The sequence below is a fragment of the Primulina tabacum genome, chromosome 11 (assembly GCF_025594145.1).
Source record: "Primulina tabacum isolate GXHZ01 chromosome 11, ASM2559414v2, whole genome shotgun sequence".
In the NCBI taxonomy this organism is placed as follows: domain Eukaryota; kingdom Viridiplantae; phylum Streptophyta; class Magnoliopsida; order Lamiales; family Gesneriaceae; genus Primulina; species Primulina tabacum.
The window spans coordinates 38342867-38487045 of NC_134560.1; the positions used below are offsets into that span (position 1 = coordinate 38342867).

General features: G+C 34.5%; 13 protein-coding genes and 2 pseudogenes across 14 annotated transcripts in view; 7 read left to right on the top strand and 8 right to left on the bottom strand.

The window, feature by feature from the left end:
• Positions 1-19783: 19783 nt before the first annotated feature.
• LOC142519125 (TIP41-like protein) lies at positions 19784-23800 on the bottom strand. Its single transcript, XM_075622057.1, has 8 exons — positions 23556-23800; positions 22341-22526; positions 21454-21541; positions 21043-21156; positions 20879-20938; positions 20752-20793; positions 20378-20506; positions 19784-20082 (listed from the first exon to the last, which is right to left on the bottom strand). The coding sequence occupies exons 1-8, from the start codon at positions 23693-23695 to the stop codon at positions 19987-19989; spliced, it is 855 nt and encodes a 284-aa protein (XP_075478172.1). The 5' UTR covers positions 23696-23800; the 3' UTR covers positions 19784-19986.
• Positions 23801-29334: 5534 nt separating this feature from the next.
• Positions 29335-30899, top strand: LOC142518792 (F-box protein At5g49610-like; annotated as a pseudogene).
• A 14950-nt stretch (positions 30900-45849) lies between these two features.
• On the top strand, positions 45850-48144 carry LOC142519357 (putative indole-3-acetic acid-amido synthetase GH3.1). Its single transcript, XM_075622346.1, has 3 exons — positions 45850-46258; positions 46336-46437; positions 46589-48144. The coding sequence occupies exons 1-3, from the start codon at positions 45939-45941 to the stop codon at positions 47955-47957; spliced, it is 1791 nt and encodes a 596-aa protein (XP_075478461.1). The 5' UTR covers positions 45850-45938; the 3' UTR covers positions 47958-48144.
• A 10393-nt stretch (positions 48145-58537) lies between these two features.
• LOC142519849 (uncharacterized) lies at positions 58538-59756 on the top strand. Its single transcript, XM_075622868.1, has 2 exons — positions 58538-58942; positions 59637-59756. The coding sequence occupies exons 1-2, from the start codon at positions 58538-58540 to the stop codon at positions 59754-59756; spliced, it is 525 nt and encodes a 174-aa protein (XP_075478983.1).
• On the top strand, positions 58561-62285 carry LOC142519496 ((S)-8-oxocitronellyl enol synthase ISY1-like; annotated as a pseudogene).
• A 3748-nt stretch (positions 62286-66033) lies between these two features.
• Positions 66034-69014, bottom strand: LOC142519493 (uncharacterized). Its single transcript, XM_075622528.1, has 2 exons — positions 68683-69014; positions 66034-68607 (listed from the first exon to the last, which is right to left on the bottom strand). The coding sequence occupies exon 2, from the start codon at positions 67430-67432 to the stop codon at positions 66257-66259; it is 1176 nt and encodes a 391-aa protein (XP_075478643.1). The 5' UTR covers positions 67433-68607; positions 68683-69014; the 3' UTR covers positions 66034-66256.
• Positions 69015-71228: 2214 nt separating this feature from the next.
• On the top strand, positions 71229-72883 carry LOC142519494 (3-oxo-Delta(4,5)-steroid 5-beta-reductase-like). The gene is made up of 2 exons (XM_075622529.1): positions 71229-71482; positions 71572-72883. The coding sequence occupies exons 1-2, from the start codon at positions 71444-71446 to the stop codon at positions 72703-72705; spliced, it is 1173 nt and encodes a 390-aa protein (XP_075478644.1). The 5' UTR covers positions 71229-71443; the 3' UTR covers positions 72706-72883.
• Positions 72884-83372: 10489 nt separating this feature from the next.
• On the top strand, positions 83373-85970 carry LOC142518941 (leucine-rich repeat protein 2-like). The gene is made up of 7 exons (XM_075621801.1): positions 83373-83553; positions 84237-84369; positions 84446-84517; positions 85007-85150; positions 85237-85308; positions 85408-85479; positions 85765-85970. Exons 1-7 carry the CDS (start codon positions 83472-83474, stop codon positions 85829-85831), a joined length of 642 nt encoding a protein of 213 aa, XP_075477916.1. The 5' UTR covers positions 83373-83471; the 3' UTR covers positions 85832-85970.
• Positions 85971-86121: 151 nt separating this feature from the next.
• LOC142518942 (uncharacterized) lies at positions 86122-87546 on the bottom strand. The gene is made up of 3 exons (XM_075621802.1): positions 87293-87546; positions 86820-86945; positions 86122-86532 (listed from the first exon to the last, which is right to left on the bottom strand). Exons 1-3 carry the CDS (start codon positions 87466-87468, stop codon positions 86394-86396), a joined length of 441 nt encoding a protein of 146 aa, XP_075477917.1. The 5' UTR covers positions 87469-87546; the 3' UTR covers positions 86122-86393.
• Positions 87547-89753: 2207 nt separating this feature from the next.
• LOC142518716 (LOB domain-containing protein 37-like) lies at positions 89754-90752 on the bottom strand. Its single transcript, XM_075621526.1, has 2 exons — positions 90414-90752; positions 89754-90305 (listed from the first exon to the last, which is right to left on the bottom strand). The coding sequence occupies exons 1-2, from the start codon at positions 90595-90597 to the stop codon at positions 89857-89859; spliced, it is 633 nt and encodes a 210-aa protein (XP_075477641.1). The 5' UTR covers positions 90598-90752; the 3' UTR covers positions 89754-89856.
• Positions 90753-95101: 4349 nt separating this feature from the next.
• LOC142519507 (exocyst complex component SEC10b-like) lies at positions 95102-106817 on the bottom strand. 2 transcript variants are annotated; one of them, XM_075622543.1, is made up of 25 exons: positions 106440-106817; positions 105115-105207; positions 104770-105018; positions 104611-104685; positions 104358-104459; positions 104096-104146; positions 103883-103988; positions 103084-103203; positions 102481-102572; positions 101984-102149; positions 101832-101908; positions 100288-100386; positions 100116-100206; positions 98941-99026; positions 98628-98801; positions 97851-97904; positions 97635-97763; positions 97405-97497; positions 97171-97317; positions 96951-97048; positions 96645-96729; positions 96366-96424; positions 95908-96006; positions 95729-95812; positions 95102-95423 (listed from the first exon to the last, which is right to left on the bottom strand). In XM_075622543.1, exons 2-25 carry the CDS (start codon positions 105205-105207, stop codon positions 95345-95347), a joined length of 2508 nt encoding a protein of 835 aa, XP_075478658.1. In that variant the 5' UTR covers positions 106440-106817; the 3' UTR covers positions 95102-95344. The 2 variants fall into 2 exon arrangements, with proteins under 2 accessions (XP_075478658.1, XP_075478657.1); XM_075622542.1 differs by having other exon boundaries at positions 106445-106816.
• A 7261-nt stretch (positions 106818-114078) lies between these two features.
• Positions 114079-118330, bottom strand: LOC142517920 (phototropic-responsive NPH3 family protein NPY2-like). Its single transcript, XM_075620437.1, is given in 5 exon segments — positions 114079-114840; positions 115317-115580; positions 115582-116496; positions 116603-116672; positions 117438-118330. Coding segments are annotated over 5 exon segments (1881 nt in total). The 5' UTR covers positions 117500-118330; the 3' UTR covers positions 114079-114270.
• Positions 118331-126572: 8242 nt separating this feature from the next.
• On the bottom strand, positions 126573-128943 carry LOC142518905 (transcription initiation factor IIA subunit 2-like). The gene is given in 4 exon segments (XM_075621764.1): positions 126573-126932; positions 128485-128535; positions 128814-128909; positions 128911-128943. Coding segments are annotated over 4 exon segments (321 nt in total). The 3' UTR covers positions 126573-126791.
• Positions 128944-135929: 6986 nt separating this feature from the next.
• Positions 135930-139967, bottom strand: LOC142519455 (mitotic checkpoint protein BUB3.1). Its single transcript, XM_075622484.1, has 10 exons — positions 139901-139967; positions 139662-139796; positions 139423-139553; positions 139043-139125; positions 137479-137745; positions 137215-137290; positions 136950-137030; positions 136541-136619; positions 136335-136435; positions 135930-136231 (listed from the first exon to the last, which is right to left on the bottom strand). The coding sequence occupies exons 2-10, from the start codon at positions 139779-139781 to the stop codon at positions 136144-136146; spliced, it is 1026 nt and encodes a 341-aa protein (XP_075478599.1). The 5' UTR covers positions 139782-139796; positions 139901-139967; the 3' UTR covers positions 135930-136143.
• A 675-nt stretch (positions 139968-140642) lies between these two features.
• Positions 140643-144179, top strand: part of LOC142518893 (uncharacterized) — a 6572-nt gene continuing 3035 nt past the window's right edge. The window contains exons 1-5 of the mRNA XM_075621742.1: positions 140643-140858; positions 141227-141307; positions 141394-141514; positions 141625-141719; positions 143086-143157. Of these exons, the coding sequence (XP_075477857.1) occupies positions 140835-140858; positions 141227-141307; positions 141394-141514; positions 141625-141719; positions 143086-143157 (393 nt within the window). The 5' untranslated portion in view covers positions 140643-140834. The remainder of the gene's footprint in view (positions 140859-141226; positions 141308-141393; positions 141515-141624; positions 141720-143085; positions 143158-144179) is intronic.

Here is a 144179-nt window from a genome sequence, read left to right on the forward strand (position 1 = left end):
GATGACTTGCATGAACGATTCTCGATTGTGAATGTTCCGCGTATTGACCAACTTAAGGGAGATATTAATTGCTGTGAGCAAACACAACTCATGCCCGTTGTTGTTTATTTCAGTAAGTTGAATGTTTTATGGGATGAACTCGAAAAACACGAGCCTTTAATTTCTTGCAAGTGTGGTAAATGTACTTGTCAGGTTGGTAAACAACAAGAAAAGTGGCGTGCCGATGATAATTTACACCAATTTTTTCTCGGTTTGTGTCCCGATTACTATGCCCAATTGCGGTTGACTCTAATGTCGCAAAATCCTCTCCCTACGTTGAATTGGGCATTCCAACAAATTGCTCAAGATGAGCGGGTTCGGGGTATCACACGCATCACTGAAGACAAACCCGATGTCGTTATTTTTACTGTGCGTATGGAGACTAGATCCAAACCACGTCTTGATAGAATGGAGAAGTCGGCCTTGATTTGCTCTCACTGTCACAAATCAGGTCATGATATTGTTATCTGCTTTGACATACATGGTCATCCAAATTGTTAATTTGAAAAATATGGTTCTAATCTTGAGGGAAAAGGTAATTTGAAGGGTAAACCCACAGCTCCATCACCAAAGATTTCAACAGGTCGTGGTCGTCACGGAGTATGTGCTAATGCCGCTACACTCGACGTTAATCACAGTGCACCTCCTACAACGTTGAGTACTGCTCCTGTTCACAACCTCTTCAGAGCTTTACTGCAAACCAATGGGCGACATTATGAGCCGCATTTTGTTCTTCTTATACATATTCTAACAAGTTGCATGGTAACTTGGGGTTGGATGATTGGATAATTGATATCAGATGCTCGCATCATGTTACATGTAATGAATTTTGTTTATTGAATATTAAAGTGATTTCTCCATGTCCCGTGGGTCTTCCGGATGGTCAAACGGTGGCTGCTACTAAGGAGGGTGTAGTGAGACTAACGAACACCATAGTGCTACAAAATGTTCTTTTTGTTCCTAAATCACACTGCAATCTAATTTCAATATCACAATTGAATGATGATCTAAATTGTTTTGTCCAATTTAGTTCTAACTTGTGTGCTATACAGGACCAATGTTCGAGGGAGGTGATTGGCACGGGTGAGAGACGGGATGAACTTTACTACCTATGTCATGGATTAAAAGTGCAAACGGTTTCGTTTGCTAGTTCGAAGTCATTGGAGCTATTGCATCATCATTGAGTCATCCTTCCGAGAGAGTAGTGAAGTTGCTTCCTTTTTTACATAATTCTAGGGGTCATTTGGATACTGGATGTGCAATTTGTCATCGTGCTAAACATCCTAGAACTAGTTTTCCTTTAAGTGAAAATAAATCAACTTGGATTTTTGAGTTAATACATTGTGATTTATGTGGTCCTTATGCTGAAGTTTCTTCTTGTGGTCCAAGTTAATTCTTAACTTTGGTGGATGATTATTCTCGTGCTATGTGGGTTTATTTATTAATTGATAAAATAAAATTTTTTCAGATGTTTTTGTCCTTTATTGCAATGATTGACTCCAATTCTCTCATAAGTTAAAAGTTGTACGTATTGACAATGGAACATAATTTAACTGTATGAAAGATTATTTTGTGACAAATGGAATTCTATTTCAAACTTCTTGTGTGGGTACCCCTCAACAAAATGGAAGAGTTGAAAGGAAACATAAACATATTTTGAACGTTGCTTGTGCATTGAGATTTCAAGGAGGCTTGCCCATATTTTTTTGGGAGGAATGTTTTTTGGCTGCTGCCCACATAATAAATTGGACTCCGTCAAGTGTTCTCCTCAACAAGACTCCTTATGCAATTCTATTTGGTCTTGCTCCTTCTTTGAGCGACTTACGCATTGTTGGTTGTTTAGCTTTTGCATGATCAACGAGTTAAAGGTGACAAGTTTGCTAGTCGAAGTCATAAATGTGTTTTTGTGGGATATTCGTTTGGTAAGAAAGGATGAAGTTTATTTGATCCTGAGAAAAAAGAATTCTTCGTGTCAAGGGATGTGAAGTTCTATGAAAATGTCTTCCCTTTTTCGAATTTGGACATCACAAATCTTGCTCATGTTCTTGATAGTGTTGTCCCTTCTACTGAAGCGTTTATTGATGATATGGACGACCATATGAAGATGCAATAATTGCTCCTCAAATGGTCTCAACCCCAACTAGCAACACGTCTCGTCCTAATGAGACACCACCCTCAATGTCCGAGCCACGTCTAAACGGCGTTCCACATGTAGCAACTTCCTCCACGAGTATTCCTCCCCCGAGCCACGTCTAAATGGCATTCCACATGTAGCAACTTCCTCCACGGACGACGCAGGGGCTGATGGAGCTCCAGTAGGCTCGGGGGAGAAATACTTGGGCCGCGGGTTTCGGGAGAAACTCCCATTGGTAAAATTACGAGATTTCATGACACATATGGTTATCATGAAAAGTCCATCCCTTGCTCCACCTAATCCGCAATATCACACTCCCTCAGGTACGCCGTTTTCTATAGCATATTATGCTAATTGTGACAAATTTATGGCGAAACACCAAAATTTCCTTGTAGCTGTAACTACAGGTGCTGAGCCACGATCCTTTACGGAGGCTGTAAAAGATGTCGGGTGGTGTACCGCTATACAAAAATAAATCCGTGCACTTGGGGATAATGGCACTTGGCCTATGGAAAAATTACCTCCTTGCAAGAAAGCTCCAGGCAGTAAATGGGTGTACAAAATCAAATACAACTCCGATGGTAGCATTGAGAGATTCAAGGTCAGATTAGTTGTCTTTGGTAATCATTAAGTCGAAGGAATTGATTATACTGAGAAATTTGCTCTTGTAGCAAAAATGGCGACAGTTCGAACTTTCCTGGCCGTTACAGCATCAAAGAATTGGGAGTTGCATCAGATGGATGTTCATAATGCCTTTCTTCATTGCGACTTAGATGAAGAAGTGTATATGAAACTCCCTCCGAGTTTTAAATTCTACGGATTCAAATTTGGTCTGTCGTTTGCGTAAGTCGTTGTATGGCTTGCGACAGGCGTCCCGATGTTGGTTTGCAAATCTCGTGACAGCTTTAAAGGGGTATGGTTTTGTTCAATCCTACTCTGATTATTTCTTATTTACTTACACTAAAGGCCTTGTACAGATTAATGTACTAGTGTATGTTGATGATTTGGTAATTTCTGGCAATGATTCTGCTACGGTGACCTGTTTTAAAGCATATTTGAGCAAATGTTTTGTATGAAGGATCTAGGTGTACTTAAATATTTTCTTGGAATTGAGGTGGCTAGAAAATCATCAGGGTTGTTTTTATGTCAAAGGAAATATGCCCTTGATAATATTTCAGAAGCTGGATTGTTGGGCTCAAAGCCAGCTTTATTCACAATTGAAGAGAATCATCAGTTGGCGCATACAACTGGGTTGTATCTCTCGGATCCCGATCCCTATAGATGTCTGCTTGGGCGTCTTATTTATTTGGTGGTTACTCGCCTTAACTTAGCATATTCTATTCATGTCTTGTCTCAATTCATGAAGGAACCAAGACAGGAACATTGGGATGCTGCATTACAGGTTGTTTCCTATTTAAAGAAATCTCTGGGTCAAGGTATTCTATTACAATCAGACAGTGAGTTTTCTTTGACAGGTTGGTGTGACTCAGATTGGGCAATCTGCCCTCTTAACAGGCGATCTCTCACTGGCTGGTTTGTGTTTTTGGTCCATTCCTCGATTTCATGGAAAACCAAGAAACAACATATTGGAGACATATTGTAGCTCGATCTTCTGCTAAGGCCGAATACCGTTTCTATGGCTTCTATTACTTGTGAACTAAAATGGTTGAAAGGTATACTGTTGAGTTTGGGAGTTCATCATCCAAAGACGATTCCTCTTTTTTGTGATAGTCAGTCTGCATTGCATATAGCGCAGATTTGGTATTTCACCCACACATGAAACACATTGAAGTTGACTGTCATTTCATGCGAGATGCAATCCAAGATGGGCTAATTGGTCCGACTTATGTATTATCACAGAATCTGGTATTATCACAATCATCCCGCCTTCAGAACATGACGTCCTCGTCACGGCCTGACTCTTCGATCCACCAGCGTCGAAAATCTAGAGGTGGCTCCTACAGGTTCAAGAGGTGGCTCCCGTCATTTAGCAATTTTCCCCAAAGGTTCAAGAGATGGCTCCCATGCACGTAGCACTTCTCCCCACATAACAATATTTCTCGGTGTTCCTTGCCGGTGACCGGCTCGGATACCACGTTGTCACACCCGAGCCCGGGCCCGTGCCTGCATGACTGCACAATAGGCTCTTATTGCAACTACTTCGTTTTCGTCATCGTTTTACGAAAATGATTAACCCAAGTTTCTAAAGAAGTCCATTTTGCAGTCTATTATAAAGTCATTTTAAATCTTTACTTTTTACTATGTGAGACAAAAAGTATCACAATCATCCCTCCGTCATAATGCGACGTCCTTGTCGCGGCCTGATTGCTCGATCCACCAGCGCCGAGAATCTAGAGGTGACTCCTAAAGGTTCAAGAGGTGGCTCCCGTCATGTAGCACATTTTCCCGCAAGTTCAAGAGGTGGCTCCTATGCACGTATCACTTTTCCCCGCATAGCACTTATTTCCCGGTGTTCCTTGCCGGTGACCCTCTCGGATACCATTCTGTCACGCCCCGAGCCCAGGCCTGTGCTTGCATGATTGGACAATTGGCTCATATTGCAACCACTTCGTATTCATCCTCGTTTTACGAAAATGATTAACTCAAGTTTCTAAAGAAGTACATTGTAGCTCATTATAAACTCATTTTAAATATTTAATTTTTATCATGTGGGACCAGAGGTATCACAATCATCTTTCCTTCAGAACGCAACGTCCTCGTAGCAGCCTGAATCCTCGATCCACAAACGTCGAGAATCTAGAGGTGACTCCTACAGGTTCAACAGGTGGCTCCTGTCATGTAGCACATTGCCCGCATGTTTAAGAGGTAGCTCTCATGCACGTAGCACTTTGCCCCAAATAACACTTATTTCACGGCGTTCCTTGCCCGTGATCGGCTCTGATATCATTTTGTCACGCCCCGTGCCCGGGCCCTGCACTTAATTTTAAAAAATAATCGTATGTAAATTTGAAATTCACTTTAAAAAAATTAAGATAATAAATGAAAATTTTCAAATGAGGTTACAAATTATTAGAGAAAGATTTCTTTTGTTATAAATTTTCATGATAAAATATTTATATAAAAATGTAAAAAAAATTAAAAATATTAATTTATTTTTATTCTTTTAAAGCACCAAATCATGGATTATAAATTACAATAGAAAAATTTGAATTCCCACATCATTTTTCTTTGTTACAATAGGATTAAAGTTTATGGGAAACATGTGTATTGGCTCTTGGTTGCTACTTATTAGACACGGCCACAAGGAAGCCACCTGCGGGTGAGATGCTAAAGAAAATAAATAGGGCTGCAAAGACGGTTAAGAGCTTGGCCCTTGTTGTAGAAGACTTGGCTGAAGCAAATACCTGGGCGGGCAATGTTTTGGGGACAATGCCTAACCCGGAAACAATCAAAAAAATAAGAACAACTGCAAAAGTTGTTGCTGAAATTGCTGTTGTGGCTGGGAAGTGAGTGAAGTGGTGGTTGTAATTGTTGTAGTGGCGCTTTATCTGTGAAAAAAATTTGAAAAACAGATGAATTACACTATTGCATAATTTGGAAAAATAGATGATCAAATGATTGAATATAAAAGTTACAACTGTCACGCCCCGAGCCCAGGCCGGTGCCAGCATGATTGCACAATAGGCCCCTATCGCAACTACTTCATATTCGTTTTCTCTTTACAAAAATGATTAACTCAAGTTTCTAAAGAAGTCCATTGTAGCTAATTATAAACTCATTTTAAATCTTTTATTTTTACCATGTAGGACAAAATGTATCACAATCATCCCGCCTTTAGAACGTGACGTCCTCGTCGCGGCCTGACTCCTCTATCCATCAGCGCCGAAAATCTAGAGGTTGCTCCCGTCATTTAGCAATTTTCCTCAAAAGTTCAAGAGATGGCTCCCATGCACGTAGCACTTCTCCCCGCATAACACTATTTCTCGGTGTTCCTTGCCGGTGACCGGCTCGGATACCACGTCGTCACACCCCGAGCCCGGGCCCGTGCCTGCATGACTGCACAATAGGCTCCTATCGCAACTACTTCGTTTTCGTCATCGTTTTATGAAAATGATTAACCAAAATTTCTAAAGAAGTCCATTTTGTAGTCTATTACAAAGTCATTTTAAATCTTTAATTTTTAGCATGTGAGACAAGAAGTATCACAATCACCCATCCGTCAGAATGCGACGTCCTCGTCGCGGCCTGATTGCTCGATCCACCAGCGCCGAGAATCTAGAAGTGGACCCTAAAGGTTCAAGAGGTGGCTCCCGCCATGTAGCACATTTCCCCGCAAGTTCAAGAGGAGGCTCCTATGCACGTGGCACTTTGCCCCGCATAGCACTTATTTCCCGGTGTTCCTTGCCGGTGACCATCTCAGATACCATTCTGTCACGCCCCGAGCCCAGGCCCGTGCTTGGATGGTTGGACAATTGGCTCATATTACAACTACTTTGTATTCATCCTCGTTTTACAAAAATGATTAACCTAAGTTTCTAAAGAAATACATTGTAGCTCATTATAAACTCATTTTAAATATTTAATTTTTATCATGTGGGACAAGAGGTATCACAATCATCCCTCTTTCAGAACGCAACGTCCTCGTAGCAGCCTGACTCTCAATCCTCCAACGCTATCTAGAGGTGGCATCTACAGGTTCAACAGGTGGCTCCCGTCATGTAGCACATTGCCCGCAGGTTTAAGAGGTAGCTCTCATGCACGTAGCACTTTGCCCCGCATAACACTTATTTTCCGGCGTTCCTTGCCAATGATCGGCTCTGATATCATTTTGTCACGCCCCGTACCCGGGCTCGTGTCTGCATGACTGCAGTTAATTTTAAAAAATAATCGCATGTAAATTTGAAGTTCACTTAAAAAAATTAAGATAATAGATGAAAATTTTCAAATGAGGTTACAAATTATTGGAGAAAGATTTCTTTTGTTACAAATTTTCATGATAAAATCTTTATATAAAAATGTAAAAAAAATTAGAAATTAATTTATTTTTATTCTTTTAAAACACCAAATCATGGATTATAAATTATAATAGAAAAATTTGAAGTCCCACATCATTTTTCTTTGTTAGGTTAGGATTAAAGTTTATGGGAAACATGCGTGTTGGTTCTTGATTGCTACTTATTAAGCACGGCCACAGGGAAGCCACCTGCCGGTGAGATGCTAAAGAAAATAAATAGGGCTGCAAAGACGGTTGAGGGATGAAGACTTGTTTCCCTCCTGCATGGTCTCCATATCTTGGATCTGAGAGAGAGTAGGTTGCCTATTCCAAGTTCTGTTGTGCAACGGACTGTCGCATAAAAACTCTTCCCAGCTCTCTTGAGCATTTTTTGTCCCTATTACTTAAGATCAAGAAATGAATAAATTGCTACCATTCTTTAAAATAAGCTTGAGGACATATACAGCTGTCGGAGCTTTTAATTAATGATAATCAATATAGTGCAAAGATCGATCTTAGATGAAAAAGAGTTCATAGTTGTCTTACAATTAAATGATTTTTTCAAAAGTTGTTGCTGAAATTGCTGTTGTGGCTGGGAAGTGAGTGAAGTGGTGGATGTAATTGTTGTAGTGGTGCTTTATCTGTGTAAAAGTTTTGAAGAATAGATGAATTACACTATTGAATAATTTGGAAGATTGGATGATCAAATAATTGGATATAAAAGTTACAATTGTCATGCCCCGAGCCCGGACCGATGCCTGCATTACTGCACAATGGGCCCCTATCGAAACTACTTCGTATTCGTTTTCGCTTTACGAAAATGATTAACTCAAGTTTCTAAAGAAGTCCATTGTAGCTAATTATAAATTCCTTTTAAATCTTTTATTTTTACCATGTAGGACAAAAGGTATCACAATCATTCCGCTTTCAGAACGTGACGTCCTCGTCGCGGCTGACTCCTCGATCCACCAACGCCAAAAATCTAGAGGTGGCTCCTACATGTTCAAGAGGTGACTCCCGTCATGTAACACATTGCCTGTAGGTTAAAAGGTAGCTCTCATGCACGTAGCACTTTCCCCGCATAACACTTATTTCCCGACGTTCCTTGCCGGTGATCGGCTCTGATATCATTTTGTCACGCCCCGTGCCCAGACCCGTGCCTGCATGATTGCACTTAATTTTAAAAAATAATTATAAGTAAATTTTAAATTCACTTTAAAAAAATTAAGATAATAAATGAAAATTTTCAAATGAGGTTACAAATTATTAGATAAAGATTTCTTTTGTTACAAATTTTCATGATAAAATATTTATATAAAAATGTATAAACAAATTAAAAATATTACTTTATTTTTATTCTTTTAAAATACCAAATCATGGATTATAAATTATAATAGAAAAATTTTAAGTCCCACATCATTTTTCTTTGTTAGGATAGGTTTTAAAGTTTATGGAGAACATGTGTGTTGTTCTTGGTTGCTACTTATTAGGCACGACCACAAGCAAGCCACCTGCTGGTGATATGCTAAAGAAAATAAATAGGGCTGCGAAGGTGGTTGAGGGCTTGGCCCTTGTTGTAGAAGACTTGACTGAAGCAAATACCTGGACGGACAATGTTTTGGGGAGAACGCCTAACCTGGAAACCGTCAAAAAATAAGAACAACTGCAAAAGCTGTTGCGGTTGTGGCTGGGAAGTAAGTGAAGTAGTGGCTGTAATTGTTGTAGTGATGCTTTATCTGTGAAAAATTTTTGAAGAATATATGAATCACTATTAAAAATTTTGGAAGAATAGATGATCAAATAAGTGAATATAAAAGTTATAATTGTCACGCCCCGAGCCCGGGCCGGTGCCAGCATGACTGCACAATGGGCTCCTATTGCAACTACTTCGTTTTCGTCATCGTTTTACGAAAATAATTAATCCAAGTTTCTAAAGAAATCCATTGTAGTCCATTATAAAGTCATTTTAAATCTTTAATTTTTACCATGTGAGACAAAAAGTATCACAATAATCCCTAAATCAGAATGCTACGTCCTCGTCGCGGCCTAACTCCTCGATCCACCAGCGCCAAGAATCTGGAAGTAGCTCCTACAGGTTTAAGAGGTGGCTCCCGTCTTGTAGCACTTTTCCCCGCAAGTTCAAGAGGTGGCTCCTATGCACGTAGCACTTTCCCCGCATAGCAATTATTTCTCGGCATTCCTGGCCGGTGATCGGCTCTCATATCATTTTGACACGCCCCATGCCCGGGCCCGTCCCTGCATTACTGAACTTGATTTATGTAAATTTGAAATTCACTTTAAAAAAATTAAGATAATAAATGAAAATTTTCAAATGAGGTTACAAATATTAGATAAATATTTCTTTTGTTATAAATTTTCATGATAAAATCTTTATATAAAAATGTAAAAAAATATTAATTTATTTTCATTCTTTTTTAAACACCAAATCATGGATTATAAATTATAATAGATAAATTAGAAGTGTCACGTCATTTTTCTTTGTTAGGATATGTTTTAAAGTTGATGGGGAACATGTATGTTGGCTCTTGGTTGCTACTTATTAGGCACGGCCACAAGTAAGCCACCTGCTGGTGAGATGCTAAAGAAAATAAATAAGGCTGCGAAGGCGGTCGAGGGGGCTTGGCCCTTGTTGAAGAAGACTTGGTTGAAGCAAATACGTGGGCAGGCAATGTTTTGGGGACAACGCCTAACCCGGAAACTGTCAAAAAAATAAGAACAACTGCAAAAGCAGTTGCTGAAATTGCTGTTGTGGCTGGGAAGTGAGTGAAGTGGTGGCTGTAATTGTTGTAGTGGTGCTTTATCTGTGAAATTTTTTTGAAGAATAGATGAATTACACTTGAATAATTTGGAAGAACAAATGAGCAAATAACTGAATACGAAATTACAATTGTCACGCCCCGAACCCCGGCCAGTGCCAGCATGACTGCACAATGGGCCCCTATCGCAACTAATTCGTATTCGTTTTCGCTTTACGAAAATGATTAACTCAGGTTTCTAAAAAAGTCCATTGTAGCTAATTATAAACTCATTTTAAATCTTTTATTATTACCATGTAAGATAAAATGTATCATAATCATCCCGCTTTCGGAATGTGACGTCCTCGTCGCGGCCTGACTCCTCGATGCACCAGCGCCGAAAATCTAGATGTGGTTCCTACAGGTTCAAGAGGTGGCTCCCGTCATGTAGCACATTGCCCGCAGGTTAAAAGGTAGCTCTCATGCACGTAGCACTCTGCTCCACATAACACTTATTTCCCGACGTTCCTTGCTGGTGATCGATTCTGATATCATTTTTTCAGGCCCCCTGCCCAGGCTCGTGCCTGCACTTAATTTTAAAAAATAATCGTATGTAAATTTGAAATTCACTTTAAAAAATTAATATAATAAATGAAAATTTTCAAATGAGTTTACAAATTATTAGAGAAAGATTTCTTTTGTTACAAATTTTCAAGACAAAATCTTTATATAATATTGTAAAAAAATTGAAAATATGAATTTATTTTCATTCTTTTAAAAACCAAATCATGGATTATAAATTATAATAGTAAAATTTGACGTCCCACATCATTTTTCTTTGTTAGGATAGGTTTTAAAGTTTATGAGGAACATATGTGTTGGCTCTTGGTTGCTACTTATTAGGCACGGCCACAAGGAAGCCACCTGTTGGAGAGATGCTAAAGAAAATAAATAGGGCTGCGAAGTCGGTTGAGGGCTTGGCCCATGTTATAGAAGACTTGGCTGAAGCAAATAACTGGGCGGACAATGTTTTGGGGAGAACGCCCAACCCGAAAACCATCAAAAAATAAGAACTGCAAAAGTTGTTGCTGAAATTGCTGTTGTGGCTGGAAGTAAGTGAAGTTGTGGCTGTAATTGTTGTAGTGGTGGAGCACTTCAAAAACGCAGCAACACATATTTCGAAAAATCAGTCGTCTTGAAAAATTCCTTGCGCCTATTGAACCGTATTGAACCGTTGGATCGGACTCAAACTTTTATAGTAAGTTCATAATTACCTCAAATAAATTATGAAAAGTGGAGATCGGGTTTGGCTCTTGGTTCTTACCTTGTAGGCGCTGCCACTAGGAACCCGCCTTCTACAGAGACACTTGGGAAGATAAATAGGGCTGCGAAGGCTGTTGAGGGTAGCGCTCTTCTTGTAGAAGAGTTGTCCAAGACAAGTAACTGGGTAGGTGAACTTTTGGAAAAACCACCTAACCCCGGAGACAGTCAACAAAATAAAATCAGCTGCAACATCTGTTGCTATTATGGCTGTTGTGGTGAAAGAACTGGCTGGAGAGTGACTGGAGTGGTGGCTGTCAGTACCGTAGTGGTGTTTGTCCATGTTTTAGTCTTGTTCTTGATATTTTTTTGTGCAATTCTTAGATATATTTGGGTTACCATCCTCTAATTACCTGTTACACATCTTATTATGAGACATCTATGAACTCTTTTTCATCTAAGATCGATCTTTGCACTCTATTGATTATCATTATCATTAATTAAAAGCTCCGACAACTGTATATGTCCTCAATCTTATTTTAAAGAATGGTAGCAATTTGTTCATTTCTTGATCTTAAGTAATAGGGACAAAAAAATGCTCAAGGAAGCTGGGAACAAGTTTTTATGTGAGAGTCCGTTGCACAGCAGAACTTGGAACAGGCAACCTACTCTCTCTCTGATCCAAGATATGGAGAAAATGCAGGAGAGAAACAAGTCTTCATCAATTCCAACTGATCAAGAAACTAATACTGCTTTGAATCTGAGCATTGTTCTTGAGAAGACTATAAACGAAAAACTAACCGTTGGATTTGTCTTAAATTTTGATATGTTATTCGAAATATATGAATGCATATTCTGAATAGTGGAGATCTGATTCTTGGCACCCGAACAAGAGGAATGATTTTTCGAACAGACCTAATTTTGATAAATGCCGCAGAATTTTGGAGAAAAAAAAATTTCGAAATTTCTACAGCACTTGGAGAGCTGTTTTTGAAAATTTGAGTGTTTGGAATGGTGTGATTTTGAATGAGAGGGAACTCCTATTTATACGGGTGAGGTTAAAATATTAACATAATTCGATCGATATTCTTTCCAAAATTTTGAGATGCTCATTCCATAAATTTTGAGATACTCCTTCCATAATTATTGATATGCTTCCTTGTTGAGAAAAGTTGCCTTGTATGTAATATTTTCTTCCAATTATGTGGATATTCAGCCTTAATTTAATGTGTATCTTGCACTGGATTTCGCTTTTCCTGTATTATTTATATTTTCGAATTTATTATAACTCGAAAATAAATTATTATGCATGTCTATATTTAATTAATTACGTGCCCAAAAATTTGGGTTCTCACAGATAATACTAGGTATTTGGTGAAAGTACATTCAATCGAGGTGTCGACTCTCCCCGTCTCGAAGGAGGAGTCGACACTTGACCTACAATATGCGTCTTTTTGCGACAAGAGTGCTAAGAATCTAACTCTTCAACTATCCAACTCCTGTGGCTTTGTCAACCTACTGGAAGAATATAAAGAAACCAAATCCATCTTCCTCAAAGATATTCCTGTCTGGGGAACATGTGTTTTTGACTCTTGGTTGCTAATTATTAGGCGCAGCCACAAGGAAGCCACCTGCTGATGAGACGCTAAAGAAAATAAATAGGGATGGAAAGGCGGTTGATGGCTTGCCCCTTGTTGTAAAAGACTTGGCTGAAGCAAGTACCTGGGCGGGCAATGTTTTGGGGACAAAGCCTGACCCGAAAACCGTCAACAAAATAAGAACATCTGCAAAAGTTGTTGCTGAAGTTGCTGTTGTAGTAAAAGAGATGAATGAGAAGTGAGTGAAGTGGTGGCTGTAAATGCTGTAGTGGTGCTGTGAAAAAATTTGGAAGAATAGAAAAATCGGGTTTGGAAGTCTTTTGGACTTGCTTATGGACGAAAAATCGTAGGTATGCTATTCTCGCATAGAATCTGAGCAGTGTTCTTGAGAAGACTATAAATGAAAAACAAACCGTTGGATTTGGCTGAAATTTTGATATGTTATTCGAAATATATGAATGCATATTCTGAATAGTGGAGATCTGATTCTGAGCACCCGAACAAGAGGAATGATTTTTCGAACATAAATAATTTTGATAAATGCCGCAGAATTTTGGAGAAAAAAAAATTTCGAAATTTCTGCAGCACTTGGAGAGCTGTTTTTGAAAATTTGAGTGTTTGTAATGGTGTGATTTTGAATGAGAGGGAACTCCTATTTATACGGGTGAGGTTAAAATATTAACATAATTCGATCGATATTCTTTCCAAAATTTTGAGATGCTCATTCCATAAATTTTGAGATACTCCTTCCATAATTATTGATATGCTTCCTTGTTGAGAAAAGTTGCCTTGTATGTAATATTTTCTTCCAATTATGTGGATATTCAGCCTTAATTTAATGTGTATCTTGCACTGGATTTCGCTTTTCCTGTATTATTTATATTTTCGAATTTATTATAACTCGAAAATAAATTATTATGCATGTCTATATTTAATTAATTACGTGCCCAAAAATTTGGGTTCTCACAGATACTACTAGGTATTTGGTGAAAGTACATTCAATCGAGGTGTCGACTCTCCCCGTCTCGAAGGAGGAGTCGACACTCGACATACAATGTGCGTCTTTTTGCGACAAGAGTGCTAAGAATCTAGCTCTTCAACTATCCAACTCCTATGGCTTTGTCAACCTACTGGAAGAATATAAAGAAACCAAATTCATCTTCCTCAAAGATATTCCTGTCTGGGGAACATGTGTTTTTGACTCTTGGTTGCTAATTATTAGGCGCAGCCACAAGGAAGCCACCTGCTGATGAGACGCTAAAGAAAATAAATAGGGATGGAAAGGCGGTTGATGGCTTGCCCCTTGTTGTAAAAGACTTGGCTGAAGCATGTACCTGGGCGGGCAATGTTTTGGGGACAAAGCCTAACCCGGAAAACGTCAACAAAATAAGAACATCTGCAAAAGCTGTTGCTGAAGTTGCTGTTGTAGTAAAAGAGATGACTGGGAAGTGAGTGAAGTGGTGGTTGTAAGTGCTTTAGTGGTGCTGTGAAAAAATTTAGAAGAATAGAAGATACAATAGATGATAGGATAATCATGTACCTACACCGTTTATCCGAGAGTTTGATGATGCTTGATAGCTGTTTACTTGTTAAACTCGATGAACAAAACTGTTATTTTTTACAATAAGATTAACCTCTCCTTAAGTTTGGCATCCATCAATTTTACAATAAGAGTAATCTCTCCTTACGTTTGGCATCCATCAAAAGCTGAACGATATTATAGATGTAACACAAATGGATCTTGATTCTTGAAATTAATGTGTTCTTTTTGGTTTAAAGGCCTTGTTACATGAAATTTTCAGGGAAGAATTGTTGCTTCAATAGCTTTGGGATTTATTAGTATCCTGATATCTAGTTTCCTGGATTTCGCCTATTGTAAGGAGCCAAAAAAAATGGATGAAGGTTCGATTCTTGTTTCAATATTACTATAACAAGCAGTGGCAGTCCCGTATCAAATTGAAAAATACAAGTTCTTAGGGAGAACATGATATTTTGGTTATTATGAGCTGAAATGTTAACTACTCTTTTGACAGTGATCCGTAAAGGAACTTTTGCAACGTACGACTATGGGATTTGGAAAATATGATGCAATACAACCGGTTAAAGCGACCAATATTTGATCTGAGCTCCATACCCAACTCGTCGCCAATCTTTATTGGCTATGGGGGAAATGATGCATTGACGGATGTTGCCGATGTCCAGTGTCACGCCCCGGGACGGGAGTTGGTTGACACCGGCGTTGCTCTCAAATTTACATTCGAAAACAACAAGCCTCAGAAGTACAAAATTCAGAAATCGGTCTTTTATTCATAATAATCGTGTCTGATACAAATGTTTTACAGCGGAAGTGTAAAACTAGAAAATACGATGTCTGAACAGATGCAGCGGAATATAAAATATAAATCAGAACTACGAACAACGATCTTCATCACCAGCCCCAAAATTGAAGTTGCTCCTCTTCTTCTAACAACTCTTCCTCGTTCTTATCCGAGATGGGTTTGGTGGGTGAGTGATATAATTGTCACTCAGTAAGCGGGGGCGGGAATAACTCCCAGTTTTCAAAATCATTTTTAACAGAAACAGTAATATGAATAATATACAGAAACTCTTTATTTCAGAACAGAAATCAGTATTCAGAAATCAGTAATCGAAAATCAGTATTCAGTATTCAGTAATCAGAAATTTTACAAGTAAGCACTGAGCACGTTCGTGAATTTCATGGCTAAACTGATATCAGTCCCCTATATGTTCTCTCCTCTAAGGGGTGAGGCCAGTAATCAGTAATGTTCAGAATATATATTCCTACCATTAGTTCACTAAGTTTCAGTGCTTCAAAATCAGATATCAGAAATCAAGAAAATAATTTGCTTTAAAACAGAAATCATCAAACGGGTTTCAAGATATTTATATATAAGCCCACTTACTGTATTTTGCTTGAAGGATTTCGGTTGCAGTCTTCTGGAATCTGGTTGCTCTTTCTACTGGATTTTACAGCTTCGAAAAATGCACTCTCTTATTTATAATTTCAAGTGATAACTCAAGATTTTGGTAACAACCATTTCAGATATTGAGGGTGCTATTTATAGGCCCAAAATCTGACTGTTAGCCTTCCAATTAATGATCATAATCTGCCATTAACAGCCTTTATTCCATGTTAAATGCTTCAGTTACAAGTCCTTAGCAGAACCAGTAGCTATCTGCTGGAATCTCGCTACTGAACTCTTCTGCTGCTGGATTTTGTCTGCTGGAAAATACCATCTTCTGAAATATGAGTTGCTGCTGGAATTGATAGCTTCTACTGAAATCTGCTAGCTGCTGCTGCTGCAACTGTTGTGCTACTGCTGGAATTTCAGGCTCTCACATCCCTCCCTCTTTATGAAAAGTTTCGTCCTCGAAACTTGGCTATACATGATCTTCAAAGAGATAAGGGTATTGTGCTCGCATCTTTTCTTAATCAAGACTACGAGTCCAGCATGTTTTAACACAAACAAGTTTCATTGGAGGTCCTTCACTTAGCATCCCAACTTTAATGTACATATCATTAATTATTGACACAAAATTTTTCCTACATCTGAATTTCAAAGCTTATATAATCCTTATCTCATATTTTCATAAATAATTTATTATCCTCGAGTCAGACAATTCATCTTAAGTCAGAAGCTTATCTTCGATAGGTAAATTCCCAAAAATATAAGTCAACTTATATCAGATAGGTACATTCCCAATATGATTCAACTTATCTTGATACATTCCCAAAGAATATTACACTTCTTTCTTTTCGTATGATAATACCAATCTATTCTACCTTATCATCTCTCCATTATCACTGTTCTTTTTTTTCCACTACATCTATAGGTACTTCTTCTTCTCTAAGCTCTTAATGTAGCTACACTGATCAGTCATAATCTTCATCCAAAACAGGAGAGTGAATGTTCAGAATTGATCTCAAGAGTACAGGTTGAGTTATAGACAATTACTGAAATGAACAAAATCAGTACTGTCTATGCATTCAATGGAAGAAAATAGATCAAAATTTTTCGGTCTGAGAATTGTGTAAAAATTTTACTAAAAATCCTTCACATCAAGAACATGAATGGTACCAAGTTTTGTGTAAAAATGCTAAGCCATTTGGAAATGAAAATTCCTCAAAGTTTCGAAAAGTTGAAAAATTTTACGGAAATGATGATATACCTATCTAAACGAAGGATTTTGAGGTACGTCGGCAGTGCTAGAACAATTAATTGTTTTAGCTTAGGTTCTCCTCGTCGAGAGCTTTCCAACGCATACTTTTAATAGTAAAAATTCCTCCTGGATCAAAAGTTATGGCCGTTTGAAGTTTGCGCGAAAAACACCTCAACTTTCATGCAATTTGCAAAGTCTACTGCATGCACTTGCTGGAATACACTATCTACTGCAATTCTGATGCTACTGCAATCAGTCTGCTGCTTTTCAAGCATTGTCTGCTGCTTTCCAGCACTGTTAGAACCAGTCTGCTGCATTCCGAGTCTACTGACTCAATCTTCTGCATTCAGATCTACTGATTTCCATCTACTGGTTCTGGTTTCGGCTACTGGTTTTGGGGTCTACTGGTTTTTTTTTTCCTACTCATTTCAGACATGCTGCTTATTTCAAACATGCTACTGAAACACTCAGAGTTCTACTGTATTCTGATTTGTTTCCCTTACAGATTTTTCCCAACTGCACGTAGTTAGTCTATATTTTCAGTAGTTTATTACAGTAGTTAATTTTCAGAAGTCTATTACAGTAGCTTATTTTCAGTAGTCTATCTCAGTAATTTTCAGAACTTATTTTCAGAAGTCTATCAGAACTTATTATTTCTAGTTCCTCCTCCCCAGATTATGAAACCTGGTTCGCTCTGATACCACTTCAATGTCACGCCCCGGGATGGGGGTTAGTTGACACCGGCGTTGCTCTCAAATTTACATTCGAAAACAACAAGCCTCGGAAGTACAAAATTCAGAAATCAGTCTTTTATTCATAATAATCGTTGTCTGATACAAATGTTTTACAGCGAAAATGTAAAACTAGAAAATACGATGTCTGAACAGATGCAGCGGAATATAAAATATAAATTAGAACTACGAACAACGATCTTCATCACCAGCCCCAAAATTGAAGTTGCTCCTCTTCTTCTAACAACTCTTCCTCGTTCTTATCTGAGATGGGTTTGGTGGGTGAGTGATATGATTGTCACTCAGTAAGCGGGGGCGGGAATAACTCCCAGTTTTCAAAATCATTTTTAACAGAAACAGTAATATGAATAATATACAGAAACTCTTTATTTCAGAACAGAAATCAGTATTCAGAAATCAGTAATCGAAAATCAGTATTCGGTATTCAGTAATCAGAAATTTTACAAGTAAGCACTGAGCACGTTCGTGAATTTCATGGCTAAACTGATATCAGTCCCCTATATGTTCTCTCCTCTAAGGGGTGAGGCCAGTAATCAGTAATCAGTAATGTTCAGAATATATATTCCTACCATTAGTTCACTAAGTTTCAGTGCTTCAAAATCAGATATCAGAAATCAAGAAAATAATTTGCTTTAAAACAGAAATCATCAAACGGGTTTCAAGATATTTATATATAAGCCCACTTACTGTATTTTGCTTGAAGGATTTCGGTTGCAGTCTTCTGGAATCTGGTTGCTCTTTCTACTGGATTTTACAGCTTCGAAAAATGCACTCTCTTATTTATAATTTTAAGTGATAACTCAAGATTTTGGTAACAACCATTTCAGATATTGAGGGTGCTATTTATAGGCCCAAAATCTGACTGTTAGCCTTCCAATTAATGATCATAATCTGCCATTAACAGCCTTTATTCCATGTTAAATGCTTCAGTTACAAGTCCTTAGCAGAACCAGTAGCTATCTGCTGGAATCTCGCTACTGAACTCTTCTGCTGCTGGATTTTGTTTGCTTGATTTTGTCTGCTGGAAAATATCATCTTCTGAAATATGAGTTGCTGCTGGAATTGATAGCTTCTACTGAAATCTGCTAGTTGTTGATGCTGCTGCTGCTGCTGCAACTGCTGTGCTACTGCTGGAATTTCAGGCTCTCACATCCAGCACACACTCCGGGAATTGAAATGAAACCGAATGTGCTTTATCTCGAAAACTATGGCCATATAGATTTCCTTTTGAGCACAAAATGAAAAGGAGACATATAAGACTGTATGATTTCACTTTTCAGCTCCCTTGGAACATTTAGCAGTTATTGACTTCTTTCTGCTATTCCATACGTATTGAACTACATTTTCGTAATTCTGAACTTGTGTTGTATACATCTATACTTAGCCTTGAGACATTTATCGACATTCACGATGTAAATGAATATTATCGCAGCTTATGGAGCCAGTGCACCTTTGTTAATACCTTATTTTCATGCTTTTGTTCCGGTTAAAGGATCCCCTTCGTCAAAATTCGTTTGTATTCGAGGATAGCTCTAATGCACTGGAGTTCTTTATACTGTATTGAATTTCTTAAACTGGAGATATTATTTATCGCATTCATTTATAAAGATATTCCAAAATCCTATATATTTAAAGTTAGCGCTTAGAATTATTAATAACTCAAACTTAATGTTCTCACAGTTAACTATTGACACAAAATCAACTTCTTATTCGTGTTTTTGGCATGTCACTGGTGAAATTCGACTCCAAGAGCTGAACGGTTAGATGAATAAGACGGTTGGATGGATGAAACTGTTGAATGAACAAAAGAGTTAAATAAATGTGATCTGGTCCGATGATTATACCTCTTGATTCGTTAATTTATGGGCAAATAGATTAACATATAAGTTTAGGACTGTAAAATAAAAGCAAATTTATTAATTTCGAAATAGGTTAATAAATAATTTAATAAATTTCACCGTAATTACACAAAAATTTGAATATCCGATCGATTTAAAACATGTCTTACATAATTGAGTCTGACGTCGTTATGTTCTTTGTCATCTTGCTTGAATTTGATTTATTCCCAGCATCCAATTTGATTTGATAGAGTCCATTACTAGTTAAAGTCAATCTAAATTTAGTCTAATAATCTCATTCACCCATTTAATCGAAAATGATTCATAATCTTAATCTGGTTTAGTGTATTTGCTAGTCTCAAGCAATTACGACGGTTAGGTCCGTAATCTTTAAGATCTGGAAGTGACAGTATAACAACATCCATATAACAAATTGCTACCATCCTTTAGAATAATCTTGAAGACAAATACAGCTATTGGAGCTTTTGTGTTTCACGCCTCACAATTGGGAGCCGTTCACTGATGATACCAGGATCACTGTATGCAGCAGAATCTTTGGGATATCCTTTCTGCACAATTAATTAAAGAAATAAGGCATATCAATAGAGTGCAGAAATCGATCTTACAAGAAAACGAGTTCATAGATGTAATAGGTTGGTGTCATGGTGTGCACTCGATGTCTAATAATAGAATGTGTGACAGGCATGTAGTGGATGTAACCCAAGTATAACAAAGAATTGCACAAACTAAAAAGATGGAAAAAATGAAGATAGCAAGTGGGAAGTATGGAACATCCAAATTTAGAGGCCAACTTGGTAAAAGATAGATTATAATCTGACAAATGAAATAATAAACAAAACATACAGATGACATGGCATGAAATGTTGCTTCTCTCCAGCAGCTTTCTCGAAGAACAATTGGTTCGTTACTCTCCCTGAAAATGCAATGCATACGAGTGTCTCTCAGTCTCATAAGCACTCCATCGACTCTGAGCTGTGAGAGAGATCAAACAAGGAATACCCATAGTAAGTGAAGACTTGTAACACGAGTAAAATTACTATTAGCATTAATAAAATCACTCTTCCGCTGTCACATTCAAAGCTAAAATAAGGAAACATCAAGTGTATGCATAAACTTTTGGTAGGCTTTTTATATCAGAAATCGTGATCAAAATTTGGAAGCAGTGATGTCAACTGTCAAAGTTAATATCTTAAAGAGAAAATTCTCAAAAGACTAACCCAGAAGCGCAAGAGGAGAAACCAACCACTGGGCATGACTCTCTGCACAATCATCGGAACGAGAAATTTGTGTCCTCGGTCCATTCAAGAAAGAAAGAAAATATATAGCAAAACAATTAAGATTTACCACTTTGACTGTCAAAAGAGAGATGCCATTATCAGCCAATTCATCTTCATACAATACAATCTGTCATATTAAATACGGCATAAACAAGTAAACCAGGTAAAGACATTCATACCAATGAATTGTACCTTAAAGCCTCATGAATCACCAATCAACAGATTACAAACCTCATCATAGAAAAGAATAGGCTCTTTAGCTGCCAAAGCAGCCATATCAATCTGCTCTTGGCAGTCTTCCCAATGAAGGCTGCGGTTGTTTTCCTCTGAAGCTCTTCTCCCAGTCTTGTAAACGAATAAAACCATGCATTAGGACCTCAAATGAAACAGTAATTACACAAAGTTGAAGCATCTGACACACGATTTGTGGAAACCTTCATTTTGTCAAGAGTAGAACAAAAGTAGGACAATAAATTCAAATGTGTCAAGTCCTAGCAGATTAAGGGGTGGGAAAGACAAAGTCACTGGACATGATCATCCTTTTATCTCAAACCTATAGGTCAACAACTACTACAGTCGATCCACATTACTTTGAGGAGAAAAAAAAACTAAGCTTGTACGCAACACAGAAAGAAGACACACCTCGAGATTCATTTCGATAGCAGTGCTTCCGCGGTATGGCGTTGTGAAGGTATAATCATAGTCCAGTATCACCTGATCGGTAGGCTTGCTGCAAGATTAAAAATAAAAAACGGATCAGAGAAAAGGTGTAGCCGTGTAGGGAAGGTGTGAAATGACGTGGAATACTATGGACATTATGACTCCCCCCAAAGAATGAAAAAGTACGGTTTTGTATAACTCCTAAAGCTCCAGGTTAATGAATATGAAAGAGAATTGGACCACCAAAGGCCACAAGGTTGAATCATATTAGTATTGATAAATTTCATACATCTTGATTTGGTGGCGTAACATCACAATCAACTCTGAAATACTGACATCGAGAACTAAAAATATCAAAAGTAAAATGGAAAACTTGTCCCCATAACTAGGCTTCTTTTCTAGAACAAGACTCAGCAGTTAGAGGAGGAAATGGTGCATTTGATTTACGATGTGAGAAATCATATCTTCTATCTTAAATTAACATTGTGAGAAAACAATATTATTTTTTACCGAACCACGAATAGGTAACTGACATCTAAGAATGCATACAAAATAAAGTAACTAAAATAAAACAGTGAGACACATCCATTAAAAATTTATGGTCGCGCATATGTGCATATAACATGCCTACAACCATAAGAATTGTAAGCATAAATCAATTTAACATCCACAAGCGGCTAGGGTAACAAACACACTCCATAATACTTCAGGAAACTTGTATGTAACGGCCATGCATTACTTTGGTACAAATTCCACATACCTCAGAAACTAATATAAAATCATATGAGTTTGTTGAGGTTGTAGTGTTAAACAATTTGTACATTAGTAATAAAGATCAGTAAAAAAGATAGATATCTAGTACATAATACTTTCGAAATTTCCATTTAGCAGCTGCAGGAACTTCAACCGGAGGTAATGCCTCCTGCTTCCATCCACATAGAGCATCAAGTGCATTAAAATAAATTTTAATTCCACTATTTGCATGCTTAAGAACCAAAAAACTCTCCCCAAAAACCATCTCTGGCAAGTGGGATGTTTGAAGCTTCTCTTCCCACCTGCAGGTATACGTATACGCAGGTTACAAAGCTGGACAGAATACTAGGCATAGCTAAACGACCAATTTATTTTCAACTCATTGAGAAACAAAACATCTTCTAGTAAGCCACAAAAGAATACAATGATTTGTATGCAGAGGATCAGAGAGTGCTTCATCGAATTCATGTAGTAACACTTTAAGGGGAAAAAATACTATATGAAGGGATACTTTAAATAACTTTCAAATGTTTTAGAATTACGGTCCTCAGGCGAACATGGAAATATATGATATCAGTTACAGTTGATTAAACAAGTATGCATGAAACGTTCAATTTTTCCAGCTGCTTATGAACAAGGAACACTTAACAGACTTCAAAGGGGGTTGCAGAGGAATGAAAGGAATTTAGAATAACTGAAATCCGGTATGCAGGCATATCAATCCACAGGAAATAGTAGAATCACGAGGGAAAAAAATTCTTTCAAAGATGTTCCTTCTTATTCTGACATCCAACAACTGTCCATGACTCTTTCAAACCCCGTTATCTAATTATTCTTTGTTTCTCATCGTATGCAGATATCCCTTTCAAGTTTACGCCATGTCATCCAGATAAAGTGTATTACATCCTTAAATTATTAACATTTATTTCAAGCCGAGAAAAGATGGATGAGAAACTGCAACAAGATGATTTTTCTGTAGAAAAACAGCACCTTGAGGCATTAAAGTTAAACCGTGTCCTCTTGGCATTGACATTGATCAGCTGATAGATAACAAGACTAGATTATTTCCTCACCTTCGTTTATTTCCGTCATTAATCTTCCCACTTTTTTCTGAAGATTCTAATAGCATACAAATAATTATCTCTCAACAAATCACGTTCCAATTCATCCTTAAAGATGCAACAGCAGACATTCTTCTTTTTTTTTCCCAAACAAATGGTCCCAAGCACATACAATATACGCAATTAATCACACAAACTAACAACCACACTGCAAAATCAGTCATATTAATCATATGCACAAACACTAAGGGAGGGAAATAAAATTAGTACTGTTGAACCAGTGAGGAGCTGAGAATCGAACGCTTGCAGGACTCGATCTCCCAGCCGCGTAGGCGAATTCCGACCATTCCTCCTCCGAGAAGCTCGGCGCCGGCGGCCTTAAGCTCCTTGTCGTCGCTTTGCCATTCCATCTCGGACAACTGAATTCAGTAAAGTGTTTTCTCTACACCCTGGTGTCTTTGATTAACTCCCAACTCTATTTTGACTTCCTATTCCACCCCGCGGATACCCGGGCCTACACAACTCGATCACGGGTTCGAGCTGCTCTAGCTCGACTTAAACAAATTCGAGCTCGAGCTTTGATCGAACTTAGTCGAGCTCAACTCAAAAATAAATAAATCTAATCAGTAAAAAATTATTTATATTTTCCATTAAATTTTTGGAATTATCTTACTATGAATTATCTCACTGTTAGTAGGTTTAAGCATAGTTTGGTATATGTGATAAGAGAGAGCATTATCCCATGTTTGGTGACTTTTTAAAAAGCTCATGATAATATCATGGGCCCTTGATAAATAATTTTTTAGAATGATAAAATGTACATTTTATTAGGTGTGATAATTTTAATTAATGATAAAATACATTACAAATGACTTAATTTACCCTCAATTTTAAATGATTTTTATAAATCTATGCTAGTAGGTAGAAATTAAAATCAAATAAATATTTTTATTTATTTTTATATATTATATAATATGATAATTATATAAATGAATTTGAGATAATTATATAAATAATTTTTATAAATCTCAATAAAATTATTAGTATCATCCGATTAACCTTAAAAATTGATATTTGACTTGACTCACAAAATCAAGAGCTCAATTATCATATTATATAATATATAAAATTAGGTAAAAATAAATAAATCATGCAAGTACTATCGGCGCATGAACAGATAAAAAATATGAACTCAAAGCAACAACTTTGAAATTATAAAATTTATTATGATAAGGTTAATTTTGTCATTACAATCTAATATATAAATTTAATTATTTTTATTAAAATCATACCAAACATTAAATATAATATTATACATCTTATTTATCCTTAACTTATCCTTATATTATATATCACATGTTTATCCTATCATGTGTACCAAATTATGCCATGATGTATTATCTAACAACGTGAGAAATATCATGTTTCGTACTTTTCAATAGAAGAATATAATTTTATTTGTGACAAATTATTTGTGATTTCATGAAAAACTAAGTAATAACTACTAAGCCAATTAACATTTGTGTCGAACCATTGGGCCCATTTAGATATTGGGCCACGTTCCATTTTACAATTTGGGTTTGTATCACTTTTTAAAAAATAACTCACTTTATAATAGGGCCGACTTAATTGGATCCTTCAATGATCCGTTTAGTTGGCTTGATGAAATTGTTTGGATAAAAGTAATATTAGTGTCATTTTCATGTAAGTTTTTTACTTTTTAAAAAAATTATTTGGATTTTAATTAATTTGATTTATATTATAAAACAAGAGTAATATTATATTTGTGAAATTATACTTTAGTGAGTGGTAAAATAATAATTTTACTTTGGTGCAATTGGCCATACCAAATAAGTTTTTTATGAGGTCATATCGCTTAATATATAATATAGATAGATTATGAATATTAAAATATTTGAATTGGATATTGAATAAATAATAATATATTTAATTTGGTTGATTAAATTTAAAATAAGATCATAAATTAAAATTTTATCATTTACAATAATTAAAAAATATAAATAAATAAAGATATTGGGGATAATGTTGTAATTTAATATTCAATTATTTGATTCATACGAGTTAAATAATTAATTATTTGATTGACGTAGGATCAATAATTATTACATAAAGTTGCAGTCAAACAAAACTTGTTAAAAAATACTCAAGTTGAGTTTTTGAGAGAGTTTTCTAAATTATTTTTGTAAAGAAAATGCTTTATCTAATTAACTTTCACAAAAGAAACTAAGTATTTGTATTATTGTGTACTTGGATTGGAATTTTTTTGGAATTTTTTTGAAAAAAAAAAAGAACATTTGTTGTTGTTTAAATCGACAGATGTGTTCTAAAGGGAGATGATTAAAAATTCACAATTTTTTCAATTCTACCGTTTAGGTGACCCTCTACTGACGTTTACAAAATAAGTCTGATCTTGATCGTCAAAGTTCAACAAACAATTGATGTGCAATACGAAATGAGTCTACCGAGACTAGCTTTGTGAATATATACAAAATCAGTAATGCAGTAAGTAAAACACAAGTTCGAAAACTAAAACATTTATACGTCTCTCTTTCTTCTGTTTTCATAAGGTATCCGTTAAAAGGTTTCGATATTTACAACTTATGTAAACACTCAATTCAGTAGTACTTAAACATTGCCCCACTGAAACTCTTAATATCAACCACATAAGAGTTTAAACACGCTTCTTATCAGAAAACTCTTTCTGTTAATTACAATAATTCACTCAAACAATGAGATAAATGCAAATAAGTATAACAAGAATAATGAAACAATAGATGATATATAGCATAAGTATGTGTCTTGTTTCGGTGAACTTACGAGTTGGCCTTTTATAGATGATTTTTAACGTTCGGATCTAAACGACTATAAAATATTCTTACCAAGGCCATAAATACACGGATCTAAACGACTATAAAATATTCTTACCAAGGCCATAAATACAATAATATAGCCTGTCATGTATCGTTTATCATGATCCATAAATAAAAGGCAAAAATTAATGCTTATGACATGGACAAACAAGCGGTTAGAATATATTCTACTTAAATAGAATATTTAATTTGCTGAATTTATGTTCCATTAATTAAATAAATAAGTCAAACTCATAAATGATCATTTACAAGGTTCATTGGAGAGCTGATTCACTGATGGTTGTTCGTTCAGTTCGGTAGACCTCAGTCAATTTTCTGATAAGAATACAAGTGCTCTGTTGAACTTATCGGCTACTGATTTCTCGGTTATCTGAATTTTAATATTTTTTGAACTAATTTTTTTAGACGACTACATCACCAAAACTTAAATGTTTCGACGAATATTTTTTGTGAAGCTGAAATACAAGTTGGCAAGAGTTGGGTAAATTTGGAAAAATCCCCATGCCCATGTTTAAATTAATATAGTACCTATAATTTTTTTTTGTCAATTGGTAACTGACAACCACTAAATTTTAGTATAGGGTGTATTCAATGTAGAGATTTAATGACTTTTCAATGATTTTTTTTAAATGATAGATTTCGGTAGGATTTGGTAGATTTTTATTGACTCTTGTAGAATCTCACATATCTGTAATCAGAAATCAATGGACTTTTGTAAACTTTTTGCAAGATTTTGATAGATAACTGTTAGTATTTTGCCCATTCACTGTTGTAATATGAGTGTCATCAATAGCCCCAAAAGAAGCAAATAACAAATAAGTCTCCTACACAAAATAAAATCAATGAATAGTGATATGGATCAAACTCCTACAAAAACTTTCATAAGAAGCTAACAAGTATATACATTTTTTAAAATATTTTGTTAAATTATCTCCAATTTGTTCATCTCGATACAATATATGATGACCCACTGTAGAATTTCTTAGCTTCAACAAAATGAAATATAGAAATTGAAACATATTATTTTTTTAAGAAACTGATAGACCGAAGTCTTCATGTACACTACTGATGAATTCTATATATATTGACATTAAAAAGTTACTAAATTTGAATAAAATATAATTAGTTTAATTATAATAATATTTTCCAATTCAATTGATTATTATTATAAGGATTATCAATAAATTAGATTCATACCGTGCATAACTTCTTCAAATTTTTTCTCCTTTTTTTGTTAATAAAACAATCAAATTTAATATTACAAAATGGTGAGACATGAGATAATAAATAATAATGAGATAGTAGTAACAATGGATGTCCAGTCCTGTTTTCTATGATATTCTTAGAGCTGGATTTTTTAGCTTGTCCTCTCGGAATTTTTTTATCTTGTTATTATTTTCTTAAGTTATAATTTATAAGTGTAGTGATATTCTCGAGGACAATTTGAATGAAAAAGAGAGATATATGAGTGAGAAAGATATTTTATTTGATTAAAAGTCTACAAAAATCTCTAAGGTGAGTACAAGATAATTTTTGAGTTTTTATAGTGTACCTAAGCTACGTTTGGTTTGGAGGATAAAATAAACTAATGATTAGTACGTAAATGATAAAAGAAATGATTGTGATAGAAATGTAATATATAATGTAAAATTGTATTTTGTTTGGTATGATTTTTAAGTGTGGGATAATTTTGAATTTTTTGATGAAATGACAAAATTGCCCTTTTCTTTTTTTTTTCTTTCTTTACTCCGGCGACGGCGATGGTGTGGTGGTCGGCGAAAGCGGTGGTCGGCCGGCCGGCTGCGGCGGTGGTCGACCTGCGACGGCTGCGGTATTCCGGCAGTAGGCGGCGTCGGCCGGCGGTTGTCGCCGGTCGTCGTCCGGCAGTCGGCGGTCGTCGTCCGGCAGTCGACGGCGGCGATAGTCGGTCGTGGCGATGAGTTTGGATATAAGAAAAGGGTAAAATTGGAAAATAGGATGTATTAAGAGTTGGATAAATAATCATAGGGGGTGAGGAGTGATTATTTTATCACACCTTATACAACCTAATCATTTATAGGAGGGATTGAGTTGGTTAAATAAAAATCGTAACCAAACGCTTGATTAGGTGGATTAAAAATCATAAATCCCACCTAATTCCATGAACCAAACGCCCCCTTAGAAGTAAATGAATATTCAAGCTATTAAGCATAGACAAAAGTACAAACGAAATTAAGATTTTGATTTTTCATTTTATTAACTAATTATTTAATGAATTAATTTTATAATGAAAAATATTGTGAGAAGTGTGCGTAAAATATAGATGGATAATACGCCTCTCCTCGGCCCTATTAATTATAATAAAAAAAATGTACATCATAAAAATTAAGTATACTTAAAATTCAGTCACTATTTATATATATTAATTTTCCATCAATTTTATAACAGTTTCAAAAAATTAAGTACACGTAAAATTTGCAAATATATTACTTTATATCTAAACAATTTGCAATTTCATTAACCTCAACATAATAATGCAATGGTGATTATGAACATCACTTCCTCTGCGGGCGGAAGGCGTCATTCTTCAGATAATTATACCATTGTACGTATAAAGATTTAACATTTTCCAAAGAATATCAATTTTATAAATTATAAATATAAAACAGGTTTTTAGGTGTAGGTTTAACATTTATGATCACAAATTCACAAGAATATATAATTTTTGATATTTTTTACAATAAATTGTGTATTTACATATAAAATAATATATATGGATTGAATTGCATAAATAATTGGGTATGAATGCGTTACCTTGATAAGAGAATTGTATGTGGAGAATTCTAGTTTATGGATAATTTTTTTGTACAAGACAATAGATCCACACAATCACAAAATATTATGAAATATCTCAAAAATATATTTAGAATACACCTAATTTACTATTCTTTTTTTTTTTCAACCATCTGTTTCTTTTTTTATCTTGTATTTATTTTTTTGATTCCTCTGTTTTTTATTTTTCATGAAAAATTATATTTTTGAGAAAAAATTCTAAAAAACTTGCTAAATAAAAAAAAGAAATCGACTGGATCCATGACGCCCAAATCATACGATTGAGTGGGAAAGTTGATTCTTATTTTATATATATAAGGTCATAAAGTTTAGCTTTTTAGTCCAAATCTCTCTGAAGCCATTCCTTGGCCGTCAAAAGTCCACCGAAGGTGTTCTGCCGCCGCCGACCATCTCATCACCTCCGCCGCCAAGGCTCTGGAGAAATTAGTCCCGATCGAAGTGCTTGGATGCTTTGATGGCCGATGCAGATGACGCCACCGAACCAAAAACTGCGGTAACAATGTTCAGTATTGACGTTTTGGGCCTGGAAAAAATAAATTCAACTTGCTGGAAAAAGGCAAGACTTGTTTTTACGTTCATCTTTTTCTTTCCGAAATTTAAATCTTTCTTGTTACCAAATTTATATTATCTCAAAAATTGTTTAGTTTTTGTTTTTGTTGAATTGGAGGGACAAAGGAGAGAATTTTTCGTTGGACTTAGCAATCTTAATTCTTGTGTATAACTACTACTCAGGGATCCATCAACCCTTACATTTTCCATTGCTGCAAGAGTTGTGCGAGGAAGAGACGGACCAAATATCTTCCTCAAGAAGTGTTTTTCGAATTTCTTTCGTATCTTTCGGCTCAGGTCTTATATGATGTGATGAGGCATGTTTGCAAAGAATGGAACCTTATCATCCGTTCCCGAGTTTTCATCAACCACCATCTCTGGAATTCAACTACTGGAATTATAATCCAGGAGTGTTTGCCTCTGGCTGACAATGTGGTTTATGTGGAAATGCGAAGGGGTTGTATGGAGATATCTAAGCTTGACTACCGCTTTAAAAACCTCGTGTGGACTAGCTGCAATGGTTTAGTATTGTCCTATGATCCCAGAGACCGTCAAATTCTTTATGTTATTAATCCCTTAACAAAGCAGTGGGCCGTTCTTCCTCCGTATTTGCATAAAATAATATTCTTTCCGTCTTTTGGCTTAGCATTTTGTGAAGCTTCCGTGGAGAGTATAAAGTGGTATATGCGTGCGGCGAAGAATTTTTGAATCCGAGGACGCGTATTCATGTGCTAACTGTTGGAGTTGATAAAGTTTGGAGATGCATCGACATAAAACCCTTTGACGGAATTGCCTATCGTAGTCCGTTCGTTACTGGAGGCTATGTGCACTTCATAGGGAAAACTGTTGTTTTGACTTTGAATGTTGAGACTGAAGCCGTTTGCCGTTTCTCTCTTCCTCAGTTAATAGCGTCTACCAAACGTGGAAAGTTTATGGCAATGGGAAGTAATCTATCCTTCTTTTGTGTGACAACTAAGTTTTTGACGGATGTTTGGGAAATGATTCCCAAAACTGGGGAATGGATCATGACGCTTAAAATTGATTTGAAACCAGTGAGGCACAGGTTCAAGGAAATTTCCCAAGTCAAGAATTTCTCATCACTATTCCCCTGTTGTTGGTTAGTCGTTAGGGAGGTGTTGCTCTTCTGTGACGGGTATCCCACGAGGCATTGCATAGCCTTATAATGTTAAAACAAGAGAAATTCGGTTGATTGAGCTGAGCGCCGATGCGAAAAGACACCATTTTCGAGGCCATGTGAACAGCTTGGTTTCGTTGGAAGGAGGATTTTAAGACCAATTTCAATACTGGACATGGAGCTTTAAATGATTTAAATTCAATTGTTGCTGTGAATGAATTATTATTCGATGAACTTTTTTTTCCCTCGATTCATATGAGTTATTTCAAGATATAAAATTGTTTTTATTATTTTCATTGTATAGTTTTATTTCAAGATAGTCAACAGATCGTTTTGAAGGATTCACGATATTTATGAATCTCTTTCTGAAGACCAACTAATGAGACTTTTATCCGTATGATTCACCAGAAACATGTAAAATTTGATTTGATTTGATTTGATTTTTTTTTTAATTTTGATTTGGATGAAAACATTTTATTCAAGTTAAAGAGTTTCAAATCATAATGTCTTTATTTGAAGGATTTCAAATTATATATAATAGACTTGATTATATCCATATATGCAATTTAAACGTTATATATTTATGGTGTGTCCTTTCTACTGAAAAATCTGGAATCAAACATAAAGATGTTTAATAACTAGATTTGTATTTAATAACTAGATTTGTATCTAGTTATTAAATATTATTTTTTATTAATTTATTTGAATTAATAATTTATTGATATAGATAACATATTCAGTTTGAAATAGTTTTTTATTTTAATTTTTATTAGTAATAAATTTACTTATTTTAAAGTTAAATCATATAATTCTTACATTTATATATGTATATATTTGGGTTTGTATGTATGTTTGTAAATATATTTAAAATGAATCACAGTATTAATACACACACACCCCGTCATGTGACAATAATATTAATTATCATTGTATGGATATAATTTTTTATAAAATATGATAGTTTAAATTTTATTTGAAAATACTAAAAAAATTGAATCCCACTGTATTTGAATTTAAATATTCACATGTTATCTACTACAAATTACATATTTACACTACAAGAAAAATGACATACGACACCGGTTAAAAAACCGTTAACGTAGCCCTTTTAAAACTGTTGTTAAAGTCAGTGTTGTTAAATGGTTCGCTCAAAGACAACGGTTTTTCACCGTTGTCGTAGCTACAATTTGCGATGGTTTTCAAAACCGTCGCAAATGAAAAACTGTCGTAGCTACAATTTGCGACGGTTTTCAAAACCGTCGCAAATGATATGTGCGATGGAAAGCATATATAAACCGTCGCTAATTAGCGACTGGTTGTTACATCGTCGCTAAATTTAGCAACGGTTTATTAATCATCGTCGCTAAATGTAGCGACGGTGTTCATGTGCAAAACCGTCGCTACTTAGCGACGGTTGACATGAGTTTCGTCCCTAATATTTTAGGTAAAATAAAAAAAATTAAGAATTTAATAAATCTGTGTTGTGAATTGGTACAATCGTATAAGAGATAAAAAAAATTGAAGTGTCGTGAAGTGATAAAATCGTGTAAGAGATAAAAATTTTAATTGTTTTGAAGTGGTAAAAAAATCGTGTAAGAAATAAAAATTTTAAGTGTTGTGAAGTAGTAAAATCGTGTAAGAGATAAAAATTTTAAGTGTTGTGAAGTGAAGTGGAAGAAAATGGAGCGAATTTACGGGTATTTATAGAGAGTAGTGGAAGAAAATGGAGGGAAAGTTCGGTGGGATCGAATTTTTGAAATTTGCGACGGTTATCTTTCAACCGTCACAAATATCAGCAACGATTTTAGCTAAACCGTCGCTAATCTTAGCGACGGTGAAATCTAAACCGTCGTTAAGTTCAAATTAGCGACGGTTGTACATGATACTGTTGCTAACTTTAGCGACGGTTCAATTTAAACCGTCGTTAATTTCAAAATAGCGACGGTTTAGATAACAATGTCGCTAACATTAGTGACGGTTTTACGTTGTGTTTTATTCTAAACACACCCTAATTGACAGAAAACCGTTGTCGATTGTCCAAAAAACACGCTAATAGACAACGGTTCATGAAACCGTTGTCATAAACATTCAAAGACAACGGTTTTACAGAACCGTTGTTATTGACCCTAAAAACCGTTGTCTTTGACCCCCAAAAGACAACGGTTTTATAAAAATCGTTGTCTTTTGCTTAAAAAATGATCTACGACAACGGTTTTAGTTACAACCGTTGTTAAAAATTTTTTAACAACGGTTTTAGTTAGACAACTAAAACCGTTGTCGTATGTGTGTTATTGATTCTGAAATTTCTTGTAGTGTTAATATAGTTATATGATCCAAATACTAATTAAAAATATAGCAAAATAATAATAAATTCGAACAATAATTGTATGTGTCCACTAATTATTATAATAATTAGCTAGAAAAATAAAATCCAAGAACCCTGTCATGGCTGTTTAAACTCCTTCTCGTTTAGTCTAAATCTCTAATCTCTTGAATTCTCGTCATCTCTATGGACTGATGTATTTGTACTATTTAGTGATTGGTACACTTCTATGTTCATGCCAGACATTTGGCTGTTGTTTTCTCATTAATTCATATCCAATTTTATAATTTGATATTTCTATCTCAACGAAGATTCGTTAATATTCGTAAAAAAAAATACAAAATGGAAATTAATTATATTAACCATGAGACCAGATCCGCTTTCAGTTCATCGGGGAAGCTGGAATTTTGGTCTTATATGTTTGTTTCTTTTTTATTTTGATCTTTATATTATTCAATTTTTAGTTTTAGTCTTACTGTAAGAACTGGATTTTTCAAACCTTGTAATTAAAATTTGCAAGGAAATTTTAAGAACATAGGATCTTGGATTCTTGTATTAGAATAGGAAATATATTGAAAATCTTTATGTATTAGAAATATCTAATGATTGAGCTTAATAGTATATACACTTGTGCATTCATAATTTCGAAAATTTGATAGGAAATATTGCAAGAACATAGAAGATTTTTGCAAGGCAAAAACGTAAGGAAAGAGAATAATTACATGGATGGTGGGATGTAGCCCTGAATTTTGAAATTTGGCTAGCAACCTTGTACAGATATTGAGTTAATTGCACGCATATCCAAGAGTACATCCATGCATGAATTGGGAAGCCTAATAAATGGAAACAAATCATCAATGCATGCACAAGAAATCAGTAAAGCTTGACCTAAGATTCAGCAAATACTGCCCTCCCTTGCACCTAAATTTCATGCCCAATCAAGGGTGTTGTATTAGGGAATGAAGGGCTTAATTTAGGAGCAAATCATCAGTCATGGAAGGGAATAATTGGAGTCAAATAATGGTGAGATTTGGTGACGAAATGGGAAGAAAATTGTGTGATTTTGATGCCAAACATGCAGGATTTGGATATCCCATTAAGCCCCCTTCCCTCACCTATAAATAGGCCACCATCTCCACTCCTCAACACACCACAATTTTCGAAATACCTAGCTGCAAAAATTCTAAATTCCAGCAGCATAGTTGAAGCGAAATTCTGCTTGCATTCGTCCAAGAGTTAATCAAGAAAGTGACCCGAAGTGTTGCCCAAGCAAGGAGCAAGGAACGGTCCTACCCACGAAGCCATGCACCCACGTTTTTGGCATTCAAAAACCAAAGTAAGTGGGCTTGTTTTAACATATAAATTTTCGGTTATGCATTTTCTTTCGTTTTCGAAAATTCGATCAAGTACAAGTTCTTTTGCTACTCTTTTTTTGATATGGCTATTGTATGATTTTGACACTGTGATGATTTGACTGGATATGAGCGAGAATCCCAATATGATATGTTTATGGCCCTTACACGGTGGGATTATAACTATTATATGGCCTAGCCCCCTTAGAAGAGTAAAAATTAGGGACTAATATCAGTAAATAATGAAAAGTAGATGAATCTTAGTGCCTGGTCAATGTTATGGATGTGATATGAGTCTTGTTGTACATGAAATGTGTTTTGAAATTTATGTATGTTGTGCTCGAACGGCCCCCACGTTCTGAGTGACGACTATATCACTCACTCCTTATTCTCCCCTCCCCAGACAAATCCGAAAAACATGTTGAGGAAGAAGAGTCGGAACAATTTTAGGCCTGGTGATTCGCAAGAACATTAATAATTAGATATTTCAAATTTTATATTTATTTCTTTGTAAAACGCTTCCGCATTACTATTTCGTTTGGTTGTAAAAACAATGGGATTTGTTTGGAATTTATGAAACGAACAGGCTTTCGGTTTATATTGTACTTCGAGGCTAGTTATTTTTAGATGTGTGAGCCGGTGTCGACCATGAGTTTCGAGGCGTGACACTTGTATCTTCAATTTTTAACATTTTTAGTCACTTTTTATTAAAAGTGCTGAGATGACATTTCTCACATTAACGCTATATCGGCGACATGTAGACGTCATATAGATGGTACATCAACATCATATCGAAAAAAAATAAAATTTTCAAAATAATAAAAATAGCGGATCATAACTTAAATTTGACATAATTGAGAAATACAATTACTTTTTTTTATTGTATCAATGAATATTAATCACATTATTGAGGTGTCACAAATAAATTTTTAAATTTAAATTTTTTATAACATATTTACGAAATGATTACTCAAACAGGGAGAAAAAAAAATAAATAAATATATATATATATATATATATATATATATATATTATATATACTTACACGTAAATAGATTTTAACATTTCGTATCTATCTAGAAATAAAATAAAATAATATGCCAAGTCAAAAAAGTTGAAGGATCACTAATTAGAAATTAGACCATCCACAATAATAAAAATATTTCCTTCAAATATTTGTGGACCCCATAATCCACATCATCAATCAAATATTTCTCTACTGAAATATCTCATATTTCACAATCAAATATCACACCAACCAAATATTTATGGGTCTCACTATCACAATCAAATATAATTAAATAAATATTTCACAATCAAATATAATTAAATAAATAATAAAAAAAGTGAAAAAAAAAAATAAAACTGCACCCAAGCTCCTCACAATTGTGAAGAGCTTGGGGACCCAAGCTGCCGAGACCCAAACTCTTCACAATTGTGAAGAGCTTGGGTCTCGGCAAGATCTTCACCTCGACCCAAGCTTTTCATAATTGCTCCACCTCGATCCAACTCGACCCAAAAAAAAAAAATCGACCAAAAAAAAAAAAACTCGACCCATCTCGACAGAAAAAAAACTCGACCCAAAAAACAAGCGCGTCTCAATCACGCTTGTTTTCAGAAATTAAAAAAAATTACAATATCCGGTTACAAATTTGTAATCGGATATTATTGTGACACACAAATCAATGGTGTGTAATGGTGAATATTTCAACGGAGAAGATATTTGGATGACATGGTTCGGATAATATCCATCGTTGTGGATGGCCTTAGTAGTAGCATACAATTTGGAGCTTATTGAAGTACGCATTAATTCCCACTTGTTCGGACGAGGAGGCAAACCTGTTATTGATTTAAAATTTATAAAGTTATTTATTTTTTATATATTGACTTTAAGCATTGGCATCTCTTACGAAACAAAAATCTAATTTTTAAATTTTATTTTACTTCATTTTTTTCATATTGAAAATATCTAAAAAAATAGTACACAAATTATTATGTACTTTAAATTAAATTTTAAAAATGAAGTATAAAAAGACAAAAAAAAAAGAAAAATAAATTAGGTTTATTATCAAGTTAAAATTTGATTTTGCTAGTAGTGACGTATATTTTTTACCCTCGAAAATTTTAAAAAATATTTTTTCTTCCATGACCTTTTTGCTTAACTCAAGGTTCTTGTCATTTAGTTCTCAAATCTTTTTCTTTTCTATATTTCTCACAATCTAACACATAAAGTTTTAGAAAAATAACGCATAAACCACAAGTCAAAAGAATGAAATCGACAACCCCATAGGAAATGGCTAGCTTCGACACCGTCGTACATTGACGTCACTTAATATGCGACACCTCAAACCTAAAATCATGTATCTGCACCGGATTGTAAGTGAGAAATAAGAAGGAAAATGGTCATGGTATTTAAGGGTTTGTTTCAACCTACTCGTGCAGGCACTATGGTATTTAAGGGTTTGTTTCAACCTACCCGTGCAGGCAGTGCCTGCACGGGCAATGAACGGCCCGGATCACTCCACATGAGTGATCCGGGCCCACCTCCCTGTAAAAAAAAAAAAAAAATTGGCTCGAAAAAATCCGAGCCGTTGGATCGACCCTTACAGGCAGTGCCCGCAGGGGTAGGGTCGACCGAACCGTATTTAAGAATTTAATTACATCACAAACATTTGAATAAGCAAGGAGAAGACATTGGGAGAGGTGTGGCGAAGTTTCATGCCAACAAATTCAAGGAAAAAAGTGAAAAACTAGGTGTGAAATGTGTCCTCACCAATAGCCATAATTTTGGACCAAAGGTAAGAACGTTGATTAACTTTGGAGTAATTTTGACCCAAAAGAGAGCCTAAATTGTTAAAATGATTTGGATTTTTTGTAAGACTAAATTGCTTCTTTTTTTTTTAATAACCTTTTATCGGAAGCCTCGATTCCATTATTTTCTTGTAATTTATGACATACAAATGCTAGTGTTTTCGAGAATGAGATGAAATGTCGATCGTTCACAATAATTTGGTTGAGTTCGAATAGGATAACTTGTCATTTTATCATCAGATGTCGAAATTTTATAGATGTTCTAGAATGTTTTACGTACCCAAAACGTTGTTGGACCTTTGACTATAAGCAACAAAAGAACTGTTTTATTAATTTAAACGTGACACATACCAATTTGTAGTGTTTCCATCGGCCTTCCTCTAATTATCTGCATGCACGTCAGCCCAGATATTTTTGTGGACTTTGATTAAGAAAGAAGACTAAAAGTGCTTTTTCTTTTGAAATTGGAGGACCCCATTATTTTATTTTATTAAATAAATGCACTTTGTACCATCGACTCTTTACTCGTGCGTGTTGAAATTGCATAATTATTTAAAATAAAATTTGATAATATCCCAAAATTTGTTCACTTTTGATGTATTATTTTCATATGTTTGCATGAGTAATCTTTGATCGGTTCTTGCTCCCTCTACCTTTTTCAAATATGAAAATGACCTTGACTTGCAAAAAGGGCACATTATAATTAAAGACCGTTTCTCCTTGTTTAAGTACGTTTCTAAAATATGACCCGCATGGATAATTTTCCATAAACACCAAATTTTGTACCATATTTTTTGTTTAGTGCAAGTACCAAAAAAAAAAAAAAGAAAGATAATTGTATGGAACGGATCGTTCTTTTCACATGATCGTTCTTTTTACATGATCGAATACTTGTCGTTTGATTACAATCTTTAGTTAGATGAAATTATGTAACTCGAGTACTTTATGTTGGGGAAAACCATAAACCGCAGAATCCATCGTGCTAAATCATTAAGAATTTTAATGGAAAACTTAAGAGGAAGCGTATCTGAAGCTATATTTCTGAATTCTTTAGAACGTGTCTTGATCTTCTAGATTTACGCGCTCCTTCCTTGAGAGAATCATTTAGTTTTTCTTCAAAGTTATTTTCTTAATGGGGGAGAGAATAGGGAACGTGATAACGCGAGATCTGAGGACCATGACCCATATATATAGATAATGTTTATCATTCTCATCTGATATTTTTGTTTTAACTCATCATAAAAACAGAAATTACACTTATGCATCTACACATTAAACGCCCACAACCTATTAGATATATTTAAAGCCCAATAACTCGAAACCTTAGTTGATCACTTTATTTTGGATTTAACTTAATAGACAACCCACAACACATAATTATTCACATATAAGCTCATATAAATAAAATTGATCCAACACTTTGAACCAGATGCTTATAATGATAATTATCGTTTCTCACAATCTTTTTTTTTTTTCAAATAACTACAACATCTTGTAATTCATAAAAATTGAACACAAGTGATCTTGGATAAAATACCAATTGTAAGACCAAGTATTTATCGTTTTACTTAAAATTAGAGCCGATGGTAAATGAATAGATTTAAATTTTTTTAAACTGCAAAGCAACTCAAATCAGACATTGTGATTGATCTCTCTACATGGATGAACGAAAAAACACTGATGAGGAAGAAGCTGACTTTGGATCTTCTTCATCCAAAAATGGGGGAGGCAAACACAATTTTTTAAAATATTTTATGCGTAAAATTTAAAATTGTTATATTATATTTCCTGTATTTGACGACAATTAATTATAATAATTTGTTTAATACAAAATCTAATGTTGAAAAACCGATTAGCATTATTAGAAAGTAGATGGTTCTGTGTACGAATTTGAGGACACACTGATCCTGCAAGAATTGATAGGATATCTTCGTATTAATTAAAAATAAAACATCAATTTAATAAGCTGTAATGAAAGAGACAATATCTAATTAAAATAATACAAATCTGACTTTAGTGAAAAAGAAAATGAATGGTCCAAAAATCAATCTAAATACGATTGAAAAATTGATATTTGAAGATATATGTACTACTTTAATTACGTTCTAATTTTTGCGTTTTGTTGATACGTTAATTTTTAATCAACTCGTCACGCAATTATGGATGAACCTATTTTTTTTCTTCCTTTTTTTGGATATGATGAACCTAAAATTAACTTTTAATTCAGAATAAATTTAAATGTTTTAGTATGAATTAAGTAAATTATTTTAATATAATATTTTTTTATACAATGAGTGTCAAGAATTTATCTAAATATAACATAATTAACTAACTAAACATTTCACGCAGACGATATTGGGATTTGGACTGTGGTTTGTGGATTCTTGAAATAATATAAGTATGTTTTGTCAAAAATTTTGAGGCAATAATTCCCCCTAAATCTAAAGAAACTTAACAACCAAACTGATGGACCTCTTGTCTTTTTAAGCAAAATAGATGCCAGCATAAATATTTGATATTTGATTTTTTTGGGGGGGGGGTACAAAGAGTAGGCACATGATTTATGAAGTGTCTCTTGTGAGACAATATCACGAATCTTTATATGTGAGACGAGTTAACTCTACCGATATTCACAATAATAAATAATACTATTAGCATAAAAAGTGATATTTTTGCATGGATGACCCAAATAAGATATTAGTCTCATAAAATACGATCCATGAGACCGTCTCACATAAGTTTTTGACTAAATTATGTTAGGAAGGATAATGAACGGGGTTAAACAAGTTGTGGGGGCGGGATAGGGTAGTGCAACCGGTCCGAGGGAGGGCGGGTAATGGATTTGAATGGATCCACCCTATATATATAAATGTCAGTGGGTTCGATGGCTCAACCTCCGGGTTTTGAGACGGGGTGGGACGGGTCTAAAAAAGAGTCGAGTGGTTTGGATTTTCATTTTTTATTTTTTTGACGGAACAGGTCTCGGGTCTACTAAACTCATCCCGCTAGTATGCCTAATTTAAACCCTATTAGATTTGACATGTAAAAGTTTAGGGCGGACAGCGATATAATTTTTAAAATTTGTTCCACCAAATGGGGTAGTGTTTGATATGGGATGAAAGATAAGAGGATTATATTTATGGTTTAATTAAAGTTAAAAATTAGATTATTTTTGTATGTTGATGATTTCAAAAATATTCTTTAACCACTTAATTAAAGTTAAAAAATTAGATTATATTAGTATGTTGATGATTTCAAAAATATTCTTTAATCACTTAACTTAGGCTTCGTTTGAACAAGCACTTGTAAAACGTTTTTTTTACAAAAAATTATAAAAGATTTTTAAAGTTGTTTTGAAAACAAATATACGTTTGTACAACTATTTTATAAAATATATTTACAGTTAAAAAAATAATATATTTTGATTTTCATCGTTATCTTAATTTCTAAAAAATAATAAAACACATTTAATTTGTTCTTTAAAACTATAATTGAATAACTCTTTTTTAAAAACATTTTACAAAAATCTTATCTAAACACACAATTTAAATTTTTTTCACTTATAAAAACACTAAAAACATTTTAAAACATTTGTACAAACGAATCCTTAATAAGTTATTTTATCTTTCCATCATATAAATTTTTTCCTACCATTTCAATTATAAAAAGTGATAACTTTCATTTTAATTGTATTTTTAAAACTATTTTTCTTTATTTTTTTTAGAACCACAAGTATCATATATGTCACGATTTGCTAATATGTTGTATGAATAAATCACAGTTGTCGAATTCTCATATCTAAAGATAGAACTCGAGCTTTGATACTATGTCATCGCATCAATTTCACCCGGTGGAGGAAATCGATTTCCTAAAATACGACTTACATGGATAAAATTTTTTTTTTTTTAAGAAAGTTGATGTGATAAGTTTTTGCTTTATCATTACCTGATTTATTGGGTATTGTCGGACACCTAAACTAAGAAAAAGTGAATGTAGCAAATCGACTAAGTTTTACTCCTAAACAAAAAAAAACCTATTATTGCTATTTTAAATTTTACTGATAAATATTAGTTTAATCTCTCGATTTTTTAGGATACCACATCTTGATTGTTCCACTTCCATTGTCAAAATTATTACGCAATGGAGTTGTACAGTTTAAATTTGGTAGGTATTTTCTGAGACTGTCTTACAAATCTTTATCCATAAGACATGTCAACATTCTCTATTGTAATTTATGAGACGAGTCAATTCTGTCTATATCAAGACTAAGACAAAAAATTATGTGAGACGGTCTCACATGTCGTATTTTGTGAGACATATCTCTTATTTGGGTCATTCATGAAAAAACATTGTTTTTATGCTAAAAGTATTACTTTTTATTGTGAATATTGGTAGGGTTGACCCGTCTCACAGATAAAGATTTGTGAGATTACCTCACAAGAGACCTACTATTAGACTAATAAGTAATATTTTTGACATTATAAAATATATTTTTATAAATGATTCAAATAAAATATTTATCTTAAAATGAATTCGTGATTTAATCAGATTACTTTTAAGATATGGAAAATATTTGACTTGTCTAATGCATTCCGTTTGTGAAATTTAGCCCCCTTAGGCTTATTGAATCCCAATCCACAAGTCAAAACATGGTTTCGTACTATTCAAGAATTCTACCGACAGAAGTATTTGAATTGTTTTGCGTGTTTGTAATTACTTTTACATTAGGCACATATCAATTTCAATTTCACATTATTATCATTGTTGTTATTGATTATCGCGTCTATGATATCATATCCAGTATTTTTTATCACGATTGGGAGATAAGATTGATTGAGTTTCAAACTCGAGATCTATTCTATTTCTTGTATCATATTAGTGTTTTTTTATATTGAACTGCAGTACTTTTAGTTTCCTTTTATCAAAATACCGGGATTTTTTATAGAGTACTAAATTATTGTAAAAAAAAAAAAGTAAAAATGAAAAAAATAATTTGTGCACGTTGCTCCGTCTCTTCCAAAGACGGGACATAAAAAAAATATTTTTTGAAAACATTATTGTTAGGGGTGATCACTGTACGGTTTTGCGATTTGTTTTAAAAAAATTCTAACTGAATTGTCCTATGCGATCGGTTAATATTTTTAAAAAATAATCTTGTTTTAAATGTAGAATTAGATTTACAGTTTTGAGCGGTTTCAGGCGATTGCGGTCGGTTGATGATTTTTTCTAATGAAAATATTAAAACATATATTCTAATTTATTTGAAAACAACAACAATATAGTGTCTTCAAATATAAAATATTATTCAAATCATACAAGGATAAAACTAGATAAAACAATAATCAAGATTCAAGACTAAGATAATAATTTAATAACACGACACACTCACAACAAAAATGATATTTACATTGTTTTATCCTTTTTTTTTTTACTTTCAAACTTCAGACAAAATATTGTTGTAAAAGAAATAAAAACTCTAATAAAATACTAATATGAAGATTAATTAATAAGAATATAAGTTTTTTTCGTAGGAATAATAATTTTGAAAAGAGTTGTCATATAATAAATGACGACTTTTTTAATTGAATATGTTGTTTGCAAATTATTATAATCTTAGGTCAAATAATATGGTAAGCGGTTTAGACGGTGCGGTTTGATGCGGTTCTTGGCAATAAAAATAATCGAATCGCGTATGCGGTGCGATTTATGAATACTATTTTAATCGCTGGTTTGTTATAAAATATTAGAAAAAACAGGGCGATGTAATTCAGTTCGAACGATTATTAAAAAATTTGATCACCTCTAATCGTTGCCTTCCGCCGCCTGTACAAGAGGAGAGGGAGAATGGAATAAATGTATTATATAATAGATGTTATGTACATATATATAATTTATAAATAGATATTAAGCATTTATATATAATAATTTAATATATACATACATAAATAATATCAGTGTATTTTTGCACGTGTTGTTTACATATATATTAGTCTTTTTGGTGTTGAATAAATTTTTTTTTTCGGGATATTAAGTTAAAATTTTAAAATATTTTTATATGAAAAAAATATTTTTTTTGTTATGACATATATGATTATTTAATTTAAAAGTTCAAATATATATAGATAAAAACTTTTTATTAGGATATGATACATAAAATGTCAATTTATTAGAATGTGTTTGAACATATTTTTATTAAACAAAAATATAATGTTTTGTAATTTGAAAATAAATGTATTTTTTGTTTATCAAAAAAGACCATGACATCAAATCTATTTATTATACGTGTCTCAAACTTAATGTACTGTTATTTCATGCTAAAACTGGTCATCTCTAAGCGGTTGAAAGTGATGTATCTTCATTGATTTGTATACTTCTGACCGATATGAGGCGGTAAGAATAAATGTGATATGCGGCTTGTGATAAATAGAAGCACTAGAGCGGCTAAACTTGGCATCAGCGGTCGGAAACCTAAAATACATAACATAGCGGTTGGTTTCTTGTAAGAGCTCGATGCTGTTGTTTTGTTAATTATCAAAACTTAGGGTAAAATATAATCATTTATAATATTTCATAATATGTTAATACATGCATTTATTTATAAATAGGTATTTGAAAATCAAAACATCGATAGTATGTCAACATTAAAGAAAAAAAATCAAACATATTTTGTCATATAGATGAGTTTAAATTCAAGCTCGTGAAATTATTCATTTTCAAATATGAGTTCAGATTTTAACTGATTCAAATAAATTTAATTGTTTGAATTGATCAACTAAAATTTATTTTAATTTATTAAACTCGTAGCTTCATCCAACTGCTTAGAATTTATCCGTTTAGCATGAAGCAACAATACATTAAGTTTGAGAAACCTAAAATAACTAACTTTGGTGTCATAATTTGTTTTTTATAAACAAAAAATACATTTTTTTTTTCAAATTACAAAACATTCTATTTTTGTTTAATAAAAATGTCTTCAAACACATTTTAATAAATTGACATTTTATCTAACTTTTCATATCCTAATAAATTTTTTTTATCTATATATATTTGAACTTTAAAATTAAATAATCATATATTTCACAACAACAACAAAAAAATTTATATAAAAAACAATTTAAAATTTTAATTCAATATCTCGAATTCACAAAAAAAAAATTTATTGAACACCAAAAATTTTAATAGATATACACACATCGCATAAAAAAAGACACTAATATTATTTTTGTATTTATATATTAAATTATTATATATATGTACATAATATATATGATATTTACACAATATATCATATAATACAATTATTCTACTCCCCGCTTGTACAAGAGGCGGGGGAATATATCTTATTTTTTAAATTTCCTTCCTCTGCCTCTTCGACAGGGGAAGACAAAAATATTTTTTTATACCTTTGTCTCTTACAACGTGCATAGTTTTTTTTTAGCTGTAGATTTTAAATTTATTTTACAATAATTTGATAATCTATCAAAAATTACGATATTTTAATTTTGATTTTTAAAAAAATCTATCGAGTAGATTTCTTGTGAGACGGTCTCACGAATTTTTATATGTGAGACGGTATCACGAATTTTTATATGTTAGACGGGTCAACCCTTTTGATATTCACAATAAAAAGTAATACTCTTAGCATAAAAATAATATTTTTTGTTATGAATGATCCAAATAAAAAATATATCTCACAAAATATCGTCTCATATAAATTTTTACCAAACCTATCATATCACGTGTGGCATGAATAGTAGGCAAAAGCTATTTCAAAAACAAAAACTAGTTGGCAAAACAAAAAGCAATGTATAGTAGAAATTGTCGGGTTCGCCGGAAAGCAATCGCTATCGTTGACCGACACTCTGGCTGGGGAAGGGCCCGCTGTCGGCTGCAACGACGAGTCAACCCCGTAACGACGTGTCAATGTGGTCCCACCTCTACCTGACAATTTTTTGGGTCCCACGTTGTCTCCCCATTCAACTGCATTTAATTCAGGTCGTGTTTGCTTTCTTTCCCTTTTACATCAAGCCACCTGATAATATATTAGTTTCGTCATCTCATACTCCATCGTATCATCTCTTGTGTACGTCATATTTTTGGACAATATTAATTATATGTTGTGATATATTACAAATATCTTGTTCTAATAAAAGGGATTTAGTTTATATAAATTACTCAATTTGGATCGAAGCTAAAATATATTTCGAATGAATAACGATTCTGATTTGTCAAATAAAATCGGAAAATCTGAAAATGTTGGATTTTCGAGTGCATATATGTCGAATCCTAAGAATAGAGTAGTAGATCATCGCTTGCGCCACGAACGAAACATTAGAGTTGTCAAAGACGAATATCTTATTTGGGTCATCCATGAAATATATTATTTTTATGCTAAGAGTATTGTTTTTTATTGTGAACATGATAGGATTAACACGTTTCACAAATAAAAATTCGTAAAATCGTGTAACAAGAGACGTACTCGTCAAATATTAACCCAAGTGTCGCCCAAAATCAAAGGAAATTCTTTAAAATGAATAAATTGAATTTAGAGAGGTAGAGAACTATTCTATCCTATCCGATCCTATTCTGTCCTTGTGGTTCACGTGTTACTTTATATCTCTCTCCAATCCTCCCCTATATATACCACAATTCCGCTTCCTCCCCTCTCCACGACCTTACCTCAAACTAATCTTCTTCTACCCCAAAGTCTCAACTTTCTCCTTCAAAAAATAATTAAAGAAGCTTAGTTTAATCGCAGTAATGGAGGCTGATTCCATTCTGTCATCCCCATCGGGTACTCCAGCTAGCGAGAGAGACGCCAAGGCTCTCCAGTTCATTGAAAAGATGACCCGAAATGCCGACTCCGTCCAACAGAATGTGTTGGCCCAGATTCTCACCCGAAATGCTCACACCGAGTACCTGGACGGGCTCGATCTGGACGGAGCTACCGACCGCGAAACGTTCAAAGCGAAAGTCCCGATGGTCACGTATGAGGATCTTCAGCCACTGATCCAAAGGATCGCCAATGGCGATCGCTCCCCTATCCTATCTGCTGAGCCTGTCTCCGAATTCCTCACCAGGTTAATAATCAAACAACAGTTTACGAAATTTGTTTTTTTTATCGGCAATCGATTAGATTTTCTTTTCTTCCCAACAGCTCCGGGACTTCGGCTGGTGAAAGAAAACTGATGCCAACTATCAAAGAAGAACTGGATCGTCGCCAGCTTCTCTACAGTCTTCTCATGCCTGTTATGAACTTGTAAGCATACATGAAATTACGAAATAAAATGAAAGTATTATTTTTATTTTCAAGATTAAAGTTTATTTTCATGCATGTGATGTGCATAAAATGCATAGAATTATTAGTTCTTTTAATAATGGGTAGTGCATGTTTTTTTTGTGTGGAACAGATATTTGAAAGGGCTGAACGAAGGCAAAGGGCTATACTTCTTATTCATAAAGTCCGAAACCAAGACTCCGGGGGGGCTTCTAGCCCGACCCGTGCTCACAAGCTACTACAAAAGCCACCACTTCAAGAACCGACCCTACGACCCATACAACGTCTACACGAGCCCGAATGAAGCCATCCTTTGTCCCGATTCGTTCCAAAGCATGTACACTCAAATGCTTTGCGGGCTCTATGAACGCGAACAAGTTCTCAGGGTCGGGGCAGTGTTTGCCTCAGGCCTTCTCCGGGCTATCCGGTTCCTCCACCTCAATTGGAAACAGCTTGCAAATGATATCCGAACCGGGTCGCTGAGCCCGAAAATTACGGACCAAGGGATCAGTGAATGCATGCTTCGGCTTTCGAGACCCGACCCATGTTTGGCTGATTTTATTGAGGAGGAGTGTGGGAAAGAAAATTGGAATGGGATCATCACTAGGATTTGGCCTAATACTAAATATCTTGATGTGATTGTTACTGGTGCAATGGCTCAATACATTCCAACTCTGGATTATTATAGCGGCGGATTGCCTAAAGCATGCACAATGTACGCATCATCCGAGTGTTACTTTGGGCTCAATCTCAATCCTATGACTGATCCATCCCAAGTTTCATACACCATCATGCCGAATATGGCTTATTTCGAGTTCCTGCCGCACTCTACTAGCGGGTTCGCTCCTGATTCCCCTCCCAAGCTCGTTGATCTCGCAGACGTTGAAATCGGAAAGGAATACGAACTTGTTATCACTACCTATGCTGGTCTATACCGATACCAAGTCGGCGACGTTCTTCGAGTCACCGGGTTCCACAACTCAACCCCGCAATTCCAATTCATCAGACGGAAAAACGTTTTGCTAAGCATCGACTCAGACAAGACGGACGAGGCAGAGCTGCAAGCTGCGGTGGAGAATGCGTCGAAACTTCTAAGCGAATGCAACACCAGCGTGGTGGAGTACACGAGTTATGCTGACACAAAATCTATCCCAGGTCACTATGTGATATATTGGGAGCTACTAGCAAAGGACTCAGCCAACTCGCCCAACGACAGCGTGCTAGCTCAATGTTGTCTGTCCATGGAGGAGTCGCTCAACTCGGTGTACCGTCAGTGCCGAGTCGGGGACAACTCGATCGGACCACTCGAGATCCGGGTTGTGAAAAACGGCACCTTTGAGGAGTTGATGGACTATGCTATTTCAAGGGGCGCCTCCATAAATCAATACAAAGTGCCAAGATGTGTGAGTTTTACCCCAATAATGGAGCTTCTTGACTCGAGAGTTGTGTCGACACATTTTAGCCCATCTTTGCCACGTTGGACCCCCGAACCACGTCATTGAGATTATTTATAAAATTCAAAGAACAACTCTCCATGCAAAGTCAAAGGAAGATTCCTTCATTTGATTACAATAAGTATGCTTAAATTTTTCGATTTTGTTCTATGTGATTATGCATGTAAAATGGAAAGGGACTTCAGCAAGTTAGCTAGGTTTGTACTGCTTTTGCCCAATAAATTGCATCTCTTTATGGTCTTTTGTCCAAGTAATTGATGTTGATACATACTTAAATATATATATATATACTAATCACGTTCACTTTGTTGTCATGTGTCAAGATGACATTTACTTAATTGATGTGCAATTTTGATATACTTCATTGCATCTATTAAGTGAGTGTTATTTCAACGATGTACACGACAAAAGACATCAGGTTAATTTTATTAAAAAATAATTAGTAGATTCCATTTAGATAAATAATATATGTATCAGGACCTTTATATATTATCTGCTTAACTTTGTATATTATTATTTGATGTTACGTTATCTTTTACTCTAATACCGATTTAATTAGTTAGTTTCAAACTTTGAAAAATGCAATAATCATATTTCAACAACTTTTTTCCTTTAGCACAAAATGGTCTTAAAAGAGTTGCTTTCAAATAATTAATTGCTTTTTAGACGAGTGGCTAGTTGTCTTGAAGGATAGTTATCAGAAAATTTAAACACGTGTTTCATAAATTATTATATAGTCAACCATAGGTGGCGACAGGAAAGTTTCCATGGTTTTTTTTTTATTACAAGTTGATTTGACAGAGGATGAGACCACTGGACTACGAGCTCTTTCCATGGTTTTCGTACGAGAGTTTATTCATATTAAAATGTTTAAGATTTTTTGTTTGAAATAATATTAACATACAACTTTTAATTTGAAATAGTGAGTATATATGGTAAAATCAAACTTAAAAATTAATGGTGGTAAAACTTTGATTTGTTTTTAAAAGTTGATTTTTTTTTAAAAAAAAATTATTAAAAAGCTAACACTAGGTTTTATATTTTTAGATTAATGGAGGTTTAATTATATTTTGAGAGTACAAGCTAGGAAAAGTTTTGGACAAATTTTCTAGGATAATGTTTTAAGAAAGTAAAATATATGTTTCGTTTTTTTTTTAAGAAATGATATATATATTTTAAGAATATGTCAAACGTGAAAAAGGGTGGCGATTTGAATTTCCACATTTCTTGAAAAGTAAATTTTGCCTTACAAAAATAAACCGTATCTTCTTAAATGTAATTTGTAACTCACAAGTAGAAATTATTTTATTACCATATTGTCGGGAAATGTGAAAAATATTTTATATTATATATATTTCGTAAAGTAAAAAATATATGTATCTAGCACAAAGAGCTCAATATTCATTTCTTGAATATGGGCGGATATTTAGAAATCAAAATTTTAGATTTCAAACTTTATTATTTAAAAATAGGTTTGTATTCTAGTATTTGAAAACTTTGAGAGCATGTCACTATTATCTGAAAAGGTTACTGATAAAAAAACGCACAAAAAATTAATATATTGAATGTATAAAAAATTAGTGGTATATTCTGGTGTTGTCAACACAAACGCACGACATACAGCAGACATTAATTATTGATACACAAGTAAAACTTGAAAAAATAGAGACCAGATTTAAATTATGCACAAGTATTTTACAAATACTTGTGCAACGCCACATGAAAAAATTAATTAAGAAAATATGTAATTTGTTCATACAATGCAAATCAGAAACCAAATTCATTGACACTCCAAGGAATTAAAATTTATCAAAATAAATCAAACTAAAAACTAGATGCATAAACCGAAGTTACTTAAGACAAATAATAAAATAACATTATTCGATCAACACTCTGCGTCAGTGTTTTTCTTCACGTGTCTTCATCACCAATCAGCAACACTGTGATAACGTGAATCAATCAGACAAAGTCTTCAACATGAAAATTATCTTTAACTCTGAACGTCGGGTATATTTAGAAAAAACTCCAGCAGCTACGCAAAGTGATCAACCGATCACACGAAAAACTTCAGCAGATGCACAAAGTGGTCAACCGATTATACAAAATCTTCTCATCAAAATAGGCTCGACTCTCGTATTTTTCTTCTATACAAGAACGCTTCTGCCGACCTCACCAAAGACCCTCACGAAAAGACTCACATGAAAAGACTCACACCGAAAAGCTCTTACATGGCTGTAAGACACTTCATATTTATACCCAATGATAAAATATGGAAACAAGATTTTCATTATATGTAAAACTCTTTTAAAAAATGATAAAATATTTTAGAGATAAAAATTATATTAAAACAAATCTTATAATATTTATAGATAAATCATGCAAGATCTTATCATATAGAAATAAATCAAACAAGATTTTATAATCTAGAAAGACAAAATCTTAAATTGATAATATCAATTTAGCAAAATAATAAAGGAATCAAATATTTCTTTCATTATCATTTATAAGACTACATTATTTATTCATAACTTTTACCAGAGGTCCCAAATTTATAATCGTCGTATCGCGACCGTTCAAATTCAATGTAATCAATAAGAAATAAATGAATTTTAAGCCTATTGTAAGATAAAACGTTTGTTACTTTATCAAAAAGTATAGCGGGTGATAATGATACAACTCAAATCTTTTAAACCATACAACAGTTCAAGTACCACGGTTCGATCGTTATATCAAGTAGGGATAATTATTGCACCTAATACCTATGCAATACATTTTTTTAATATAATATACAACACATTAAATAACATTATACTTTTTTTAGATAAAATATGTGGAAAAAAATTTGTTGTAATTCGGTCTGATAACCGAAACATCATCCAAAACTTGTGAATGACTATGACATTACACTTTTTCAACCATAAGTTCGAGTAAAGAATTATTTATCTAGATTTGGTTTTTTAATTTGGATGAATGGTGATAATTAAATTCGTATTTTACGTAAATTCTCCAAGGTTCCCCGACTCTTTTTTGGCCTTTAACCGGACATCCGGCAGGCATCCCATTAACTTCAACATTTTCTGGTCACTTCGCTTTATTTCCGAGCACTTCGTTTGATAATATTTAGTTACATTCAAATTAAAGTCTTATTTTTTTCCCTGTCAAACTACAATTTTTTAGCCATGGACTGCTAATTAAGTTCATTCATCTAACTCTATGGTAAGTTAAAAGTGAAGTAATAATAGTCACATATTTGTATGAAGTTATAACTTAATAATGCACTTCATTCTCGAAACGATTATTCGAACATGTATGGACTTATAAGGTTTTTCGGTATAAAATGGTATATACCGATACAGTACCGAAATCTCGATATACCGTACAATTTCGATATAATTGGTATGCTAGTGTTATGTATAAAAAATTTCGGTACGGTATCAGTATGAATTTGCTTATACCGTAATTTTCAGTATGTTAGAATTTTTCTCAAAAATCATGTTTCTGCACATATATATAAACATGATATAATATGCGGAAGCGGATCTAGAATTACCTCCGGCCATTGAAAATTTTTTATTTCTCTGATTTTCTTTCGGTTGAAGTCTTCTAAGCACTTCACGTTCTCTGTAGATGGTGTATATTTCTTATGAGATGTGTGTGCTTAGGGACCTCAATCTTCTCTATTTATAGACATCTCATACCATCAACGAGAAAAATCGGGAGTCTGAATGTCAAAAGAAGAAACATTTACGCATATCAATTTTCTAAAGTTGAGGTTGCGTACGCAAGTTTCGTCAAAATATGTAGGCAATGGTCGTCGCCTATTCTTACACGATACTTCTTTTAACATGTGTCATATTTTTCTTACATTCTCCCACTTGACACATGTATCTCATTTACTATAGGAGGAAATAAAATACATGAATCTTGACGATATGTCATCTAAAAACGATTATTATCTTCCATGTATAACAATGTATTATATCTCTCAAATAACTTAATGAATAAATCATATATTTATTCGAGGTCCAACTTTATTGATATTTCTCAAATCAATGAATGTGTACACAACAAATATGAGAAAATATCACATCATAGTTTCATTAAATTTTTTCTTACAACAAAATTATATAAAGGAACTAAGTCTCATTCTTTCTGTATGATCCTTAAATTTCAATGGTGGCATGCCTTTAGTTAAAGGATCTGCAATCATCAATTCAGTGCTAATGTGCTCGATAAGTAACTTCTTATCTTTAACACGTTCTCGTATGGCTAAATACTTAATGTCGATGTGCTTGCTTCGACTACTACTTTTGTTATTTTTAGCCATAAAAACAGCAGCTGAATTGTCACAATATATTCTTAATGGCCTAGATATAGAATCCATAACTCTAAGCCCTGAAATGAAACTCTTCAACTATACACCATGTGAGGTTGCCTCAAAACAAGCTACGAACTCAGCTTCCATAGTGGAAGTAGCAGTCAATGTCTGCTTTGCACTCCTCCAAGATACAGCTCCACCAGCTAGCATTAAAATATATCCTGAAGTGAATTTTCGTGATTCAATGCAGCCAGCGTAGTCTGAATCAGAGTAGCCAATTACTTCTAAATTCTCAGTTCGTCTGAACATAAGCATATAATCTTTGGTCCCTTGAAGGTATCTCATGACTTTCTTTGCAGCTTTCCAATGGTCTAAACCTGGATTACTCTGATATCTTCCCAACATCCCAACAACAAATGCAATGTCAGGTCTAGTGCAAACCTGAGCATACATCAAGCTTCCGACAGCAGAAGCATAAGGAATGTTTTTCATTTGTTCCCGCTCTAGATCATTCTTTGGGCATTGGCTCAAATTGAATTTATCTCCTTTCACAACGGGAGCTATACTTGGTGAACATTCTTTCATCTGATATCTCTCTAAAACTTTGTTGATATAGGTTTCTTGAGACAGACCTAGAATACCTCTAATTCGGTCTCTTTGTATCTTAATGCCAATTACATAAGATGCATCACCCATATCCTTCATATCAAAGTTTTTCGAGAGAAATTGTTTCATCTCATATAACAAACCCTTATCATTGGTTGCAAGTAATATATCATCCACATATAGAATAAGAAAACAAATCTTGCTCCCACTGACCTTATGGTATATACATTGATCCATGGGGTTCTCAACGAATCTGAATGAAGAGATAACATCATGAAATTTTAAATACCATTGACGGGAAGCTTGTTTCAATCCATATATAGATTTCTTAAGCTTACAAACCAATTGCTCTCCATTACTAGAGAATAACCATTCAGGTTGTTTCATATAAACATCTTCTCTAGTTCTCCATTGAGAAAAGCTGTTTTCACATCCATTTGTTGCAAATCTATGTTAAAATGTGCAACTAATGCTAGAATGATACGGAGAGAATCTTTCTTAGATACATGAGAAAAAGTCTCCTTATAATCGATTACTTCTTGCTGAGTGAATCCTTTAGCAACGAGTCTTGCTTTATACCTTTCAATGTTGCCTAATGAGTCTTTCTTTGTTTTGAAGACTCATTTACATCCAATTGCTTTTACACCATCAGGCAACTGAACATGATCCCAGACTCCATTAACTGCTATAGAATTCATCTCTTCTTTCATAGCATTAAACCATAATTTGACTCATTACAACTCATGGCTTGTGAAAACGTTTCAGGATCATTTTTGGCTCCGATGTTAAAATCCGATTATTGTAAATACACAACATAATCACTAGATATAGCTGATCTTCTTATTCTAGTAGATCTCCTAAGATTGTTTGGTTGATCAACAATTTCTTGTTGTTCTTCATCAACAACTTAATCTAATGGATTTTCATCAGCAATTTGTGGAACTTCAGTAACTGGTTGTCTAACATCCATTTGGTCTTGAGGGGTGTGAATAACGACCAATCTGTCATTTGAATAAGAGGGTTGTGCATTAATGTGATCATTCTCAAGAATTATGTCATTTGAATGATCACTCCCACTAATCAAATCATTTTCAAGAAATTTTGCATTTCTTGATTCCACAATTATAGTGTTGTGAGATGGACAATAGAATCTGTATCCTTTGGATTTTTCGGCATACCCAATGAAATATCTACTTATAGTTCTTGGGTCCAGTTTCTTTTCATGTGGGTTGTAAACTCTTATTTCTGAAGGACAACCCCAAACGCGTATATGTTGCAAACTCGATTTCCAACCTTTAAATAACTCAAATGGCGTCTTTGGGACAGCCTTAGTTGGAACTCTGTTTAATATATATACAGCTGTCTTAAGAGCTTCAGTCCACAAGGATTTAGGAAGTTTAGAGCTACTAAACATGCTCCTCACCATGTCCAATAATGTTCGGTTTCTCCTCTCAGCTACGCTATTTTGGTCCGGAGAACCAGGCATAGTATATTGGGCAACAATCCCATGTTCTTGGAGAAACTTAGAAAACGGACCAGGTGTTTGTCCATTCTTAGTGTATCTACCGTAATATTCTCCACCTCTATCTGTTCTCACGATCTTAATATGTTTTCCACATTGCTTCTCCACTTCAGCCTTAAAAACCTTAAAGGCTTCAAGTGCTTCGTTTTTGTTATGAAGCATGTAGATATACATGTATCGTTAGTAATCATCAATGAAAGAGATGAAGTATTTCGGACTTTGCATGTCCATATATGGACAACAAATATCTGAATGCATGATTTCTAATATTTCTGTACTCCTCTTGGACACCCTTTTTAGACTTATTGGTCTGCTTTCCCTTTATGCAGTCCACACAAGTCTCAAAATCAGTAAAATCTAAAGTATTGAATACTCCATCATTTACTAATATTTTAATTCTCTCTGTGGAGATGTGTCCCAATCTCCTGTGCCATAATATAGAGGAATCTTCATTTATAACACATCTTTTAATACCTACCTTGAACATGCATAGTGGTGTTATTATTTTGTAAAGAAATAGAGAAAAGACCATCAATCATTATACCATTTCCAATAAGATTTGATTTATAAAACAAATTTATTGATTTATCAAAAAACTGAAATGAATAACCAAGGGGTACAAGTTTTGAAACTGAAATTAGATTCCTAGAAAAACTAGGAACATAAAAGGTCTTTTCCAATTTTAAAATATAACCACTATTCAACACTAGGCAGCAAGTCTCAATAGCCTCCACATGCGAAGACATCTTGTTTCCTGAATAGATGCTCCGCTCATTTTCTATTGGTTTCCTTAGGTTTTGCATACCCTGCAAGGTATTTGTAACATGAATTGTAGAACCAGAATAAATCCACCATGTGTTATAAATCATATCAACCATATTAGATTCATAACAAATAAATGAAGTAGGAATACCTTTCTTTTCAAGCCAGTCCTTAAATTTATTGCAATCCTTCTTAATGTGTCCCGTCTTTTTACCGAATAAACACTTGGATTCTTTTTTAATGTCAGGTTGAGGTAGAATTATTTCTTTCCCTTTTTTCCTTGACTTTGGCTTGCTTCTTATACTTTCCTTGTGTAGTCATAAATACATTATCAGTCGTTTCCATCAACAGCCTTCCTTCCTATTGAACACACTTGGTCATTAATTCATTAATTGACTATTTATCCTTATGTGTGTTGTAGAAAATTTTGAAGGGTCCACATTGCTGTAGAAGAGTGCATAAAATGTAGTGCACAAGAAAAGTCTCAGACATTTTCACTTCAAGTGTCTTGAGCCGAGCCGCTATGTCCCGCATTTTCATAATGTGCTCTCGCACACCTCTCACACTGGTGAGCCTTAATGAAAAAAATTCCATAATTAGGGTGCTTGCAAGTGTCTTATCTGAAGACTGAAACTGTTTATCAATAGCCTTCAGTAATTCTTTGACATTATTATGCTGATCGACAGAACCACGCATACCAGCAGAGATTTTGGTCTTTATGAACATTACGCAGAGTCGATTAGATCGCTCCCATTTTTCATAAAGATCAACATCATCCGGAATACTATTTTCAGTAATAGCAGATGGTTCATCTTTCCGTATAGCATAATCAATATCCATCCACCCCAATTGAAGAAGAATTCTTTCTTTCCATATTTTATAATCATCGCCCTTTAGTTCGGGAATGTCACATTTCATATCAGAAAAACTTGCATGTTGCATGACTGCACAAAATATCATATGCTTAAAATTTTGAGACAATATCATGTTTTACAAATGTAATCCATGTTTTACAAATCTAGTGACATAAAATTTGCTCGTGGGCTAAAATTTTAATTCAATAAGATTTTTCTGTAACTTTATGATAAAACTATCAAAATGTATTTTCCTTAACTCCTGTGGGTAAATTAAGAAAAATATAATTTGATATTTTAACCTAATTAGTTATATAAATATAATAAAAATCCATATGTGGTAAAATTTATTATGTTTATATAACTAATTACAATTGATGTCCATTATGTGATCCAAATACACTTAATGCACAATTTTTCATAATTAAGTATGCTGTGGCTATTCCTCAATTATTTAAAATTATACGGTTCACCGGACAAAATTTTGGCTTTACTTTAATACTTTATATAATAATTATTTAGTAACATAATCAACATTTTCCAAGAGTGCTTCCAGAAAAGATAGGTAGTGCTAAGGCCCTTTAAATACCTAACTCATAGTCAGAGCAACGTTCCTCAGGGAGACCAGTGGCTAGTCAAGGCAGTTTAAACCGATCTATGAAGAACTCCCCAGATCATGTTTTCTCATGTCACCTTATAATTATTATTCACTTTAATTATCCACATTTATGTGAATCTTTATAAGCCAAAATTTTTTCATTAAATAACTTAAATTCACATTTTTACTTAATATGAACAAATACATTCCCCATCAGTTTTTCTCTTCCATTAGAGTAGTGATAAAGTGAGGACCATATTTACGTAAAAATGTGAACTCCTCATCAGTTTTTCTCTTTTATCAGAGTAGTGATAAAGTGAGGATTATTTGTTCATTTGTGAATATCTGAAATATTTTATTTTATAATATTATATTCACATATTACTTAATATGTTCATTTCAAATTATAAACAACTTATATAATTTAATATGAACATAACGTGAATATTGATTTACAAAAATATTTTTCAATATCATTTGCATTTAAATTTCAAGAATAAATGCAAACATAATATTAAATTTGCATGTACACATCAAACACTTATCCATAATATTTGACATTATATCTAACATGCAAAAATAATTTCTAAATATGTATTAAAAATTACGTCGATCTTTGCAAATATTTTAATGTGTACAAATTATTTAACCAAATGCTATATATATACCGAATTATACATATAATTCCATATCACATTAATTATTATTAATTTATTATTATTATTATAAAAATAATAATAATAATAACAATTTGAATTGATTCCCGATAATTTATCAATTTTCAAATGTTGTGTGTCCCGCAACATTAATTGTGGGTCCCACATTATTATTATTATTATTATTTTAAAAAAATAATAAAATAAAAACAAAGTTAATTGATTGCAGGCTCAATAATTCAATTCATTGAATGCATACACGTTAAGTTATCTGAACGATAATTAAATGTCTTTATGCACAATTGTTCTTCTTCAACGTTTCAGAAAGTTTTCTGCAAATTTTCCTCCCGAAACAATATTTCTCATTTCATTTAAAAAATTCGAGAATCAATTATAATCTTCAAGACTTCAAAGAAGAACTTCAAAGTGCAACCGAGAACTGATAAGTTTCTTATACAAAAACTTCAAAAGAAATTTTATGATATCGCTTATTTTCAGAAAACAAATTTTCAAGGCAGATGTATCACGGCTCTGATACCAAATGATAGATTTTTTCTAAAAAATCATGTTTCTGCACATATATATATAAACATGATATAATATGCAGAAGCAGATCTAGAATTATCCTTCGGCCATTGAAAATTTTTTGATTTCTCTGATTTTCTTTCGGTTGAAGCCTTCTAAGCACTTCACGTTCTCTGTAGATGGTGTATATTTCTTATGAGATGTGTGTGCTTAGGGACCTCAATCTTCTCTATTTATAGGCATCTCATACCATCAACGAGAAAAATCGGGAGTCTGAATGTCAAAAGAAGAAACGTGTACGCATCTCAATTTTCTAAAGTTGAGGTTGCGTACGCAAGTTTCGTCAAAATATGTAGGCAATGGCCGTCGCCAATTCCTACACGATACTTCTTTTAACATGTATCATATTTTTCTTACACAGTACGGTATACGATATATAATTTTTGGTACGGTACGATAGGGTACGATATATCATCCCTACTTTTAATTGTTAATGTATTTTAGGCCATCATGTTAACAAGAAAAAATCAAAAGTACCAAATATACATCAATAAAAAGATCTTTTTCATATTACTTGTCTGAAATGTTCAATAATCTACGTTTATTTTTGTACGTTATCTCTATAATTAACATATCTATGATGAATAATGATTATTTGATGAGATCTTGGAGCAGTTAAATTAACTCATCGATCATCATAATGTAACCAATTATGACTTGGAGGCCTTAAACAATTTGGGCCTAACAAGAGAAGTCCATATTCACAAATGGGTCCAGCCAATTGAAAATGGGTCAGAACATTCGGGTTCGGGTTTCGAGTTTTCCCACCCTCCGTATTTTCAAGACTCTTATCTTCTTCGTTTCAAACCCTAAGCCGATCATTACACTCATATTCATCACTTGCAAATGGCGATTTCATTGGGTGTCTTCCCCAACAGTACATACGGCGTCGTTCGTGAACTCTTCTCCTGCGGCGAGTTCCCGGCTCGTTCCCGCTCACTCGCGTGCTGTAACGGTAGCTGCTGCTTCGAAACCGGCTACGGAGACGAAGAAGCGTGAGCCGAGTGGTATAATGAAGCCTCGCCGGATTTCGCCGGAGATGCAGGAATTCCTTGGCGGCGGCGTCACTGAGATTCCCCGTGCTCTAGTACTCAAAGAGATTTGGGCGTACATCAAACAGTACGATCTTCAGGTATACACCTGTTATGAATATTACGCTAAGTTTTATGAAAAACCATAGCCTGTTTGAGTTTTCATTTTTCTTGCTAAATTTACTTGTGATTTTTTATGCTTCATCTGAGTGATCGTACTTCGTGACATCTTAGTTTGCTAACAAGAATCATCATCGGTGCTATAGTGGAAAAACTTTTAGTTGCTAGAAAATCATTGATAAGGTGGGAAGATTCTTCTTTGTCCACCAGTAGGAGGATTTTAGTTGACTTTAGTGGTGTTGATACATCATAAACTATTTACTCACTTTTCACTCAACTGAACTTTTTTCCTATTTTCATGTCCCTCCATTTGACAACTAATTGCTGCCAAGTTTTCTTCAGCAGTCTGATTTTGTGGATACATAAATTCTGATTTGCTCATGTTTTTTTAGTCAGAAATTTCTATGATTGATACTGTATTTGGGTATTCTTCTGAATGTGGTTATCATAAAAGATTTCATGGTTAAATGAAGACAATTTTGGTTATCCTTGGTGCCATCTAATGTGCATCCTGTTTCTGATTACCACAAATAATTTTCACGCGGCTTACTGTTCTGTATTTTGGTAATATGAGATTCCTTCGTCCATATTGATTTTTACGATTCGTAGTTTTTAAGTGCATTCACAAATATTACATGATTTTACCCGTGTGACTTGGTTTTCTCTTCACCTAAGGATCCCGCGGACAAGAAAGTCATCATATGTGATGAGAAGCTGAAGAAAATTTTTGGAGGAAAGGAACGTATCGGGTTTCTTGAGATTGCTGGTTTGATCAGTCCACACTTTCTTAAATGAGAAAGCAACCTACCATAAGGAGTGTGTCCCTACAGCACAAAAATGAAAAGCCTCTTTCCATCAGTGAGGTTTGTTTGTTATTACATCACTCTTAGGAAACACCAGTACGCTCTAGCTTTGCCTTTTCTTCCTTCCCTTTTAGACAAGCATCTTGGAATGATCATTACTAGGTTTACGAGTAATTTTTGCTAAGTATCTACTTGAAAACTTCAAATGTGGTGCTTGCAGAAATAACTGATATCATGGTTTACCAACTTGGCGCACGGTCTAGTTTTCGTGGATTCAGACTAATCTTGAGCTTTTGTTGGATTTGTACCATGATATTGACTTGATCATGTAATCGATTTTAAATCATGTATGCTATGATATTTGAGCCTCATTATTAGAGATAAAATAGTGTTTTGGTATAATTTTAGCTATTTTTCCTTCATGTACTCAATTTTTTTCATGAAAAAATAAATTGATGAAAAAACTAAAAACTTAATAAAATCATAAAATTTTCATTTTTTCAAACAAAAATATTTATTTTAAAACAAACTAATGAACATGCACATAACACACGAAACTAATATTTAATAATGAATTAAAGAGTGTTCTTGTTAAAATTGAAAATTATATATTTGATTTCTTAAAAAAATATATCTTGAAAATTCACGTCAAATAAAAATTGAATATTGAGTTTCACTAAATTTTATAACAAAGTTTTTTAAAAAATCAATTGTGCATAATAAGACTAGTTGCATCATCAATCGAATCATATTGAATACGAGTTTCATTTTATGACAATGTCTGAACACGTGTCAAATTTTAAATGTTAGAAAAGAAAACGTGGAGACATTATTTAATCATTTAATACAACAACAACATCGTATTTTGAGATTCCAGCAATCCATTTCTGAATCACCAAATTCAACACTTTTGACTTCACTTGGGCTTGCACTCTATGCTGGAATTTCTGCCTTAAATCACTGATCAATTTATTCAATCTTCTGCTACAAAATCTCAATTTTGATCGAATTTTCCTTCCGAATCTGTCCAAAATGAGCTGGGGGTGGACCGGTGCAATTGGCGCTGCTAAGGTAATCACTCGGTCATCATATTTTTATGGTTCATTTTCGTGTCGATTTATGTTCGTAATTTGTTTAGCAATTGAATGAAACAGAACAATTTCGATGAAGATGAGGCACTCCTCAAGCATCAGAGCGTAGCACTAATAATTGGGGTGTCGCCCGATGCCATCGCCCCACTTGGAATGGCGACAATCCGATCAACTACATCAAATGCGACATATCCGACGCGGATGACGCCCAGGAGAAGCTTGGAGCTCTCACTGATATCACCCATGTGTTCTAGGTCACCTGAGCTAGTCTATCTACAGAGGCTGAGAATTGTGAGGTCAACGGGAGAATCTTGAAGGACGTTCTTAATGTTATGATACCTAATTGCCCTGGTTTGAAACATATTTGCTTACAGACTGGTAGGAAACATTACTTTGGGCCAGTTGAGTCATTTGGAAAGATAGTAATTCATGATTCTCCTTTTGATGAGAGTTTACCCCCGGTTGGATCATATTAATTTTTACTATACACTTGTGGATATTTTGTTTGCGGAGGTGGAGAAGAAGGAAGGTTTGACATGGTCAGTGCATCGACCAGGAACCATATTGGGGTTTTCTCCGTATAGTCTGATGAATTTGGTTAGGACCCTTTGTGCTTATGCCGTTATCTGTAAGCATGAGGGGGTTGCTCTGCGGTTTCCAGGGTGTAAGGCTGCTTGGGATGGGTACTCAGATTGCTCTGATGCGGATTTGATTGCCGAGCATCATATATGGGCTGCAGTGTATCCGTATGCTAAGCTTGAGGCCTTTGATGTGAGCAATGGTGATGTGTTTAAATGGAAGAGCTATTGGAAAGTGTTGGCAGAACAGTTTGAATATACCGTGTTTGAGGAGGGTCAGAAGCTAACATTACAGGAGCTGATGAAGGATAAAGGATCCGTTTCGGACAAAATCTTGAGGGATAATGGCTTGACACCGACTAAGTTAGAACATGTTGGGAATGGGTGGTTCAGTGATCTTGTTCTGCGGAGTTTAGGTTTTTTGGATACTGTGAACAAGAGCAAGGAACATGGTTTTCTGAGATTCAGGAATTCAAGGAACTCGTTCATTTCTTGGATTTACAAAGTCAAAGCTTACAACATTGTTCCTTGGTTCGATTCCTTTACATGTGAGTTTATTTTGTTAATCTTGAATTTTCATATCTGTTCATGTTTTCCTTGGCTCGTGTCTGTTTATATTTCACATTGTAGATTTGTTCAATGCCGTTCTTGGAAAGAAAGGGAACATTACTTAAATGCAGCGTTTGCCTGCTGAAGCTGAACTTTTATTATCTGAACGTATTTCATTAGGATGCTAATGAAATACAGAGCCAGTAGTGAAAGAAAGTGTTTACATGCACCATAAATTCTACATGAGAGTTTATCATTATCAATTTCATAATCCTGTGATTAGACGCAATGCACAATATAAAGTTGTGCCGGGTATAAGTTGTAGCTAGATGGTAAATGTTACTAATTTGTGGTCTTCTCTTCTTGCATCTCTTAACTTGTGAACAATATGTCACACAACCCAGTAGAATTCGTGGACGGTTATTGTGAGGATCTATCATAATCATCTTCTACAATCCATTGAAGTATTTCAAAAATAGATTCAAATTTTTTTTTGATGAGAAACTAAGATTTATTATAATATAAAACGAGTTTACAAATTTAGTGGATGAGCGGTCCACACACCATGAAAATCAAAATCGAAATCCCACAGTAGATAGCCTATAGCACTTTATCACTAATTTGCTAACAATAGATAAAACTCCAATCTCTAACAAGGTCCGAGACCGTCATATGCTGAAACTGTGGTATAACGATCGTCCAGCTCGCCACTCGGAATTTGATCTTCTCCCATAATTCTTCCCACGAGTCATCTCTATCTCTGAAGATTCTATTGTTGCGCTCCATCCAGAAGATGCAATGGACAACTATGTACCAAAATTTTTGAAGTACCTTCCCCTTTAGGAATCCCGGTTCCATGAGAAACATGTCTTTCGAACCGCTTGGGAAAATCCACTCGAATCCCAATTGTTGGATAACTTTGTTCCAGATTCTAGTCGTAAATGAACAATGCAACAGAATATGATCTTGGTTTTCCTCAGATTCCTTGCATAGAGTACACCACTGGGGTGATAATACAATGCCCGGCCTTCGTTTCTGCACCGCATCACAATTCTGCAATTTTCCCAAAGCCACAATCCAAGAAAACACCTTTACCTTCAGTGGTATCGGTACTTGCCAGATGTTAGAATAGTATGGGAAAACTTGAAATGAGTTAACTGAAAAGAAAGAGTCGTAGAGAGATGAGACTGAGAAAACACCAGAAGGATCACCTAACCAAACCCGAACATCCACTAACCCCACGCACAGCCTAGCTGAGTCTAAGACACCTAAAAGATCACCGAACTCTCCCAACTCTATGTTGTTTAACCCTCTTCTGAACCTCACATCCCACTGAAAGTTAGATACACCTTGAGAATCGTTGACAGAATAAAAGTGATTGATTGGCTTGTTAATCAACGATGAAAGACGGAAAAGATTAAGATAACACTTTTTGAAGGACAACACCCCCACCCACCTATCCTCCCAGAATCGGAGGACATTTCCCCCCTTAAGCATCGTGCCAATCAAGTGATGACAAGTCGAGTAAGAACGAGAGATAAACCTCCATGGTCTTCTCAAAGTGGAGTTTTTCGCCAACCTTACGTCACTAACATTTTCTTGAATCCCGTAAATGCTTGCCAAAACTTTTTTCCACAAAGATTCTTGTTCCACTGCACATCTCCACCACCATTTACCTAAAAGTGCCAAATTTCTCAACCGTATGTTACCCAAACCAAGTCCTCCTCTCTCTTTCGGCTTGCACACTTGTTCCCAACTAACAACATGGGAATGCGTCTCCCCATCGGGTCCATCCCACAAAAAGTCCCTCATCAATTTTTCCACAAGCTGTGCCACTCGAGTAGGTACTTTGAAAAGGGACATAAAGTAAGTTGGCATGGCACTTAGTACCGATTTAATCAATGTCAACCGACCTCCTCTTGATAGAAATGACTTTTTCCAACTCGCCAATTTTTTTGACATTTTTGAAACCACGGGTTCCCAGAATTCCATTTTCATCGGATTACATCCCAAAGGTGCCCCAAGATACTTAATTGGCCATTGTTATTTCTTGCACCCAATTGTTCTTGCCATCTTGTCGACATCCTCCTCCGAGTAGTTCAAACCCAAAACTGAACTTTTTTCGAAGTTAATTTTCGAGTCCCGATTTGCTGCAAAACACTTTCAATATTTTTACCGCTGTCATCAAATGGCTTTCAGATTGTACAAGGAAGAGCGTATCATATGCAAACTGGATATGTGAAATTTCGATTTTATCCCTTCCAACCACAAGTCCTCTTACAACATTATCCGCCTTGGCCTTGTCTACCTAACCGTCCAATCCATCAATCACTAGATTAAATAGGAAAGGAGATAAAGGGTCTCCTTGTCTGAGTCCTCTTTCCTCTTTAAACTTCCCTCGTGGTCTTCCGTTGATAAATATCGAGAACGAGACATTAGAGATGCATCCCTTAATCCACTTCCTCCACTTTTCTCCAAACCCTTTCCTTTTAAGCACAAAATCAACAAATCTCCAATCTACATTATCATAAGCTTTTTCCAAATCAACTTTCAATATCCAGCATTTTTTCTTTTTCCTTCTATACTCCTCCACAACTTCATTGGCTATTAGACAACAATCAGTTATCTGTCTTCCTTTTATGAATGCGCATTGATTTTCCGCAATTGTGTTACTCATTACTACCTTCAATCTGTTTGTCAAAACTTTTGCCAAAATTTTGTATAAACTCGTTGTCAGACTGATTGGTCGAAAGTCTTTAATCTTCATCGCTTCTTTTTTCTTTGGTATAAGGCAGATATAAGTCTCATTCGTAGATCCATTGACAATTCCTCCCTCAAAGAATTCAGCGAATACTTTCATAAGATCCGTTTTAACTGTATCCAAATTTTTCTGATAGAAAGCCAATGTAAAACCATCCGGCCCCGGTGCTTTGAATCCATCGCAGTCAAAAACCGCTCCTCTGATCTCATCCTCCGAAAAATACACCTCCAAATGTTCTGCCTCAATTGAATCTATTGGCCTCCACTTCAACCCCTCAATACCCGTTCCGTCTCCTTCCGATGCCCTATATAAATCTTTGTAAAACCCAACGATTTTGTTCTCGATCTCTTCCTCTTCTGAAACCACCGACCCATCCTCCAACTCTATCTTGTCGATCATTGCTCTATTCCTTCGGCCAGTCAACAGTGAGTGGAAAAACTTAGTGTTTTGGTCTCCCTCTTTGAGCCATTTTACTTTCGCTTTTTGATTCTCCATTTGAAATCTTCGGATGTATAAAGTTTCCAGCTCACATTTTGCCTCTCTTCGGTGCTCTTGTAAGTTGGCAGACCAATTTCCCCCCTCCTCTTTCGCGTCCAATTGCGAGATTTTATTTTGCGACTCCGAAATTCTGACATTCACATGACCGAAGACCTCAATGTTCCATTTTTTGACTTTAATTTTTATTTCTTTGAGTTTACTCATGAACCTATAACCCTCGCACCCCTGCGTGCTACATGTATTCCACCATGCTGCGACCTTCTCTTTGAATTTGTGGTGCAACAACCAAGCATTCTCGAACCTGAACAGTGAAGGACCCCATCTCAATTTCGCAGTGTCCAACAAAATGGGGTAGTGATCCGATGTAATTCTTGGTAGTACCGTTTGTCTGAACGAAGGGAAGATGTCCTTCCAACCCCCTGAATGAAAAATCTATCTAGTCTGCAACATTTGGATTAGCCCAAAGATTTGACCAAGTAAACTTAGCATTCAGTAGAGGAGGGTCGTGAAGATCCAACTCGTCTATTAGCTTGTCAAAGCTAGTACATACTTGTGGTATATGAATTGCTATTCATTTTTTCGCTCAAGTTTCGAACCACATTAAAGTCGCCTCCTACGCACCACCTTTCTCCACAAATGGAATTCAAACCCGCTAATTCATCCCAAAATAAATCTCTTTGTCTTGGTTTGCATGGGCCGTACTTTGTAGTGAACCACCAATTAATGTCATCTTTCCACTTGATTTCAATAGACACTGAGAAATTCCCGATCAAATTATCAGTTACTAAGACCACTCCCACATCACTATAATTCCCCCCTGATCTTCCTTCCGCTGGTAAACATACCCAATCGACGAATCTTGATTTCCACAAACTTGCGACGAAACAACGATCAACCACAATTTTCTTAGTCTCTATAACCACGACGATGTTTGGATTTTCCTTTCTAATAACCGTTCGTACTAGTTCCCTTCTTCTCAAAGACCCTCCCCCCCTAATGTTCCACGAGCATATCTTCATATCAACCTGTTTGCTCCCTTCGAACTCGAGACTTTATCATAATTGATCCCCCATTTTAGCCTGCTCAATTCTTTGCTTAAGCAGCCCAAAGTCTTATTGTGTTCCTTCTTCGAAGTGTACTCTGTTCCCACATCCCTAGTTTCCCTTTCATCCCTAAAACTGACCTCCACTACCTTTCCTTTTGAAGCTTCACTCTCGCAACCCGACTTGTCATGTATGCTTGATTGCACTCCTCCTAACAACCCACTAGAAAACCCCATAGCAGAGAAAGAGGCGGGAAAAAGAGCGTGAAGTTTGAAGGAATGATTAAGACTAGATGAATGGAAACAAGAAAGTACCTTACCCACTAGAGGTTTAGTGTTTTCAATAAGAGATGGCTCTGAGATGGGCGTATTTTCTTCTTCCTGTGTGAACAGTTCATGAATCTCCACTTCATCTATATCGGTATCAGCCTTGAGTTCTGCTTGAGACGATATATCGCTTCCAGCTTCCGAGGAATCAAAATTGTCGTCCCTAAGGTCGTCTTGTTGATCATCAAAACTATTAACCTCTTCATCATCAAGATCGATTTCCCCTATGTTGCTCAAATCCTCCCTGTTAAGTTCATCCACGTCCAGCCCCCCTCTGACTTCATTGAACACCACATCCTCGTTGATTGATTTCTTATTCCTTCTGCCGTAAGTCTGTCCGTAAGGTGGCAGTAGCTTGTTTTGATCGGTGTCAGGCTTATGTAAGTTCCTGTATTCAGCTTCTTTGATGGAAACTGATTGAATTGGAGAATGTCTGAAGTCCTCTAAATTTTTTGGTACAACTCTTTTTAGTATTTTCTCTACCCTTCTTCCCATCCGCTGATTAGCCGGCAGTGAATTTTCTGATAACCCCGTGTTTGCAGAATTTGAAGGCGAACTCCTTTGCTCTTCCCCCATCTTACCCTTGTGACAGCAATTAGACTCCCCCTTATCTTTGATGGTCCTGGGAATATTGGAGTTCCCCCACCCTGCCGCAGTAGGCTTGCCATTAATCACAGCTTGGGCGTAGGTTTGTTTAGTGTAAGATTCGTACGCCTTAAGATCGAAGGAGTCAACGGTAATTGTGAGGTTCGCGCATTCCCCATTTAAGAGTATAGAATGAATTGCAAAAAGAACTACGAACCGAAAAAAGACATTTAACATTAGAGGTTATTACATCTTCTCGACACGGGCAAGGTGTATGAACTGTTCCACGTTTGCTGTGGCATGGAACACTTTATTATCGAAGGTCATTTAAAATTATGGACTTCCTTGCACATCTATTTGTAAAATAGGCTTATTTCCACCTTTTTGTCTCCAAAAAACATGTTGTACAACAGGTAGTACCATGAGTGTTTTGGTCATGATGTCTATTTTATAAATTGAATAGGAGGCAAGTCAATAAATTTAAATTTACAATACCGATAATGTTAATCCTTGGGTATTATTGATTCCCTTCTCGAATCTTTAAGTTAACACTATACTTAGATATATCAATTTTGGAAGGGTCAAGAATTAATTTTTTTTGGATCGAGGAACAAGTGTGGATATAGCACGGGAGCATAGTTAAAACTATTGAAATATTTAGAGTATATTTCAATCTTAGAAGTATCTCAGATCAGTATTTATTTTCGGTCCCACCTTTACCAATTTTCTGAGTCTATTTCTAGCTACTTGGCTGCAAAAACTCAAACATCATTTGCAAGATAAAACTCACCCTGTGGCCATGCGATCGGTGGATATCCGTCTGATCACTCATCAACTTATCTCGTGTTTTCATTTTCTTGCTAAATCTACTTGTGATTTGTGATGCTTAAGCTGAGTAATCGTACGCTGTGGTATTTGTATTTGCTAACAAAAATATCATCCGTGCTATATTTTTACTCCATTTGGCCTGCAGTGGTAGTGATATAAAACCGATTCGATATTGCTTTGATACTTTGGACTTACATTGTTGCTGGGCATGCCTTTCGATAAATGAAACCCGTGCCATGATTCTTGGGGTAACCTTAAATTGATATGTCATAGGAATTCTACAAGCACGATTGAAATTGTTCTCTGATATCATTTTCATCCGCATGCACGTTCGAATCAGTTCTCTACTATTTTTAGCCATAACATCTATTTGTCATGGAAAATGATGACTCATATGATCTATGTCTTTGATGTGTACATACTAAAGTGTAATTTCTATTTTTATAATGGACTAAAATAAAAATATCAGAAGATAATTAACAGAATTATCTATATAATGGTTGTGATCCCCAGATCTCGCATATCACGTTCTACTATGTCTAAATCTCATTATTAGAAATAAATCCAGGGAGAAACTAAAGGCACTCTTGAGGAAGAACTTAGATCTGGAAAATCAACCGCTCATTCTAAAGGTTTAAATGATTATGGCTTGAGGGGACTCTTGAGGAAGAATGCTTAGATCTTGGAGAGCAACCACTCATTCTAGAGTTTTAAATGATTATGGCTTGAGGTACACTTCCGTTTCACCTTATTGATTAATTTTTTATGATATGACATGATAGATTATGGGTTTATTATATTTTTATTTTCCAATAGGTGTTATCAGAGTCATCATGTTAAATCATTGAGATTTTATTTTATTTTTTTAAAAAGTTGATGCATATTGTTCCCAATCCAGAATGGGAATTTTTTTTTTCTTGTAAACAAATTTTCATGAATCTAAGACTGATAATTTCGAATTTCTATTCAATTTTTTTTATTAAAAAATCGGAAATTTGATATTAGGGTTAAGACCACCTGAATTTAGTCGATATGATTGAATTGGCCGACCCACACCACTTTCCGGCGGCATGCGGTGAAGCAAAATTGTTGGGCAGCAAGGGCAGCGCAGGTGCACTAGAATCAGATGTGCGTGCGCTACAGCTTATGTGCAGAAAAATGGAGCACGTGTGCGCCTTAAAGTGAGTGCCCCTGCGCTCCGGCTTCTGTCCGATTTTTTTACAGATCATGGTTGATTCGGTTTAAAGTTTTGAATTTTCAACTATTCAAATAATAATAAGGTTGTTTTTTTATATATTTTGTTAAAATATATTGATTGAAACAAAATATCAACAGAATGACGTCTTTTGTAGAAATTAATTTATTTTGAAATATAAAAAGTTGTGTATATAATCTATATAAATATTGATCAGTTTAAATGAAGTTTAATATTTAATATGATTACGTATGCACTTGTGGAAGTAAAAATGTGAGTTATTTGGTTTTTTCTTTTACACGTGAATAATAAATCGGTCCAAATGAAGATTATTATTTGACATGTTAATTATTATCAGTGTTTGACAATTGTGTCCCATCACTTACAAGTTAATGTTTTATATAAAGATACTACATTAATGGAGTGTTCGGTGTCATGTTATGATGTTTATATTATTTGAAATTATTGATTATTTTGTATGGATAATTGTTGAGCATGTATTATTGTGGTTTTATTTTCTGTTCAGATTTGAATCTTGAGAATATCAGTTACAACATTAATTCAATTATGATGTTAAATGGCTCAAGCTTCAAATCACGTCAAGAGAATCTGCTTATAGTTATCGGAGTCATGAATTTGGATCTTGTGGTAATTATTGTCTGTCCTCCGACTATTACTGATAAGAGTATCTCTAATTAAAAAAGTGAGTTCGAAAAGTGGGAGATGTTCAACCGCATGTGCATGATGATTATAAAGAAAGTCATTCCAGAAACTTTCAAGACACGATGTCTAGTAACATTACTACAGCTAAATAATTCATTAAAGACATTGTTATAAGATTAGGCTTTCTAGCAATTGTTGCATATATTTGATGTTTTGTTTCAAAACTTTCCGTGACTCTTCTAAATAATTGTTTTTTTATTACTCGATGATAAAAATGATTAAATGAAGTTGGCCGTTATGCCACTTTTATCATATTGATTGTGTTTTGTTTTCATTAGGGGATCAATTGAAAAAATAATCAGAGTGAGTTTTTAAGCTAACATATGACTTCATTGGAAACTGATGAAATGAGTGGACTTAATTAGATCAAGATATAAAAATCAATGAAAAACTCCTTTCAAACAACCAACACTCAACATCATATACAAACTCATCTTCACCCATCATCCTACATCAAATAACCACAACATCAAACCAACTGTCGTCGAATATGAAGCGGAGTCATCACATGTAAGAGTACCAAGTAAATATGTGTGTGGGAAGAAATCCGACTGAAGTGCAATGTACAAGCGTGTATTCGGAAAAAGGATCCGACTGAATTGTAATTCATAAAATTATATGTGTGAAATACATCCGACTGAAATGTAACGTATAAATGCTAGATAGGAGGGAAAGTGTATTTGAGTGAATGCATAAATAAGTGTGGATCCCATATTCCTCAGTGGGAGCTAGGTGACTAAAATATCATGGGTGATTGATTGTTTTCATTCGTATGAAAGCAATTTTTCCATTTTTTATTTCATGGGTGACGTTTTTTTCATTCTTAACATAAAAAAATAAAAAAAATTAATGATATTTATTCACATATTTGAAAATAATCACTACTTATAATTAACATTTAAAAAATATTTTATCCAATAAGATTCAAACACAATATCACATATTTCTAAAATTTTAAAATCATATACATACGTAAACATCATTGAGATTGGGTGGAAACCTAGAAGTGTCCAATTTTATAAATTAAGTATTTGACTTGGACACCTAGATTGGAACTTAATTTTAAAATAAAAACATTATGGGGAAGCAAAAAATTTATTTTGATTTTCTTTAAATTTCATACTAATTAACTAGTATAATAAAAAAATAAAAAATTTATTTATTTTTTTATAAAAAAAACAAGAATCTTAACACGTGTAAAGATTTGTCAGAAAGAAAATGTTGCAACGTGATTTATATATTTAAATGAATTTTAAGACAATGAAGCAAATATAATATGATAGAATTCGCCACGTCTTTGAGATTTGAGCTGTACATTTCTCAATCACCAGCAAATAAATATGGCGAATTCAACTCCAATGGCTTCTTCAGCTGCGTAAGCATAAATCATCTGCCCAGAATCACCCATCTTGTCTTCGGTTTCCCTACAAAAATCCACCAAGTTCAACCCTTTTGATCAAATCTTCCCTCCGACTCTGTCCTTGTACGTGGAAAGAAGAAGAATGAGCTGGTGGTGGGCAGGAGCAATCGGCGCTGCAAAGGTAATCAATCAGTCAAATCTTCATATTGGATCATTCATGTTTTGTGTCAACTCACTTTCGTAATTTGATCGAGCTATTCGTTGAAACAGAAAAAATTTAAAGAAGATGAGGTACCTTCTAAGCATCAGAGCGTGGCACTGATAATTGGGGTGACGGGAATCGTGGGCAACAGCTTGGCGGAGATCTTGCCGCTGTCCGACACTCCCGGCGGCCCCTGGAAAGTCTACGGTGTCGCTCGCCGCCCTCGCCCCACGTGGAATGAAGACAACCCGATCAACTACGTCAGTTGTGACATATCCAACGTGGATGACGTGCAGGAGAAGCTCGGACCTCTCACCGATGTCACTCATGTGTTCTACGTCGCCTGGACTAATCGATCTTTAGAGACAGAAAATTGTGAGGCCAATGGTAGAATGCTGAAAAATGTTCTTGATGTTGTGATACCTAATTGCCCTGATTTGAAACAGATCAGTTTACAGACTGGTAGGAAGCATTACATGGGGCCATTCGAGTCACTTGGAAAGATAGCAACCCACGATTCTCCTTTTGATGAGAGTTTACCCCGGTTGGATCATATAAATTTTTACTATACACTGGAGGATACTTTGTTTGAAGAGGCAGAGAAGAAGGAAGGTTTGACATGGTCTGTTCATCGACCTGGGAACATATTCGGGTTTTCTCCGTATAGTCTGATGAATTTGGTGGGGACCCTTTGTGTTTATGCGGCTATCTGTAAGCATGAGGGGGTGGCTCTGCGGTTTCCGGGGTGTAAGGTTGCTTGGGATGGGTACTCAGACTGCTCCGATGCGGATTTGATTGCCGAGCATCATATATGGGCAGCAGTGGACTCTTATGCTAAGAATGAGGTATTCAATGTGAGTAATGGTGATGTGTTCAAGTGGAAGAGCTTTTGGAAAATGTTGGCGGAGCAGTTTGATGTCGAGTATGCCGAGTTCGAGGAGGGTCATGAGAAGCTGACATTACAGGAGTTGATGAAGGATAAAGGATCCGTTTGGGATGATATCGTGAGGGATAATGGATTAACACCGACTAAGTTAGAAGATGTCGGGAAATGGTGGCTCAGTGATCTTGTACTTGGGAGTGAGTGCTTGTTGGATACTATGAACAAGAGCAAGGAGCATGGTTTTCTGGGATTCAGGAATTCCAAGAACTCGTTCGTTTCTTGGATTGACAAAGTGAAAGCTTACAAGATCGTTCCTTAGGACGTCGTCTTTCCATTCCTTGTCTGCTCGTGGTTTCCTTTGGCATTTTGCTAAATCTTGAATTCATGTTTCCTTTGTTGTTCTCCCCTGTTCATGCATGTTTTTCTTGGCATATAGTTGTATGTGTTTCACATCTTAGATTTGTTCAATGATGTTCGTGGAATGAATGGAAAACTCATGTGTGGTTAGAATGAGTTATACACTTATACCAACTTCTTTTGCATATGATCTTGATCTGAATGGCATGTCTATACACAGTAAGACGATTTTTCGAGTTCGTTTACAAAACTAATCGAAATGCATGGATTTGTTAGGAACACCAAAATGGCAGTAGATTGTTTTTTGTTACAGAAAATGTTGTGCATTGTGTGAGATGTTCACAACACAAATAAAAAGTTCATCCTTCAATTTTATTGAATCTTATCCTAAATATTTTTGCTGCCGAATTTTACAAAGGATGATAGAGATGAAAAGAGGTAAGATAATCTATATCTATATAAATATACGGATTGAATTGTGATTGTACTTTATTGTCCTCATTAATTAGTTGTCATCATTAAATTTGTATAATTTTTTCCCTCATCTTTAATTGGTTATCCTTGTATTTATTTAATTGACTCTTTCACTCATTTTCATGCATGTACACTTTCTCTTTCACTCATTTTTATATATACATATTTGAACACCTCATTTTTATCATCAAATTGTTGCACAACAGAAATAATTGTTAAACATCTCAACTTCTTTTTCACTAAAAAAAAAAACATTTCCAGTAACATATGTTATAGTACCTATAGTTATTTGTATTCTGAAATTTACAAACACAATCATACTCACGTATTTTGCCATCAAATTAATCTTTCTCTGAGAAGTGATTGATGAGCTTGTTTTGGTTATCCTTGTATTTATTTAATTGACTCTTTCACTCATTTTCATGCATGTACACTTTCTCTTTCACTCACTTTTATATATACATATTTGATCACCTCATTTTTATCATCAAATTGTTGCACAACAGTAAATAATTGTTAAACATCTCAACTTCTTTTTCACTAAAAAAAAAAATATTTCCAGTGACATATGTTATAGTACCTATAGTTATTTGTATTCTGAAATTTACAAACACAATCATACTCACGTATTTTACCATCGAATTAATCTTCTGTGAGAAGTGCTTGATGAGCTTGTTTTAATATTCTGGTTCAATTCTTTGGTGGAATATTGATATGATAGATTCATGTTTCATTTCACAATGCTTATATTATGTTTTCTACATGTTTGATCGATTATGATCACTTGAAAGTTGGAAGCAGTATGCATTTTGACTCTGTATACCACACTTCGTTGATTTTTTTCAGCGACAATTTATTAAAAAAACTTTTTGTTAGTTGATGAAAATGACAATTTAAAAATTAGAATAGTAGTTTGATTTCTGAAGTTGAAAACTTACATACACAAATGATATTAGAGTTGTGTTTTAAAAGTAGATATCTTCTGTTCATATGATTTTTATCATTCGAACAGTCTACTCTAGAAACGATGTCATCTTCATTAATTGAAATTTTACAGCGATGATTTATTATTGTATCTTTTTATGTAAAACTGCATAACACAAATTATCACAAATTTTATTTTATTCTTTTAATAGTTCTTTAAAAATTCGCGAATTATATATACACTCCACAATAATTACATAAAAATGGAAAAAAACAATAATTAGTTTATTTAATCAATTTGATTAAAATACTACTTTCAACCCGTTTTTCATAAAAAACATTCAGTTATAATTTGATAATTAACGTTTCTACAAGAAAATATCAACTAAATCAGATCGACCAAATTATTTTTCCCTCAACAAATTTGATGTTCAAACTAATTTATAATATTTTTATTTAAAATAGAGTACGATCATTTAAAATTATCTTATATTATCATTTTTTGTCTCATAAACGTTGAACCACTGTTAAAAAATTAATAATTGATTCTTCATTTAATTATTTTACATATAAATTAATTTATATATGAAGTACAAAAAGTGATAAAAAAAATTAAAATTTTTATTTAGCAAAAACATTTCTATGTGAAAAATATTTTAGGTGCAACATATTTATTTTTTGTTTTCATTATAAAAATCAGATACGACATAGTTCAAAATGTATCAGCAAATATTAACTTTTAATGTGACTCGAAAAAACCATAAATCCAAACTGAAAAATTTGAAAAGAAATTGAATCAAAATGAGATGCAAATCATTTTTTTATTCGCATATAAATATTAAAAATAAAGTTTATATTGTTCAAGTAAGGATATATTTGTCAAAACTAAACCAACAAAATAATAAAATTTAATTAGATAATAAATAATTTCATTTTATTTTGTAATATTATATATTTCATAAGAAAATAATTAGCATTTATATTTCTTTTTTGTTTTTGATAATTATTATATTTCATATTTCTAAGTTTTACTATAACTAATATATATATATATATATATATATATATATATATATACCTCAAAACTATGTAAAAACATAATTCCACCATCATAGTATTAAAAAATATTATTTCTCAGCATAGGCTCATTTCTTTAACTTAAAAAAAAAATTAAAACAGACATATATAAGTTTACTTTTGCCTCAAGTTTAATATTCATACTCACGTATTTTACCATCAAATTAATCTTGCTTACTTTTTTTATACAAAAAACAGGGTACAATGATTAATGGATTGATTTTCTCAAATGTCAATGAATATTTTCGCAAGTTATTGGAAACCAATAAGTTGTATACAATATCCAACTCTCTTATCAAATGCATAGACTCCAGATATTCAAATGTCAACCCCAAATTTGAGCTGAATTTACAAAAAAATACCATAGTTTCATAGCTATCTCGGATGCTAAAGATGCCACATCTAACATTTAAATTCAAGGGATTTGACGAACTCGCCAATATCATGAATGTAAAAGAAGTTCTGCGTAAGTTCCCTTATCTTGAATAAATAATTTTTTCAACTGAAAATAGAAGTCATATTTCTCAGTATGTTGTAAAACAAACTTTCTTTCTTCATTTCCTAAATGTTTTTTTTAGCAAAAATGACTAATGTGTGGTGTAAATCGAAAAAATGAAACAGATGCACAACATTTACAAACTACGCCTACAACTGCAATGATTCTTAACCCACTATGTGACATCACCAAAAAAATACAAACATGGTACATATTTCTGAATTTCTAACTCTTCGTATTTTTGAGTTATACATTTCATTGTATAAATTGTATGAACTTACTTATTTATTCACAAAAATTATTCTAGCATGACAGCTTTCTTTTTAAATATATAAAATGATGTTAGAAACTAGATAAAAACACTAGAAATTTTGTTTATTATAATATATGAATGATTAAAGACTATTATTTATAATAAATTTGTAGGTTGGATGCAGACCAAAAACAAGACAAGTTAAAAGAACTTTGAGTTACGAAGACACTCATAGACGCCAAATAAGTGACATTAGATGATGTAACAAAAAACCGAGCTATGTTGACGGATGTACTGCATTTACTATTTATGAATCTTAATAGTTTTAGTTACTAAAATGATACAAAACAAAAACTAGATAATTTGCCCATGCTAAATATTAAAAGTTTTAACAATTAACATTCAAACTAAACCAAGATTCGAAATGCTTCTTATTTTTACATAGAACAACTACATTTGATACGGAGCAAGATAAAGGAAATCGAAAACAAAGCTACTCCATGGTATGAAACATGTGATCATTGTTTCCAAGCTGCTACAAAAACAAACAACAAAGCAAGTTGTGCCAATTGCATCAACTATCCAATTAAGATCATTCCAAGGTAATAAAAAATACCAATACCCAACCCAAGTTTTAGATCACAGTAAAAAAAAGAGATGATCACTACTTTACTTCTTTATGTTGCAGGTATAGAATAACAATCACAATTGAATATGGGAATGAGACGGTAAGAATAACATTATTTGGAAAAGTTGCGGCATCTTTTGTTTGATGTTCTATTGAAGATTTCATTCAAATTCATGACCAGGTATAAAAAAAAACAAACAAATGATTTTATATCTACATAAATAAAATATTTAGATTTTCAATCTAACAATAAAAATTTGCAATGCAAAATTTACCAAATAACCCATATAAAGATTTGCTAATTAAGTCAACCAAGCTCCACACATTCTTGTTCAAGTTGGATAATTAAGTAGAAATACGTGATGGAGTGTTAAAGATTGTGGCAAAAAGCTATTGAGATACATGACAATTATCCAACAACAAATGTCAATATCAGGAAACGGAGATCTCGGAAGATTATCAAGCAAACTAAACAAAGCAATGTACCGCCAAAGGTAGAAAAGTCAAATGAATTAAGCATCAACAGAAACATAAAGATCCATGAAGATGAAGATGAAGATGAAATAGAGATTCGAGATGACGAACCAATTGACGCCTACAAAAAAAGAGCTAAGAAGATAAAAATCGATGGGTACAAAAAGATTTCAGGGGGTCTTCAAATCAAAAACAAGAAAATGTCATGATTTTATTTGTTACCAAATAATTATTTATTAATCTATTAATAGTTATTCTTATTGCAAAAATAATTCCAACATATTTAAATAAGATTATTATATACAAATTATCTCTATTTCTTTACGTTTGCATTTTTCTAGTTGATTAATATATATATATAATATATATATATATATATTTCTATGTGTTTATCACGAAAATTTGCGGGCGTGCCAGGCACGTGTTCGTGCCAAATTTGTGAAATAATCTGACTTCGTTTATCAAGCGTTGCGAATCTCGATTCGACCGTTAGTTATAATTCCTTCGAAATGGCTCCAAACTAAAACGCATAAACTGGGGAAATAAAGAAATTATACAGGGAATCCATAAACAACATCAAACTTAAATGTGTTGTTATGAAATTTGATCAACATTCTTACAAGAAAGTCGGAGGAATACATAAAAATTCAAATACTTGACTACTGGAAATCGAAATAAATGAACATAGAATTGATGAAATTATGCAGAAATTATGCTGTAGATTTTTGTGAATTGATTTTGTCGGTCATTTTTCTGATTCCCTTCCCTTCTCTTTTGACACACTCTGCCCATCAGTTGCTCCTTTCCACGATCATCCCACGATCTTCCACCTTGGGTAATGGCCGTAACTGGCAGCAACTGTTCCTTTACTGGGCCAACTGCAACTTTCCTTGGGCTTCATCTATTGGGTTGTGGCTTGGGCTTCATGGATTTTGGCTAATTAAATTGCTCTCAGCCAAGTTGGGTCCTTGTTTAATTGATTTGGGCTAAACAATTGCCCCTCGTAGCCAATTTGGCCCATGGGCCAAATTTGGCTATATGTGTAATAATTCTAATGTATTGGCCCATTTATAAGTTGGGCTCAAATACTAACACGACATATATGATGAGGAGACAGATGAAGAGAAAAAAGAAAAGGTAGCAGTGTGGTTTTCCTCCTTATAAACTTCTTCCTTGCCTTCTTCCCCCAAAATCTTCCCATTTTCACAGCCTTTCACAACCAATCTTCCTTCACTTTGAGACAACTACTCAACCACTCATGGAGATCTCATGTCCCATATCACTACCGAATACATCGCCTTTGTGATGGCATCCAAGTTTCTGAAAATTGTCATCATCAAACTTCTTTACATCAAGCCACACCTTCTCAAGATAGGTATATTTCACCATTTTTCTCAATCCTCTATCACAAAAACACAGTAAAATTTTCTACATTTCATGCTGCTCTCAAGGTGTTTGTGTCTATGTTTGAATGAGTTTTTTGATGAGCAACACCTTGCAACACTTGTGGCAAGGGATTCCCATAGATGTGTCTGAACTTCTTGTAGTGCTTCCTCACATATTCCTCCAATTTTGAGACATCTTGCCTTCTAAAAATATCTCAGAGAGCACCACCGTCAACGTCTTTAATATTTTCCAACATGTTTCTTGAAATCGGCATTTCGTAATTTGCACATTCTTTCTCTTGGGACTTTTCCACTATTTCAGAAGCTTCCAACAATTTCACCGGACCATCATTAATTATGTCACTCGAGCTCACTGCTTGCACCTCAACAGAGCAACTTCCTTGTTGTGCATATTCAGAGCTTGGTCTATAGCTTGTGCAACTTATATAATCTTCCATGTACTTACAAGAAATGCACCAGCACAAGGAATTGTGATGCTCCACCAAATTCACTGAGGATGAGATCCCATTTTTTGGATTTCTTAAAGATCAATGGAGATGAAAAATCCTCATGGTAGTGCCGCCGGCCAATCCAAAATAAAATTGCCAAGCTTTGGTGAACATCTTTTTTGCACTTGTTTACCATTGTTTGACAAGTGTCTTTTATGATGTGTAGAGTTGGAAAAGTAGCTTGAAAGCCAAATTTTGTTGTTGGAAACATGTTGTTTACCTTATACATGCTGCTTGGGATTTGTTTTCATGTATTTGTATTTCTGGGATGTCACGTTTACAGGGGAAACTCTGCCCGGATTTCTGTAAAATAAATTAAGAACAACGGCTAAATAGCCTGTTTTCTTCAATATTATCACAACATGTTATCACCATTGCTCATTATCACCCATACTTTCCAAACACCATCAAAATATCGAAATATGTAATAAACGTGCTCTATACGTCATCAATTCGACTATCAAGACAACACATTATTCTATTAAAATCACATCAGCTGCAAAGGATTCAATGAGCAAATTTTCTTTTTATTTATTCACAAATGGTCCATCACTATTTGCAAACAAGTTCAGCGGGGAATGGCTTAAAAGCCTATTCCTCGCATAATACAGAAACTTTCTACGAGTCAATATCTCAAAATTAGCCAAAGTGGCTATCCAGCCTACTTTGTATAATACTTCTCATCTATTCCATCTTTATAAAACATCTGTCTCTGGCTGTCGATCTTTCATCTGAGTCGGAGCTAAGATTAAATCCTCCATTTGTAACTCTTCTTCCTTGCTACCTCCATATTCCTCCTCAAATATTTTCTTTTCTTTGAATGATTCCTCCACCTTAGATCTGCGCTCAACAGCTTTTTCTCTCAACAAACGTCGTTTTTGGGTCCGAGAAAGCGGTTTTGGGAACTTTGGATGCTCCACCCGTTTCCATACACCATTGGGGATTGCTCTGGGAGGAATAACAAAACGAGATTTTCTTTCATATCTATTATCGGTGTCTAGAGGTGGTGGCCTCTGTATTAGCTTCTGGAATGACTGTCAGTCACTCCTTCCATCGCCATTCATTGACCCATGAAATGAAACCTTTCCGAGGTGCTGGTTCTCCGGCCTTTTGGTCATGGATCCCCTACTGTACCTCATATTCCTCCCACTATAATACATATCATCTCCACTGTGACAACGACCTTTTCCATGAAAAGTTTCTGTCTTGTTCTCCGTTACCTCCAACATCATTTTCCGAGGCAGTGTGGCATACCAAATAAAAGCAGTACTAGTCAATGAATTGGGAAACAAGCGTAACTTGTAGTTGGAAAAATTATCCAAATTTGCTAGTTCCCCACACTGTATTGTAAACCTCGCCACATGTTCCACGTTAGATTGACGGTCTTCCCTCGAGTATAAGTAAAGTCTGAAATGTGATATCCTCGTGGGTAAGGATTTTCACGATCAACAACATCGGGGTATGGCTTATGAAACTCTGGTCGGTTGAATGGCCTCACTCCCGGGCCATACAACTCTTGAATAACATCATGTACAGTCTCGGAGTCCAAGACTGGAGTTTTTCGCAATGGGTGCAGGGAATAATTAGCCCCCCGAGTGTTATTCCTCGAACCTGGACTGAACACCCATGCATTCCCCCATCACCATACATATCTGGATGCTTGCTAGGAGAAGTGACAGCGAACATATTCCCTGCTACTTGTTTACCGTTACTGTAACTTTGCCGTTTAGGATCCAACTCATATTCCCTCCTGTGTGGAGGAGTATACCTTCCTTCCCCAACAAACCCGAGGGTCGGTGATTCCTCCAAGCGGTGATTTTCACCTGCTTGAGGATTACCCGATCCCTGGCGTTGGTCTTCAGACAATTTAGTTCCAGTTTCCTTAGGTTTATCATCTTTTGGTGACTTATTCTCTTCCTTCAAAGACTTCCTCCATTCCCTTATTTCTGCCATAACTTCCATCATAACAGCAATAAAGACTTTGGTCATTTCGTTGAGATCCTCACGGATATTTTTCTCCATGGACAACATAATAGTTGCTGGAAGTCCCTCACCACCAGAAAATGAAATTCCTTCCTTCACAGCCTCTTCTTCGAACTTGTATACCAGTCGTTCCACTGATCTTCCATCAACATCGGTCTCTTCCTCCTGTGAACGATGATCTTTCCCATGTGATGGAGGAATTCCTTCATTTTTCTCAGTACGCTTTGGAGACATTTGGTCCCACTGGGCGTGCCAACTTGTTTATCACGAAAATTCGCGGGCGTGACATGCACGTGTTCGTGCCAAATTTGTGAAATAATCTGACTTCGTTTACCAAGCGTTGCGAATCTCGATTCGACCGTTAGTTATAATTCATTCGAAATGGCTCCAAACTAAAACGTATAAACTGGGGAAATAAAGAAATTATACAGGGAATCCATAAACAACATCAAACTTAAATGTGTTGTTATGAAATTTGATCAACATTCTTACAAGAAAGTCGGAGGAATACATAAAAATTCAAATACTTGACTACTGAAAATCGAAATAAATGAACATAGAATTGATGGAATTATGCATAAATTATGCTGTAGATTTTTGTGAATTGATTTTGTCGGTCCTTTTTCTGATTCCCTTCCCTTCTCTTTTGACACACTCTGCCCATCAGTTGCTCCTTTCCACGATCTTCCACCTTGGGTAATGGCCGTAACTGGCAGCAACGTTCCTTTACTGGGCCAACTGCAACTTTCCTTGGGCTTCATCTATTGGGTTGTGGCTTGGGCTTCATGGATTTTGGCTAATTAAATTGCTCCCAGCCAAGTTGGATCCTTGTTTAATTGATTTGGGCTAAACACTATGTTTTGAATTTCTTTAGTTCAACCCTAACATCAAAATAACGTTTCACGCTATTTGATGTTGGGGTTTTCTCCAACAGAACTGTGTTATTTTGCAAAATAGCACAGTTTCATTTCCCTCTGCGACAGGCGTAGATGAGTTTTTTTTTTGGGAAAAAAAATAAAAAAAAAATTGGAAAAAAAAGAAGAGGGGAGCTCGACCCACTCACTTAAAAAAAATTTTTAAAAGAAGAGACTCTTCTTAAAATAAAAAATGAGTGAAGAGCTCGACCCACACACTTTAAAATTAAAAGAAAAAATAAGAGCTCGACTTACTCATCTCGACCCACATGGGTCGCGCAATTATTAATAAAATATAATTATAATTATATCACTAAATTTAAAAAATACTTATTTGATAACTAATAAGAAAACAATTAAATAAATCGAAAATATTTTTTTAGTTGAAGTAAGATTTAAAATAGATGAGTTGGAGATAGATATTGTTATTTGATACAGAAATTCCAAGTAGAGTTGAATGCTGAAAAAAAAAATCTTAAATGTTTCAGAATTGCATGAACCGTATAGAAGAAAATTGTAGAAAAAAGTAATATGATTATCAGTGTGTGGTGCCGTAGTTGGTTCCTCTGTTTGGGCAACAGAGTTGTCAGATTTGATATCAGAACAATAGTTAAAAGCACAAAGTACATGAAATCAGCAAATGTGTGTTATTCCCGAAGTACCAAAAATGTTGATTTATTATTATTATTATTATTATTATTATTATTATTATTATTTGTAACTATAGATTTATACATGTTATATTATTACAAAAACGTAATTTAGGAGCTTAAATTACCATCAACAAATTTTGTGTGATAAACCCGTTTATTCAAGAATATTTTATAAATAAATGTGATCAAATTTATTATTTTATTTTAAAAATGATTTATATATCAATATGAATAGGTGATAATGGATGACATTTGAATTTTACTAGCAATAAAAATTTAATTGTATTTCTTGTATCGAACTTATAATTGTTATATTATTAAACATTTAGAAATAAATATTTATTAAAACGCAATTAATTTTTTGTTTGACAATATTAAGACGCAATGACTAGTACTCATACCTTGGCCATATTATAATCATTGATCATATTCTGACAGTAAAATAATACAAATTACTATAAAAATAAAATAAGAGATATATTTAAATATTATTATTGTTTCCATTATTGATGAATCAGTTATTATATTTATAAATTCTTATTATTTTTAAAACCTTGACATATTTATATATGTGTGTGTACAAATAGTTGTTCTATAGTATTTTAATTTTTAAAAATTATTGTTATCTTGCATTTATGGTCAAAACTGGGAAATAGAAAGTATTATTTTATTGAGTAGGTATTTTTGTGAGACGATCTCACGAATCTTTATCTGTGAGACGAATAAACCTTACCGATATTTACAATAAAAAATAATATTTTTAATATAAAAAGTAATATTTTTCATATATAATCATACAAAGATCTCACGAGAACTGAAGGAATTTTTGATTTCCAATAATTTGATTTGAAGTTCACCAATATTGACTTGACTGGACTGATTACATGTCCACTCCATCAATGTTTTACTTATAAAATTAACCTTTCAATTCCTTCCACCATCTTTTTCTGTAAAAGTAATGGCTTCTCCCTCTCTCTTCCTCTGCTTCATGCTCCCTATTTTCTTCTCCCTTTCTTCAACAGTCTGCACAAATTCTGAAGGTGGAGTGACTTTTTTGTTACATTTTTCGTGCATTAATTCTCATTGCTTTGTGTGCCAAGGATTTTATGTAAAAGCTCATGTGTTCGAATTTTTGCGTAGCAGTTTTGTGTCGTGTTTCAATACTTCAATCTTGTTTTGGAGAGTTTCTTGAGTGAATATACGAAGAGCCCATTTCAAAAGGGTTCTTCTTTCCTTATTCTTGATCATTTTTCAAGATTTGAGTTTGATTTTTGTGCGCAGAGTTTTACGTTAGAATTTGATATTTGGATATATATTTCCCTTCAAAGAAACTATTCTGAATTTGCTATTTGAAGTAAAAGCCCTGCACACTTTCTGTTTCCAAGAAAAGTTCAGAAGTTTGCTTCTTCAATCACTTTTCCTCAGAGAAATTACAATGAATTTACCTTTTTTGTAAGAAAGGCACATACTTTTGTGCAAGATTGGGGATTTGAAATCAATGAATAATTTCATGATATAAATTTATTGTATCTGCTTGGACAATTTTGGATTTGTTGCATTTTAAATATTTTTCCAGCTTTGGTTTGATCTTTCAATGAATTTGATGGTTTCCAAATGGAACCGAATTCAACATGAGCAAAAAAATATATATTCTCTTTCTCCAATAAAAAATGGCTTGAAATTTGTCGATTTCCTTTTTTTTTTGTTTGTTTTTAATTTGCAGGAAATGCGTTGCATGCTTTGAGAATCAGGCTTTCAGACCCCACAAATGTTTTACAAAGCTGGGATCCAACACTCGTAAATCCTTGCACTTGGTTTCACGTCACTTGTGACTCCAACAGCCATGTAATTCGCCTGTAAGATGTCCACTTACTTTCCTTTCATATTAATTACAATTTAACTTGTCTTTACAATTATGTTGTTTGATCGCAGGGACTTGGGAAATTCCAACATCTCTGGGTCATTAGGTTCAGAGCTTGGTGAACTGAAGCACCTTCAGTATTTGTACTACCTAAACTTTGAACTTTGTTACAGTTTTATTCCATTTTTTGATTTTTAAAATCATGTTTTAAATTCTGTAATTTGATTTTCATATGTTATGGGTAGTAACGGTTGCTGTTGTATTGTGATTAACGTGGGTTTTTTGAGCTATTTTATTTCTTCAAAGGTTCATACCACAACCTATGATTTTTGGTACGGCCGTAGACACTCGACGATCCTACACAAAGTAGATTAATGTAGACCATTTTTGTTTAAAGGGAACTCTTGTATGGGAGCAGTCTATAATAGAGGAAACTTCGTGTTTTTTGGCATTAAGCTTACAAGTTTATATGGTCATTTTGACAAGATTAGCTGGCCTTGTTCTGGATACACATATTTGATGTTTTTAATGATAGCTATTGTTTCATCATAAAAAAATCGAAAGTCGAGTTTTTCAAACTTTTGCATGATTTTCCTTGCAGTAATTGTGAATTTGGGATGAGTGAATTGCAGGGAACTTTACAAAAATAACATAGGAGGGCAAATCCCAGATGAGTTGGGCAATTTGGAGAAACTTATTAGCTTGGATCTGTATGGAAACAAGTTTGAAGGGAAGATACCGAAATCGCTCTCTAAATTGAAGTCTCTTAGATTTCTGTAAGTAAAAATCTCATACATTCATAAGTTCAACAGTGTTGGTTTCTTCAAGTTCAAAATATTGAAGCGTGAAGTTAAACTCTCAGTCGGGTAAATGATAACAAGCTAACTGGATCAATCCCAAGGGAACTCACCAATCTATCTAAGCTCAAACTTTTGTAAGCAAAATTCATTTCTTCTGTCATTGGAAATGTTGCAAAAATTAGTGTTTCATTGGTTTTGTGGATAACTCACGTTTGGTCCGTGAATTCTTGTAGTGATGTCTCGAATAACGATCTTTGTGGAACAATACCAGTTGATGGCCCATTCGGAAATTTTCCCATGGAAAGGTACTTTTTTTTTTAATTAATGAACCCTCGAAAAACTTAGATCCTGCCTTGGAAGTTATATGAGTGCTGGATTTTGTTTTTAGAATGATACAATTTTATAATTATATTTCTGCCTTTCCTTCCAAAAGGGCATGATTTTCACATTCCCAGTTATGAGCATAATCGTGAACCAACACGCACCCTTGCTTGGTTCATCAACGTGAGACTTTATTTGTCAGTAATATTCTACGACCGATGTTTACTTTCTTGACAATCTGTTTTAACACGATATCTTCAATCGTGCAGTTTTGAGAACAACAGACTCAATGGCCCTGAGCTGAAGGGGTTGGTGTCCTATGACTTCGGATGCTGATGAAACGTAGATTTACGTTGTTTTCGCCTTAGGGAACATTATAGTGTAAACTTGAAGTAGGCTATTTATATCTTTTATCCCAACATAATGTACTGTAAAACAATGGAACCTGCATTTATAGCTGAACTTAGACTCTTTATGAGTGGGGTTAAACCTTGATGGCAAATTTTTAACACCAAAATTTGGCCTTTAAACCCTCAGACTCTTCGCAAAGAAATGAGCACAAACTTGTTCGAATATTGTCTGAAGTTGGCTACGTGACAGCCAAAAAAAAATGGAAGTGGAAGATGTTGAAATTTGTATGAAGGTATGATTTATAGGATGTACCAATTTTTTCAGAACGGACTCCTCTACCCACTTGAAAAGCCATCTCCAAATTCAAGATTAATCATATACAATATTTGCAAGAATTGGAAACCATACAAAATGGCAATTCTTGTCCTCTACATCTTAATCCATCCTTGCTGTATAAAGAAAGACGAGGAGCAAAACTAACCTTGATAACAAGTTCAAGCTAAGGATGAGCTCTTCAAGCCCAGAAGTTAGCTTTCCCATCAGAAGCCTATGGATGACTGAGTGTCCGTAGCGGGGGAGCTTCACCAAACTTCAATATATATGCAGTCTCATAAACAGGGCGAAGAGGCAATATCACTTGAGCATCAAGATAAGCATCACAGGAGAAACACCACACAGAAAGGTCACTGTTTCACGTCAGATACATCTTAGAGAGGTGAATCAGTCGGCGCATCAAAGGCGCAAAAATAACGATGAAATTACAGCAAGCACCCGGGATGGTCCCGGAAATTGATCCAAGACCGCGCGAATGTGGGGACTCGATGGATTTATTTTGGACCAAAACTTACTGTCCCAAGTAAATCATGCATGAAATTTCATTCTCTCATGGATGGGATGACCACTGATAGCACAAATGTTCTAGTGTAAGACAGGAAGTTTGAAATACAGAAAGAAAATAATAGCCTAGAAAAACCTGAAGCTCAGAGCCAAACTGTGTTTCTCTCGTCGAAAATGCTCTAGCATGTGCTTGTTCACAAAACGGCTGCAGAGTACATCTTTGCAGCATAAGCATAGCCAGTTTTCATCTGGATGTTCGCACCTGTACAGTTTCTTTAATGTCAATGGATTGAAGGAACACAAATGCTGAAACATAAATACATAATTCCCATGATGATGAGGTAGGACGAAGGGAAAATTTAGCAATAACATCGAAACTCGCATTTCGATGAACAATACAATAAAATCTCAAATTTTTCGTTCGATCCCACAACAGCCCTTCTGGATCGACGTCGCATATAAACTATGATCCTCTATACAAACAAGAGATACTGGGAACACAATACAGTGAAATTTTTTCGCAATTTCACCAAATTCACAACACAGAGAGAGCAAACCATGTAATAAATCCCATTATAAAAAAGGGGGATAGGGTTTAAGGAGGTAGACCTATTGCAGGGAGTATGGGGAGTTGGGATGTGGATGAGGTCCGAATTCAAAGAAGCGAGATGATCACAGTGGGTTCGCGCCTCGACCCAGCCCGATGCGGAGCCGTATAACATCGAATCATTGTCTTCTTCTACGTTGACGGGGAGACAGGACGACGATGGACCTTCCTTCGCCATTGGCCTCTGCAACCGTTTTCTTTAAAGAGAACAAATTTTCTTTAAACTTGCTTTCAAACGTAGCAGAGTATTTTATTTTTGACAAAGAATTATGTTAAAGACGGTTTTACGAATAATTTTTTGAGAATATATCTTATTTATTTGAGTCATTCATAAAAAAATATTACTTTTTATGTTAAAATTATTATTTTTTACTGTGAATATCGGGAGGGTTGACCTGTCTCACAGATAAAGATTTGTGATATCGTCTCACAAAAAACCTACTCTTTTTTTTAACCTAAAATATATTTGAAGAGGATTTTTTTTATTAAAAAATAGCTGATCGAGATCATATATTCGAAGAGATCATTTTTTTTAAAAAAAAAATAGCCGATCGATGTTATTTAATCAATTTTTTTTTAAAATCATTGAATTATTCTTACAATGGATAAAATATCTCTGTATTATGTCAAAAAAGTGAAGAAAAAAAAAAGAAATATAGTTCTGTAGATTTAATAGGTGGTTTTGTGCTTGATTTTTTTTTTTTCAATTTTTTCGTTTTATCAATTAGATCGGTTCATATTTATCGTTTATTGAAAAATTACTGTTAGTTCAGTTCAATTAATTAAAAATATCAGTTCTATTCGGTTCGATCGGTAACCAAAACGAACTGAATGGTCACCCTAATTAATCACATTGTACTATTGACTCTTGACATGTGCTACGTAGTTGTACAATATTTTTTTTATTAATTTGATTTATATTTAAATTAAAGTTATATCGTAATCAAGGAAAATACTGAGATATCAAACTGTAATTTTGAAAAATGGAAACGTGAGTTGTTCAATGAAATGAACCACGTATAAATTAATTTAAAACCTTCTAGTTGGTAAACAACATTCTATCCACGGAGCTACATGAATTTTGTATTAGAAAGTTGACACTTGTTTAATACTAGTGCATCAAGCACATGTAATGCATATGCAAAGAATATAAATAATTTTTCTAATTAATTTTTTTTTTGTGAATTTGAATTTATTTATATTTGCTTCTATGTTAGGATAATGAGATAGTGATTAGAATAATAAAATAGTGGGAGAAGAAGAAATAAGGACGGCTGTATATGTGGTAATATATGTGAGTGTTTGAACATTACGAATTTCAGAATCTGTAAATGAGAAATGTAACTGCTATTTATAGGAGGATATCTCATCATTACCTTGCCCCACACCCTGTACTTCTGATGACTTCTTTAACACGTCAAACTCATGTTGTTCTGACAGATAAGATAGCCCATATCGATACACTCGAGTGTGGTGCGCTTCTCGAGGTAGCCCGGGTAGAAGGCTTCCCGGGAGCTTGCATCAGAGCCAGGGCTCCTAGTAGCCCGGAGAGAAAATGTCCCGGGCGCTCACCCACCCGGCTGCTGAAAAAATCCTCCTGCACATATACTCTGATTTGGTCTATTCATTTAGTATTCCGGGTCATTCATGACTTGGGCTCTTATGGGTTATCAGTATCCCTATTGAAGAAATCGATACTTTTTCATTTTTTTTATAAACAAACAATCATGTTTTTTTTCAACAATATCAGTAGATCGTTTATATATATCCAATAGGTATGTATTACTGGATCGATGTTCATATAAATAAGATTAACAATAATCAATTAATTTATAATGATTTTCAAAAAAGTATTATAATATAAACAAATTATGAATATTAATTATAAAGAAAAAGAATGCATAAAATTATTCATGCACTAAGTTGTCGGTGGTTGTAATTCGGACACATCGACTGAATAGTTTGAGTTTTAGTAATGCTAGTTGGCCATAATTATATGTGCGGAGAAAATTAGGCGTTGAAAACTTTTTTTTCCTTCCCGTTTTGCTTTTTTTTTTTTTGGTTCTTTCGGGGGACACCAAAGGGCCACTCAATCCAATCCACCAACGATATGATCAATATCTAAGATCAAATTGAATAATTTATGTGAAATAAATTTTTAAAAATTTGATTCATTGAATGAAATGTGACTAAAATATAATTACCAAAAATAAACCTTTTATTTATTCACGAAAACTCATATGAGAAAGTCTCACGATTAATTTTGTGAAACGGATATTCTATATAGGTCATCTACGAAAAAGTATTATTTTTTATGTTAAATATATTAATTTTTATTGTAAATATGAACATGATTGATATTAAAGATATGTGAGACCGTCTTACAAAATACGTGAATTTTTTTTAATTGATGCGACCGCACTTTTGAAGAGGGAAAAGTTCCACCAAGGAAAAAAAATAATTCCTACATTTCCCAAATAAAGATAAAAGCTCAAACAATTGAAAAAAATTCTCTTAACTGAGAGATTTGTTAATTTCGATGGCCATAAAATTAAATAATAAAACCTTAAAAGAACAACCTCAAAAGCTTGGTGCGATGTCCGTGCTGCAATTCTTGACCGGAAACAAAACCACTTTCCAACGTCGTCGTTTCGGACTCCTCCGACGGTATCACCGGCCTGTTGTTATCTCTCCGCCGCTTCACCCTCCCACCGGCGGTCATTCTTGCAGGGAGACCAGCCGTGAACCCGAGATTTAGTCCACTCGTTGTCTCTTCTTTATGAAACCCTTTCCTCTTAAGCATCAAGTTCATTTCTTTACACCCGTACAGATCATTTTCATTTCCGGCAAAACCTTCTTTAAACTCCGGCAAGGCTCGCAGAACGCCGCCGCGGAGCACCGCCTCCACCGCCGCCTGGCACACCCGCCAATTCCCCGTCCATTGTAATCCCACGGCCCCGTTCACTGGATTCACTGTCCTCCCGCATGCTTCGAATAATAAAGATTGAAACAAATCTGCAAAACAAGGAAAGCAAAACAGATATTCACGGATAGATAAAAAAAAACACACACACACACACACAGAGTATTCTACAGAACGTGGTGTGCATAAAATCTACGCACCAGGTCTTTGGGATTCGTGGACAGATGAAAGGAAGGACATGAGCCCAGCGCGGCCGAAAAACCTGACTACGAAAACGGTGGCGTTTGCCTGAGCTTGAGGGCTCTGTATGCCTCGCAAGCTTTGCCTGAGGATGCAGCTTTCGTTGCATCCCTTGCGGAGTATCCTGCAGCCATTGCAACTCATAGTTCTCGATTCAGTAGCTTCGAAACACCAAGAAATTAATGAAAAAGGGTACTCGGATATATGATTAAATTAACGTTTCGTGCTTGAGTTTGATCAATAATGGAAGGCGGAGATGGAGAGTAGAGTTGAAGAGTCCCCGCGAGAATGAGGAGAATATATATAGAGGGAGGAGTTGACCATGCATGTATTTATGCAGCTAATCATATACATTTTTAGACTAATAATCTATTGGAAAGTATATGTATAATTTATTAGGGCTTTCAATTCTTTGAACGCCCACTCACAGAAGAGAGAGTATGGGGCGTTCAATCTTTGAACGCCCTTGTCAAAAACCGTCGCTAGCCGTCGCTGATTTGCTGACACGCGGGCCCCATATGTTTTGAATTATTTTAATTATATTTTATATTTTATGAATGCCCCTCTGTCCGGTTATTTTTTTAATAAAATTGAACATTTAGCGACAGTTTTGAAAAAACCGTCGCTATTTGCGACGGATTTCCACAAACTCGGTGTATCCAGATCAAATATTTCGAAGACGACTTCGCATGCGAAGAGAGTTATTCTTTCGAATAGTGAAGGCACTTGAGGATCGTTCACCGTATTTTCAGCAAAGGGACGATGCTGCGATGATTTCATGAATATCTCCGAACAAATTCCGAAATACGTGACACTCATGTGCATCACCAACTTCGTGCCGACTTAGTTGAACATATTTGGTCAAAATACAACAACAATCCTTGAATTAGTATTTTGCATCTTCTCTTAAGTTTAATTTATTTTCTTTTATTTTTATGCAAGTGTTATTTATTATTATATGTTGTACCGTTTTATTTTAGGTTTATAATAAAATTTTAATTTAAATAAGTGACACTCATAAATTAAATTATTTTACGTACTAAATATATAAAAACATATTATTATTAATATAAAATAATAATAATTTAAATTTCTTAAAAATTTTGAAATTGAATTTATTTAATTTAAAGTAAGAATAAGATGAATGAGTGGACAGCGGGACCTACAAATAATGAGTGTAAATGTTAAAATGAATGTGGGAAAATAAATGTGTTAATGTAATGTGTATGTGGCATGTGGACCCTACGATTTTTGATGAGGTGGTGGATGCTATAACACCCACCAATGCGGGTGCTCTTATTGGATTACAAAATAGAAAAATATTAGGTTTCCAGATAGATATTTGATTGAGAAATGAAGATTCAGATTACATTGATCTTGTGTATACACTACAAGAATTTTGACATACAACAACGCACCTACGACAACGATTTTTCACAAAAACCGTTGTCGTATACTTTTTAACAACGATTTTAGTGAAAATCGTTGTTTTTTTTAAGCAGAAGACAACGATTTTCTAAAAACTATTGTTTTTAAAAACTGTTGTTTTTGAGTGTTTTTAGGGTCAAAGACAACGGTTTTATTGTCTATTAGCGTGTTTTTTTGGACAATCGATGACGATTTTAGAAAACTGTTGTCGATTAGCATGCTTTTTTGGACAAACAACAACGGTTCTTTTAGATTGTTGCAATATAAACCGCCGCTAAAGTTAGCGACAATTTCAAAAAAAATCGTCGTTAATTTAAAATTTGCGACAGTTTCAAAAAATTTTGTTATATATCGAGCTGGGAGAAATTTCCAAAGGTGTTGGGGATGCCCCCTCCCTTTTTCGTTTTCTTATTCTTTTGCATCCCTCCCCCAAAATTCCCCTATATAAAAAAAAATTTCTTTTGTTTTTGTTTTTTGTTTTCTAGTGGTATTAAATTTTAATTCTAATCATGTATCTTTTGATTTTTGACTATTTTAGTATTTTTCGTCGGGAGTACTGATGTGATAATATCAATATTTCAACCCTATATTGGTACTACATTAGTGTCACGTCGAAAAAATGATTAAAATTATTATAAAGATAGCGAATCAAGACTAAAATTTAAATATATATAAAATCCAAATCACAAATAGACATATATATACATGACGACAAATATAATTTGCTCATATAATATATAATGTGTTGACTATAGGACATCAAAAAAAATGTTAATATTATCAAAGCAAGATCATATGAGGAGTTGATTAAATGTGCAAATATAGAAAACATCGAGATAAGAATGTGCTAGAAATGAGTATATGTTTGGATGTATCGATGGTAATTTATATATATCCAAACATATATTTTTAAAGATTATATATATTATGCTATAAAAATATTTGATGATGCTAATTTATATTTATCCAAACATATATTTTTAAAGATTATATATATTATGCTATAAAAATATTTGATTGGTTCATAATTCAATTTGCCCTTTCGATGCCTTGTAAAGCTGTTCTTCATTTTTGATAGCTTTACACATGAAATTCCTTTGTCGTTTTAGATTTTTTATTTTGGATTATTATGTCCCATGACTCGAACTTACACTTACTAATTTTATATATTATTATATATTAGCCTTTTTATATGTAAAATTATTTATTAATTGAACCTATTCTTTTTTTTTTAATATTTGGTGTTTTGAAAAATATAGATAAAAAATAAGATATATTGGAACTTGAACTTTGTAAAATGGATTAAATAATCATTTATAAATTTGTATTGTATAAAATGTGACATGAAACAAGAAATATATACGAAGAGATAATTTTGAATAATTTATACAATCTCCTCTAAAATTTCGGGGACAGATTTAGCAAATATTCAAGAGGAAAATGGCTAATTTCAAACAATTTTTTAAAGAAAATTATATATAAAATAAAGATTTTAATTTGTGGTGACCGCCACTAAATGAGCCCCAAGCTCATTGGACTAGAATTGGTGGATCCGATACTAAACAATTACACATTTGCAGCATTAATCACTTGCAAACAAATTGATCGAATCACAAAAATTCGTATGAGACGGTCTCACGAGTCAATTTTGTGAGACATATATTATTTAGGTCACTCATGAAAAAATATTACTTTTTATGTCAAATATGAGCAGAGTTGACATGTCTCACGAATAAAGATTCAGTGAAACCATCTCACAATAGACATACTCTTTTGTATATTGGATTCACATTATTTAAAAATAAAAACAAAAACAAAAATACGTTGTAAACGAGGATTAGCTAAGATTGGTTTAAGAAAGATTCATTGGAATTATAATCCAAAGAGACATCTTAATCTTATCCACTATTAGATATAATTAAATGCACATTTTTTTGTTTGTATATACGAACATTCCAATATTCAAATCATCCATCTTAGCTGTAGAGGACGGGTTTCCATTAAACCATGTAGCAAATTTTGGCTTATTATAATTAGTTAAATCAACTATTATAGTGGGTTTTCGATACTACCGTGAGTTTTATCGTCATAAAAAAATATTTATGTGTAGACCTAAAAGATCAATGCATAGATAAAATCTTATAATTAGATTAATCAAAACTAAAATATAATTTCTAACGAGAAAAATATGCTTTTTTTAAAAAATAAATAAAATTAAAAAGCTCACCAACAAACCGAAGTTCCTGTATTAAATGTAACAAATATTGGAAATTCTATTTTTTAAGATGTGAAGGGATTTATTATGATTAGATCTCGAATTCGAGACCTCGTTTTAAACATATGATACTGAAATCTTGTTTAATCTTGTTGATACATCAGGAGAATTATCATAAAATAATAGGACTACTCAAGCAGGTGTGAGGTGGTCGGTCATCCACAAAGCAAAGGGGTCAAAGCATTTTAATTTGGCCTCAAAAGTGCAATTGCTGTCCTTCCATGGAATAGAGTGTCAAATAATGTTTCACACATTTTAGAGAAAGATGGTGATAAAAAATTGGCAAAAACTTATGTTAGACGGTTTCACGGGTCATATTTTGTAAGACAGATCTCTTATTTGGGTCATCCATGAAAAAGTATTATTTTTTATGTTAAAAGTATTACTTTTTATTGTGAATATCGATAAGATTGACCCGTCTCAAAGATAAATATTCGTGAGACCGACTCGCAAGAAACCTACTCTAAAAAATTTCATTCGTTTAATGTTGTTAAAATGAGGTTTATCGTGCAAGTAAAGATTGTTCCACAAGGTTGCAGTTTGTTTAATTTCATCTTCCGATGGAACTTTCTTTCTTTTTGAGTAAATCTTCCGATGGAACTTAATTAGAAGTATTGATTCCAATTTTTATGATCGAATATGAACCCAAATCTCAAATTTTGTAGCCTGCAACTCTAGGGTCATTTGACCTTTAAATTCTTTTTAAACGCAAAATCTTTCGAGAAAGGATTTCTAGCGACCAATCAATTTGATCTATCGAGGGCAAATAAATTTTTTGAATCTTATTTTTTTATACTATCTACAACATCAATTTACCACTAACTTTATTTATAGAAGTCGATGTAATAATCCATTCGGAAAAGCTAAAAAAAAATTTACACGATCAAAGTCGTTCAAGCGTGTGCGTGTCTATAAAAATACACACAAGAACTATCTCTATCACACAAAAATACACACAAGAACTATCTCTCTCACACAAATACCTATAAGGTGAATGAGTACATAATGTCCAAGAACAAGGAAAATGGAAGAAGATTTAGACTGGTGAATGGATTTTAAAAAAAATCCAAAAAAATAAAGATGGCGACTCGTACTCTGCCGGACTTCACTAAGCATGTCCTCAGGAGGTGGAAAGAGCATTACCCGAGCAAGAGCGGCTCTGTCTACACAACTTTTACCAGTTAAGCACTAACTAGAACCACCCCACAAGGAGCTGAGTTTAGCTGCCAATTTTGCGCTCTTGTAGTCGTCTCTCAGCTGAATAAACCTGTGATATTGTAACAGACAAATCTAAATTTTCGTCTCATGAATGAATCATGAATAGGAATTGCAGGGGGGAGAAATAATAATAATAAATAAATAAAAAAAACTTGTAAAAGTCGCTCCAAATCTGATGCTCGGCGGTTGTGCTACATTTTCATGAAGAATAAATGCAGATGAACAAGAGGTTTCTACGAATTCAATTTTGCATTTGTTATAAAAATTATCTACTCGTAACTCACGGAATGAGAGATGAAAAATATCGAGAATGTGTTGAAGTTGACATGATTATATATATTGAGAACATCGTACCTTTGTGCGTCTTTCCGGATGCTAGGTGTTCCCTCAAAAAGCGACGACAGACTTTCAGGAGCAACAATAAAGACGTTGGCCATGCTGGAGAACCATGCAAGTTAAATCAGGAGGAAAATATATAATTTCTAGCTTTATTCTAATCTCTCTCGAATAAGAAATTTTTTACGATCACTTACATGCCCAGCGACTCAAACTTTTCATCAACAGTGGGAGAATTAAAACTTCGAACAAATTCGCTGTACTCTGTTATGTCACGCTTGAGCCGCAGCCCTCCACTTTAAAAGTCACAATTGAGTGTAAATTTAGCTTCATGGAACAAGAGATAAGTACGGGGATGGGGGAAGAACAAGACAGGAACTTTAGGTTTCTTCACATAATTACGAGCTTACAAATTAAGCTTTTGATGGAATATTGCATAAAATTATTCCCGAGTCCAAATTAAACAGTAATTTCATAGTTACATCAGTTCTCGGTAAGCTAATTGAGTATCTTAGCAAGTGACACAAAAAACAAGATATCAAAATGAACCGAGCCTTTTAGATGCATTTACACTCTAACTTTGGTCAAGAAGAAACTAATACTTGAAAATACAATCATAAAGAATACTTATCATTGTTATAAACCAAAATATTACCTGGGATTAAAAGTGAACTTCTGCCAATGATTAAGCAGCCCCTTATGCAAGCGATTTCCCTGCAGCCATCCACCAAATCACATAACCAAGTTTCATTAAAATAAAATTTTGACAAACAATGAGAATTTCAATTTTTTTTCTGATATAGAAATTTCAGTTTTAGTTAACTATCATTTAAGTTAAAATGCTAAGCTAGTCCATGGAGCTAGAAAAAAGTATATTGCAATTAAAAAATCCCTCAGTTTGAACTTTCTACTGGAAACAAGAAAATCTCTATACCAGTTCGGTCAGGAATGCTTGTTTGTTAAGACCTTCAAGGGCTGTAAAAGCAGCCTCAAGCACCCGGGAAAGATAAGCAACAACCCTGTTTTTATAAGTAGGTGTATGAAAAATAAAATGACAAAACATGGCCAGACGGAACAACTTTGAAAGCATAAAAATAAAACAGAGCCAAAAGAAAAACTTCAGCACAAAATATCAAAGCACTGTCAAATGAAAAATCATTTAACACCTAAAAGGAACTGAAGTTTAATTTCTAAAAATCTCAAAGTAAATCAACAAATTTTGCAAGATTAAAATTTGCACCTCGTACAGGCGTTTGTTGGTCGGTGATCAGGAACAACGCCATCATCAGACGAACAATAATCTGTTGCCTTTTGTTCAGCAGATAGAAGCCGCTCAGCCTAAGAAAATTTCAAGGATCAACCAATAATAAATCCAAACGGTAAAGAGGAAAAGAGGCTTGAAAAAAGATGACAATGAATTTAAACATAAGAAATAATCTTTTAGTCACAAACTGACAAACCTCAGCCATCACAGTTTCAATGCACTGTTGAAGTCCCTTGTATGCAGCACCTTCTGCGCTGGACATTGCCGTTGCCATTTCATCACAGGAAGCAGCATGTGCACCATCCACCCGCAGCAAAAATCGAGAAATAGAGTTTGAAAAATACTGCATGGTAAAAGTTTAGTCCCAATGATATCAATCACACATCGAATTATTAACATCAGGCAATACAATCAGAGCACAAAAGCATACTTGCTGAACAATAGCTACACTACTTCCACATCGCTGTACAGCAACCATAAAAGATCTGAAACTGTTTTCTCCAGCTGCTGCGGCGGCTTCTGCCTGCACATTATCAATTAAGGTCTCACACTGGCATACAAGGACTTCCAAAATTGAAGAAGTCTGCCTGGTATTAAGTTTTCCAGTAGACTTTAACTCAACTTTTATAACATAAAAACTAAAAAAATGGGATCTCTTACAGCAGAAGAGGCTGCTGCGGCAACTCTTCGACTGACAATAGTTCCCAGAACAAATCGTTCCCTCAGTGCTGCAGCTTCGGTTAGGCTATCACGAGCTCTTTCAAGCCCTTCCGTTATATATAGACTGACCTGAAGTAGGTGAAAGGATTAAAATGGGACAGATAAAATAGTTATTGTAGGCAAGGCAGAAGAAATTTCACAGAATAATAAACCCACCTGGTCCAAAAGGCAGGTGAAAACTGCCCTCACATTAGCTGCAAGTGTAGCAGGCTGCCGACGACAAGAAAATAATCAATAAAACCATATCAGTCTAGACAGTATACTACCCCCAATACAAAAATCCATACTCACGTTTTAACATAAACTTCATGTTTAAATTTAAATACCATCATAAAATTTATGGTCTTTACAGCTATGTTCTTTTCGTGGTAAACAAAAAATGAGCACATAGAATATGAGTATCCACCAGGAATACACAATAGGATCACTTTACTAAGCCAAAGTAACAAGAGAAGCATTACAGAGGGTACAGCCAAAAATAATCATCACTAATTTCGATTCCCAACATATAGCATCCGTGTCTGCATTTTATTTACAGCAAAAAATAAAAATGAAAAATAAGAAGTCCCAGACAAAGGTTACTATTCCCAGATTAAAATACCAAAAAGCAATGAAGAAAGAAAGAAAAAGATGACTCCAAACTACATTAAGGAGTCCACCCTAGTCCATTTCCATGTAATGCACAATACTCATGTACAAATAAGTATTTGAATAAGTCATTTCTGTTCAACCTAAATTGATTGGTCAAACTCAAGGCCAACTATAAATATGATTAAATCTCAGCCAAGAACTCAACCCTAGTCCTGTTCTATGTAATACACAATTCTCTTTGGATAAACGTAGTATATGAATTAATCATTTCCGTCAAACCTAAATTGATTGGTCAAACTGAGGTCAACTATAGTTAAATCTCAGCCTAGAAACTAAATATACCTGTGATGACAACAAAGCACATCTAGATATAGCTTCTTCATTCCAGCGTACAAACTCGGCCACAACAGTGACAGATATCTGCAGCTGTGACGATGCTATTAAAGCTCCTCTAGAGCGCCCGATTGTCCCCGTAGATTCAGCAGACTGCTGGCTTTCAGCTCGAAGTTCCTCCATCTGCATCATATGCACAAACTTTTTACTCAAATACGAACTTATGAAGTCAAGCCTCATACTAAAGGTAGTAAAAAACAGCTAGCAAGTTACAGAGAGGGGGGAGGGGGTGTTCTTTTGAAGCTCATAGTTTAGGGTATACCTTTGCTTTATACAGTTGCCTAAGAGAAGACTGCTCGTACTCTATGTATGCATCTTTGTGAGGCAGAAATAGGGACTCCATCAATCCTTTACGTCAGGAAAAAAAACAATGATCATGTATTTTGCATCATATAAGAGAAAGGACGTACTTTTAAGGTAAACTAAGAAGATTTTGAAGGAGTAGGTTTATGAGAACTGTGGGACAATGTTACGGACTTTATTATTATGGACCATAATAAGTTGGACATAGGCCCAATCGTCTCAAGCCCATGGAAGAATCTAGATGTACGAATGAATGAGAATAAAATGTGGGGTGGTAGTTGGTTAGAGGCATTCACGTTTATTCTGTTGATTTAGACTAGCTTGTGCTAGGGGCAAGAGTTCTTCCTCTTGTAAAAGGGATAAAACCCTTGGCTGAGTAGTAATACTCAGATTTTCATATTGAATCTTGAGTTTTATTTGTGTTTGAGTCATTAGGAAATACTGTTCCTAACAGACAATAAAGATGCCAACCGTCTTTTAGAACTTTTATTATATGAGGTTTCATTTGACAAGGTCTTTCCCTTCTGCTTTTTAGAGAAGGGGGTATGAGTGTCTTGAAGCTCCTTTTCCTCATTTTTTTCCCTCAGAGCCTATTTGTACAATTTGGTGTCTTAGACCCCTCACAACTGGATTTTCTATATAATTATGTGTATAGATCAACAAATTTCTCTCTCTCAATACATTTATGAGTGTGGATACTTTTCCATAGCTTTTCAAATGATGACTATTTTGACATATCTAGCATAAAGAGAATGGAAAGTTATTCAAAACTATCTAAATTTAGACAATACTACCAAACAGATAAATTGAACCATTTGTAGCTTATCCGAGAATCAATTGATGCACTATATGTAAATTTAGCATATACACAATATTCTGTATTATTTCTTTTCTAAATAGGATTAAAATTTTTGGAATCAGGATATTAGTTGTCTGACTAATTCTAATTGATTGAATAGTTGACTTCTCAAGAGTATGTCGTGCACACTTTGTATAAATAACTCATCAAGATATATGAAACTCATTGGCCAACTTATCAGTTTATATTGACGACAGGATCCCAACAATATGTTCTTGTTCAGAGGATAAAGACAATAGACATAAAGAAGAACCAACAAATTCCATAGCTCGCACCTTCAATATCTAAGTCACTGCACCCCACGCTGTGTAAATCTCTAGAAAGGTCCTGCGTCTTCTCATATGACACTGCTAGCATCCTAAGATACTGAGGTAATGCATGAAAGGGTTACCATAACTTAAAATTGAAATTTAAACATCACTTTTACAAGCCACAGATTGGACTCACTAATACAAGTCCCCCTTCTGCCATGGGAGGTGGATTAAGAAGAGATGGTTTCACCAAGATTTTCTCCAAAAGTTTAGGAACCCGGTCTTCCAACACACGCTACACCACAAAACAAAATTCAAATAACGAATGATTGCGGATGTATGTTTGTTTTCTTTCATTAAAATTCAGAACATGGCGAAGGAATAGGAACAAAAAAGTCGGGACAAAAGGCTAAAATATCTGAATGTAATTTTAGGGGTAATATTGACATGAATAAATGAATAATAAAAAAATTATAATCTTGATATGATGGCTTGGATGCAGAAAATCGAAGACAAACAAATACAGAAGGAACTGTTAAAAGCAGAACTATTTCTAAATCTTTATTTTTCTTTTGGAATAATTAGAGTCATTTGGTCATTTTGGTTATCATGATTAATGTTCTTGATTTGCTTAAGTTCCCATAATCAAGTAGCAAGTCAAAACACAGGTAGTGCTGTACTTAAGCCATGGAAAAGTTTATGTTTTGTTTGAAAGATTAATATCAATTACTTTATTTTACTTTATAGGATAATGCTTTCTAGCGCTTTAGATTGCAAGTTTTGAAAGGAGCAGGACATATATTTGTTGATAGCAAGTCAAAACACAGGTAGTGCTGCTGTACTTAAGCCATGGAAAAGTTTCTGTTTTGTTTGAAAGATTAATATCAATTACTTTATTTTACTTTATAGGATAATGCTTTCTAGCGCTTTAGATTGCAAGTTTTGAAAGGAGCAGGATAAATATTTATTACCTACATCTAGTCCTTGCTCAACGTTAGATTTCTCAGTAACTATATTTCCAGCCGTTTCTAGTCAAATCCTTATTCAAAGGGAGATTTCTCAGCAACTACATTTCCTAGTCCTTTCTGGTTTTGTTAGAGTAGAATTGAACTTATAGTGGCCACACACATGATAAAATCTCTATCAAAATACAAAAGGATTGAACTCAAGTTTTATGAAAGTATTGGGACCTTAGGAGTCTTTCTAGTAGAATAAAGTCGTCAGAACCTTTAGACACATTGTCAAGTTTCTTCCGTGCATTAAAGCTCCAAGGGTTTCTGGTTCTTGTTGTCTCATTTGATGTTTCTCAAAACAAAAAAGTGAGTGTGTGCTTGGATTGAAGAATTTCATTTTCATGGGTTTAGATCCATTTGATTGCTTGAATGGCTTTTCTCTAGGTGAATTTTGAATATGCTGCTTTTCAATCAAACTCTTGCATTAGTAGTTGTAATGTACATTCAATGCCCTCAAAATTGTTGTCATTTGAAATCTAAGCTTGAATTCATCTCTCCAAAGGGAATCTCTCCACGCAAATCAATCCTTCATCCAAATGCAGTCTTAATATTTTGGTATGGTTGCTATCTTTTATAGTAATTTCCCACATTCAGTTTTTTCCATAAAAATTAATTGGTCCCATGAAACAATTCTGAATAAAGTATTTTTCACTTTATGAGAGTAGTACAATTCCAAGAAATATTACCACAACAAAATGAAAGATTAAAAACAGTAATACTTGAATACCTGAACCAATATTGACATCACATCATTTGGAGAAGGAAAAACTGATGTTATGGTTGCTGATTCTTTGCGAACAGTATCTAGATGCCAGTCATTGTAAATCAAAAGAACATTTCAAATAACACAACCTTCGTCAGATCAGTAGAGTTATAAACCTGTTATATCTTTGTACAATGAAGAGAGCCCACGAGCCACATTGCTAGGGCTAGGTTGAGCCCCAGGATCTCCGAGAACCAATTTGGCGTCTGCATTCATTACCTCCACATCAAACATAGGACGTAATCCCACATAATGTTGCATTGCACTGGTTCCCCTGTTAAACTGAATGAAGAACTAAAATGTGAAAGGAGAAAATTATTTACAAGGCATATTGCTTTTCATGATTTCATCAGGACAAAATTACAATAATATAGTGAGTTGGCTCTGCTTATGGTGCCTCCCACCATCCCTTGGTATGAATGTACACATACCTCTAGCAAGAAAAAGGGGAAATATATCTAATGGGATGATTTGTGTCATAAAAGACTTTCTAATGAATGGCAACTTATATTCTCCCCTTCATAAATGTTATGGTTCCTTTATATGAACATTGAATAATTAGCCACCATATTCATATTCACACATTCTGTCAGACGACGACCAAGTAAATAACCTGTGACAAAATTTTTGCACATTCTGCCATTGTGGACAATTCCCTTCTTTGTGATGCTGCATCGAATCTGGCCAACAATCTATTTTCAAGTTCTGTTCATGTATTTGAAACCAAAAAAGCAATTGTTACAGATATGCTAATAGATATTTATTGATTAAATTTACAAAACTCTTGACAGACCAAAGCATGGTCATGCAGAGAAAAGTCGATGCTTTGTTCAAACTGGGAAAGTGACTCGCTTAGAAAACATACACCAACAATATTTGAATAATATGGTTAAGGTTCCAGGCTCACATATCCTAATTGTTGCAGCCATATTTGTCCTTTTATAGAATGTCAAAACTGTTGCCTTGATACCGTACAAGAAATTAACTGGCTAATGCCAGAGTGCAAAGGATGTGATACATGATCTGAAGTGCTTTAAAATCGGGTGCTGATCACAAATAATTTACCATATTCATTGAACATTAAAATAATTACTCTGAAAGGCAAACAACCATATTCGGATCCTTATGCAAGTAGCCAAACAACTTACTTCTGAAAGGCAGTCGAGAAACGATTTAGATTTTGTGGTTTTTTAAACCAATAATTATGATGTCATACCATTGCAATATTCTTGAAGATTAGCAACTGCAACTTCCAGTCCTCTGCTTGCCGTTGCATTCCCCACAACTGATGAGGCTGTCATGCCTTGTCTTCCAATATCTTCCTCAGCAAACAACCCTAAAACAAGCCTCTCAGTGAATTCTCAAAATTCCACAATGAAAGAAGTAACCAAGACACAGCTTTCTACGAAGATTTTTCCATTGAAGTGGGTAAATCAAGCAACACAAACAACTTGAAGACACCGCCAAATGTAAATGAGGCGCTCGTTAATGGTAAAGTTCAGATTCCTCCCAACAACTCTTCCCAGCTTACTATAAAGGCTTCATATAAGAGAGATACCCTCTAGCATGGATTCCTTGATCTGTTTAAGATTAGTGTCTGCACTCGTGGAATTTTTGTTATTCCATCTTCTTTGGCATAATATTCTCCGACCTATGACCTTATCTTTCTATTTGGCCCTCAACAGGTTCTCATACAATCAGGTGTCATTGGGTCCTACAAGATTTGGGTTACTTCTAGAAATGATACCCATTCTATAAAAGAGTCTAGCTAACTCTAAACCAGTCTCAATCTCAAATAGTGTAATAAACTTCTTTTTCTAGCTTCCTACATTGTCCTAAGGTTTCCAAATAACCTCGTGAAAAGAAAAAGAAGAAAAACAAAACAAAAGCATCAAAGTAATTTCAGAAGTTTGTGCATACAAAAATGTCCTTTATTCAAACAACAAAATCAAATCTTATCACGTAAGAAAAGCGTGATCATCATGATCTAATTCCAATGATAAATGCCATCTTACTCAATCTTTGTGCAATTGAAGCTGCCTCAGCTACCCGGCTATCATCAGAAAACAGAGGTGAAAGTTCCATTAGGTCACCCAGACTACTATTGAACTCCATCAAATACTGCAGGATAGTTTTCACTTAATGTTATTTAAGTGTAAAACCAGATGCACTATCATCCCCAACAGACACTAATAAGGTCATTTAAAACTTATTTATCAATAGTTTACCTTTATGAGATCAATAGTTTGACTGGCAGTTTCTCTTTGAGCATCTGCACTCTGACAATCAAGAAACAAATATTATAGCATACTAACTTTTTATCACTAGCAAACCACTCAAAGGATAAATAAACAATGCCAGATACAGATATGGCGGTAGAAGAAACAATAAAGAAGCACTAAATAAGTTTCTACGTGATGAAGTGAATTAATCTTTAAACAGTGACAAAACAATCAGTTCATTTACAAATGTCAAACTCAAAAGATTTACCTGGAGATGGTCACCTATCTTAGCAGCAGTTTGCCCAACACTTGATATGCGAGTATCTAACCTTGCAAAACTGTCAAATAACCCATCAACTCCTTTTTCCAGCTGTATGTTAAAATAGAAAAAAAAAACACAATTAGCAGGTGGTGCTTGCAACCATAAATTCAAATATAGAAAAAACATCAGGCAAGTATCAATCCATGACACAAACATTCCCATGTTTAACAGAATACCTATAAAACCTGGAATGACTAACCTCCGAAAGTGTTTTCCGGTGCTTAAAGTCTTGCGCGGCTACCTCGTTTTTGAGATTGTAGAGTTTCCCATCAATCTTTGAGCAAAACTTAACCTTAGGAGGTGACCCAGTAGGTAGAATATGAAAAAAAATCAAATGCCGCGAAATTTTAAGTTTCACCTGTTTCCTAAGATCAATTAATTGTGTGCATGAGTTCTTAAACAAAGATAATAGAGCATCTACTTCAGGAAATAGAGGGCCTGATAGTCCTGGCGCTGATTTTCCTGTGTCAGACGGAGTTCGCAAATGACCATTTGACACAGCATCATTCGCACCATGTCCTTCAAATGTATCTGTTTCCTCTTCTAAATATGAAGGCAGTAGCTCATTGACTAAACCTCCAAACAGTGCGTCAAATGAAAAGTCACCCTATATGTCACAGAAAGCAGATACACATAATAATGAGCTAAATTGACAAAATTCGATAAGAAGCACGCACACCCAAACACCTATTTAAGGCATCACCTTAAAGTTTTCAATGTCCAGAACAAGAGGAGATGTGTTTGTTGATGGCGATTTCGGAAATCTACCAGTCCTCCCATCTTTAGTCTCTTTCATCTATATTGAGGTGAAAATAGAAATGTCAACCGGATTTTATCAAGTTCAGAATGCCACATGGACAGTCCTATAGTTTGTGGAGGAGAATGAACATGGATGACATCGTGTATCATGGTGTAGTAAGTTTTTAAACTAATTATGATAGATATAAAATATACTTAAGATGAGAGCCATTCACAATCCTCCCTAAATCAAATGTCTTCATTCACGGTCTACCTAAAAATTAAAATTAAAATAAGATCAAATAAGTTTTCTGTTCAGTTTGGTTGGAGAAAAAATTTAAAATCAAAACTGAACCATGTCAAACCACAAATGCATTTCACAATTTGCATTTCTCACAGTCTAATCAATCTCCGCAAAACCATTACAATGAAGCATTTGCAGCCTGATGAAATGAACTTAAGTATAAGCTGAAGTTAAGATCAAATCCAGATGTGACAATACACACCAAAGTAAAAACATGAGGCAGGAAGGGTCCCATAATTTATATTTTTCACCCGTTTAACCCCATCAACAACTAGATAGGAATCAATCTAGGTTTCACCATAAATTATATGGTCATAATAAATTGAATACAAGTTAAGCCGCTGACTTCTTGACCAAATATTTTAATCCAAGGAAGCTTATAATCATAATATGATATGCTTAAAGCATATTTAGTGGAGCTCATTAGCGTAGTATACAAATATATGTAAATGCAGCCAAAAAATGGAAACAAGATCCAAATCCCTGTTACCAAATTAGGAAAAATCATGAGAAAAATGCAGTCTTCGTGTAGAACTCTAGAACACAAATATGTCCCCCTGCCACCATCATCATTCGTTACATATATACTCCAGAGAATTCTCCCTTTATCACGGACATGATTAGGAACCCCAATAAATTACAAAATATGGATAAAATAAGTTGGTAGCAGGATCATAAATGAATGAGCATCAGCATTAACTTAAACCCTGTGATATTTTAAAAACACCACAAACAATCTGACAATTGTTCAGCAAACAGAGAGAATAAACAAAATGGAAAGATTAATCATTAAATATCAAAGCAACGATATAACCCATTAATCAAAGTCAAACCACTAAAAACATGAACCCGTCATAAACTTACAAACCTCAGGAAAGTCCCCATGCAGCAGAGAATAATCGAACAAACTCGAATCGCAAAGATAAACAACAGCCAAACGAAAAAAAAATAATAATAAGAGAAACGAAAGAACGAGAAAGAGAAACTCCACCTTGAAAGTAACGAGAACAAATGATGGCCGAGTTGGAAGGCGGAGCTTCGAAGAAAGACACAAAGGCACACCGCAGTGGAGAGACGGAGATAAAGAGGAAAGGTAAATCGATGTACAGCTCACAGAGAAAGAACAAAAAAAACTCCACACCTTCGTAGATATGGCTGTAGCCTGCAAATTTTTCTGCGATCTGGCACAAAACTAGGAAAAATCAACGAATTTTCACAGCGAAATTCTTCCCCGCCGACTGTTTTTCAGTCACACAAGTAATTCTTCGCTAGAACGAATCCTGTGCCACCAGCTGCTTGATCGCCAGCTCAAAAATGAATTCCCTGGGCTTCGTCGTTCTTCTTGTCGCGTTCCGAAAGAAATAGCACTGTCACCCTTGAAGTTTCAATAAAATATATTTTGGTCCATAATACATTACATTAACACTTTCCCATTATTAACACACACTCACATTCATTTAATATCAACTTTCAATATTTATGGATCTCACTGTCCACTTACTCATTATTTTTTAATTCTAATTAATTCAATATCTTTCTAATTTTGTTAAAATTTTATAACAAATATTATTAAAAATAAATAGTATTATTATTTTTAAAATAACTTAATTTCAATATTCATTAAAATATTATTAAAAAATGAAAAAAATGTTGGACTCTTTTATTTAAACGGCTAGTTTGACATTGTATTCTAGTTTGACATTATGACATTATGTAAAAAAAATATTGTACATAGCGACGGGTTTTGAGAAACCGTCGCAAGTAGCGACGTTTTTCAATTTGCGACGGTTTACGAAAAATCGTCGCTATTTGCGAAATAATGTCGTTCATTCTGATGAATTTTTTGACTGACATGGCAGCCAAGATTAATAATTCATGCACTCACATTGGTGCATGAATATTAATGGGTGTTAATAATCACCCATTAATGCACCAATGTGGGTGCCCTTATACAAGGATCGGAATATTACTTCACATATTAATGCACATTGTGTAACTTTGAAAAAATCTGGATTACATTTTTTAGGACATTCACATTGGTGAGTATTATAATATTTGTCGTCTCATCAAAAAGCATAAAGTTTAATCGTAACATGAACATCGTATTAACATTTTCATTTTCTCACATTCATTTTAACACTAACACTTATTAGTTGTAAGTCTCACTCTCCATTTATTCATCTTTATTTTAATTTTATATTAAATAAATATGATGAAACCAAAAATTTCACGTACATTGAGTTCAGTCTGGTGAGCTAAATTATTCAATGTTCCATGTAGTTTTAATGTTATTCATGTAGAGACGTTTGGATAAGAAAGTGATCGGCCTGAGTATGGCCTAGCTAAGCGGAGCATGTGCGGACGAACAAACTTTAGATGACACTATAAGTGTTTCCGGTACAGCTCTTTCGATGGTTAAGTCAGTTCAGAGAGCAAACTTAAGAGCGCAAATATAATAGTGTTTGTGTCAGAAATGAATTAATGAGAGTTCAAAAAATAAGAGTTCAAATAGTACTTGGTATTTATAAAATCGAAACTAAGTAATTTATATGGTAAGAATTCTTTAAACTAATATGTAAATGTTTCTAATAGAGTAAGTTACGCTGAATAAATTGTAACTTATCTTTCCTTATCTCATAAATTCAAACAACATATCATTGTCTTTCAGAATTTCCTTATCACATAATATTTGTTCAAGATTTTTACACAAATAGGACTTTATTCACCTTCGTTGAAGCGCCTATCCGGGTCGGAGAGCTCATAATCCAGATGCTCGGCAGCCCTTTACTCGGTTATTTAACAATAGTGTGCTCGGATGCCTAAACTTTACCTGGTAGAAATATCCCGAGCAGAGAGAGAAGTGATCTGGACCTCACGTATGTTGTTGGGCCTTCTTCCTTGGTCCTAATGATGTTTAATATGGGCCCGTCAAGTTGAGTAATGGGCTACAACACTTGTATCCAAGTCAAGTCGGGATTTATGGGGGATCAATAATACCTCTTTATTTAGTCTAAAAGAATTATGAATTTTAGATCAAGTATTTGATCAATTTGACTCGACTAGTAAAAAATCACATTGTTTCTAAATTGTGTTTCTTTTATATGTGTGTTTACTCGAATTCGTCTAAGCCGTTGAATCGGAAGATAATGGGCAGTTGAGATTGAGACGCCAACTGAAAGCACCAACTGATTACCAAAACTGAACCAGTCCAACTGATATATCAAATAATAGTTCCACTGATTGTCCAGCTGATACGTAGTTCAGCAGTAGACATTCAAAAGCCTAGCCAGCTGATGAAGAACCCAACTAAACAAAAGAACTGATACAGTGAAATCAATCCAAACTGATTTCACCAGACCAGTTCACCAAAGCAATTCAGAAGCATCACTTGTAACTGATCTGTTCGCATGTCACGACAAGACTACTTAATGGAATCCAGCAAAACACGAATATTCAAGGTACAAGCTACAAGCTATCTCACAGATGAAGGTACAATAATGGATTGCAACAAAGCTGTAAAAAGAAAATTTTTCAAAACAGTTGTCAGAATGACAAGACATGTCCTAAGGAAGTACATGCAAATGCAACAGACATTATTATTGAGTCTTCATGTATGGTCAGCTGAGCGCCTATAAATACCAGATCAAAGATCAATGAAGACAAGAAAAGCAAAGAAATCACAACTAAATACCAGTGTGTGAAGAAAACTAAGGGCACGCTCATTACATATCAGCTTACAAGAAGCAGTTAGCCCAGTTGTATGAGAACACATTCGTGTTTTATTGATTAGATCAGTTCTCACACACTCACACACAATCACTCACATATACAGAGAGTTGAGCTTATGGTTTAGCTGAGTGTGTCTTCACACAAAGACGTAAAACAATATGTTTGTAGTCTTTGCATAAAGACGTTATACATCATGCAGATTGTAAGGTGCTGCCTACAATCTTGAGTATTAGGAATTCTAGTTGGGTGCTACCCTTCTGGATTGGTTTGTAAAAAGAGTTGTATGAATCAAATTCTTCTAGTGGATCATATCCGAGGTGGTAAAAGGAGTGACATATGAGCAGTTGAAGTCTCCGAACAACCATAAACATATCTTGTGTCCCTAACTATTTACCTATTGTTTTAAAACTGATTTGATCAGTTCAGCTGATATTAGTTTAGTTTTTCCCATAGCTGAACTGATACAAGCTTGAACTGATCATCCTTATTTCAGTTATTCAGTTTAAACACAAACTAAAAGCTTTAAAATGTTCAGTTTTTTAATGAATGATTATTTCGAGTATCTTCCACTTTGTTTGAAAACCAAACTCAATTTAATTCATCGATGTATTCATTCTTAGAACACAAGCTATTGTAACTTATGGAGAATATTGTGTTTGAAGCACCTTCAAGGGTGTCAAAACCGATCCTTCATATATCTTGCGTTTTGCTATAAATAATTGGCCCTTTTTTCGTCATTGTCACGTTTTTTTCACTATACTTTTGTAACTCTGTCAAATTGTTTCCTTGTTCCGGACCATAAAAATTTTGTGATTGGACCTATGTGTTCTAAGATGTCTATCTCTGATCCCCAAGCCGTTGATGAGATATCTGAGTTTGCAGGTGTTTTTCTTTCTCCCTATCAGGCCACCAGTCCAGGTCGGAATACTCCCCAAGAGAAACACCTTAGGTTGACCAGGGCTTTATAAACCGAATGATCTAAGGTTGGCTTGAAGTGGTACGAGGTCGCCGAGTCTCACCTTGACCATGGTCTAGCTGGCTCTTTCATGGAAAAATTGGACTACCCAATGAATTCGAGATGGATATGTCAAGGTCGTGTGATCAAGGACACAATCCCCCTCCTAGGTACCATATTTTCTTCAAATCAATTTCCCATCCCAAGGATAATTCGAGCAACAAGTCAAAAACAGGTAATGTTGTTCTGAAGCCATGGAAAAGTTTTTGTTTTGTTTGAAAGATTAATATCAATTATTTTATCTTACTTTACGGGAAAATGCTTTCTAGCGCTTTAGATTGCAAGTTTTGAAAGAGCATGACATATATTTCTTACCTACATCAAGTCCTTGCTCAACGTTAGATTTCTTAGTAACTATATTTCCAGTCAAATCCTTATTCAAAGGTATATTTCTCACTGCATTTCCTAGTCTTTTCTGGTTCTGTTAGAGTAGAATTGAACTTATAGTGGTTGTACATATGATAAAATCTCAATCAACATATAAAATGATTGAACTCGAGTTTTATAAAAGTATTGGGACCTTGGGAGTTTTTTAGTTTTGTCTTTCTACTATAATAAAGTCGTCAAAACCTTTAGATACATTGTCAGGTTTCTTCCATATATTAGAGCTCCTAGGGTTTCTGGTTCTTGTTGGTCTCATTTGATGTTTCTAGAAACAAAAAAGTGAAATTGTGCTTGGATTAAAGGATTTTATTTTTCATGGTTTTAGATCTATTTGGTTGCTTGAATGGTTTTGCTCTTGGTGAATTTTGAATATGCTTCTTGTCAATCAAACTCTTGCATTGTTAGTTGTAATGTACATTCAATGTCCTCAAAATTGTCGTAATTTGAAATCTATACTTGAATTCATCTTTCCAAAGCGAATCTCTCCACGTAAATCAAACCCTTCATCAAAATGCAATCTTAATATTTTGGTATGGTTGCTATCTTTTTCCTCACATTTAGTCTTAATGTCCGTTCATTCATATTTATTTTTATTTTATATTAAATAAACGCATTTTCAATTTATTTAACATATTAGATGAGGTGTTTCTTGCCCTTGACTCCGAGTTCCTCACCTTCTTCTTGCCAACAAGGTGATCAGCAAACTATGGAGTAAAAACATTATATGGTCTTTCACAATTTTCCACACATGCTCGAGATTAAATGCAATGTCGTTATTTTCCTAGCGATATTTTACATACGTAAGCAACAATATATTCTCTTCACTACGGCCACTATGATACACACTGTAAACGCTATTGTATCTTGCATTGAATCGATATATATTTTTTGGATGGTTTGTGTCAATTCATAAGACAATTGCACTTCTATTGGATGTACATGTTAGATGATTATCATTATAGCAGCTTTCAACATGTCCTCATAAAAGAATTAGGCTTATGATAATTGCCGATGATTGGATCAGTGCTAATAGTAACAAACGATCTCGCTAAGACCTTGTTTTCAACATTTCTCCAGGTTGTCTGTTTTCTCCTGTCCTCAACGCTTGAATCTGCCTTCTCCAAATTTGCGAGTTTAACCGAGAATTCATGTTCAAACAGGTGAGTCTCCATAACAGAAATCGGCATGGACAATTCATTTTTCGTCAGAAATGTAAAAGGCATGCTGGTCGTCTGAAGATTAACAAATGTAGAGCCCTTAGCTCCTAATTGTTATTACAACACAATCTGATTAGGGTTAATTAATTACAGCGGAAAACGAGTTTAAACTTTCTTTACAATGAGCCCAAAATATTTCTTCTATAATTTGAATACTAAAAATAATATTTCATCTCACATCATAAAACTCGCCCACACATAATCAAAATCAATCATATACAAACAACTCATATCCTCGGGACATGCCCCGGTATATAGATACATATATATATACTGGCAAACAAAACATAAAACATCAGCCCAAACTGTGATTCCCTCCAGAAGTACCCTCTCCAGCCTCCTGATATCCTGGAGTACCTGCCATTGTCCACACACAAAGACAACAACAGCCCCCCCTTGAGAGTGAGCAAAGCTCCGTATGGAACAACCATCATATATACCACAAGTATCTAAACAATGATATATGGTATGCAATGCATGTATGTCGTGGAGGTATCAGGTCAAATGCCCATTCACTGAGCACATGTCAGAATCAAACGAATCGCTATCAAATCAATGCTCGAGCTGGCACACCGGCCTCAATAAGGGATACTCGTATGATAGCGTCGAGAAAGCGTCATCAAATCCCAAATCTCAATCAATCATCGGGGCCACTAATGTCTATGCTTTAAGGGTCATGTAATACCAAACATAGCATTGTGTTCACAAACCCCAGAATCCAACCAAATCATATCAGGGTATCCAAGGATCATAGCTCAACGTGCATGTCATGTATCGATGTATGCATCAAACGATGTGTGTTAACAAAACATTTATTTTATACATCGATATTCAAATCACAATGTCATGTATGCCACATAAACTCAACAAATACGGCATGTAGACATGTATTCTCATTCCAATCAATCAAACCAATCCAACATATATCATATAATACAGATACCTTGTCGTATGTTACCCGGTCGCAACATACATCAATTCTTCGTTTCCAATTGATGTACCTTGGAGATTGCAGTATAATAATCTATCTACATCAATAACATATTCATTTCAATCAATAACATGATCCAAAATCAATAATATAAGTTTCAAATATCATTTGAAACTTTGAAAATTCATATCAAATTAAAATCATAACATAATTCAACTCCGACTTCGAATATGAGTTTCTTGTCGGTTATTCTACCACATATAGGAATCTCGACTTCAAATAATGCTATTTCAGCACTTTCATATTTAGAGCTGCTGAAACTAGAAGAAATTTACCTCAAAAAGAAGCTCTCGACGCGAAGATTCCGAATATATAATTTGTTTCGCGTTTAGACAGCGTTTCGAAGTCGATTCGGATGAAAGAAATCGAATTCCTTTCCTTTCTCTCGAAGTTGCAGTGAAGAAATGAGGAAAGAAAGAAAGAAAATTTCATTCTTATCACAACCGCACTCGCGCTCGGGCGGTAGAATTCTCGCGCCCGAGCGCGAGACATTCTGCCCCGAGTTGTATTTTTGCCGCGCTCGGGCGGTCAAAAGTTACCGCTCGGGCGCGGAACGTTCTGCCCGAACACAAATCTCATATATCCTGGCGCTCGGGCGGTCATTTTCTACCGCTCGGGCGCCAGATCTTCTGTCCAAGATATTGGTTTTGTACTGTATTGGCGTCCGGCTTCTCCATTCAAGCTCTTACAACTCCAATTCGTTAATTAATCAATATCTAATACAGTATTTCATTATCAACACTTTTTTTCTCATTTTCATTGTCATGATATACGTCGCATACATAATCACATGACAATTTCATAAATTATCGATAATCAACATAGAATTTACGATAATACGATACATGATCCTTACAACAAATCCAAAAAAAGAAGTCGTCATGAAATATTAATTGATCAAATTTTGGAAATATTCGGATGTAGGCATTTGATATGGAGCTCGGGGCATTAGGCAAATTTTGGACTATATTGTGGAAAAAACAAGAGATTTCGAGATATTTGGAAAATACGGCGGATATGGATTATATGACTGCTGAGTTTTTTGAATTTTGGAAAAACACATTTTCGTCTTACATATTGGAGAATTTAGAAATTTCTAAAAAATTCTCTATTATTTTTCATCCATTTCGAATAAAAAAAATAAGATTATAAAAATAAATATTAAAAATGAACTTGAAATGACGAGGATAATGAAGATGTGATATTGAGAATGAAAATTGATGTATAATAATATGTTTGTATGAATTATATGATCTAATGTAGAAATTGATCATAATTTAATAAATTCGAGTCGCACCATTATCAGAACTATAATTTCACATGAAATATGTATGCATACAGCTTTAAAAAACAGATATTTAGCATAACTTCAGAACACCTGACTACGTAGCATGCTAATTGAATGACGTCCTTGAAATGATAGAGAAGAAAAAACCATACGAAAGACCACAAAAATCAAATCTTTTAGGTACTTCCCCATCCTAAGATACAGAATGCCTCCCTTTCCTGGTCGGTGTAAACTTCACGTCGTCGTGATTATTCGAGCCAAGACTCTCCGATGAATCGGACCCACTATTTTCCGCCCCTCCCCCTTTTCCCGACCAAATTTTAGACAGTATTTTCTTCGAAATAAGCAAACCTTTCACCTTACTAACAGCAGTCCTTTCACTGTTACTAATCCTGTTTTCTGCAACGTTTCTGTCATTTACAACTCCATTTCCCAATCTTAAAGCAGCCAACTCTCCTCTTAAGGTTCGGAGTTCTTCTGCTGAGGCGACACCGTCCCAATCTTCATCGTTATTAGTATTAGCCGATCTTGAGCTCCCGTAAGAGCCACAGTTTAGGTCTTTTATGGCTTTTGGAAGATCAGGAGTGGTGCTGCCCGATGAAGCAGCGGCCCGAACTTGCTCGAAAAAGAGGACTTGTACGACTACTCGCAAAGGGAGTCGCTCATTTTGAACTGCATGCATGCACGCATCTGCAGTGAGTCGTTTGCAGTCAATGAGCCGACATATTCGCTTCCGATCACTTTTGGTGATACCTGGATGCTCCTGCGAGAAAATCAATTGATAAACACCAAGAAATAAAAAATGAGAACAGAAAAGCATTCGGGATGGTAATTGTTTGACCTAATGTCAGGAGAAGATGCGAATTCTACGAACTTCTATTCACACTACATATTTGAAACTATAAACTCAAGCCAAACTTATATATTTTGTTTGAAAATATTTAAGACCGAATTATCATGCATGAGAGCTCGTGCCTGGTTTGTGAGCTAATAATCCTATTAAACATGATTTAGAACTCCATGTCAAGCCAAACTTGAACTAGTTCGACATTCAATCTTCAAATCTAGCTTTGATTTGGCTAAAAAAAACTTAGATTGAGCTCGAATATAACAAAATGAGCCATTTTTTGTTCCTTTCGATTTGTTCGTGATCTTGGTATGGGTTATGATAAAATACTCTGTTGCTAGGTGGCATGTCTCAAGATTAACTTCACGCACAGTTAAAGGGAGAGATTTTACCTTGAGGTATGTATCAATGGCATGATACAAACCGTCGTGTGCTGGCCGTGAGAAACTAGAGACCATTTCTGCCACGCTAATGAACATTGGCATAGGTAGATTTGGGTCCTTCGCAATCTCAGCTAGGTAGTCGTCGACTAGTTTTGCCACCATAAGTTTGGATGCTTCGGATAAGATTCCTGGCTTTCTAATCTCATGAATTTCATCGCCATTTTCCGTTTCAGTTTCAGCATTCCGATCTTGTGCAATAAATTCTTCGAGTATTTTCTTGAGCAATCGGAACGTCATAAATCATTGATTCCCTTTCATGGGCTCGTATCAATATATCATTAACCGAAGCCTCCTTCAATTGCTGCCCGATTCTTTTTGCAAGCTCCATGTTCACAGTTTCTCCAGAGTCAACCGAGATAGCCGCTTTCAATAACTTCAGCAAGAAACTACATGACACGGTACCTTTTTCACTGGGCAAGAGCCAAACAATCGTATCCAATATGGAGCGTAACTTAGAGACATCATTTTGTTGAATTACACCCTTTCCAGAGGCGGGAAACTTCCGATAAGCATACGCTTTTAAAGCTTCTCCAATTACTTCTTTCAATACTATTCCTTTATTTTTTATTACAACAATCACCCATTCGAATAAATCGATTTCGAGTTCGCATAAGTCTTCGACCCACCAATCATCGGGTACCATTCTGGTTCTAACACCATTTGAGGCTAAACCATCCACATTTTCCTCAGGATTCCTTTTCTGGTTATTATACGTGTAGGAAAAGTCCACCTTGGAAACATCAAGCGATGCCTTTGAAGCAACAGCATCTATGCAATGGCTCGTTAACTTCAATTCCTCCGAAAACGGAAGTAGTGATTTTGTGGTTTGAAGTACGATAATTGAGTCCTTCCAGCTTCGAAAGATGCTGGATGTAAGAAAAATATCGACCTTGTATATGAGGTTACCTTTATCTATGGTCTCGTGCATTTCGAGAAACTCGGCTGCACATCGTGCTGCAACAATGTTGTACGCATTTAGAATAACAGTCATTCCATAACAGAACTTGGCACATATTTCAAAAGCACTCGATCCACCCGGAATATTGTGTATGTGCACTTCGTCTCCATTTCCTTCACTGGCTGATGAAATTAACTTCTGTAAGCGTGCACTTTTTGAGACGAGGGGGAACTGCAGAATCAAATTTAGAAGCAAGCTAAAGTTGATATCACAAAAACATAGGGGTTTGGATTAATCTACAGAAATGAATGTTAAAGAAATAGTAAGATAGACATACCTTGTGTAAATAGAACTTTACATCACCTACATGAACAGCAATATCTGTTGCCAACTCTGAAGCCACGTATCTGCGGATAAAAAATTTATGAGTCATTTTTAACAGTAAATAGATGAGGGGATCAGATCTTGTTGATTAGTTCAGAAAAAACAAAACGATCAGCGCATATAAACTATCAAAACATATATACTAAGGTGGATCGTTGTCAGAAATATTGACACGCCAGGACTGGTAACTTTCCGAACTGACCAAAGAAGAAGAGCTTCAAAATAAAACCAAAAAAAGAGATCAAATTTCCCTGTACAACTTCATGAAAACTGATCTGGCCAGAATGTATAGGAGTAGAATCATTAGTCCGTATAAGGATTCTCTTTGGAAACATTACTTCGACTGAAAATAATGACTTCACATCTAATGGAAAACCATATGCGAACTCAAGAAAATTTAAAATCGCGTTGCCAGCAAGGGGAATGAACCGAGCAGTGAGCAAGGGATTAATGCCCTCTCGACTGATCAAAATGTTAATTTTTATACATAATTTCTCCAATCTTTAAAGCTTCATCCCCCCAAAATGCGTGACATTGCCTCCCTCTCCCTGCTTTCCCCCCCACCCACATTCTTGGATCTACAACTAGTACAGACCATCTCCTTCTTCAAGGGAAAAATTAACTAAAAATGCAGTACCCATACGGGAGATAAAAAGTTGTGTCTGCCTGAAACCATAAAGAAAAGGACATAAAACAACAAATTTATAGAAAATATGAGCAAGAAGTTGAAGCGGATGAGCAAACAATTGCAAACATCAATCAGTTTAAAATGGTTTAACAAAGATCACCTTATGCCATTGCCATCAGTCTGAAAGGAATCAGGTTTCGATCCAAGCTTCATAAACTTCATCCTTCCAACACGAAGAGTTGTCTCTCTTCAAAAATATGCTTCAACTTCACTCATCTGAACACTGCAGATTCACTAACCTGATTCGACCTTCGATCATCTCTATTGTCTCAAATCAAGAAACTTAGTCCTGGAAACAGTAAAAATAGGCAACGAGGTCTAAGTGTGGAACCAAATGTCTGCAAATTTAACGGCCAAACTCTTAAACTTCAAGAGGAAAGTAATGGGATCTCAAAGTAGTGGAAATCTTATATGTATGCCTAGTTCGATCGAATCTTGACAGCAACCAATATAAAGATTAACTAGCAGAGAGAATATGATACGGGGATTACGCTGATTTCTTTAGAGGTTTTAAAAAAATAGTTCACTGGAATGGGAAGAGACCCTAAGAAGAGGTTGTTTCCTTGGTTGGTGGCAAAGTCCATGGACTCCGGGCATACCTAGTCAGCCATGGAGACATTGCCAACATGTTTTTGTATTAAATTATTCCTCAAAAACTTTAGGGATCTGCTACCAGCTCCAGGCAAACTCAAGAATTTAGTTTAGGGGGTCGATTTTCGGGGGAGTAGAATTTTCATTTTTTTTCCCTGAAAAAACTTGCAAATAAAAATCGAATTTCTCTGGACAACTGCCCCCCAACTCGTTCACCCCTGAATCTACTCCACCCACCTCCTCTATTTTATTTTCATCTTTCTTTCTCACTCTACCATCTTTCTTTATTCTGCATTATCTATTTCTTTATTCGTATTCTTTTACGCTGAACCTGTTACCTAAAGATTCATTCCACCACAAAAACGGACCCCATTACCCTTAAAAGTTTCAAGTTCCAAACTTTTTACAAAAGAAATCATTAGTACATAAATAATATTCAATAGTTTTGCATCTTGTGATTGAAAAGAACATAAAAGAAAAACATCGCCTCGGTATCAACCAAATAAACCACCAAAATAATAGACAACGAGAATCTCTACTAATAGTTTGGCCAAGTCTGAAGAGTAAAAGATAAGATCGCGCAATATACATGTTCCTGAAAAGCAGTACTTACAGTACAAGCTCATTAAAGAACACTCAAACAAAGAGACCAACAAAATCTGAGGAACAGAAAAGGAATCATTTCATGAAAAACCACTAGCAATCTGTGGAGTGATTAAAATAAGAACACTAACCCATTTGCAAACATGTGTTGCATAAACCATGTAAAATCAAAGCAATTAAAATGGGGAATAATGAAATTTGCACTCGAAATCTTAATACCTCTTGCAGAAATACAAGAAACCCACATCAAATACAGCATACCAACTCTAAAAATGTGGGGAAAATAAATATGAACAAAAATTTCCCACAGAATCATGCAATACTTACTCAAAACTAGAACCCAAAAAAAAAAATTTATTTAAACCCGCATGCATATTTGGAAACTATAAGCAGAGAGAGGGTTAACTCACAACACCACAAACACCGACACCAAGAAATAGAAAAATAAAAAAGAGAGCTGGCCTATAACACACTGCACAACTAAACACTCGCTCAAATTCCAACAGTCCACACTGTGTTCTCACCTGTTTAGCTAGAACGAGCAATACTACTTTCTTCTTCCCAGATTTTTCCTTTCTCTTTTCCTCACCAAAAACTAGGATTAAAGTGAAAAAAAAACGCTTCGAAACTTGCAATCTTCCAACAAGAACAGTGGAATTATAATTAAAATCTGTTCCCCTTTCCTTTTCTTGAAGATTTTTTTGGCTGGAGATTTAACAACAAAGTGGGGCACAACCCTTTTTCTCCGAGTTTCGCGTACTTTAGAAATGGAAATTTTTTTTAAAAGATGATTGATATCAAGACAATAAATTTGCTACGTGAAGCACGCCTCGCTGACACGCTGCTTTCTTGCTCCCTCCCCTCTTTAAAGTCGAGTAATGCCCCCCCCCCCCCCCCCCCCCCCCTCTCTTAATGAACTGTGAAGGTTCGCAAAAGCAATTATGGTGAAAAAGAAAGCTTACGACCAAATAAATAAATAAATAAATATTTGGATTGACCTGCTCTAAAAACATCTGAGTTTGATCTCAAGTGAACACAAAAATCTTCTAAGAATTTGTTTCATGTAATAAAAAAATAGTGTGAACTACCATTTCAACAAATATACATATGTATTTTGAGCTAAACTTTAGATATCTGTTTAAACTCGACGATATTATTAGTTTATATGTTATATCTGTTTTCAGATGGTGGATCGGTCCAAATCGAGTATAAAATCATTTCTTTTTCGAAAACTCGAAAGAAATTCGAGCTAATTTAAGTTTGAATATGGTTTCTAGACGAAAAAAAATCATGTAAGACTTGTTATGTTCGGGTGTAAAATACAAAAGATTGGTTTTGCCTATTAATTTGCATGCATGTGTGCAAGCAATGTCTCAAAGAAAACGTTAAACTGATCCAATGGAAATCAATTTGCATATATTAACATATTATTTTAAGAAGATAACCATTTATGAATTGGCGAAGCAGAAGTTGCACCAGATAAAATAAAAAGTTCCCTATGTCATTACATGAAATAACTTATTTATGGTTGAGAAATGTTGTTACATTGACAGAAAGTGGCATTTCTCAATAAACAATTCGTGATAACTTTTGTCTCAATATCATTCTTATTTCTAAATAATCAGGCAGACTGTCGTGGTGAACCATCAGCTTACCTCAACATATCCGTTAAAATATATATATATTGTTTATAAATTGTGTGAACTTTGGTTCTGACTTCACACTGTGATATACTGTTGATTTATTAGATGGACATAAAAATAGACACGATTGATTTACAATATAATTAGATAGAGTGTCGTGGTGAACACTATGATATATGTTGATTTATCAGGTGGGCATAAAAGTGGATGTAAGAGATCAAAACTTGTGGTTTCACTTGTTAGACGATTTAAAAGATTGATGTTACATCTATAATTTTTGGTAATATATATGGTAATATATATGACAAATGTCTGATCTTATAATTAGTATGAGAGTCAAAATCACGTGTTTTATTATCATGAATTGCGATCAATGAGAAAGAAGTTGTTGGAAATTATGAGCGCAATAATTTTCATTGTTGGAAGAATGTTTGTAATATTTTGATAAAATGACAAATGTTTGATCTATATTAAAAGAGTAGGTCTCTTGTGAGACGGTCTCACGAATATTTATCAGTGAGACGGGTCAACTCTACCGATATTCACAACTAAAAGTAATACTTTTAGCATAAAAAGTAATACTTTTTCATTGATGACCCAAATAAGAGATCCGTCAAACAAAATACGACCCGTGAGATCGTCTCACACAAGTTTTTGTCATATTAAAAAAGGCAAATATTTAACAAAACTGTGAAAATGTGAACTTTGACGAACAAATCTCTTTATCAACCCTATCGATCTTCAACTGGGAACATCCATGCAAAATATTGTTGATTATAATCATTTTTCAAAAAGTGGATTAATTGGATTTTGACTCAAATTAGTCATCGTATTCATCGTCATCCTTATGCTGTTGAAACTTAATTTAATTATTAATTATTAAGAGATTGAATCTTGCTATTAAATTAAATGGAAAAAAAACAAGAAAAGTGACATTTACTTTAATAATGCGTAATTATTATTATAAGATTATTTAGGAGACATGGTAGATGGAAAAATAGGTACCGAGGATGCCTAACTTTGACCCACCACATGCTAATACTTCCATGCAATCCAAGTCCTTGTTTCCCCTAAATAATATGAAATCCGGACTATTAAATATGAGTAGGTTTTTTGTGAGACGATCTCACGAATCTTTATTTGTGATACGGGCAACCCTACAGATATTCATAATAAAAAGTAATACTCTTAGCATAAAAAGTAATATTTTTTCATGGATGACCCAAAGTAAGATATATACAAAATACGACCTGTGAGACCGTCTCACACAAGTTTTTGTCATTAAATATTATTTACTTTTTTCGGAATTAATGATTTTTTAGTGATTTATCGTTCGAAATATGATACTTGGATTATAGTGTGATTTTTAAAAAAGTGCACACATTTTATAATTATAAAATATTCGAAATATTAATATATATTTTAAATTGTATATCTGGATTATACTGTTGTTAGGATAAGTTTTTGTGAGACGAATTTTTATCTGTGAGAAGGGTCAATCCTACCGATATTCACAATAGAAAGTAATACCCTTAACATAAAAAATATATTTTTTCATGGATGACCCAAATAAGAGATCTGTTTCACAAAATATGACCCGTGAGACCTTCTCACACAAGTTTTTGCCATATTGTTAATAATTTTAACTTTACGACAAATGTTGTATAGCATAAAACTATATACTTTGATATGATCTCGCAATAATAGTTGTTATTGACACATATACTTACATCAATATACTATTAAACACCTACTTTTGATTAGGTACACATGTGAATATCATTTTAATATAATAAGATATGTTGGTTGAATAAATTCTTAGAAGTTTAGGTACGTAGAAGTTGAATTCAGCATCAACTTAGTCATTGAATACTCGATAAAATTGTACAGCATCCAATAACAATTTGTTCAATTTGCAAACCATATCCTAAAAATTTGAAATCGGCCTATATTTAACTACAACTAAAAACAATTTTTCGCGACTTCAAAATCGGCTTTCTCCAACACAATTGTACGATGTACAACTAAAATATGTTGAAAGTCATAGATCAATGCAAGTGTACGAAGCACATTTCGGAAAAGAAAATGAAACTAGATAATTTTATTTTATCAATAATTAAAACCTAGATTTTTAAAACATGTATCATCTTTTTAAAACTCTAATCCCAAATATTAAATAAAAGTTCTCTTTTTATTGGAAACATATGCCAACCATATGTACATGTGTCACTTTGTTCTTAGTGTATTTTTGTGGAAGTACTACGTGGTTGTCCTTAGGCCACATATATTTCGGATGATTAATCACGTGGATTAGCATTTATTTAATGTCTTAAATCATCACTTAAACAGTGGTGATTAATGTTTCCACGTCTTCAGGATTCCAATTTTTTTTAAAAAAAACACATGTCAAAATATAAAGTATGATCCAAAAATATCCAATTACATTTATTGGATATTAAATATCCCTCTTTTGACGTTTATTATCGTGTAAAATAAAAATAAATCCGATAATCTTAACATTACACACAAACTTGAAATCGGGAAAGCTGAGAGTGATTCAATGGGTCGGGTAGGTTATTTTCAGGTACACTAGCAATTGGACGGATGGTACTCAGGCTGAATAATCTGCACATTTGCATATCATAGAACATTATCGGGGCACAAGAAAGTTTTTCATCGTGATCACTTCAACATTCAAATCAGTCAAGTGTTTTTCGCAAAGAAAAATGTAGTTAGAGAAGGTATATTGAGTAATTATGCATAAATATTAAGTGAATAGAATCATTTTGGATCAAGTAAACCCGTGTATTTATAGAGAAAAATGTAATGATGATCTGTTTTCGGTGGTCGGTTTCTACTTATGACTATACATGTCAAAACGGGCTGACGGGGCGGGCCAGCCCGCAACCTACCGCAACCCGCCATTAGGCGGGACGGGGCGGGCCTCTAAATGGCCAACCCAGCCCAACCCACCTTGGGCCGCGGGCTAGGCGGGCCAACCCGCTTATTATTTTTTTTAAAAAAAAATACTAAACAGTATTAAAATAAACATAGAAGAAAAATATATTTCAGTTAAATATTTTCATAAAAAACTTAAAAACATTGAAATAAGACATTGAAAGCATACAACAATCAACATAATACATAAAAAAAATAAAGTGTTTATTCTAATTCACACAAGATTTCATCGTACACATGTACTAAAAATTAACTCATGTAATATTATGTTTTCAATAATACAGATAATTACTTTATTTACTATATTATTTTGATAATTCTGGATTAGTTCGAGTTAAACATTAAAAAAAGGGAGGGGACTGAAGAGTATAACATCTTCAAAAAAAAATAGAAGCATATAGATTTTACCAGAGTGATTGAAGTTAGGCACATGAGAAAAAATAAGGAAGAAATAGGAATTTTTATATAAAACTTAAAAATATAAAATTCTACCCTAATTTGGCGGGCCAGCCCGCAACCCAAACGGGCTCAACCCATTTGACCCGCAACCCGAACGGGCTCAACCCGTTTGGCCCACCTCCAAACGGGCTGCTATTTTATCAACCCAACCCGCTCAATTTTATGGCGGGGCGGGCCGACCCGACGGGCCTGACCCAATTTGACAAGCCTACTTATGACGAGATGGTTGCTCATACCCTGACTCCTGACACTATAACATCTGACAGCTTATAATGCATCTAGTATAGTCACATAATCCTTACGTTCGTCGAGTGACACGTCAATGATTTCAAAGCATGACATCCCATATCTACATACCCGGACTTAAGTACATGTACCGAGATGCTCGGGCAGATGATCGTGGTTCAAGAACTAGGACAAGAACCCTGATCTTCTAAGCTCTATTACTCTATGCCCGGGCTAAGCTGAGAGCTCGAGTACACTCGAGCATACGCTGGTCTGATTGGTTTTTTTGGTGTTGCAAACTTAAAAATAGTTTATAAAAGATGCACTTCTTTCCTTTGGTTGATTCTTAATCCGACTTCCTTTATTTTCTCGTCTCATCCTCGGTCTGAGTCCCAGAATGATCCGATCACGCTTCCCAGAATATCATTTACGAACCAACCACAAGAGGTTATATGTAATATTCAAGTACAGTTGAATTTGTCCCTGAATACGATACACCTGATCAAGATAAGTGAATGTAATTAAACCTAGATTTAATTTAATAGTGAGAATTAAACTCTATTTAACTAACATGATATGGTAATTTGATATGATGCGGCAAAAGAAAACCAGATCCATCAGTGTGGCTTTGACATAAATCTTGGTGTAATTGATTAATTTTGAAATAAATTTATATATTTAAATAACCATGTTAAGAAAAACATTGCAAGAAAGAATGGCGTATTCTTAAATTTTTTTTAAAAAATAATCAAGAAATATCCATTGAACTTGTTCTATAACTCAGCCTTTACTTAGTTTGATCTTCCCCATTAAATATACAAGGAACAGGAGACCGAGCTTTGACCTAAGTGGTTTCATCCTCTTTTTCCCGTAAGTGGCTCGAGTTTGAACCCTCCTCGTTCCACAGTTTAGGAAATCTAAAATATACACACATACATATATATATATATATATTATATATATATATATAGACACACACACAAGGAATAGGTGTTCAGAAGGCGTTAAAGAAAAAGGCTACTGAGAGCTGTGAATGCAGCCTACTGTCACAGAGGATCAGCTGCAGCAATTAATTGATTTTTTCCAAAAAAAAATTTAGAACCAAATCATCATAATATTTACTTGTACCTCAATCAATCATATCCACCAGTCTCCTAAGTTTCTTTATTATGCAATTAATTTGGTTGTTGCTTTCAATGCCAGCAGTTCATTTTTTTTTTAAAGAAAAAACGAATATAAAATTTGATTCTTGATTATTTTATGCGTATCACAAAACAAACCTTGATCAACTCATACAAGGAAAAGGGACATAAAAAATTATTTTATGTGTTTAAGATTTCGTTTTCCAACCTTATCCTGTGACCCTTGTTTGCACAAAGTTTGGTAGGGGTGATTAGAGTAGGATTAATCAATAGTATAGCGTTTGACTCATTTTTGGGAAACAAAATAGATTACCTCATGGCTGTGAAAAGGTCACTGTTCAATCTTGAAAACTCGTGAATTCTATCCTTTTTTGACGTTGGTATTTCTAGTCCTAATATTAATATGTCACGAGAAAATCTTAAAATTTATCTCATATCTAATTTCCCATTTCATTTAATTTTCCAGCTTATTTAATCCAAAACTCCACTTTTCAATCCAAGAAAATCGTATCTTTTACAATTATCTCTACTCCTCCCACCGATCACCTTCTTCCGGTCTTCAATGATTCTTGATGTTGTTTCGGCGTACAGAGGGCTTATCCGCAGCTCCAGATTCAAGTCTGTGGGCTGCTGTTCCTCGTCGCCAACTCCATTTTCTTGCAAAAAGTCGCATGCATTTCCAAGATGGGTCGGTGGGCGAGGCTTGGATAACGACAGATGAACGATGTCTATTTTAGATTTTGCCAAGTTCATAGGTAAATTATAAAATGGGAAGGGGTCATTTGGTCAAGTGAAATATTTGCCAACTTTTAATCCTTAACCCAACCAACCAAACACAAAATCGTTTTATCCCAAATAATAATGATCTCACGAATTTTTATCAGTGAGACGGGATCAATCCTACCGATATTCACAATAAAAATTAATACTCAAAAGCTTTTATCAGTTTATATCCCTTGTCAAATTTGGTTCCACGAAATATATGCGTACGATCAAATAATTAGGATTTAACATATTTTGTCCATTTCATCAAAAAATGAAGGCCGAAAAGAAGACACCTTCAGTATTGCAAAACTCGTTTGGATCTTGTGCTCAACACCACCGAATATAATTAATACTTTGTCATCTTTCCCGGTTGTTAGTTAATTACATGACCTCAAATTAAGTAAAGGTATATTAGGAAAATAATAGAAAAATATTATTAAGTATGAATAAATGTTTAAATATTTGAAACAAACGAGAAAAAAGAAAAATAACACACATAATTGAAACAAAGAAACTATAGTTTTTTTAATAGAAGAGAGTATAGTATTTGAGATATATAAAAGAGGACCTATTACAGGGAAGATAATTTTCCTACATGATCGGGACTGCACGGAAAAAACATGGAATTCAGCAGATTGAAGGAGCGTTATCGGGTACGGGTTCAGAGATTTTTTTTAAATCTCCGCAACAAATTGGGACAGGTAGAGGATGATATCCCCAATCTCGAATTTGCAAGTATGTAAAAGCAAATTTCGAAACTTCAAGCAAATTATCCCAAATACGTGAAGGGAAAAGTTCCAAGAGATGGAACCAGGGACGAGATAGGAACATAGTAAGCCCATAGAGGAGTGCATCACAATCAGAAGTCCTTGACCAATTACATTTTGTAGATTTGATTAGCTTACAAACAACGACCAATCTTTCTCCCAGTAGTTTTATCAGAAAATACAAAATTGGATCCAAGTAACTTAGACTTCCACGTCATCTTCTGTCTAGCAGCATTTCTCTCCATTACAAGAAAACAAATACACATAAAACTACCATTGAAAACCCAATTATGCATTTTATTCACTGAGTCAATAACTTGGAGTCACAGGCAACGATCTTGACAGAATCAACTAATTCTTGGCCTTCATCGCTTTTTAATAGAGCATTTTGTAAGATGAAGGTCCAAACATTGTCACAGAATCGGTAAGTGTGAAGATGCCCCTGCAGCAAACGTACAGGTGGGAAGGAAAGAAAACATAGAGCTTTAACATTGGTAACTTACATAGAAAGACAGTTTGGATATATGTGCAGGAGAAAAAAATTACAAGTAATACATGTAACATAACTTAAGGGAATGCGATGCCAACTAAGCAGCAGGACTAGTTAAAAAGCAAGTCAAAGAGCTAGCAAAAATCTAAGAAAATCGGAAAGCAGCCAGAAAAGCCTCCAAAGTGGAAGGATCAAAGTGTACTTGCACAGAAAAGTTCAATCTAAGCCCTCTTTAGGTTGATAATAAACCGGATTACCCTACTATATCACAGGCAAAGAATAGCAAGATCCACTCAAGAGGCCAAATGAGGAAGTAGGGATTTGTTTTAAGTAGTTTTATAATGTCAATGATGTTCTATACAACCGCTACTTTAACACTTGAGTAGAATAACTAAAAGGGAAGTTCCAAAGAACTGGAACTCAGCAGGTATAAATCACCATGATTGACATAAGCCTGATGGTTTATATCTTGATGAGAGACACATAAAATATCACGGTCACAAAACGACTGATTCAAATTATCCACTACTGCAGAAACAGGTGAAGCTCGATCATTCAGACTAATAGAGAACATTAACAACTTCCGATAGCTATTCATTAGAAAGAATGCATACCTTTTAAATACATTACAAGCAGGAAAAAACACAGAATTTTAAGTTCAACAATTCTTACAACCCAATGCCTTTATCTATCATGGTGGACCCAAAGATGGAATCTCCTATCTTGCTAGATTGTAGAAGTAAGAACACAAAAAGGGAGAGAAACACAACCAAAAGAATGGGAGCTCAATGTCTAAAGAAGGAAAAGCCATGCATCAGAGTAAAAGACCAAGATACTGGTACAAAATGAAGTCCTAAAATTGACAAATAGCAATAAAATACAATGTATTGGATTTTCTAATTTCTTTACAACTACTCTTTCTTGACCACAATGATTGAATGGTTTTTTCATTTCTTACGGACAATTTTTTTGTCTGAAGATTTGATTAAGGAAAAAAAAAAAGAAATATAAATCCATTGTCGGGGTATGGGGTTCCCAATGAAAGCAAAGCGATTTCCTTCTCTTAAAAAATGTTAGATTTCTAGGATTTGGAGCTGATATTTACCGGCAGAATCAAAGAGTTCTTACTCTCAAAACTTATGCTTCTCAACAATTATATGGACCACAGATTCTTCAATTTACTTCAATCTTTTATGATCCCTTGGAATATGGCTAGTGGCAATACTAAAGTTGTGTACTAAAGAATGATTAAAAATGAAATGAGCAGAAAATATAGGGACTAGACTGGACTTTGGATTCAACCAACAGAAGATGGAAGCATAGACTTTGAAAACACACACAACTTTGGCAAAGCACTCACACAAGCATAAAGGCATTGATGCCATGTATCAGCTTCTCCACTTTTAAATTCCAACTCAATTACAAATCATTTGCCACAAAGCAGAGGCATACACGTGAGCATTTATAAACATAATCATTCTCCCTAAAACGGAAAGCAATTGACCTTTATGGAAACCTTGCTCTTCACTTCACTTTCCAGAGCTTCAGTCATCGACTGCAAAAATGAAGCAAAAAAATAATAATTTATATTGGAGTTGAGCATGTACAAAAAACATTATAACAAATTATTATCTGCACAAGTCACAACGGTGCACTCATCTATACAGTTATATGACTTCCTGCTCAACGAAATTAATCAAACTCATCTATACAGTTATATGACTTCCTGCTCAACGAAATTAATCAAACTTCACACATCTTCCACAAGGGAAATCAATTTTTCGTTCAAAGAGCCAGGTCCTAACATAGTATGCGGGTATAAATTTAAAAAACCTTGTCGAATTGAATAAGAACTTGAATGGCAAGTTCCGGGCTGAGAGTTCCACTGGAGACCATCTGATCCAGTGTCTCTGTCAAGCACATTCCGATAGGTGGATCTCCTGTACAGTTCAAAAGTCGCCATTTTTTGTGCCAAACAGTACGACCTACACACAAATATTAGCCAAATTGGTTACAATAAAAAAAAACAGTGCTAAAAAAAACCCTGCTGCAACAAAAAAAGAGAGGGAGAAATTCGTTCAATTTGCGGTTGAAAGATCAGCAGCACTTAATGATCAAGAAATTTAGAGGGTTCTCTGTTCGTAAATATATAAATACGGAGATGTCGATGTAGAAGAAAGAAAGAGAGGATTCGTCCATCAAATTTTCAGATTCACGAGAGCTCCTAATGGTATAAAGACAACCTAACAGACTAACTAATGCTCCATAAACAGAGACAACTAAAACCCAGCAACAATTTCCAAATCATAGCATAACCCAGTGATTAAACCATCAAAGACATGGGTTCATTATCACAAAACAGAAGACTCAAATGAAAAGAATACAAATCAATTCTTTCTCTCTTTTCCAAGAAAATGGAAAGGGAAAGCTATGCTTGAAAGAAGAAGCGTGAACCAACGAAGAAAGATAATAAAAATACAGATTTCGTATCTCAAATTAATAAACACGCACTATTTTACAGACTCGATCTGGAGTGAATCAATCTAGAGCAGAAAACGATGAATTTTCAAACAGAAATCATTACTCAAAGCGATCGAAAGGACGCAGATCTAAAATTTGGGGAAGGGCGGGGAGTGGATTTGGGGATATTTATACCTTCATTTTGTAGATGAAGAGTTATATAGGGGAGTTTGGAAGGGCGAGAATCAGAAAGACGATAATGCCCTCCTAGATTTTTGACTATCTTAATCTATTTTAAATGAATTCCCAAACGAAACCCCTACCCCCACAGCAGTTACTGATCTTTTGGTTATAATATGAATAGTTGATATCTTGTGAAACGATCTCACGAATTTTTATCTGTGAGACGGGTCCATTCTATCGATATTCACAATAAAAAATAATATTTTTTCATGGATGACCCAAATAAGATATCTGTCTCACAAAATACGACACGTGAGATCGTCTCACACAAGTTTTTGCCTACTCTGAATCACGGTGTGGACTAGGTAATCTTTCATTTCTTCGTTCCTACACACCGTAGATTATGAATTTATCAATTGATTTAAAATGTGAGTCGACGGTCTGTTTAGAAACGAGCTTAACAATTATCTGAGTTATATTTTATAAACAATCTTATATATTAAAATATTATATAACTAAAATATTTTCGTTAACCTTTTTTACTATCTCAATTAATTACAACTTTTAGAGAAATAATAATGAATCGATATATGTTAAACTAAGTAATTCCCTTCTAAACATTAACATTCTACATTAAATTCATTTTATTTTCTACGAGAATTTTGTCCAAATTTTAATTATTCAAGCGTTAACATCCAAATTCTTAATCTACTTGAAAAAAGTGAAAGTACTATTATATTAATCACTTTTAATGAATAAGATATTTATGTTATATGAATAAAAAAAACCACTATGGAGATTTTATAAATTTGAAATATTTGAAAAATAATTAAAATAAACTAAAAAAATTATATTTTACTATTTTGTTCTTCCGAAATAATTTCTTTCCACGTAGCTTTGCTGATGTGAATAATTCAAAATTTGGTCACAAATATTTTCTGTTTATTTCTAACTTTAAATTACATTGTTCCCGTATTTTTTTCAGGGGAAAAAGAGATATTATTTTTTTAAAATTATTATTAATTTTTGCAAAAATCTTGTCATAACGATATTTTGATGTTGACAAAAATTTGTGTGAGGCGGTCTCACGGGTCGTATTTTGTGAGACAGATCTCTTATTTGGGTCATTCATGAAAAAATATTACTTTTTATTCTAAGAGTATTACTTTTTATTGTGAATATCGGTAAGGTTGACCCGTCTCACAGATATAGATTCGTAAGACCGACTAACAAAAGTCCTACTATTTGATGTTTGAGATTGTTTCCTTCTATTTAGTATTTTTATTATTATTATTATTATAATTGTGGTTTCTACTAGTGTTCGTGCTCATATGATTTTCTCCCAACCTCTATGTAAAGCATAAAAGATGTTTGATTTTTTTAACATAGACATGTTGGTTTCTCCCAGTGCTCCTTGCAATACTAGGCAGTGGGTAGGAAAAAAATTAGCTGGACTTGTATAAAACTATTTTTGGTGATGTGAAGGTTGCACTTAGTGTCTTCGTAAAACTATTTATCGGGATATCCTCTCCTTACCCGACGATACCTCGACATCCGGGTTCAAACTCTTGTTGGATACAGAATCAAGGGGAAGAAATCTCTCAATTTTTATCAAGATGGAGATTGGGTAAGAGGGTTACGGGACGACTCTTACCCAATCTCACCTCTAGACGAAGGTGGTAGCATTTCTACAAGGAAATGACTCAAGCATGCTTGTTAGAAACATGTACTAATGAAGTTCATCCAACATCAAAGTTGTTTATGGTAAACAATATATTTTTATATGTTTAAGCTCTTGTGATATTAAATTTAATTAATTACAATTTATGGTTTTCAAGGGGGCGAGAAAACACAGGGCAAAGCCAGATAACCTCATCTAGGCCACCAAAGCAAGCCTACAGAGAGCCACCAATGAAGGGGAAAATTGGAGGTTCGCAACAGTCATTATCTCAAGTTTATAATCATTCAATACAAGCCATGGTAGGAACAGTTTGACTAAATTCAGGAATTCTAATGCTTCCATTTACTAATTTGAACAATATTCTTGGCAGGATAAACATCAGCAACATGGTGTACAATCAACTACTGTACCACAGTTTAGATAGCGCACCATCATCTATTGCACCTCATTCAGTGGCCGGCTGGCCGTGAATCAAACCCAAGGTTGTCCAACAGCGGGATCAGCTACTTCTGTAAATGTATGTTCACATATCGTATAAACATGTTGGATTATTATATGATCATCTTCTCAAATTTATTTTTTATTCTTAAGACTTGGAGAATCTGAGCAGCATGGTGCGAATGAGCTATTACAGTAGAACAATGACCATGACAGATAAAAAACAGCAAGAAGAATTGGTGCTGGTGCAAGTGCAAGTGCAAGTGCTGCTGCAGGTGCTAGTGTAGGTGCATCTGCCGATGCAGGAACTCAAGGCACAAATGCAACTACCAATGCTTCTGTTATGTCAAATGCCAGTAACATTCTACTTGAAAATAAGACCTCTAGAGTGTTGATTGAGTGCCTTGGTTGATTTGGAAAAAACAATGTCATGTTCTTGATTTGTAAGGATTTTATAAGGAAACTTGAAGGTCGCGTGTTTTGGAAACTTGAATATAACATGTTCAATGCGTTTTGGTTGAACGAAAACTTTAATTTCATGTGTTTTGATTGAATGTGTTGTGATATTTTGCTAAATTGATATTATATCAATTTAAGATTTTGTATTTCTAGATGAAAATATTTTATTTGATTTATTTCTGGATGTTAGAGGATTTGTTTTTAATATGACATTTATCTCTAATAAAAATCTTGTTTCCATATTTCTAGGATTCTTTTATGGAATTGCTTTTACGTCAAGTATTGGATATAAATATGGAGTGCCTTACAGCCGTGGACATGTGCTTTTTGTGTGGGTTTTTCATGGGGTTTGGACAGCAGACTTTTGCAGAGAATGCATAGAAGATAATTTTTATGTTTAAGAATTTGAGTGATTGATTCACATTTATGCCGTGATGTTGATGGTGACGCCGAGTTAAACCTGAGAGTGCATGGTCTAATGATGAGGTTCAGACATCAAATTTCAACTCAAAGCCACTCAATGCCATCTTTATCTCTGTTGATGTCAACATGTTCAGCCTTATCACAAATTGTATATCTGCCAAAGATGCTTGGGGCATTCTCCAAAGACACTGTGAATGATCAGAAAATGTTCGTAGAACTAAACTAAGGATGCTGACATCCAAATTTGGAAGCCTTAGGATGGAAGAAAATGAGACCATTGTTGAATATGATCGAAGACTTCGAGACATAGTTAATGAAACTTTTAGTCTCGGAGATCTTTTGTCTAATGAAAGGCTTGTCAGCAAGGTACTGAGATCCCTTCCAGAACGGTTTAACATCAAGATCTGTGCCATAGATGAGTCGAAGGACACATTTACATTGAATCTGGAAGATTTTGTAAGCTCACTTAGGACATCTGAGAGAACCAAAAATGACAGAGTTAGATGATGCTGAAACATCTGCTAGCTGACACTAATGGACCTTCACACACCGAAGAAGATAAAGAATAGATGATTTTCTGTATTGCTGTGTTTTTCTTTTTGTTGGTTCGCTTTTATATATGTTTGTTGTTTAATGAATGCTGATTTCATATATCTTCGTATGATTTTTATGTTTCCCAGTGTTCTAAGTTGATGCTGACAATACTGTTAACAACACCGATGATCTAACATGTTTAATTTAGGGGGATAGAACTTTAACTCACGAGGAGTTTAACTAAGTGCATTAATGACAATATTATCATTTTTTGATGTTTTGTCCAGAAAAGCAAAAAGGGAGAGATTGAAAGGAATATTTTATTTCTTTATTATTTTTGCTAAATTGATATTATCAATTTAATATTTTGTCTTTCTAAATTATAAGATCTTGCATGATTTATTTTTGATATTAGAGGATTTGTTTTTAATATGACATTTATCTCTAAGATATTTTATCTCTAATAAAATATTGTTTCCGTATTTTATGGGACTCTTTTATGGAATTACTTTTAGGTCAAGTATTAGATATAAATATGAAATGCCTTACACCCGTGGACGTGTGCTTTTTGTGTGGGTTTTTCATGGTGTTTGGACAACAGACTTTTTGCAGAGAATGCATAGAAGATAATTTTCATGTTGAAAAATTTGAGTGATTGATTTATGTTTATGCCGTGTTGCTGATTGATGTTGAAGACACTTGAAGAACAACACCAACGCAGAGTGTTGATCGTAGAGTATTCTTTTATTTGTTTTAAGCAACTTCGGTTTATGCATCTAGTTTTTAGTTTGGTTTATTTTGATGCATTTTAATTTCTTGGAGGTTCAAGGAATTTGGTTTTGTTATTTTCACTAGTATTATTTTGTGTAAACGATTTACATATTTTTCTAGTGAATTTTTGCCATAAAGCGTTATACACAATACTTGTACATAATTTAAACTTGTCCTTTATTTATTAAAATTATATTTGTGTGTTTATAATTAACTTCCGCTGCATGTTGTGCGCTTATATTGACAACACCGTGCCACAACACTAAAAATTTGATACACACAATATATTTATTTCCCATACTTGTATGATCAACAACGCCCTTTCATATTGAAATACATGTTTATTTACAGTGTGTTTTTTTAATTGAATTGAATGTAATGTGTTTCGTTTTTCTCACATTACTGGGGTTGCGTGAATGGAAACTTCAATGTAATGTGTTTTGCTTTCTTTGTTTGTATCGATCAAAATGATGCAATGAACATACCTTAATTCCCTAGTCACACAACTAAGAGAAAGTTAATTCCGTTGACAACCAAAATACATTATATTACCTAACATAATTCATAGTCAAAATATATACTTTAATACACTTCGTCCATAATTACATTAAACTTCTACTCAAGAAACATGCACATAACCAGTGACAAATGAATCTTGCATCACCTCGTGATCTTTGAGTTAGCTTCACCCTCTTCAGAGACTTGAACCAATTTTTGGGACCACTGAAATTACTACAATTTCTCCCCCTTAAATTACCACTCGATTCATCTACGCGACCATTTGATACCGTAGTCTATGTATCAAGCTTGCACCATCGAAAGAATCCAAAATTTTTCAACGTTCAACTAGAATACAACATATCTTTGGTTTTTTCTTCTCGGACATTACAACCTTAATTTCAGCCCTCTTAATACTGCCACACAACAGAGGAATCAGATACCTTAAATCCAAGATGGTCTCGTCGGTCGCATTTCCGCAAGCTTGGGACTCCATGGCAACTTCTTCCCACATCTTTGACTCGTACAGTGAAGATGAAGAAGACAAACAACTCATTAAATCGTATAATTGAGAGGTATTTTAGGAAGTTGAAGTAAAAAAATAATAAAATACAAGCAATACTTGCATCTTCCTCGCGTACAAACACAAAATAGTTATTAGAATATTTACAGGGACCGTACACTATTAGCCCATTTTAAATTTGTTAAAAATGTAAGTTACTCAAAAAACAGAGATACAGTTTGATTTAAAAGTATTGCAAACTTCTTAAGTCCGATATTCTTAATTGTTCTTTCAGAAAAGCTCATATGAAATTGTTTCACGAGTAAATTTTATTAAACAAATTTCGATCCAATTTCACTAATGAAAAAAATTTATTTTTATATCAAAAATATTATTTTTCACCACAGATATAGAACGGATCGACCCGTCTCACGGATGTGAAACATACTCTTCTTCTTTTGTTTGTGTACTGCGACCAGCGAACCAGATAACTTGTATCTTAGCAAGAGTCACTTGTTTTATGTCTGGTCAAATGAGGTGGACATATATCCCCTACTCCTATGTTTTATGATGTACCAATCTACGATTTATGATAATGAAATATTAACTTATAAAAATTTGTTGAAAATTAAAATTATTATATATTAAAAACTTTGTGATCTAAAATTTTTCATTAAATTATCTATACACAATTTTTTATAATTCATTAAATTTTACTATTAACTAAGATAATCAAAATAAAAATGATATCTTGAATGTTATAGAAAATATCATTTATATATTTTATAACACTATAAATTTCAATTACTTTTCAATTGTGAGATTGTATCGAAATCGATTAAGAAAATAAAAAAATTCCACTATATACATATATTGGTTGGATATAATTTTCATTGTTTTTGAGTTGATTCATTTTAAAAATAACTTTGTTGTAAAGTGGGATTTACCTAATAAAAAAGTCCGCATTGTTGCAGAGCATGCAAATGACACAAAATGTCAATTGAAGATAATGCTAACTGTAGAGCATCATGTTGCACCATAAAACTAATTGTAACAGAGGACATTCCGAGTCTTAAAATATTTCCACACAAATCCAACTCATCATTCAGAATAGTCAACAAGAAAATGATTATAACAACAGAGGTCGTTTGCTAAAATCACCACAAATACAAACTTGTTCAAAAATATCACAGAACTTGTGAATCTTGGTTCACTCATGCAGCAGGATTGGGTAGCACTTTTGGCTTTGGTTTAACTTCTACTTCATTCACACTGCGGACAAATATAGCGTCGGGCTCATGGCTGCAAAATAACATGAATTAAGGATATGAGAAGCATTTTCGGAGCAAGAAACGGACAGAGACAGAGACAAAGACAGAGAACGAGGCCTGAAAATCAATCTTACAGTTTATCTCCCTCTTCATAGGTATAACTAGATGCAACAGCCAAAAGTCTTCCATCTCTGTTGAAGGACAAAGCTGCAATGCTTGTAGGGTACTTCGTGTACTTCATATCAAACAAGAGGCAACAAAAATAGTATCAATTTCCGTATAACATCGCGATGCTATACAAGAAGGAGGGTATAAAAACTAGGTGTAATTGTGTTTTTACCTGATACAACCTCTTTTTGTTGTTTCCATCCCAAACATTGACATAACCATCACAACCTCCAGTTGCAAAAGTGCCATAGCTACAGTTAAATGTTGGAGTAAGAAATGGGTGGGAAAGTTGTCTTTAGCAGGAGAACAAACAATTGCATCATTGATCCCAATTATGTGATTAATCAACTCAAACCAAACTCTTTCCAAGTATGGTGACACGTAGATCAATATGATAGTCCTACCATTTCATAAGGATTTCTGATAATGCTTAGCCAATAATGCTTTAGCCTCTAACAGTACAGCTACGTTTAATTCTTGTGCACATAGCAGTTGTTTCTTTTATTAGCATGTGTGGTAAGACCAATTGGTTCGAAGATGGTGGAACAGAAAGATTAAAGATCAACTGCAGGATAACTTACATAGGGTGGAATGCAATGGCATTCACAGGGTAGACGATATCCCTTCCTGCTTCTGATTTCCGATGACATTTAAATGCGTACCTGGAAAACAGACCATCAACAAAGGGAGCCTACTCTTCAAAACGAGCCAATAAAACACCCATACAGATTCTGATTATAAAGGAATGTTGAAGCTCAAATGCATTTCTGCTACATTGTCTTCGTTGTTCTGAATATCTACTTATAACCAGCCAAGTCATTCAAAATAGCGTGAGATAATACATACTTTTTGGTTTGACCAGCCTCAGAGAGATCGAAAAACTCCATTGCAACTCGACCTTCAACAGAGCTAAGAGCATAACCTGCAAATCTAAAGTAACAGATGTGAGCAAAACAATTGCCATAGTCAATTAATTGCATATTCAGTGAGATCTCATGTAATCCCTAGGAATGAAGTTTCAAAACTATCATGAAACAAGCTTGACTGAAAGAAAAGCAAGAGGAACTTTAGATAACAGCAACCCAAAATATAGTACGACGAGAACAGCACCTGTTCCATTGGGATAGCACTGAACACATCTTGTTTGATATTTCAAAGAAGATTCCCTCCGCTGCTCAGGTTGAGACATGTTTCGAAGATCATAGACATTTACATGTCTTCCAGCAGTTGCAACAACCAAACGATTGCCAACAAGTGACATAGAATAAACACGCTCAGGTTGAGAGTATGTACTGACAAGTGTGCGTTCCTGACCACTTGCACCTCGAGGATCCCAACACTTCAAGGTTTTGTCCCAACTACCAGTAATAACTTGGCCTGGAATAATTTGCAAGTAATATCTACAGATAATGAACAAAAATATCTCCAAGTATGTGGCACACTGGATCACAGTAATGTGTAAATAATACTACAGTCAAGTACTGGATTCACAACGTTGTCACAAACTGGTGGGAAATAAATAACCTGTCATAAGAAAATGTTGTGTATATCTGATATATATGAGTAGAAAACCAAATTCACACTAAAAAATCATGCAGGAAAATCTTTTACGGCTGAAAAGGACAAGTTCATAAGCAAAACCACCATAGTGATTGTTAGAGCTTTTGAACAGGTCAAATGAAGCAAACTCGACATATGATTTCGTAAAGGAAATATATTTTTATATAAAAATACACGACCATTAGATTCATCAAAGGATCCAATTTTCAAGGTCTTTCAACCAAGTCTTAAAAATACATAAACAAAATGAATGTGTTCAGCTAGATTAAGGGTGTAAACGAATCGAAACGATTCGTGACCTTTTCAAGCAGGTTTCGAAAAATATTTGATTTGTATTCAAGCTTATTGAATTCGAGCTGAACTCGAATATGTTTGAACTTTTTTCGAGCCGAACTTGAGAGTCGATCCAAATTATTTTGTTCGATAGTTCGCGAGTCGCTCGTGAGCTTTAGTATTTTATTTTATTAATATAATATAATTATATATTAAATAAATAAATTTCGAGTATTGAGTGCTTTTTCTGAGCAATAATTCAAATAGTTCGCGAATATGTTCGAATCTTTCGAGCCGAACACAAGCTCGAGCTTTAATTTTAACCGAATTCGAGCCAAAAGATTTAAAATTTTCGAACTTAGAATCGAGCTCGAACTCAAACCCGAATAGAACTCATTCGAACCGAATTCAAGCTTTCAAATTTTACTCATATTCGACTCGATTAGGTTTGTTTACATCCCTAAGCTAGATAATCCTATTTACTAGCCACGTAATTCCCAATTAGAAGGATATAATGTCAAAACCCAGTATATGGCCTATTTGAAGTAGGAAAGAAAAGCATGACAAGTCTCCTTTGATTACATCTTTTTCGAATTTCGACCATTTTAGATTTTTTAAACTAAGAGATGCACCTGAGGGAATTAAAGGTATGGACATTAAAGTACTGCCTAGGATAAAGCAGCGAGACCATGTTGCCTATTCAGTAGAGTTTTCCTGGTATTACAATATTTCAAGCCATCAATAGTCCAACAAACTCAGGACCAATGACTAGGGAATTCTATTGGAGTTATGAAAGAAGTTCTACACATAGCAGCAACTAACAAATTTTAGGAAGGCCCACCAGTTGCATAAGAATACTCAACACAGCGAACATGAGCTTCGTGCCTCCCTAAAATATCTTCCCTGTTGTAGTTGAATACAAGCCTGGAGCATAAAAAGCACAGTCACTATAAGCATCGTTGAATCACAGATATTCTCAACACAAGGCTGATGATTACACAGAACAGTAAATCAAGCAGAACATATTCAGCATTCTTGGAACTCAAAGTCAACCGATGCCGATAATTCATTAGATGAAATTGAATGAAACAGAAAGCAGGGTTCTACAAGCCAAAAGATAGATAACAAATAAAACATGCTTCTACATGCCAAGTGATATTTAGCCAAATTAATCTATTATCTCCAAAAAATCAATAATTGAAAATTCAGAACTGAAATCACCTTCTAACAGTAAAATCTGCACAAGCACTAAACCCAGACGTATCATCATGGAAACAACAATCAAGCACCGGACCTCCGTTCATAAACTCTCCTCTCAGAGCATTGGCGCTCGCATCGTACAATCGAACAGTCTGACAACACACAGAAAATCTAAATATATATCAATCCAGCATTTAAAACAAAAAATTCCAACAGTTAAAGGTATTGCACGTCGGTTACAAAGAACCGCTGAACAAAACCTTGTCCCACGAGGAAACGAGGAGGTGGTCGCTGTGGTTGGAGAAACGGAGATTGGAAATGCCGTCCGTCGGAGGGTTTGCCAGTTCGCGGCCGGTCGATGGTTGCGCCGCCGCCGTCATGATGATCTTCTATCACTAGAGAGAGAGAGAGATTACAGATTAGGGATTTTGAAAGTTGAAACAATTAAACGACGTTGAACTTGATGGGGAATTCGAATTCGAATTTCTAACTGTTGAACTTATTTATACTCTGTAGTCTGTTTCCGTTGTATCGTTTGAACCTCGGAAACTGGAATTGTCAAAAATTTAGGAATATATTCTTACACGGTATATTCATTTTTATCTTTAAAAAAATATTTTTTTTTAAAGATAATTGTGTAAAATCAATTGTTGTAATATATATTAATAAGTTGTTAAAATTTTATTACATGTAGCTTAGTGAATATATTCTTTTTCTTAAGTATCGAGTTGTAGGTTCAATTCTCACTTTAATTTTTTTTTTTTAAATTTATATATCAAAATTATAGTGTAGTCTTTTATAATTTTTTATGATTACATTTTGATCCACATTTAAATATCAACCAAATAAACTATAAAAATATTATACAAGTATGCAACGCGTGCATCAATGCACTAGTATAGACAAAAACTTGTGTGAGACGGTCTCACAGGTCGTATTTTGTGAGACAGATCTCTTATTTTGGTCATCCATGAAAAATTATTATTTTTTATGCTAAGAGTATTACTTTTTATTGTGAATATCGGTAGGGTTGACCCGTCTCACAGATAAAGATTCGTGAGATCGTATCACAAGAGACATACTCACTAGTATAATAATTTTTGTTAAACATAATATAATTGTTCTAAACTAGATATCATAAATAAACAAATATAATAAAAAAAATAAAAATGGATCTAAAATGTTTGCAGCCCAATAAAGCCTAAATGGGCCTGACAATGTAGAACGATCTCACACAAAAACAACTGACTCGAGAGGATTGAGCATCCAACTGACAGAAACTGGAAAAACAAATTAATCACCGGAAAAAAATCTGATGATCTTATTTCCTCCCGGCTCAGCTAAATTCATACGGATTGGAAGTCTCTGAAACTGTGACAGTTGCTTCTGAGATCTCGATCTGGAAATCCTCGGTTTCTTAGCCACTCCATGCGATGGTGGTCTGCAAATGCCGCAAGGTACTGTATCTATGCACGCATCGGTGTATGTTCTTGGTGTTTAATTTCAAATTAAATGTTGGTGAAAAGTAAGACATGCATTTGGCTGAATTTAGATCGGATCGAACTTTGAATTATCTTTTACGGAGATTTTTTATTGGCTACTTTCTTAACGACATGGGTTTGTGAGCGCTGGATGATTTGTAAATTGAATAAAACTCTCCAATTTAGGATTTTGGTTATGCTAGTGGTATGCTGCGAGACAGTCAATTGGCCCATTTAACTACTCCCTGATTGCCGTGGAATTCTGTATCTCGATTGCTCATTTGATTTATTAGTTTTCCTTGAATGCAATAATGACAGTGCATTCTGTATAATCTGGGTTTTAGGCGACCAAGTTGTATTGCTTCGTCCATAAGGTGCCCGTTTGTGGAGAATGTATATGCTTTCCGGAGCACCAAATTTGTGTGGTATAATCATTCCAGTCGATGCTTTCATTGCTCAGATGCCTGTCTTTTGAATAAACTAGAAAGGAAATTTTGCTTTTACATATTAGGTGAGGACTTACTCTGATTGGGTAATCGATGGTGAGTATGACTGGCCTCCTAAATGCTGCTATTGTCAAGCTGTGGTTGAAGAAGGAGCTGACTCTCAGACTACTCGATTGGGTTGTTTGCGTAAGTGAACCTGCTTGGTAATTTACCAATTTCATTTTTGCTTTCAGTTTGAATTTTGAGCAATCGTTTCTAATCGTTCTTCTCACCTAACCCATTATTACATTTTGCAGATGTTATCCACACAAGCTGCTTAGTCAAACACATTAAAAGTTTTCCTCCACACACTGCCCCTGCTGGATATATTTGTTCTGCCTGTTCAACTTCTGTAAGTTCTGCCCAGAAAACAATGTCATTTCTCATTGTCTTGTTACCTTGTTTTCATGATCCATTTAAACATCTTGACGGAACAAAGTTGTTACTGGCATTTGATTGTTCTATGTCATAGAGATGGCTATAATTCTTAATCTTTTCTGACCCGTATCATGGAGACCAGCTGTTAGTGCCATGCAACTCCATACAGTACGAGGCTTGTCTTCTTGTTTAACTTTTATCTATCAGCATGATGGTCAGGATGTTGATGATGAACTTCTTACAAAAAATTCTGAGTTTTAGATTAAGGTCTTCAGTGTTAAGCTTTACTAGTACCTTCACTACCTCTTGACATGCAATGTGCGCATATACATTTTTTTTTGTGTTCAGTAATTTAAATGTAAAATTGAACAGATTATATTAAAATTAAAACTATATAAATTATTTTTTTATAATATTTTTTCAAAACAGTGTATGGTGTCTATAGTATATTTTGGACGAGAGGTGATATGATCATTTATGCTTGAATAAAATTTGGATGAGATTGAGATAATTTCATGCATTAGTGAATTTACAATAAAAAATAGTTTTTTTTTTAAAAAAAAATATCTAATATTAAATAAGATAAATATATATTTGGTATTAAATAAAAAACCCCACACCATTACCCCAAGCCCCTAGGTAGTCAGTTTAAGACTAAGGTGTATCTAATCAGAGGACCTTGATTGTTCTGCAAATTACGACTTCTATAGCAGCCAAAATTTGTTATAAAGAAAGTTGGAAAACTTGTTTGTTGTGCCATATTCCCCATGCCTTACCTGAGATTCAACAAGTTGTGACCATCTTTACCCAATATAAAGTTAATTTGCCATGTTTTAAGACAGATTTGAAAATAAAGTGAGAGTACAAGTTTAGTGGAGTTGGAGACTGCGTTGTACTTTGTTTGCCCAATGAATTTTGGGATGTTTGAGTGAAACATGTGTATTGATGCAGTCATTCAACTTAGTTCTTTTACATGTAAGCAATTTGTCTTTATTACTTATATAGCCATATTAAAATTGATCAAGGCTATATTTTTTGCCCCTATTAACTGAATAATGGGTATCCCAAACTCGAGAGATAAAATGGTCACATCATTGGCGTCAGCTTATAAACTATGTTTGTACGTGAAAAAACGTAACCATGATTACCTCGGATGGATTATTCTAGTTCAACTGGATATGAGACGAAGCTCTGGTTATCCTAAACCAACAATGAGATTGGATTCTTCCATCACAGGCATCTGTCTAACATGATGGCCTTTGAGTTTTGCTTACATTAGTATCACTGTTTGTTTGCTGGTGTGCGTTTCTATCTTGTGAAGTATGCCTGATTGTTTGTAGATATGGCCGCCGAAAAGTATCAAGGATTCTGGATCACACCTTCATTCAAAACTAAAAGAAGCTATCATGCAGGTAAAATGTTACTCTTATATATATTATAACAGAGTGCACATTATATTGTTGCTTAAACTCGTCTTATGAACAGTTACCAACCTAATCAATGCTTTGGAGAAATAAATTTATTCATGCCATGAGGTTTCTGCTCCCTATTTTATTGGAATATAATGTTTGGAAAATGGCACAAAACCAGGTCATTATGTGATTCTTGCATTTGTTATTCAGTTGAACTATGTATTTATGTGGGAATATTTATGTGGTGGTTTGTGCTTAGTAATGAAGGGCTCATTACATGTTGGAAGAGGAACTTGAAATTTTTAATAAGGGTAGTTGGATTTTAGCGGGACAATTCTATGTGTGTGTGTGTGTGTTGTTTTCCATTTTTGTACCTAACAAAACAAGAAGGCAAGCTGAGAAGGATTCATGAAACCTTGCAACTTGAGTATGTAAAGATAACTGACCACCTATTCTTATCTGAAAAAATATTGGACATTCAGTATCACACTACCACTCTAAAAATATTCAGTTTTTTCCTCTTTAATTCTCTGCTCATTCTTGATTGTGTGGCATATGACAGTCTGACTTGTTATTAGGTTGCACAAAGCTGAATTTCTTGTCTTCTGGCCATCCTCTTCCTCTATGTTCTCTTTGATGTGCTCATTTAGTGAGAAGGGGTGTTGTCAGCTCCGCAGCAGTAGGGGGGACAAATGCCTACAGAATTTGATTTTGTTCCTAACCCATCGTAAAATTTGTGAAAAATCAAAATTACCGTTTTTAATGAAAGTGACCAATCAATAATGCATCAAAAGATCTTTAATTCAATCAAGCATATAAACTTTTCATAATCATTATGACATTTTTTCACAGATGCATTGGCTACAAGTAAAACATGAGTGAGCTTTTTTAAAAAAATATACACGGAGTGAGGTCAACAAATAAACGTAATCATTTATACATATGATCTTTCCTATCTTGTCCATTCCCGAGGTTGGCTAGTAAACCCATTTAAATTTATAAAATAATCGTCATGAATTATT

Excerpts from the sequence above, each read along its gene's own strand:
- LOC142519125 (XM_075622057.1), bottom strand. The coding sequence starts at position 23,695 with ATGGAATGGCAAAGCGACGACAAGGAGCTTAAGGCCGCCGGCGCCGAG. Across the intron at positions 21,542-22,340 it reads GCTAAATGGAAATTTCGAAA|CAAGCCTACCGATCAGGTGA; the intron begins GTATTATGTACT and ends TTAATCTTGCAG. Across the intron at positions 20,939-21,042 it reads CTATTCTTTTCTATGATGAG|ATTGTATTGTATGAAGATGA; the intron begins GTTTGTAATCTG and ends TTAATATGACAG.
- LOC142519357 (XM_075622346.1), top strand. The coding sequence starts at position 45,939 with ATGGAGGCTGATTCCATTCTGTCATCCCCATCGGGTACTCCAGCTAGC. Across the intron at positions 46,259-46,335 it reads GTCTCCGAATTCCTCACCAG|CTCCGGGACTTCGGCTGGTG; the intron begins GTTAATAATCAA and ends TCTTCCCAACAG. Across the intron at positions 46,438-46,588 it reads CTCATGCCTGTTATGAACTT|ATATTTGAAAGGGCTGAACG; the intron begins GTAAGCATACAT and ends TGTGTGGAACAG.
- LOC142519849 (XM_075622868.1), top strand. The coding sequence starts at position 58,538 with ATGGGTCAGAACATTCGGGTTCGGGTTTCGAGTTTTCCCACCCTCCGT. Across the intron at positions 58,943-59,636 it reads TCAAACAGTACGATCTTCAG|GATCCCGCGGACAAGAAAGT; the intron begins GTATACACCTGT and ends TCTTCACCTAAG.
- LOC142519493 (XM_075622528.1), bottom strand. The coding sequence starts at position 67,432 with ATGTTAAATGTCTTTTTTCGGTTCGTAGTTCTTTTTGCAATTCATTCT.
- LOC142519494 (XM_075622529.1), top strand. The coding sequence starts at position 71,444 with ATGAGCTGGTGGTGGGCAGGAGCAATCGGCGCTGCAAAG. Across the intron at positions 71,483-71,571 it reads GAGCAATCGGCGCTGCAAAG|AAAAAATTTAAAGAAGATGA; the intron begins GTAATCAATCAG and ends TCGTTGAAACAG.
- LOC142518941 (XM_075621801.1), top strand. The coding sequence starts at position 83,472 with ATGGCTTCTCCCTCTCTCTTCCTCTGCTTCATGCTCCCTATTTTCTTC. Across the intron at positions 83,554-84,236 it reads AGTCTGCACAAATTCTGAAG|GAAATGCGTTGCATGCTTTG; the intron begins GTGGAGTGACTT and ends TTTAATTTGCAG. Across the intron at positions 85,151-85,236 it reads TTGAAGTCTCTTAGATTTCT|TCGGGTAAATGATAACAAGC; the intron begins GTAAGTAAAAAT and ends TTAAACTCTCAG.
- LOC142518942 (XM_075621802.1), bottom strand. The coding sequence starts at position 87,468 with ATGGCGAAGGAAGGTCCATCGTCGTCCTGTCTCCCCGTCAACGTAGAA. Across the intron at positions 86,946-87,292 it reads CCCCATACTCCCTGCAATAG|GTGCGAACATCCAGATGAAA; the intron begins GTCTACCTCCTT and ends GAAACTGTACAG. Across the intron at positions 86,533-86,819 it reads AGTTTGGCTCTGAGCTTCAG|TGACCTTTCTGTGTGGTGTT; the intron begins GTTTTTCTAGGC and ends GACGTGAAACAG.
- LOC142518716 (XM_075621526.1), bottom strand. The coding sequence starts at position 90,597 with ATGAGTTGCAATGGCTGCAGGATACTCCGCAAGGGATGCAACGAAAGC. Across the intron at positions 90,306-90,413 it reads CCACGAATCCCAAAGACCTG|ATTTGTTTCAATCTTTATTA; the intron begins GTGCGTAGATTT and ends CTTGTTTTGCAG.
- LOC142519507 (XM_075622543.1), bottom strand. The coding sequence starts at position 105,207 with ATGAAAGAGACTAAAGATGGGAGGACTGGTAGATTTCCGAAATCGCCA. Across the intron at positions 101,909-101,983 it reads ATTGTACAAAGATATAACAG|ATACTGTTCGCAAAGAATCA; the intron begins GTTTATAACTCT and ends ACTGGCATCTAG. Across the intron at positions 96,425-96,644 it reads AAGCATTCCTGACCGAACTG|GGAAATCGCTTGCATAAGGG; the intron begins GTATAGAGATTT and ends GGATGGCTGCAG.
- LOC142519455 (XM_075622484.1), bottom strand. The coding sequence starts at position 139,781 with ATGACGGCGGCGGCGCAACCATCGACCGGCCGCGAACTGGCAAACCCT. Across the intron at positions 137,291-137,478 it reads GTGCTATCCCAATGGAACAG|GTTATGCTCTTAGCTCTGTT; the intron begins GTGCTGTTCTCG and ends TTAGATTTGCAG. Across the intron at positions 136,436-136,540 it reads ACAAAAAGAGGTTGTATCAG|TACACGAAGTACCCTACAAG; the intron begins GTAAAAACACAA and ends TTTGATATGAAG.